The sequence below is a fragment of the Coenobita brevimanus genome, unplaced genomic scaffold (assembly GCF_032717465.1).
Source record: "Coenobita brevimanus isolate Jiangsu-jjx unplaced genomic scaffold, ASM3271746v2 jjx.HiC_scaffold_2836, whole genome shotgun sequence".
Classification (NCBI taxonomy): Eukaryota; Metazoa; Arthropoda; class Malacostraca; order Decapoda; family Coenobitidae; genus Coenobita; species Coenobita brevimanus.
This window is the reverse complement of record NW_027643803.1, coordinates 663-144,841: the sequence shown is the minus strand read 5'-3', so window position 1 is coordinate 144,841 and position 144,179 is coordinate 663. Positions and strand designations below refer to the sequence as shown.

General features: G+C 43.6%; 1 protein-coding gene across 1 annotated transcript; it reads right to left on the bottom strand.

Moving 5' to 3' along the window:
* Positions 1-57,879: 57,879 nt before the first annotated feature.
* Positions 57,880-101,765, bottom strand: LOC145390107 (uncharacterized). The gene is made up of 10 exons (XM_080265166.1): positions 101,695-101,765; positions 101,297-101,536; positions 94,392-94,572; positions 91,884-92,037; positions 84,749-84,934; positions 79,779-80,015; positions 77,272-77,393; positions 75,395-75,534; positions 74,509-74,614; positions 57,880-57,912 (listed from the first exon to the last, which is right to left on the bottom strand). The coding sequence occupies exons 1-10, from the start codon at positions 101,763-101,765 to the stop codon at positions 57,892-57,894; spliced, it is 1,458 nt and encodes a 485-aa protein (XP_080121292.1). The 3' UTR covers positions 57,880-57,891.
* Positions 101,766-144,179: the final 42,414 nt, after the last annotated feature.

The following is a 144,179-nucleotide window of genomic DNA, read 5'->3' as shown; positions in this document are numbered from 1 at the left end:
TGTGTGTGCCTTGTGTAACTAAAACTTCGTTTTTACGTTTGGGTTCTCATGTGACTGAGGGTGGACTGCTTAAGAATAGCGTCCTTTATAGTTACGATTCCCTCTTCCTCAGTATAGCATATGTTTTTAGTTTATTTAGCTTTCTCTGGACGATTGTATAAGAGCTTCGTGGAAAATACTAGAACTAGAAAGATGGCAGTAGATACCGCCTTGTGTACCAGATATCCTGCCCAAGTTTCATTAGCAGATATCTTGCCCAAGTTGAATAAAGTCGTCTGAAGTAAGAATAAGGTTGAAGAGACGTTGCTGTACTGAAAGTCGTTGGATATGCCTTGTTTTATGTCTTTTCGTATGTGGCTGCGAGATAGCAGACTCAGGTTCAGTCTTTTATGGCAAGCGTTAATAGATATCTCAGTGCTTTGCTTAATGTGGAGGTTAATATGTCAATGGAATGCTTCTGAAGCTTTCCGCCTCCTCTCAAGTAAGGATGTGTACTGTCTATTATACTCGTCCAATTGGTAACATCACTGGTATGTGTTTACAGCTCCCCACCTCTCAGGCATGGGTGTTTACTCGTGTGTTTTACATAGGAGTCTATTATACTAGTCGTATTGGTAATCTGTCAATGGTATGTTTTTAAAGCCTCCTACCTCCCTCTCGTGCAAGGTGTTTATTATCTATTACACTCCTCCTATTGGTGATGTGTCAATAGCACGTTTATATTTCCCGACCTCCCTCGTGCAAGGCTTTTTACTGTTTATTACACACACCATATTGGGAGTTGTACACGTCCTGTCTGATTATACAGTGACAACTCTCTCAAATCATTCATGGTCTTCTCATAGCCCTCTTCAGCCTCTGAACCACGTAGTCAAGTCTGCGTTTACTTTAGCACTCCTCACAGTCCTCATCAGCCTCCGAACCACCTATCCAAGCCTTACTGTTCTCTTGCCCTGTGCTCTTCTTGTCGTTCTTCGTTTTTCTCACTCTTTTTCTGGCCTCATTCAGCCTTTCTGCTTTTTCCTTTTATTCTCAGCTCTCTTCATATTCTCTGTTCTCTTTGCTTTTACTCTCTGCTCTTTTTCTTATCCCTCCTCTTTTTCTCTCGTTTTCCTGCCACGGTCCGCCAGTTACAATATTTCATGGTATATTATGCAGATACGAGGCTGTAAGTAATGACCAGGCAAGATGATATATTGTAGCCGTGGCGAATCAGGCAGACATATATGGTGAAAGGTCAGACAAAGACTTACATATTCCTTTTCGTTTTCGTTTTTAAAGGCTCCAACATGCTTGCATGTGTCGGCCTTGGTCACCTAATGGCGGCTCTCCACGCTGCACGGTCTATTGCAGCCTCCCTGTTCAGTCCCTTAACCCTAAGGTCACACTTAATGACCTCGTCCCATGTCTTTCTCGGTCTACCCCTCATAACCCCACCCCCAATATTAACACTCCTCACCCTCCCCACCCAATTATCATCCCCCATCCTCTCCACGTGTCCAAACCACCTCAATCTACCTCTCCTCATCTCAACACCAATACACTCCAGTCCCATCCTACCTCTCAACTCTTCCATTGTAAACCCAGCCCCACCAGGCCTTGGATGCAGGGACGCACTGCACATCCACCTAATCATTGTCATTTCTGTACGTCTGAGTCGGCGAATATCTTCCTCCTTCACTGCCCAGGTCTCACGGCCATACAGCATTACAGTCCTAACACATGCTGCATACAAAGACCTCTTAGCACGTAGGGAGAGCCCTCTCAATGTCAGGAGAGGCAAGAGCTCCCTGAACTTCTTCCAACCACTTCTCACCTTAGCCACAGAGCCTCACCTCCAGCACACAACATGTCTCCCAAATAACAAAACTCTTCCACACACTCAAGAGATTCACCAGCAAGTTCAATCCTTTCACGTCTGACAATCTCCACCTGCTCACCTCTGCACGCCGTACACATAAAATCAGCATTATCTCGCAGTCTACCTCTGATACCACTACATCTCTTATGCACCCATTTATCACACACACCGCACAAGATGGAATTACTTTCCACACCCTTGTGGCAAACTGCACATGGCCACTCTCACTCGTCTTTGACAGTACCGCCACCAACCCTAGATATCATCATTTTTGTTTTATCTGCATTTACCCTTAAACCTTTTTGCCCCATACCATCTCTTCACTTCCTAAACCTTTCCTCCGCCTCCCTTTCATTCTCTGCAATCAACACCAAATCATCAGCATACAACACCTCCATATCATTTAAGAGTCTCTCCCACCTGCTCACTGTGACATCCTCTGGCACAGTCACCTGAGCACACCGACTGGCACTAGCACAAATGTACAAAATATCGGCCATTTGGCTCACATTAGTATCAATGTCAGGATCAAACTGGGGAATATCGAATCGAGAAAGGTCCCCAATAAAGTTTTCGATGTGAACATCACAAAACTTTATAGGACGTTTTAACCGAGATTTCTTCTTCTTACAACTTCAATACAAAACTGCATGATCACCAAGCGAACCCGCCCGCACACCAAGGCACACCCTATCCACCACAGGGGGGGACAGAGCAACCGCTATGGGGGCGTGATCCGATGGCATATCAAGACCATTATTCACAGTGAAACTTTAAATGCAGTTTAAAATATTGGTAGAAGCATTACACACATCTACTTCAGAAATCCATTCATTATGTTTCTGTGCGTGACAAAAATAAATGGAGAGAAATTGTGAATGAATAAATGATGACGCAGCCCTGAGGGGATATTCTCCCGCATTTGGTCTGATTAGCTAGTCAAGTCAGGTGCGAGTAAGGGGATGGGTCTATTATGATGTGAAAGGGGTAAACCAGCTCTGCTGTCGGGCCCTGCTGCGGATGTCACTGATTGCACTGTGCATTTGACCCATGTGTGGTGTGGTGCGGTGAGGATCTGTCCCTTCTCCCCTTTGGGGCTAAGATGCGAATGACTCTGTTTGAATGGATGAGTAAATGTGGAGTGTGTCGTCCTGTCTCGGCTACCTCCCTTTCCATGGGGGAAGCAGCCTAGGTATATAGATAGATAGATGTTTCCTATACGTCAGATTGCTCTTATAATGTTTTTCACCATATTTCAAGTTATTTACCACCACTAAATTTTGTTCTACCCATACAGTAGTCATAGTATTTGCATTCTCATTAGGCAAATTAATTTGCTCAGGAATCTCAGGGTAGGTGAAATAATCAGATCCAGGGACAAGTAAATTCACTAAATCCTTTGAACACCAGTACCAAAACGTGTGTTCAGGTCTCCCATTCGTAGAACATTACAATTTTCCTCTTTTCCACATATGATTTTCTCTTGTATATAACTGAAACTGTTAGGATTAAAGTACCGCGAATCTGTTGGGGGTATATACACAAACCCCAAGAGCACAGTGCTCAATAGGGACAATCTGAGCCAAACTTGGTCTTTCATTTTACAGTCTACACCCATCACAGATGACTGTAAACAACTCTTTACCAGTACCACTGTGCCCCCTCTATGTCCGTCTGACCTCACAGTGTCTCTGTAACAAACATAGCCAGGTAGAGAGATACCTAACTTTATTGAAAAACGCCCTAGTGGCGAAAAAAAGAAAAAGCTAACGCCGGTGAGGCAACCCTGCAGCTAGAGGAGAGCTCAGAAACACGTCTTCCTTCTCCACGACCATTCATCAAAGTTCAGGAAGCAGCAAAGACAGCAACAATATTAATACTCGAAGGAAGGCCAAAAGCAGAGTACAGGAACCAGTTTATGTCAACGTTTCGCCCACAAAGCTTCTTCAGGAACATCATTACTGGACAACACTCCACTCCTTAAACAAACCCAAGCCTGACTGGTAGTGCAGGATTGTGTACTTGTGTTCTGGTCACCATTCAGGCTTAGGTCAATTTAAATAGTGAAGCACTGTCTACTGGTGTTGTTCCTGAAGAAGTCTTGGGGCAGAATGTTGCAAGTGGGATTCTGTACTCTGCTTTTGGTCTTTCTCTATATACAGCAGCGAATACACCATAATTTTACTGTTTATCTTCCTTATGAAAGCTTACCCAGAATCCAGCTAAATGAAACGAGTATTTCCCCATCCAATTTTTATCCCATACTTCACACTCGGGACGATTTGCATCAGTATATGACCGATTCCCGCCTCAGTGTTACGAGTCCTTTGACGGAAGGTAATCGAATATTGCTTTTGCTGGATTTTATGGGCCGGCTAAATGCCTCACACATAGTAAAGCCTCTAGTCATACAAGCCTCCGCACGCAACATACTGGTGAAGCACAAATGGTGATGGGTTTCTGTAGTGAGAATGACGCCAGATCCAATATTAACCCTCTGCAGTTCGGGACAGCTCTAGTATTACGCAAGTCTAATTGAATGTTGTTTTTGCTCAGTTACAGTATATGGACCAGGTTAATGTCTCTCACAGTAGGAAGCCTTAAGTCTTACAAGGTTAGGCACGCAACACAGAAGCACAAATGGTGATGGGTGTCTGTAGTGAGAGTGATACGTAAATGTGTTATAATGATTCATCCCGTCAGTCTGCATTATGAACCGACAGGGTGATCACATATGCAAGTATGTCCGTGAGCAAAAAGCCTCCAACACCTATCTGCCAGTTGAGGGAATGGAAGGGTGCCACATGAACTAGTTTCTTGTGATAGCAATATGAAACACACAAGAGAAAGGTATCAGAAGGAACGATACTCTCATTTGGCAAGAGTGAGAAATACGGAAAGTAGGACGCAAGGCTGGCAGAGAATTTTGACTCCACATGACAATACTTAATATCAGGATTCTCTTTAAATGGCCGCCTTGGTTTGAGTTACCCTAAAAACAGATCATGAAACAAAAACGCTTTCACTGAGCGACCATGGATCTCCAGCTGAAAGTATATTGATGGTTAAATAGTAATGATATGTACGTTGGTCTGCTGTAACATCACATATTAGTTCTGTAGTGTGTTTTTATGAGCAAAGTGCAAACACCAGTAGATTACATGACCTCCCCCCCCTTTCCTTGAGCGCGCACCCCCCGAATTCCTCGTCCAGCAGCGGTGGCAGCAACATCTCCTCTCCTCATCATGGCCTCGTCTACTACTGCTCCAGCCTACGACCCGTTGAGGGGGGCTAAGCATAGCAGTACTGAGCCTGAAGGAGGAGTGCAGACAATCACCATCACCGGCACCGTGAAGTGGTACAGCATCAGGGCGAAGTACGGGTTCATCCGGCGCCACGATACTGGCGTCGATGTATTTGTGCATCGCTCAGCGATCGCTGCTACCTCTTCTCTGCGCCCCTCGCTCTCGTTACGCCAGGGCGAGACAGTGGAGTTCCACATTCACCAGACACCGAAGGGTCCCGAGGCTAGAGACGTCACTGGACCGGGAGGTGCAGCTGTGCAAGGCTTTGCCAATGCACGGCGGCGCCCCACGGCCCAGGGGCGCCGGCCTGGGGATCCCCGATGTCCTGAGGATGTGGATACCATTTTCGCCATGTGCATCGCGACGGCGAAGGCTTTCTGTGGCGATGACAAGGCAGCTATGCTCGTTCTACTCCCCGAAATCTTCGAGAAGAACTGGCTGCCACACCTTGTCATCCCTCAGAGCTTCGCTCGTGATGCTCGGCCAACCCCTCGTCAGGAGCGTCACACGACCTCGCTGCAGCCTCCTAGACCCCGCACAACACCGCGGAAAAAGCTGCAGCTTGACGCTCCTCTTAACAGAGCGACTGCCTCCTCCTGCACTACCTCTGCCCCGCCCATGGACATCGACACCGCCGATGATCACCGCCCGCCGTCAGCAGCTGAGGGAAGGGTCGCCTCTCCTGTCTTTTCCATCCTACAGGAAGAAAGCGACCACACCTCCCCCTCACCACCTGATGCTGTCGTGAACCTCCAGGCCACCGAGGAGGCATGTACCTCTCCCTCCCCACCACCGACATCGAACAAGAAGAGGTAGAGGAAGAAACAGCCTAAACCACCGCCACCTGCCGAGATAGATCCTGAAGGCACTACTCCACACGCTTCTGAACCTGACCTCAGCTATAACGACACCCTCAGCAAGGCAGAAATTTCCAACATCGTAAAGTCGGCCTTTAATCCCGACATTCTCCTAGGCCGTCTAAAACAGACAGACGTATCCTTATTTTCCAAACTAACCAGCCCCAGCAGTTGCTCGTAGAGGCAGCTCCACTGACATCTCTGATAACTCTGGCGGGCTCTCCACCCTGAGCCCGGGTCCATTTTCATAATAAAATGGACGAATCTCAACAACAACAACGCACACCCCCCCCTACACACATCTACACGCAAGCTAATCAGTTTCCACATCTTAAAGTTGTACAAACCTACCTACGTGCAAGATATACAAGGAAAGTTATTACGAAAATGGTTATGGTCATCATCTTGCTCGTTCACTGGCGAGTTTCCTTAATTGGTCTCTGTGTGTGGTTTATGGCTTCTCTCTAGACTTGAAGGACTTGTATCTCAGTACTTGAAGCTTATTGATTCCTTGTTTTTTATACTGTGATAATTATAGGTCTTTCACAATAACCTGGCCCATTATTTTCGTCCTTCATACATATATCTCCTGGTCCATTTTCTCGTCCTTCATACATACATCTGCCACCTATTTCTGTATTACCTTCACTTTCACTTGGTAGATTTTTGTCCTGTATACCTACTTCTCCCCTTGGGGCTAAGATGCGAATGAATGTGTTTGAATGGATGAGTAAATGGGGAGTGTGTCGTCCTGTCTCGGCTACCTCCCTTTCCTTGGGGGAAGCAGCCTAGGTATATAGATAGATAGATAGATAGATAGATAGATACCTACTTCGACCATCCATTTCTACTGTACATTCACTTTAAGCTGGTCCAAATTTACGTCTTCCATACAAACTTCACTTATCAATCAATCAGTCAGTTAGTCAATCAATCTAACTGTCTACCTGTCTGTCACCAGATGCCTTAATCCCGTCAGGGGTGACCACAAATGAATCACCTCCATGTCACCCTTTCCTCCTCCATATGGCGACCTTCTCTGCAACTCACGCCCCCTTTTCTCACCTCAACCCTTCCTCTCTAACTTCACTCCCCTCCACAGTTTCTCGTATTGAAATAGATAATTTTCTGACCTGAAGTTTCCTTGTCTTGCTTCACTCCTATCCAAAGGCCTCTCGTATTGAACTAGTAATCCTCTCATCACGGCTGGATTAAGCATGTGGGAGGCCCGGGGCCCCCTTGGAAGGGAGGTCCCCTTTCCAACTCCCCCAATGGCATACACCACAGACTGGTAACCTAAATCCTAATATATAAATAGGACACTTTTAGTTAGGAAATACTGAACGGGGACTATTCATCCAATGCTGTAATATGTAATGCATAAACACGAAATGAAATGAACACAAGTTGCTCTGGTGGGAGGCCCCCTCTTGGTGGGTGGCCCAGGGCCCGGGCCCCTTGGGCTCCCCTCTTAATACGGAGGTGCCTCTCATCTCAAGCCCTCTCCTACATCTCTCGTCTCCAAAGTCTCTCATATTAAAGGCGATACACTTTCTTAGTATTCTGGTCCACCTCGGTCTCTTAAATTGGTCTCGGGTCCTCAAGGCACAATCAAAAGCTGTAGGTGTTTCGTCTGGGCAATAAAACGATTTCTTTGAGACTTCCCTTCCAGTTTATTGGCTGTAAAATCTACCGTTCTTGAGTTTTCGGTGATACAATACATTTTGTGTTCTGGCATGACATATAAGTTAATTGTGCATCTTTTTTTTTCTTTTGAGAGAGAGTGGGTGAGTGAGTGTGTGCGTGCGTGCGTCCTTTACCGCAGCATTTTGTAAGTAGAAAATGGAAAACTTTGACCAGTTCCCTTTCGCTACCTCAGTCCATGTAATAAGGTGCTGGAATTTCCTATCAGCAAAAGGCATGGTATCACTTTTCTCTCATGTCATCTCAGTTTATATTTTTATTTTTATATTTTCCTTTTCCCTACTTTCATTTATTCTTTCCCCCATTTATATCCTCCACACTCCTACCTTCATTAATTCTTTTCCTCATTGTAATTTCCCTTATCAGGCAAATCACTTAGGATCCTCGCAAGCCTGTACTTAGAGCCGGTAGCATCAGTGGTTATAATCATTCCAAGCAGGAAAATTGTACACTTGAAATACACAGCCTCTTCGACTTACGGTCCTCCTCATTATAAAGGGTGAGGCATAAGTCTGTAGGCATATGGAAAGGACACATCTGAGGTTATACTGTGTGTGTGTGTGTGTGTGTGTGTGTGTGTGTGTGTGTGTGTGTGTGTGTGTGTGTGTGTGTGTGTGTGTGTGTGTGTGTTCGTTATCGTGTTCGTGTTCTTGAGGCAGTTCTGCTTCATCACCAAACTAGCTCCCGTAACATCACTAACCAACACTGAAGACTGGCACCTCAAATCACTACCTTCCTCGACCAGTGCCCAGTTATCAAGCCTCTTCCCCTGTATGTTGCTGAGAGGAGAATTGGGTGATATTTTTATAGCCTCGTGACTGACTTGAGATGGCACAGTACTCGTTATCAACAGTGTATCAGGCGCCTTGGTCATAATTCTTAGTTCTTTCGAAGAGATTATATTTAAACGATTCAGTTTAGGTTTAGGATGGACTAACTTGCCTACCTGCTTACCTGCCTGTGTGCCTGCCTGTCTGCCTACCTAATTACCTACCCACTTACCTGTGTCCCTGCGTGCTTGCCTGTCTTCCTAACTACCTACCTACCTGTCTACACACACACACACACACACAAAGGCTAGGGAGACATGTTTAAGGCTATTTAGTGATGAGATGAACCCCGTGATAAAACTAGCAAGGTTTTGTTTGGCGTGTCCTGCCCTCTGTTTCTCCAACCCACAAACCTGTTTATTTATTTCCATATTAAGACAAACCCCCCATTTACCATATAATTATCGAAGTTCCTATTTATTCTCTTAGTTATTATTTATCTTCTATCTTAATTATCCATAGACTACCCTAAAGCTGTCTCATTATTACCATACTAATCAGATCCACCTCTTTCTCAGACACTCTTTCTCAGTGTAATTATTTCTAGACTATCCCAAAACCAATTTATTCTCAAGCTCAGCTAAACCCATCCTTTATGTGTTAGTTTTATGTTTTTCCTTTTTAATATTAACTTCCCTTATTGTGAAACGTTTGGTGGTTATATAAGTGAAGACAAAGGATTAAGTAAGCAGTCCTAAACTCTGGTTGAGACAGAGAACGTTGATAAGGCAAAAGGAAGATTATAAATGCATGTCGACCCAGCATCCTAGCCGTCAATTCTCCAAGTCTAGAGAGAGGGCCGAGGGAGCGCAGTGGTGAATGGCGTCAGTGTAGACCGCGAGTGAGCTAAGAGAGGACTGACGCCCCTGTCACTCCCTCCAGGGACAGAGTGTCGCGGCTGTGTTAGTGGTTCGGTTCCTTACTCTCCTGCAGAAGTCTCACCTCGAAGCCTCCTTCCCCTCGTTCACAAGTCTCAAAAGCCTCCTTGAGCACCTACAGCAGTATTTTTCCCCTCCTGCAGAAGTCTCAAAAGCTTGCTTGAGCACCTACAAGTCTCATTCAGTGGCCTACTCCTCCTCCAGAAGTCTCAAAAACCTCCTTCACCCCCCTGAAGAATTCTCACCCAGTCCCCTTCCCTCCTGCAGAGGTCCCAGCTCAAAGCCTTATGGTTTACATGCAGTGTATTTTTCTGGAATAGAACAGTGAATTTACCTAACATTTTTTGAGTGTCGATGATCCTGTTAGCTCCGTGATAATGAGGGACGGCATCAGTGCTTAGGACGATTGTGTGATACCATTCCGGCAGAAGTAACTAAAACTCCATTAGTATATTTCTTTACAACGAGGCATCTTTAGGCTGGTTGACAAGGTTGCAGAGAACCTTCAAGACACAGGAGGTTCACCTGAAAGGATAATGATACGATTCCGGCAGATATAAGGACGAGACACAATTTTTTTTCGCTACGACAAGAGTACAAGCCTTCAAGCTGGTTGAGAAGGTAGCAGAGAACCTTCCAAATAGAGGAGGTTCAAGTCCAAGGATGATGGTGGAAGAGATGAGACTTGGCGACGGAGATAAGACTGAGGGAGATGGTGGCGGTGGCGGGGGTCTACAGGCAGGCCAGTGGAGCGCCGACCCCGAGACTGGACTGGTGACACTGACGGAGGCGGCTCTGGCCAGGCTAATCAACGCTGACCCCAATGACAAGTGGTCTCAACTCGACCCACAGCCAATTGCAAGGTAGTGTGCTTTGAAATTGTCGATGATAGTATGATGATGGTGATGATGATGATGATGATGATATAATGATGATGTGGACCTATAGCAACGTGGTATTAAGTCGACCCATAGCTAGTTGCAAGGTATTTGGCCATAGCACTTTAATCTGGTCGTGTGTATGATGATGATAATGACTGATGATTTTATTCTGCACAGCCATGACCAAGAGTTCATCGGAATTTCTTAGCCAGCATTGCGTCGTATCTTGCGTATTTCTCTTTCCTCCCCAGAGACAGGGAATATCCTTCCTTCCCATACTCTCTTCTTGTGTACTTCATATTGCTATCACATAGAAATAGTTCATGTAACGCCCCACTTTGCCACAACCGGTAGGGAGCGTCGGCGAACTTTTGCTGTACCGTACTGTACCATACCACTCTGAGATTTTGACCTTCCTTTAGTATACTGATGATGTGAGCTTAAAGCAAGGTACTGTGCTAGTGTTGTCCTTAGGTGATAATGGGAACGATGAGACTAGCACGGAACCACTTTGATTTTGCCAGTACTGGCCAGAAATACTGATGATAAGAGTCCGCTGTTGCTTGTGTTCGTTCTTGATGATGACGTCAACCTGTTGCAAGGCAAAAAAGTCGACTTTTCGCATCCGGCTGGAGCTATAAAAGGTGGTACAGGAGAGATACTGAGATAGCATGATCAAGTAATAAGTGTCCACTCACTAGGTGTAGAACACATCCGAGAGGGCAAGGGTAAATTTGTGGCCCTTTTTTTACTGCAGCATTTGTCGTTGTTTTGGCAAGTATCTGGTACCACTGGAAAACAGCTTTCACCACAGTTTAAGAAAGCCACGACAAGCCATGATCGGCACAACAGCTGAGGAGAGAAAAAATAATGGTGCTGTTTTCTTGCCTAGCGGAAAAGTTTTGTCCTTTTTTCGGGAATATTTGGCTCTATGGAAAAAATAAAAAAGAGTTCAATAGATGGAAAGTTGACAATGTTTTGGTGTTCCTCAAAGCAGGGCAATTTTACAAGCCATACTGGGCAAGAATTTCACTTACTGATACCCAATTTTAGCTGAAGTATCGTGTTCTCAGTCGATTCGCCCACTTAAGAAGAGTATCCTGTCCTTGTGTGTGTGTGTGTGTGTGTGTGTGTGTGTGTGTGTGTGTGTGTGTGTGTGAGGCAGAATCTATGACGTGTGTGTGTGGCGCCGCGTTGGTGCTTGTGTTGTGCATACGTCATGAAATATACCTTTTGTGTGTGTGTGTGTGTGTGTATGTGTATGTATGTGTGTGTGTGTGTGTGTGTGTGTGTGTGTGTGTGTGTCTCTCTCTCTCTCTCTCTCTCTCTCTCTCTCACACACACACACACACACACACACACACACACACACACACACACACATATTCACACGTACCAAAACCTCGATTAAACCTATAATTGCATTTAAGGATTTAATTTTGGTTGTCATAGGAAGTCTTATCAGGCGTGGTCATGAGATTACAGATGCTTAAAGACAGACTATTATTGTTGAATTGATGGTAACTCCAAGGGGGCTAACAGAGACTTGTTCTTTGTTGAGGTCTGTTCATGAAGATATTGTAAAAGATTCTTGGTACTGTAGCCTATGATTATTGTCGTTCTTGTTGATACTGATCTTGGTGCTTAACTCTGGTCTGCCTGGCCGAGCAGACGCGTCGGCCACAGGCAAGCACCTACGTTTGAGGGGCTGTCCTACAAGTATTGGGATTCGTTGCCCCCTTGTGCTAGACAGCGCCTCAACAGGTTCGGTCCAGGTTCCTTCCCACGGCTAGGTGTAGGGAAATATGGGGATATATGGCTCCCGGGTGTGCGCCACATCTGCACCGTCCAGGATGCACAGCGCCACCACGTGTAGGCTCACCTTCTGGGCCACAGACATGATGTAAACTGCATGAATGGCACACAGAATATCAAGGCCCTATGCAAAGAGAACTATTAAGGAGAAGTGATGACAGATAGTCGTTGAGTTGTAGTTGTGAGGTAGGAATGAGTCTCCTTGGTTACTAGACGAGTTTGCTTTCAAGTCTGACTGCACTTGGTAGAAAGGGGTGGCGGGTGTTTGTCAACTTCGAGTAAACCCACTAAAGGAGGATTTATGGTGCTCTTTACTATGCATATTTATCCCCAGTATCCCCCCCTCTCTCTCTCTCTCTCTCTCAAACGATCCAAGAGAATATTAATCTCCCATATGCAAAGAAACAGCTTAGGAAAAGCTACAAGGCCTGCTTAGCTAACAAGACCACGCCCTATGACTCACTAGCAGCGTCTATCTCAGCCATGTCCTGTGTGTGTGTGTGTGTGTGTGTGTGTGTGTGTGTGTGTGTGTGTGTGTGTGTGTGTGTGTGTGTGTGTGTGTGTGTGTGTGTGTGTGTTTATGCATGTCAGGATGCGTGTGTGCGTGCTTGCATGTCTCTCCATCCACCCTTCCCACACTGACGCACAAGGACAGAGTAGCATCGTGGCCACATGTTGAAAACTATACTCTTTTCACCTTAACTTGGCCCAGATTTTCGTCCTTTTGCAGCTTAACGTAGGTAAGTGAAGGGAAAGGACAGTACTGTGGCACTACAGGTTTCCACAGCACTTCTTCTTGACTAGCGTCCCATTTTAGTGTGTACTGTTACAGCTCAGCATTCAAAGCGGAGAGATGGCAATTTTAGGCCAAGTTAGAGGAAAAGGGGTAGTCATAGTGGTTTAGAAAGGAGGTTTGAACAGGTCCCTTGCAAAGCTGGCTCAGGTAATTTCTGTGGGGGGAATGGTTTTTGTCTCAGTGATGATAGTTTGTATTTGGGGTTTGGAGGACTCTTATCTCCTTTTCCTTGGCAGTTTATTATCTCTAGTACATATCAGTATTTTCCTTCATACTTTATATAAACATAATATGTATTTTCTTCATATAATACATTCATACAAAACCGGAGTCATGGACTGACCTCTCTCTCTCTCTCTCTCTCTCTCTTTCATAAGCGAAAGCATAATCATCTTTAAAAACATCTATATTTTGTTCATCCGACTGTGCACAAATAACACAATATCATGAGATCTTTCTTCTCTTGTAACAGGGCATCATTTCTCTGTTATCACATTTATTTTGGTTCATCTAGTCAGTTATTTTTATGCTTGAGACGCTTTGTATAGAGCTTAGTAGCTTGCTATGGCGCCAGTACCACCATCGCATTAATTATTCAGTAAGGATGGCCACAGTAATAGCTTTATATAAGGTTCAGTAGCTTGCCATGGGCGCAGCACTGACATCACAGTAGCTATTCAGTGAAGGTGGCCATAGCAGTAACGTTATAGAGCCCAGTAGCTTGCCATGGCGCCAGTACCATCATCACACTAATTTTTCAATAAGGGTGTCCACACTACTAACTTTATGTAGGGTCCAGTAGCTTGCCATGGCGCTAGTACCACCGTTACGTTAGTTATTCAGTGAAGGTGATCGCAGTAATAACTTTATAGGGCCCAGTCGCTTGCCATGACACCAGTACCACCATCACATTAATTTTTCAATAAGGGTGTCCACACTACTAACTTTATGTAAGGTCCAGTAGCTTGCCATGGCCTCAGCATCACCATCACATTAGTTATTCAGTGAGGGTGGTCGCAGTATGATGGTAGCAGGGACAACGTAGTATAAAAACAACCCCATAACTTTCCCTTGACCGATGTTCACGTACGAAATGAAGTCTGAGTCCATATTCGTAAATTTTCTTGATCTTAAGTGGCATACGATATCATTTTTTTTTTATTTAATGCCAGAAAAGGAAGAAAGCAGAGTATTATCCCTAGATCCATGAAAATCCGTGCCTTTCAAATAATTTGGACAAAAACAAAATGCCAAATTTCAAGATTAATTCATTTTGAGATTTCTGCACACACACACACACACACACACACACACACACACACACACACACACACCGGTAATCTATATATATACTCTGTGAGTAGACTTGACAGCCCGTTCCCAAAGGCCTGGCAGTCTTCTTACACGCCACGCACCTTGCTTATCATCAAAATGGGTGCAGTTCCTTTCCCTCAGCTGGCCTTGTGGTTGATTCCTTAGGTACTCCATATTTACTGCCGTCAGAGGGGGTCCAGATGATATCAAGGGTAGTACAGTATTCAGATCGCCCCGTATGGCCAGTCTCGCTATCTTGCTATGTAGTCTTGGTGCGGTTTTTGCTCGCGGTTGTAAATATATCTGGTAATATGGTTTTCATCTCCTCTTGTGACTCGATTTCCTTAGGACAGATGCAGTATTTCTTACCTCGTTTGCAGCTACATTTTTCTTGTGCCTCAGTTTTCTTTAGACAGGTGCAGCATTCTTATCTACGTTTGCATTTGTGTTAGTCATTTGCCTAGATTTCCTTTAAGACAGATGTAGTTTTTTTCTCTATGTTTACAGCTGTAGTGTCATTACCTTCGCTAACGGTGTCGGAAGGCCGTTTTCATCCGTGTCAGTCAAAAAGTTGGCATCGGATTTTAATAAAGATCTAGCGGACAGGTGGACAAAGGAGCAAGAAAGAGTTGTTTCAGTTTTGAGGTGGATCCGAGTCTGGAGTCTGGAGTAAATAGTAATTTTATTTGTCGTTGGTCAAGGCATGTGCCCTCATAGTGTTTTCTGATTTATATTGTACTGTCGGCTTCACAATGCACTGTTCACTCCAACTAGGCGTAAAAGTGCCATCATCACCCTGAATGCTGAGCTATGAGAAGACATTAACACTAGGATGTGATGCTAGTCACGAAAAACTGCTATGGAAGGAATGAGAAGCCGTATCATTAACTCTGCCACTAGGTTACGGGAAATAGCTTGCAAAGGTCGGAAATATCACCAGGTTAAATATTCCCTACTGTCTTCAAACTGTGTCAAGGCCTAGTAATGTCCTGCTAAGCTAATCAGTAACATTCAGTGGGCTGGAAGGGTTGGAATCTGGTTCACTAGTTAGGGGACCCATAGATGATTCTCCTTGATACGATGCGTCAGGGTGGAAAGCGGCGGACAGGCCCAAGTGTGAGTAGGGGCGGTGGAACAATAGGCTAACTTTTGTCCTTAGTGTGAAGTAGACGCAGTGGAGTAGTAAGCCTATTATTATTATTATTATTATTATTATTATTATTATTATTATTATTATTATTATTATTATATCACAGTTAGCGTCCTATTTAAAACCGTTAGTAGAAAATGCTTTGATATGGGTATGGCTAATTTGATAGTGTATATGTAATAGTGATCAAACTGAATTGTATGTGAATGATGTGTAGTCCATATTACTGGGCACGTAGCTGATAGTCCTGCCACTTTTATATATACAGTTTTTAGGTGTAGTAGCTTCAGGGAACGACTCTGTCTGTCTGTCTGTCTGTCATTAATGATTTTAGGACCCGAGGTGCATCACTCCAATGCACTATAGCGACATCAGCGGAGCCACACCACTGCACACTATACCATACCATACCACACCATACCACACCACACCACACCACACCACACCACACCATACCATTCTACCCTACCACATCACACCACATCACTTCACCACAGCATTATAACGACATCAGCGGGGCCGCACCACTGCACGCCATACCATTCCCTACCATGCCACACCATACCATTCTGCCCTTCCACATCACTCCACCACAGCACAGCACACCACAGCACAGCAAAGCACACCACACCACACCACACCACACCAAGAGCATTAACTGAAGGGTCCTGAAATTTCCTTATCAGATACTTTTGTTTTTATTGAATTATTTTTTATTTAATCCAATCTCAGCTCACTGCGCCTTTAAATCATCCTGTCAGTCCCACTACACATTACTTGACAACCCGCAAATAAACGAATAAATAAATGAATAAATTAAATAAATGATTAAATAGATAAATATATAAAGTAATAGACAAGTCGCTAACTCACTCACTCACTACGTAAATCTGTAAAAAAATAAAACACATTCCCTTCTCAGACACCTGCAGTTCTAGTCCTACACTCTCCACTCTCTCTCCTTTCTCCTTCAATTCCCAGATGGCCAATGCACCTGATTTACCTCCACGCTAATATGATCATTTGGCTGCCCTGCCCATCTCACCACCTGTGCCCACCTGTCTAAACACATTTTAATATCCCTACCCACTTTTTTGCTCTCTCTCCTTTCTTGCCACTTTTCCTCTGGTAGTGGCTTTGTGCACCCTGAATGGAGCAGCTGCAGCATCCACCCAGGAGCCAAGCCTCCCCATACTTCCCTGCATTTCACCGTGGGGAGGACCCTGGTCCGGCGCTGTCTGCCACAAGGGGACGTTGTATTTGCTGTACTATTCTTGTAGGACGTCCCCGGAGAAGCAGTGGCTTACCTGTGGCCCACGGGTCTGCTCGGCCAGGCAGCCTGGGATTGCAGCAGCAGCAGCAGCAACAACAACAACAACAACTTTGTTCACATTTTCCTTGGTGCAATACGTAACAAAATCTGTCACCGAGAATACGAGCTCAGTTTGAACAGGCCATCAGTGTTGTTAGTAGCCTATAGATTATGGGTGTAGTAGACAAGGTAAATCGCTAACGGAGAGATGCTACGAGCCCCAAGTTTTGGACATGCCGTCAGTATAGTTAGTATTCCTTGTAGGGCAGGTTCGTGTAGTTGGGATGGCCTTATCTCGCGAGACATTCATCAAGTCTTATTCACACCACACTGAGTTACACCTGCCATGAATCACTATCAGATTTACGGTGTTTATATTTGGCAAGGGGAAATATGTGACACTTTAACCCCTACACCACCAGAGACTAAGTGCAGCCTGGGTAGCAGCGTCTGACACTTGTAGCCTAGAGAGCAATATCTGACACGTGTGGGAATATTATGACACCTTAACTCAATATCTGACACTTTAACTCCTACATGACCTAAGAGCACTTTAGCCTGGGTAGCACCATCTGACACTTTAGCCTAGAGAGCAGTGATTGGAACTTGCAATTATGTGACACTTGTATGCTTCAGTTAACACTTTCCATTGCCACAGCCAGCAAAGAAGTGTTGGGGAAATTTGCTCAGTGTTGTAGCTACGAAAATTGCTAACCCTCTAAGCATTATTTGGTTTAAACGTAGGACGGATGCTGAAGATTTGGAAATAAGTAAAAATAGTGGTAGTGGTGTTGGAAAGGTCAGAATGGTAGAGAGAGAGACAGAGAGATAAGGAACATGATGGTGCAAGTAGAATGTTAGGCAAGCTGGTTATGCTGATAGGGAATAGATGGATTGATAGGGATGCTGGTGATGCTAGTTGGGAGACAGATAAGGAAGGTGGTGATGCTGGTAAGGAGATAGAGAGATAGGGAGACAGGAAAGCTGGTGGTGACGGTAGGGAGATGGAGTTAGGGAAGATGATGATGGTGGGAGGGAGATAATGACAGAGAGATAGGGAGACGGAAGTTCGTTCTGCTAGGGAGATAGAGAGATAGGGAGGCTAGCTGGTTGTTTTGGTAGGAAGATAACGAGACAGAGATAGGAAAATAGTGAGGCATAGATATCAAGATAGAGAGATAGGGAGACAGAATCTGGTGATGCTGATAGGGAAGACGTATGCACCTGTATCCCATCACACCCGGATCTTGCCTGACATAACTGCCTTTTCCTCCTCTTCTGTTCCTCCCTCTCCTGCCAGAATCTGCACTCCGGTCTCCCCTCCCTCCCCATTCTCACACCCCAACATCCATCCCTCCACTCCTTACTCTCTTTTTCGATCTGTTTCGCGCCCTGGTCAGTTTCACAGTTCTTTTTTGTACGCGTTTTGACTTAGCGTGATTCAACCTAACCTGACTTAGCCTAACTTAATCTAATATTCATTCCATATTCTTCTTTACATAGTCTCACTCTCTGCCAGGCTTCATAGTCCCGTCTTACGTGGTCTGACTTACCTTTAGCTGAGCCTGATATCTCTTTCATTCACCTTACTTAAATTCCTAACTCCCTGGGCCAGTTTCATAGCTCCTTCGTATATGCCCTGACCTAACCTAGTCTAACCTGATCTAACCTAATCTACTAAATCAATCTCTGGTAGTGAAGGAGTTAAACAGAGGTAGTAATTAATCACGTTACTATGTTAGGATTCTTCTAAAATGAATATATTGTGTAGCTGTAACGATAATTAAATAAAAAAGACATAACAGCAGTGAAAAGATTTACGTATTAATGTGTGCTTTTCATTACACCTCTACCTAATTCCCTTTCTGAACCATCACTTCCACTTCTTCTCTGTCTCTCTCAACATCCTAATATTTTTACCTCCGTTACACTCGCACATGCTTCCTCTTCCTCCGTCACTCTCACACTTGCCTTCTCCCCCTCCATCACTCTCACACTTGCCTTCTCCCCCTACCTTCTCCCTCTCTTTCTCCTTCTCTCTTTCCATCACTCCCACACCTGCTTTCTCCCCCTCCATCACTCGCACACCTGCCACCTCTCACTCCATCACTCACATACGTGCCTCCTCCACGTCTGTCACTCACACCTACTCCCTCCCCCTCCATCACTCTCACACCTCCCCCCATCACCACTCCCTCTCACTCCTGGCATGATCGTTGGACCGGTTCCTGATTAACCTCCAGGTGTGCTAATGTGCTCAGATTATTTGTCTCCCAAGTAGGTGATAAGCAACTCCAGAATTTTACATAGTATCTATATCTGTCTATGTCTACCTATCTGTCTATCTGTCTACTCATCTATCCATCTGTCTATCTATGTATCTATCCATTTATCTATCTGTCTGTCTGTCTGTCTTTCTGTCTAGAGAGAGTAAACTAAATGAACTCTAATCTCGTAATACCTACTCTATAACTATTTTAGTATACATAGGCCATTGATTCCTTTACTCCCTATTTAGATCGACCGCTGCCTATTTTGGAGGTCGTATCGTTGAAGCGTTGGCTGGCTTTAACAGATGCTTATATTGCGCCAGCCTGATTTACGGACGATTTTACTGCACATAAATAAGCTTTGATGCTGATTCTAGTGCTGCTTGTGGCTGCTCATATGGGTTAGTTAATTCCACTCTCCAGTGCGAGAGAGAGAGAGCGAGCGAGAGAGAGAGAGAGAGAGAGAGAGAGAGGAGTTGAGGGCGAGTGTACTAAGGCATGGGATATAATGTATGTTTATGGTATATACGGCGATTTTTACCTGACAACGATCTGTGGCGTCACTGAACTCGGTTCGTGGTCAGGTGTAGTCAGACTCAAGGGTTGATTTGACTAGTAACCAAGGAGACTCTTTCATGCCTCTTAACTAAGGCTCAACGAATTTCATGCAACCATAACTTTGTACTAAAGATGAAACACACACACACACACACACACACACACACACACACACACACACACACACACACACACACACACACACACACACACACACACACACACACACACACAAAGACTCTCTAGGAGAGAAATCTATGCTTCCACAATATAAACAATAATCTCATTTTACTTTTAAAATTTATACGGTCTAGGAAAGAAGAGCAATAAAAGGTGACAGGAGAGGCGGGAGAAATAGGAAGAGAAAGGGACAGACACAGAAAAAGAATGATAATGGTAAAAGAAGGAGGAGGCGGCACTACATCAAGTGAGTGGAGGATGATAGTCACCAGCTACCACTAAGAGGTGGTTCTGAAACTTGGATACCTGAATATTAAGTACTTTCCCGATGCCCAGACGGCTGTGCATTTGTGACTGGTTCTGTAAATGCAATATTATTTATACTTAACTGGTTAGGCAACCTTATATGGTGCCTCACAGCTTCCTTCCTTCTCTCTGGCCAACTAGTTACTTCTCCATTCTCTTCATCGTCTTTCCTCCAAGTTTCCTCTCACTTTCATCCAATCTTCCCCATACTTTCCTTCCAGTTTCCTCCTCGTTTCCTCCTCCTTTCCTCTCAGTTTCCTTCCAGTGTCCTCCCACTTTCCTCCCAGTTTTCTCCCAGTTTCATTTCAGTTTCTTCTCTCTTCTTTCTCATCCAGTCGCGTCACCCTTCAAGGACCTACTAAGTGGTTTTCCCTTTCCTCTTCTCTTCTCTCTCTTTCCTCCTACTTTCCTCCAAGTTTCCTCAAATTTTCCACCGTTTCCGCTGAAGTTGTCCTCCTACACCTCACCAGCTTCTTTTGGGAGTATAGGGAGGGACAGGAGGGACGTTTGTACTGTATAACCCGGGCAGCGAAGCAGCTTGGTTATATCAGTGCCACCACGTGAAGGCTCTCACCAGCACAGTTCAGAACTCCAAACACGTACAAGCATTATAAACACACACACACACATACACACACACACACACACACACACACACACACACACACACACACACACACACACACACACACACACACACACACACACACACACACACACACACACACACACACACACACACACACACACACACATTTATTCACAACCGAGCCATTTGGAAATCATCTGTTAATAGGTGGGCAATTTTATCTCAATATGGATGACAGGCGTACGTGGGGTAATCTTGCTGAGTGTGGCTAACTGTCTGGGTCCGATCGTGTGCTGAATGGGGTCGCTCTCCCCGCACTTATATATTCCTTCATATGATCTGTACTGGCAGAAAATCCCGTCTCTGTGCCAACGTCCGAAAAAAGAAAAAGAATTATGCGGTATTGATGTTAAGGAGAATGGGTCGACAGTGGTTCATACCCCAAATGACTTTACATGCATATAGTAAAAAATAATCCACATCGTTGTTCCATATAATATCAAGTCGTGGGCACAACCAAGAGGGGAGTGGGAGACGATTAGCCTGCCCCCCCTCCCTCCACCCTTCCAACAGAATAAAGTGAACTGGAAGGTAGTCAGCTAGTCATTTATCATCATCATCACCATCATCATCATCATCATCATCATCATCATCATCTCCTTTCCCACTCCAAAGTGGGGGATAGGGTTCAGATTAAAAAAAAATGATATAGATATTAATCAAAGTTTGCCCAGTTGAATGTGCCACACTCCCATTCACTCACCATTATTTTATTTATTCATTTAGGTATTAGTCATTGTTTCCGGGGCTGTTTCCTAGAGTAATTAACAATATATATATTTTTTATGGACCAAATGGTTTCCTGTAAGCCAAGAAACCATTTACAACGCTGGGTGGTAACCATATAACCAAACCATACTTGCTCCCTACGTGTCAAGTGGGTTTGTGGAGGGTTAGTGCCCCTCCCTGTAAAACAAGTACCGGTAACTCAGAGTCAAATGGCCACCCCGTACGGGATTATGGCGTCTGGCAATAGATAGATAGATAGATATTTTTATGGACTGCTCTCACCCTGGCATTGCATAGTGGCAGTAATTGCATGAGTCTGTATAGTCATCGTGAGAAGCTCATCAGGGTACAGCACTGATAACACGTGTAAAGACATACCACTACACACACTTCTAACGTCCGCGCCCACGCTGGATTGATCTCTTGTCCAGATATGAGGGTGATGGCTTGACAGGGATGTTGTATAAGAAGTATGTGCCTGGGAGTGAAGGAGGCTTTTGTTTAACGCTCTTCTTCCTTGATCATACACGGAGGCAGCTCTGAAAACAAGAGAAAATATCCATACTGTTTTATATTCAGTCTGTCAGATGTATGGACTAACATCATTATATACCTACCAGTGTATATACGTGGAAGGAGAATGAGATATCGACTAGAAGAATGTATGCGAGTGAGGTGGAGGGGGGAAAGGGAGATCGACGATGAGATGGAGGGTTAGAGTGGAGAAATATATGAAAGAGGGTGATGTTAGTTGGAGGGAAGGCAGCTAAATGGTAGGGGACAGGGTGACAGAGAGGAAATTTGTGGCTACCCCATACGGGAGTGAGGCGTTGGGCTATAGATAGATAGTATATATATGTGTGTGTGTGTGTGTGTGTGTGTGTGTGTGTGTGTGTGTGTGTGTGTGTGTGAAAGGGTACCGGTAATATTAAAATTGCAGAAGAATAAAGACTTCGCATTAGTAATAATTTAAAACAAATTTTTAAAGAAACATTCAACTGCATCCCTTATCGAGCATTCATCAGTTTTCAGTATTAGATTTTTTACCGCCTTTCTCTCCCTGTCCCATATTACCTCCTTCCTTCGCTGTCATCCTCTCGTCCGCCCCCTCTGCCTCCCTCTTTGCAACCTTCCGTCCTACCATTCCTACTTCTTTCCCTCCCTAAATCCCTCCCTATCTCACTACCTCCTCTTCAGCCATTCCTCCTACCTCTCTTCCTCCCTGTCTCCATTTCAAAACCATCCTTCCCCACAACAACATCTTCGCCTTCTTCCCTCCCTTCCTCCCTCGCTTCCTACCTTCTTCACTCCCTCCCTCCCTACCTCCCACTCTGCTTCTCTCCCTCCCTCACTTCCTACCTCCCTCCCTCCCACCCTGCCTCACTTTCACCCATCATCCTGCCTCACTCTCGCTCACCTTCCCCAAATCAGCCTTGTCTCGTCCTCTTGTTGTGTCCAGAAGTGAAAGTTGGAGAGTGGACCAGATGTTAGAGAGAGAGAGAGAGAGAGAGAGAGAGAGAGAGTGTGTGTGTGTGTGTGTGTGTGTGTGTGTGTGTGTGTGTGTGTGTGTGTGTGTGTGTGTGTGTGTGTGTGTGTGTGTGTGCACTGCTACTGCTACTACAGAATAGTAATCTGTAGTTCCACCCCCAGAAAAAAAAGAACTTGCATCTTCAGGCCTTTATCAACTTTGTCATGATGATGATGATTTGCACCCAATATATTTACTCTTCCCACACCCCAACACCTTCCCCCTCTCCTCCTGCCCCTCTCAGCCTCTAGTCTTATATCCACGGGCTATACCTTAATAGATGGAAGGTAATTCCTAATGGGGACCACCTTGAGCTGCCTTCGTCACTAAATATAATTGGTTAACGTAATGGGATCCTATAACAACCATGACCATCTAACAAGCTATTATGTGCTACCTTCGTTGAGCACCTGTGTGAAGAGAGGCAACGAAAATGCGTGTTTAAGGCCTACCAATGCTCGGTTATACAAACAACTCTCAATCCCTCCTTCTCCTCTCCAGGTAAGAGAGTGTCATAGCGTGGGCAATGATAGCTGGAACGTGTGAGGTAAGTGATAAATATGCTCCCAGATTTTAGTCCTTTTGCAGCTTGATTTCGTGTAGGTCAGTGGCCGAAAAAGACAGTGCTATGGCCCAACAACACGTCCTTTCCATAACAATGTACGTGACCAGCATAACATTCTAGCGTTAATTTACTGTTCCCGCTCGGCATTCACGATGGATAGATGGCAGTTTTTGGCCAAGTTAGAGTAAAAAGAGCATAGTTGGTCCGCTACCTGGCCCAGCACGACGGTGGGATAAAAAACGTTTGTGTAACACAGGGGCTCCAACTGTCACCCTCGTGTTTGTTGCTGTGTCACTTTGGTATCTCTAGGTTTCTCTCTCTTGTCTCCTTATTTCCCTCCTTCCATACCTTTCATTCTTTCCCTCCTCTCTACATATCTGTCTCTGCCATCGAACTTGGAAAATGCTATATCAGTTTGCTTCTCTGTTTGGTGGATAGGTGGGCTGTGGGTCAAGGAGGAGTTTATTATATTTTGAGGTGGATCCGGATCCAGATACAAGAAATCATAAATTATATTGGCGTTAGCGGAGGTATGCACTCCTCTGAACGCTTTGTATTTGCCGTGTCATTTGAGTCTGTCCTTATTTTTCACATCTCTCACTATTTCCTTCCTTCCGTACCTCTCATTCTGACTGTCTTCTCTTAATATTTGTTTTTGTGACACTATTCTCCTCATTTCACTCTCCTCTCTTTGTATTTCCTTCTTTATCACTCCTCTCCATAATTTCCTCCTTCCCTGTCTGTCTCCTCATTCCTCTCCTAACCAACCGTTCGTTCTCTTCCTCTTATTTCACTGCTTTCCTATCTTCTTCACTCCCTCTTCTTACCATTGTTTTCTCCTTCCTTACTTCTCCTTTCCTTCCTCTTCTGTCCTGTTTTCTTTCTGTCTTACCTCGCCCTCTCACTCATTTTCTCCATATTTCCCTGTTTCCCTATCTCTCCTTCTCTCCCTCTTCTCCCCGTATTTCCTTCCTTCACCATCTCTTCAATTATCATGTTCACCTTCTCAAACTCTCGCTCTCTTTGTCTTACCGAAACATTTCTTTGCTTCCCTACCCCTCCTTCTCTCCTTCTTCTCTCCCCTCCCCCCTACGTCTCTCTCATTCTTTCTATATTTCCCTGCTAACTTTCTCTCCTTTTCTCCCCTTATCTCCAAATGTCCCTACTTTCCAACTCTCCTCTCACCCTCTTCCCTCCTTATTTCCTTCCTTCCCTATCACCTCTTTTCTATATTTCCCTCTTCCCCCTCGTCACTACTTTTTAAATAATGATCCCCCCCCCACCACCACACCACACCACACAACACCACACCACACCACCACCAGTCATTGTTGCTGTCACTGGTCACTCTCATTTGCCACAATTGTTCTGAAATAAGAGAGAAGGGTGACGCAGGCATTGAGGTGTTGACATAACTTTCAATTATTTGCCCGTACGAAACTAGTCACTAGGGCACGATTCACTGCCTTCCAAATTAGTATCACAATGGCCACGAGTCATACCTGCCCCTTATTTCTACACCTTTCCACACCTGCCAAAATTCCTACACCTTTCCACACCTGCCCATATTCCTACACCTTTCCACACCTGCCCATATTCCTACACCTTTCCACACCTGCACATATTCCTACACCTCTCCATACCTGCCCATATTCCTACACCTTTCCACATCTGCCCATATTCTTACACATTTCCATACCTGTCCATATTCCATTATCATAACTCCTTCGCATGTAACTGTAACTCTAATATGAAACAGACAATACTTAAAGGTGATGGAGTTAAGAGTGATGTTGAATGGGAATATGTGGAAGGGAATTTGTAGTATATTTCTGAGTATACGATAAGGGGTTAAACATGACCAAGATCCGTGGTACCTTCAGCTCAGTAGATGGCCAGAGGTTGTCACATTGTAAGGCTGATGTAACTAGTAATCAAGGAGCTTCTACTCTTTATCACCGCCTTGCCAGATTTCATTCAACCACAGCATAGAATATAAGTTATGAGTGGCCCAATTCAGTGAGATGAAGGACAAGAGAGTGTAGTGTAAATATCCCATAATTCAGTGTTCTTGGTCTCTTAAATGATGACTACACTGAGGGGTATTAGTGTAAATAAACCGCTTGCCATCATGGGCTTAGTTCTGTGGTTCAACTTACCCCATTAGATGTTCACAAAAGGACCGCTGCCCCTGTAGTGCCCTGCTACTTTTGATGTTATCCGGGGGCTGTAATTTCAAGTGGTTAGAGAGAGAGAGAGAGAGAGAGAGAGAGAGAGAGAGAGGAGGGGGGAGGAGGTTACTTAGTTACCTGTACAGACCACCGATTTCTTAACTTACTTTTTCCAGACTGAGGGAGATGGTGGCGGTGGCGGGGGTCTACAGGCAGGCCAGTGGAGCGCCGACCCCGAGACTGGGCTGGTGACACTGATGGAGGCGGCTATGGCCAGGCTAATCAACGCTGACCCCATTGACAAGTGGTCTCAACTCGACCCACAGCCAATTGCAAGGTAGTGTGCTTTGAAATTGTCGATGATAGTATGATGATGGTGATGATGATGATGATGATGATATAATGATGATGTGGACCTATAGCAATGTGGTATTAAGTCGACCCATAGCTAGTTGCAAGGTATTTGGCCATAGCACTTTAATCTGGTCGTGTGTATGATGACGATAATGACTGATGATTTGATTCTGCACAGCCATGACCAAGAGTTCATCGGAATTTCTCAGCCAGCATTGCGTCGTATCTTGCGTATTTCTCTTTCCTCCCCACGGACAGGGAATATCCTTCCTTCCCGTACTCTTTTCTTGTATACTTCATATTGCTATCACATAGAAATAGTTCATGTAACAGCCCACATTGCCACAACCGGTAGGGAATGTGGGCAAACTTTGGCTGTCCCGTACCACACCACTCTGAGATTTTAACCTTCCTGTATTGCAACGTAGTATATTGATGATGTGAGCTTAAAGCAAGGTACTGTGTTAGTACTGTCCTTGGGTGATGATGGGAACGGTGAGACTTGCACGGAACCACTTTGATTTTGCTAGTACTGGCCAGAACTACTGATGATAAGGGTTCGTTATTGCTTGTGTTAGTTCTTGGTGATGACGGCAACCTGTTGCAAGGCAAAAAAGTCAACTTTTCTCCTCGGTCTGTAACTTTAAAAGGTAGTAAAGGAGAGATGACTGAGATAGCGTGATCGAGTTATAGTGTCCAGTCACTAGGCGTACAACGTATCCGAGAGGGCAAGGGTAAATTTGTGGCCCTTATTTTCTGCAGCATTTGTCTTTGTTTTGGCAGATATCTGGTACCACTGGAAAACAGCTTTCACCACAGTTTAAGAAAGGCACGACATGCCATGATCGGCACAACAGCTGAGCAGAGAAAAAATAATGATGCTCTGTTCTTGTCTAGCGGAAAAGTTTTGGGTGTTTTTCGGCTATACTTGGCTCTATGGGAAAAGAGAGAGAGAGAGAGAGAGAGAGAGAGAGAGAGAGAGTTCAATAGCTGGAAAGGAGACAATGTTTTGGTGTTCCTCAAAGCAGGGCAATTTTACAAGCCATACTGGGCAAGAGTTTTACTTATTGATACCAAATTTTAGCTGAAGTATTGTGTTCTCACTCGATTCGCCCACTTAAGAAAAGTATCCTATCCTTGTGTGTGTGTGTGTGTGTGTGTGTGTGTGTGTGTGTGTGTGTGTGTGTGAGAGAGAGAGAGAGAGAGAGAGAGAGAGAGAGAGTACGAGGATGCAGACAGAAATAGGAACAAAACACATCCAGTCACTTAAACCTCAGACAGAGTACCATGTGGAAGGGACTCAAGTTTTAGGCCACATTACAAAACACAGACCAAAGCAATGTACAGGAAAAAGCACCACTGGGCCAAAAAAACAATATACGAAAAACAATGGGGCCTTAAAATCAAAAGACAACAAGGAGGGCTGGAGATCAGGCTGTGTTGATTGCCTTGATTGTCTCCTCTATCTGACAGAGCGTTGGACACTACGGGAGTCATTTCTGGACAGGAGGCAGGAAGGAGGGCGGGAGGGAGGGCTGTTATGTACTGCCTCTTCCATTCAACACAACACTAGCAGTTGGCCCTAATTATCTACGGGAGGATTCTCTCTCTCTCTCTCTCTCTCTCTCTCTCTCTCTCTCTCTCGTTTTTTGTCTGTACTACATTAGAAGGACGCATCGTGCCGATTGTGTACCCAATTTTTTAACACGCGAGAGAGAGAGAGAGAGAGAGAGAGAGAGAAAGTGTAAATTTTTCCCTGTAGTACACATCTCAGACACTCCTAAATAAACACACACACAAACACACAAACTTATATACACAGAACAGGCGAAACTTGGACTGTTACACTCGTAGACTTTCAGGCAGCAAAATTTCTTAACGAATATATAGCCGATCGAAAGTTAGGTTAGGTCACTTTGGGCAGGGTTTGGTCTGATTAGGTAATTTTTGGTTGGGTTGGCTTCAGTTCGACTAGATATAGACGGATTAGGTTAGATTGCTTTAGAATACGTCGGTTTTCATAGGTTTTGGGTTGGGTTTTATTTGGTTGGGTTAGGCTGGGTTAGGTTCGGTTGGATTAGGTCATTTTAGGCTTGACTGGGTTGGGTTAGGTCGGGTATGGTATGGTTAAGTGAGACTGGGTAGGATTAGGTAGGGTTAGATGCGGTTAGGCTGCGTCAGAATTGGTTAGGTTAGGTATGTGGAGGTTACGTGAGATTGTGAGGTTAAAAACAATTAGACTGGGTTAGATGAGGTTAAGTTATATTAGGTTGGGTTAATTTGGGTTGGATTAGGTCATTCGAGGTTAGGCAGGGTTCAGTTAGAGTAAATATAGATAGGTTAGTTGAGACTAGGTCTATATAAATTGGTTTATGCATTACGGTCTATTGTTGGTCAGTCCTTCCAAAGTCAAATATCACAGGAGGTGGACGTGGTGTGTGTGTGTGTGTGTGTGTGTGTGTGTGTGTGTGTGTGTGTGTGTGTGTGTGTGTGTGTGTGTGTGTGTGCTCGCTTCGTGTTTCGTCTATTTTATACATTTTTGTGTGCCTTGTGTGACTGAAACTTTGTGTTTGTATGTTTCACTTCTCGTGTGACTGAGGGTGGACTGCTTAAGAATAGCGCCCTTTATAGTTACGATTGCCTCTTCCTCAGTATAGCATATGTTTTTTGTTTATTTAGCTCTCTCTGGACGATTGTATAAGAGCTTCGTGGAAAATACTAGAACTAGAACGATGGCAGTAGATACAGCCTTGTGTACCAGATATCCTGCCCAAGTTTCATTAGCAGATACGTTGCCCAAGTTGAATAAAGTCGTCTGAAGTAAGAATAAGCTTGAAGATACGTTGCTGTACTGAAAGTCGTTGGATATGCCTTGTTTTATGTCTTTTCGTATGTGGCTGCGAGATAACAGACTCAAGTACAGTCTTTTATGGCAAGCGTTAATAGATATCTCAGTGCATTCCTTAATATGAAGGTTAATATGTCAATGGAATGTTTCTGAAGCTTTCCGCCTCCTCTCAAGTAAGGATGTTTACTGTCTATTAAACTCTTCCTATTGGTAACATTACTGGTATATGTTTACAGCTCCCCACCTCTCAGGCATGGGTGTTTACTCGTGTCTGTTACATGGGTTTCTATTACACTCGTCATATTGGTAATCTGTCGATGGTATGTTTTTCAAGCCTCCTACCTCCCTCTCGTGCAAGGGTGTTTATTATCTATTACACTCCTCCTATTCGTAATTTGTCAAGAGCATGTTTTTAGTTTCCGACCTCCCTCGTGCAAGGCTTTTTACTGCTGATTACACACACCATAAAGGGAGTCGCACACGTCCTGTCTGATTATACAATGACAACTCTCTCAAATCATTTATGGTCTTCTCATAGCCTTCATCAGCCTCTGAACCAAGTAGTCTCGTCTGCTTATACTGTAGCACTTCTCATAGTCCTCATCAGCCTACGAACTACCTATCCAAGCCGTACATAAAGCCAATCAGTCCCACAGAGTCCTGCAGATCCACCTTAGATATAACCATATCTCCATACACACACACACACACACACACACACACACACACACACACACACACACACACAAATATACTCTAACGGATCAATGCACTGGTGAGGAAACTGTACCTTTATGTAATGGGTGGTGTGGGAGGTTGCCATGTGTAATGAGAACAGTACACCTACAAACAGTCAAGTAAGTATCTTATTATCGATATATTTTGGATAAGGCTGGTTACTATCCCTTTGAACACACACACACACACACACACACACACACACACACACACACACACACACACACACACACACACACACACACACACACATGTAATCAAGTTTGGTAAAAGTGGAAAAAGACCTGATTGGGATTATAAGTTAGGAAATAAAACCCTATACACATCAGAAAGAGAGAAAGACCTAGGTGTGATTATCAATAACAGACTATCTCCGGCTGACCACATCAGCGAGAAGGTACGGAACATGTATACACTGCTTGCAAATATGAGAATAGCATTCACATACATAAATGAAGACATGCTAAGAAGGATAATAACATCATTCATTAGACCAACCCTGGAATATGCATCAGTAGTCTGGAGTCCTCATCTCAAAAAAACACATAGACAAGATTGAAAAAGTTCAAAGGGCCGCTACAAGATGGATACCAAGCTTAAGGGACCTAAGCTACGAAGAAAGACTAAATAAACTGAATCTACCAACACTACAGGAGAGAAGGAAAAGAGGTGACATGATAATGCTATATAAGTGCATATCAGGGAAGGAGAAAATAGACATAAATGATTACTTAACATATGGAGAAGCATCAGCAAGAGGACACTGCAAAAAACTGCATAAGAAGAGAGGTGATAAAGACGTAAGGAAATTCAGTTTCCCAAACAGAGCAATTGATCAATGGAATGCACTACCGAATGAAATAGTGTGTGCCAAAACAATTCACAAATTTAAGGATATGTACGATTAATATGGTTTAAGACACGGGACAGTACGAGCTTGACTCATTCCTGTAAAGATACAATTAGGTAAGAACACACACACACACACACACACACACACACACACACACACACACACACACAAATGAAGACATACTAAGAAAGATAATAACATCATTCATCAGACCAACCCTGGAGTATGCGTCAGTAGTCTGGAGTCCTCATCTAAAAAAACACATAGATAAGAATGAAAAGTTCAAAGGGCAGCTACAAGATGGGTACCAAGCTTAAGGGATCTAAGCTACGAAGAAAAACTGAATCTACCTACACTACAGGAGAGAAGGAAAAGAGGAGACATGATTATACTATATAAATGCATATCAGGGAAGGAGAAAATAGACATAAATGAGTATATAACCTATGGGGATGCAGCAGTAAGAGGACACTGCAAAGAACTGCATAAAAGGAGAGGCAATAAAGACGTAAGGAAATTTAGTTTCCCAAATAGAGCAATAATTGACCAGTGGAATGCACTACCGAATGAAATAGTGTGTGCCAAAACGTTTCATAAATTTAAGGATATGTATGATACAAATGGTTTAATGCACGGGACTACGAGCTTTATTCATTCCTATAAAGATACAATTAGGTAAGAACACACACACACACACACACACACACACACACACACACACACACACACACACACACACACACACACACAGAGTACAGGGAACCTCTACAAATGATAAGAAGCAGACAAGAAACATTCAGATATTATGGATCTACAGTAAGAAGTGTGAACGTCGGGGGTAGGGTTGCGAGAGGCAGACCGAAAAAGACCTGAGACGAGGTCATAGAGTGTGACCTCAGGGATAAGGGACTGAATAGGGAGGCTGCCAGAGATCAAGCAGCGTGGAGAGCCATCATGTGACTAAGACCGACGCATGCAAGCTTATTGGAGCTTTTATAAAAGATACGATACGATCACAGTACAAAGCAACTGATTAAGCAGCCAATAACTTAGTGTAGAATCCGAATGCAGTATAGATATCGCTGGGAAATAAGCCAGGAAAGATGTGATAAACTGTAGATTAGCTGGAAAGAATGGAAAACACAATCCACTGAGTGTCCACATATAGAGCCACATGGAAATTTATATTAGACCACCGCCATTAAGAAATAAAAGGACCTTTTAACATGAGGCAACGTAAGAACAAGAGAGAGAGAGAGAGAGAAAATAAAAACGAAACGACAATGGACGGTATAAAGATTCGTCGAAGTTACATAAGGGTCCCCTACATTTTGTGGGAATTTTCTTTATTGCAAGCCCCGCCCCCAATGCGGCGTCTACCTGTCTGCCTCAACCCATTTAAAACCCCCATGCCCAGTCAGCGACCCTCAGTGTCGCTCTTTGTGTAGTTGGGTGTACATCTGCTTCGGTTAGGCCAAGGCGCCAGGCCGTCTACCTCTTCATCCGCTTCTCGCTGCCACAGCAGCCACACCAACGAATCAACGATCACCGCCTCAGTTACCAAATGTTAGAGGTGGGGTGTAGACGCATGCCGCCCAGCTCCGCGGCGCCTGGCTTACCCACAGGGTACCAATGCACACCAGTCTCGCGTCATGGCAAGGGCGGAACATGTGTTTCGCTGAGGGTTCACTTAAGCACCAATAGTTTATTTATTACTGACCCATTTATTAATCAACTACTTAGTTCACACCCTGCAATTCACTTAAGACTCTAAACCACCCCTACACCCATTATCAAGATCACGGCAGCCACGTAATAACCCGCCATCCTCATATCCAGCACCCCTGCCTCAGACCATGACCCCCCCATACTCCCCTTCCTCCACCCCTCCCCTTTCCTTATCCCCCTACCCAAGCCCCCCAGGGCTACAACACCTTACCCTAACACCCGTATCCTATCATCCTACCCAGGCTTCTGGAGCCGGAAAAGATCAGATGAACCTGAGAGGCAGCCAATAAGCTAATGCTTGGCAGAGAAAGCCGTAGCTATTCACTCCTCCCGTCCTTAATTAACAACACAGTGCACGTGCGAGACCCCCCCCCCTTCCCAACAGCAAACACACGCACGTTGGGTTAAGCCCCGACACTCTTTCTCTTCGTCTAAATTCTTCCTCTCCTATTTAAAGAAAAAAAAAATGCACTTTACACAATGCAACCAGGAACCTGAGCTCTCAGTAAGGCCGGGAGTTTAAACTAAGGCCTAGTTCCTGCCGTTGTGTGTCGTCGCCCTGGTTGCATAACACTCATCACATATACACAATCATTCTTTACCTTCCTTCCTTTCCCCCCCTTTTCTATACGTCATTATTATTATTATTATGTGGGCCTGACGCTGTGCGGTGAATGCAAGTCCCGCTCTCACTGGTAGGTCTTCCCATGCTTGACTTCCAAGTCCACTGATGATCACGGTCAGTAGGACCTGTAAAAAGGGTCAACTTTTATTTTAGGTATTCTATAGGCCTATCCATAATATTAGGTAAGTCTGTTACCTGTCCCGTAGATCTTAAACTATAGGTTTTTCTTCCTCCTTCGGCATCATCAATCGAATCAGCCACCGCACCTTCTTCTTGCTCTTCGTGCAAGCTCTGCACGCTTTGAGTATTTTCCTCTGTTTCCTGCAATTGTGAGGCGTTTCCTTCGTCCGCTCTTTCTACGTCTAAAATATCTCTCAGTTCATATTTTTGCACTTCCTCTGGTGGGAGAGGGTCCTCATGGAGGGGATATGCTCTCCGCACAGGGCCGAGGGAGCGCAGTGGTGAATGGAGTCAGTGTGGACCGCGAGTGAGCTAAGAGAGGACGGACGCCCCTGTCACTCCCTCCAGGGACAGAGTGTCGCGGCTGTGTTAGTGGTTCGGTTCCTTACTCTCCTGCAGAAGTCTCACCTCGAAGCCTCCTTCCCCTCGTTCACAAGTCTCAAAAGCCTCCTTGAGCACCTACAGCAGTATTTTTCCCCTCCTGCAAAAGTCTCAAAAGCTTCCTTGAGCACCTACAAGTCTCATTCAGTGGCCTACTCCTCCTCCAGAAGTCTCAAAAACCTCCTTCACCCCCCTGAAGAAGTCTCACCCAGTCCCCTTCCCTCCTGCAGAGGTCCCAGCTCAAAGCCTTATGGTTTACATGCAGTGTATTTTTCTGGAATAGAACAGTGAATTTACCTAACATTTTCTGAGTGTCGATGATCCTGTTAGCTCCGTGATAATGAGGGACGGCATCTGTGCTTAGGACGATTGTGTGATACCATTCCGGCAGAAGTAACTAAAACTCCATTAGTATATTTCTTTACAACGAAGCATCTTTAGGCTGGTTGGGAAGGTTGCAGAGAACCTTCAAGACACAGGAGGTTCACCTGAAAGGATAATGATACGATTCCGGCAGATATAAGAACAAGACACAATTTTTTTCGCTACGACAAGAGTACAAGCCTTCAAGCTGGTTGAGAAGGTAGCAGAGAACCTTCCAAATAGAGGAGGTTCAAGTCCAAGGATGATGGTGGAAGAGGTGAGACTTGGCGACGGAGGTAAGACTGAGGGAGATGGTGGCGGTGGCGGGGGTCTACAGGCAGGCCAGTGGAGCGCCGACCCCGAGACTGGGCTATCCCCTCTTCCTCTCCTGCCACGGCTCAGAGCCGCATCCAACCTTCACCCCGAGGTACTATCCAACAACTGGGTACACTCTGCTGCACGTGCCATTCACACCTTTGAACTCAACCCATTCATTACACAAGCCTCCGACACACCCAGCTCGTCCTACCATCCACAACCACCGTGGAACACCCCATTGTTAAATCTCCTTCTCCCTCACTCACCAACCAAAGCCCAAACTCCCACCCAACAGCTCCGTCAGGAGGACCTCCAGCGTATAGCCCTCCTCACTCCACTGAACTCCACCACCTACTACACTGACGGCTCCGTTGCTGCATCGAGAGCCGGTGCTGCCTTCGTTTGCGGAGACAGAACATGTGGCTTTCGCATCACCAACGGAGCCTCCACTCTACAGGCTGAACTGACTGCCATCTCAGCCGCCCTTTCAGATGCCCTTGCCAACGCCCCTGCATCCACAGTCATCATCCACACAGACTCTGCAACTGCTATCCACACGCTACGATGATCCCACCATACCGACAACATCCAATTAACCTCTGACATCCTAGCCACCGCCCAAAAAATCCACGACACTGGAGGATCAATCACCATTCACTGGGTCCCCAGCCATGTTGGCATAGCTGGAAATGAAAAAGCCGACAAGATCGCAAAGAGCGCCATTGAACACCCTCACATTGACATCAACATTTCAACTAGCCTAAGCCACATCAAGCGCACCATAAAACAGAAGGCGCTCACTCTCAACCGCGAAGATCACCAAGTACACGTACAACTGGGCTCACCTTCTGCCATGTGGTTTGCCATGGCCACACAATACAAGCCACTAAAAATTACCAAATCCATTGACAACAAAACACTTACGCGCCTACACCGTCTTCGCCTGGGATACATGTGCCGGAGTAACCTTATCACCACAGATAACGACCCCACCACTGAATGCTCACACTGCAAAATGATCACGCCCTACCCACTCCTACATTACCTCCTCCGTTGTCCAGCCACTTCCCGCATCAGAACAAGCTCTCGATACCCAAACCCCGACATCCCTCGGTCCCACACTAAAGCAAAACCTGAAAGCACACTTAGAAACGCTGCCGCCACAGTTGTTGCCACCTCCCACCTTCCCACTCTCATTGAAGTAGTGCGTAGCACTCCCCCTCCAACTTAAAAAAAAAGAAAAAAAAAAAAAAAGACTGAACAAACAACTACTCTCAGCCCATAACCCATCAACTGGGCTAATATATGGCCCGGTCCCCTCTACAGGGGGGGAAAATCTTTGAACGAACGAACGAACGAACGGGCTGGTGACACTGACGGAGGCGGCTCTGGCCAGGCTAATCAACGCTGAGCCCATTGACAAGTGGTCTCAACTCGACCCACAGCCAATTGCAAGGTAGTGTGCTTTGAAATTGTCGATGATAGTATGATGATGGTGATGATGATGATGATTTAATGATGATGTGGACCTATAGCAATGTGGTATTAAGTCGACCCATAGCTAGTTGCAAGGTATTTGGCCATAGCACTTTAATCTGGTCGTGTGTATGATGATGATAATGACTGATGATTTGATTCTGCACAGCCATGACCAAGAGTTCATCGGAATTTCTCAGCCAGCATTGCGTCGTATCTAGCGTATTTCTCTTTCCTCCCCAGAGACAGGGAATATCCTTCCTTCCCATACTCTTTTCTTGTGTACTTCATATTGCTATCACATAGAAATAGTTCATGTAACAGCCCACATTGCAACAACCGGTAGGGAATGTGGGCAAACTTTGGCTGTCCCGTACCACACCACTCTGAGATTTTAACCTTCCTGTATTGCAACGTAGTATATTGATGATGTGAGCTTAAAGCAAGGTACTGTGTTAGTACTGTCCTTGGGTGATGATGGGAACGGTGAGACTTGCACGGAACCACTTTGATTTTGCTAGTACTGGCCAGAACTACTGATGATAAGGGTTCGTTATTGCTTGTGTTAGTTCTTTGTGATGACGGCAACCTGTTGCAAGACAAAAAAGTCAACTTTTCTCCTCGGCCTGTAACTTTAAAAGGTAGTAAAGGAGAGATGACTGAGATAGCGTGATAGAGTTATAGTGTCCAGTCACTAGGCGTACAACGTATCTGAGAGGGCAAGGGTAAATTTGTGGCCCTTATTTTCTGCAGCATTTGTCGTTGTTTTGGCAGATATCTGGTACCACTGGAAAACAGCTTTCACCACAGTTTAAATATGTGAAGCAGAGAGATTTAAGGTAACTATAAATTAAACTTCTAAAAATAACTCGTAAAAAGTACCCTAGTGGTGCAGGTGGCCGGCCTTCTCCCGGCTGTTTGTCTTTACTTGGCACGGACGAGTACATCATATTATCTGGCTGGTGGAGAGAGAGAGAGAGAGAGAGAGAGAGAGAGAGAGAGAGAGAGAGAAGGCTCCATTTCTCACATCGTAAAGTGGAAGGTAATCTCTATCTCTCCTTATACCCTAGATAGATTGAAAGATAGATAGATGAGCAAAGATTAGTTTGCCCCTTCTACCCTAGAGCAATATAGTCTCCGTCATAACCATTCCGAGAACATCACTTCAATTTTCCTTCTTGTTACCGCCAGACGATTTTATTCAGCTTAGGAAGGATGACCTCGAATAAAAGCTTTTCGCGGTCACCTACATTCCAGTTCACGGTACTCTGAATGACAGTGGTAGCGTACGAGCCAAAATCCACCATCATTAGTCTACAGTATAGCCCTTGTTACGGTATATTTCCCTGGTGTGCTTGTAAGTGTGGTGTCGCCTTTTCTTCCATATTACAGGTTGCAGTGTAGACTTCGGAGCTCCCTTTTCTCAGCGATTTATTGCGTGTATTGCACCTCGGCCTCTTACTGGATGTTATTAGGAAAGCTGTTGTTTGTTTCTCGCTTTTTTCAGCTGGAATAATCCCTTCAGTAGGAGAGGCTTTATGTTAGAAAATAAAGCAGCGTAAAAAACGTAAATTCTGGTTAAAGAGGATCATGACCATTGTATTGTAATTGGGAACGCGAAGGGGAAGTCAAGTACTGTCCTATGATTTGACGGTAATTAAAGGGACACCTGTAATTAAAGGTGATTAGCCCACATCCCTCACTGCAGGTACGGAAAGGTGAGACGTGTCCTATCCTCATCAGGTATTTCAAAAATTGTCGTAACCAATAGGGAGCTTGTCTTTACATTTGCGCTTTCAATTTTAATACTGAATCCTGGCTGCAGCATCCAGGTGACGTCCTGTTTATTCTTGTTGTTACCAGACGATTTTATTCAGCATAGGAAAGGTCTGTCGTACTGGAGGGGTCATCTCTTCCTGTTCTATAAGTCTGTCCTGTGTTGAATAAAACTGGAAGAAAATATTAAGGAATGAAGAAGGTATCCCCAGGGTCAGAGAGTTGATCAAGCAGACCTAAGTGTGTGTGTGTGTGCGTGTGTGTGTGTGTGTGTGTGTGTGTGTGTGTATCTTTTTCTCGCTGCCATGGACTCACCTAGGTATTCCACTGAGGCAAACATCATACCCTTATACTTAGCGGAGGGAACATATCGCAGTCAGGGGGTTCATCTGTCCATCCTCGAGTTTGGCATCAGTTGGGATTCGGAATCTTTTTAGTCGCGTATTCTCGTCAGGTAAGTAAGCTCCCTAACACCTTTTCCTTACCGGTTTATTTTTGCTTGCATCTCATTAATAATTCCTTGCATGTCATTTTTGCCTTCCATGATGGTGTTTAAAAGATATACGCAATATACAGGAGAGTAGTAAGGCACACTATGGAAAATAATTCGCTATGGATAAGGTGTCAGGGAGCCACCTTAACCGACGAGAATACAGGCCTTAATCCCATCAGCCTAAGCATTATTTCCTTCACTACTGCAGACAGAGTGGCACAAAAAAGAAGATATGGAACGTTGTGGTGGCGCTGTGGATGTGCTGGTGTTTTTAGAGAAAATGGAGAATGCGAGACTGACTAGGAGAGTATGTGAGTGGGGTGAAGGTGGAGGGGGTGTGGGAGAAACCGAGGATGAGATGGAGGGGTCGGGTGGAGAGGTAGATGAGTGAGGAGGGCGTAAACTGGAGAGAAGGAAGCGGGATGGCAAAGGATAGAATGACCTGGAGACGATAGATTTGTAGCCACCCTTTCCTAGATTCAGGTATCTTACTATAATACTCGAAGACAGATTAGAAGAGGCCTGGTCTAAGCTGAATGTAAACGTGTGGGTGATAAGAAGATACCGATGCCGAGAAACGTTTGTATATAGAAAGGATTAATGGGGGCCTTCTAACAAATTTACAGATACCGAATAACGTTTGCATATAGAGGGGATTAATAGAGACTTTCTGGTCGATATACCGACACTGAGAAACGCTTGCATATAGAAGGGGTTAATGGAGACTTTCTAACCACGTATTCAGCGTAGGTCAGACGGGTTCACCTGACAGCACCCCTCCACCTCGCTCTCTTCTGCCCAGCGAGAATAAAACGGAAAAGACGTGATCCTATCGTATCTGGCAGTCCGGGGAGGTGCCAGATTCAGTCACGTTGTTACTACACGTGCGAATTTCCCGCTACTGAGTGAAATCTTCCCGGGTTAATGCCTTGAATCCCGGTGATGTCCATTCTTTTTTTTAAGTTTATTCTTGTTATTATAGTCTGTTTGTTTTCATCTGACGGAACCAGACCACTCCCACAAAGAGAATGCTAAGTCGTGGTTGCGTGAAATTCAGTGGGCCTCAGTTAAGAGAGAGAAATGAGTCTCCTTGGTTACTAGTCAAATCTGCTCTCCAGCACGAATGCATAAAAAAATACCCCGCCGAATTGAAAGGGTTAAATTTGTTATCACGGAAAAGGAAAAAAAAGTTTATAAGAGAGAGTTTTCCACCGTTTAGCCGCAGTTCCTTCTTCCATGCTTAAGAAAAAAAAAAATTGTCCCTCGGCTGAATAAAATCGTCTGGCGTTGGTCATAGAAACTGGTTAACTCCTTCAGTCCGATGACACAGTTTTATTTTAATTCTGTCTGTCTATTTCTGTCTCTCTGTCTGTCTCTGTCTCTGTCTGTCTGTCTCTCTCTCTCTCTCTCAAGACGATTTTAAACTTGGAAAAGACCCTTAGTGGCGAAGGGGTTAATGAAGGCTAGATATAACCCCTCCAGTTCGACAAATTCCCTTTAAGCTGGATAAAATCGTCTGGAGATTGCACGAATAAGATTACAGTACTCGTAGTGAAAGGGTTGTGTACCACATTAGCCACACCGCACACCCTCAATCCTCGAATTCTAGGACAGTGAATGAAACGAGCACTCCTCTTGCATAGCTTGGCCTGGCCAGTCGTCACTATGCCCGAGACTTCCAGCGACTCTGCTCGTGCCTGCGACCCGTTGAGGGGGGCACCAAACAGCAGATCCGTGCCGCCAGGAGCCACTTCCATCCAGGGAACCGTGAATTGGTTCAACGTGAGATCGTGTTACGGTTTCATCAAACGCCGGGACACTGGCGCTGATGTTTTCGTGCACGCTTCTGGGATCGTTGCACCAAATCCACGGCATTTCCAGCGCTCACTTGCCGAGGGAGAGACGGTGGAGTTTCGTGTTGTACAGGCTTCCAAGGGTCCCGAGGCTAAGGACGTCACTGGGCCGGGTGGTGTTGCTGTGCAGGGCTCTGCCCGTGCACGGCGGCGTCACCCTGCCCAGAGACGCCAGCCAAAGGGTCCTGGAAGTGCTGGCAACACAAACACACTCGTTGCGATGTGTATCGCGACGGCTGAGGCTTTTAGTGGGGGTAGCAAGGCGGTTCTGGCTGTTCTCCTTCCTCAGATCTTTGAGGAGAACGGCCTTCCACGCCTTGCTATTCCCCGAAGCTTCACCCGCGATCCTCGTCTCCCCCCTCGTCAGGAGCGTCAGGCCCGGCGACAGCAGCCACCACCACCTCGCACGACACCAAGAAAACGGCTGTGTTTGGATGCCCCTCTCAACCGGACGACTGGCGCCACCACCATTGAACCTTCGATCACCGACCCGGAACCGTCACAAGCCATGGATATTGAGCATGGGGAGACTGTCGTGGAGGTCCACCTCCCTTCGTCAGGAGCTGAGGAGGAGCGTGTCTCGTCCCCCGTCCCTCTAGTACATCTGGACGTAGTGGAACCCTCCTCCTTGCCCTCTCCATCTGCTCCTGACGAAGTGGAGGAGCCTCTTCCACCTTCACCACTGCCTGCCGCCATCGCTCTCTCTTCTTCTCCCCCTTCACCTAAGGAGAAGAGGAAGAAACAAAAGAAGAAAGGGGGAAAGACCAAGAGTGACCCCTCCTCCGTTGCTCGCCGGATCGAGGCCCTCCTTCCACCACTCTCAGGGACTCGTGATCTCGATGCCCGCACGGATGCGGACCTGGAAGAGCTACTCTTCTGCCTCACGGATCCGATCAACGACGAAGATACACTGCCTCTCGTCTACCAGACTTTGTATCAGAAGATCCGTGAGGCATACATCTCCAACTCCCTCTCTCCATCTGAGGAAGCCGCCATCCGTGAGGACATCGGGTTTGATCCACCACGTGCTGCCCTCATCAACTATATCGCCACCAGACTGCTCTCGTAACTGCTGAGCCACGCCTGATCTTGTCCTGCCTTGCTGCTTCGTCTTGCAGTTTTTGTCACCGCTATGCTCTCGTTTGAGAGCTGCTTTATGCCACTTCTCTGACGGGCTCTATGTTTGCCCGTGTCCTCACCATGTTGTGAGGCAAATATCACAACAACAACAACAATGAAACGAGGTACACTTAAGAGACATGAAAGTTCTGCCTGGTATTCTGCTGCTCCCACTTAACACTTAGAGAGAGAGAGAGAGAGGGGGTGTGCGGGGGAAATCCGTCACTTTCCTGTATTGTATCAGAGGGAATGATTAGGGGCAGAAGCATACGAAGCCTCTCCCAGCTTAGGAATATTAGGCAACAGAGGGAAGTAAAAAGTAGAAGAGATGAGGTGAAATATTGGGTGAAGTTTTTGTGTCTGGCTGTATAGTACTGTTACACAACTACACTTTCACACACACACACACACACACACACACACACACACACACACACACACACACCTCAACCCCAGTGCCCTTTTATGCTCAGTGACCCGTACTTAGGCTATGGTGTCATGTGTTTACTTCTTTCCAGAGCTGAAAATATTGTCTGAGTATTAACCCTCTTATTCCCTGACATTTTATTATTCTAGCTATTTCCAGACGATTTTATTTAGTTAAGAGGGTCTGCTTGAAGTGGCAGGTCTTGATATAACCCTTAAGAAAGCCACGACATGCCGTGACCGGCACAACAGCTGAGCAGAGAAAAAATAATGATGCTCTGTTCTTGTCTAGCAGAAAAGTTTTGGGTGTTTCTCGGCTATACTTGGCTCTATGGGAAAAGAGAGAGAGAGAGAGAGAGAGAGAGTTCAATAGCTGGAAAGGAGACAATGCTTTGGTGTTCCTCAAAGCAGGGCAATTTTACAAGCCATACTGGGCAAGAGTTTTACTTATTGATGCCAAATTTTAGATGAAGTATTGTGTTCTCACTCGATTCGCCCACTTAAGAAAAGTATCCTATCCTTGTGTGTGTGTGTGTGTGTGTGTGTGTGTGAGAGAGAGAGAGAGAGAGAGAGAGAGAGAGAGAGAGAGAGAGAGAGTACGAGGATGCAGACAGAAATAGGAACAAAACACATCCAGTCACTTAAACCTCAGACAGAGTACCAAGTGGAAGGGACTCAAGTTTTAGGCCACATTACAAAACACACACCAAAGCAATGTACAGGAAAAAGCACCACTGGGCCAGAAAAACACTATACGAAAAACAGTAGGGCCTTAAAAACAAAAGACAACAAGGAGGGCAGGAGATCAGGCTGTGTTGATTGCCTTGATTGTCTCCTCTATCTGACGGAGCGTTGGACACTACGGGAGTCATTTCTGGTCATTGTCTTTTGTTTTGACTGTAACAGTGGACCAAAACAATAGAAAAAACAACAGAGGATTATAAACAGGAGACAGGAAGGAGGGCGAGAGGGAGGGCTGTTATATACTGCCTCTTCCATTCAACACAACACTAGCAGTTGGACCTAATTATCTACGGGAGGATTCTCTCTCTCTCTCTCTCTCTCTCTCTCTCTCTCTCGTTTTTTGTCTGTACTACATTAGAAGGAAGCATCGTGCCGATTGTGTACCCAATTTTTTAACACGAGAGAGAGAGAGAGAGAGAGAGAGAGAGAGAAAGTGTAAATTTTTCCCTGTAGTACACATCTCAGACACTCCTAAATAAACACACACACAAACTTATGTACACAGAACAGGCGAAACTTGGACTTTTACACCCGTAGACTTTCAGAGAGCATAATTTCTTATAAAGCGATTTCATGGGCGACCGAAAGTTAGGTTAGGTCACTTTGGGCAGGGTTTGGTCTGATTAGGTAATTTTTGGTTGGGTTGGCTTCAGTTCGACTAGATATAGACGGATTAGGTTAGATTGCTTTAGAATACGTCGGTTTTCATAGGTTTTGGGATGGGTTTTATTTGGTTGGGTTAGGCTGGGTTAGGTTCGGTTGGATTAGGTCATTTTAGGCTTGACTGGGTTGGGTTAGGTCAGGTATGGTATGGTTAAGTGAGACTGGGTAGGATTAGGTAGGGTTAGATGCGGTTAGGCTGCGTCAGAATTGGTTAGGTTAGGTATGAGGAGGTTAGGGGAAATTGTGAGGTTAAATACAATTAGACTGGGTTAGGTGAGGTTAATTTAGATTAGGTTGGGTTAATTTAGGTTGTATTAGGTCATTCGAGGTTTGGCAGGGTTCAATTCGAGCAAATATTGATAATTTAGGTGAGCCTGGGCTTAATTAAATCTGTTTAGATGTGATTAGGTTGATTTGGGTTGGTGAAGGTGAAATAGGTTAATTATGGGTAGGATTAGTGAGATTAGTACAGATTAGATATGGTTAAGAGGGATCCGTGCACCATAGCATTGTCCTCCTCTGGTCAACCTACATTTTCCTTCCACTTTTCTATACATATCTCAATTTCTTTTTTCGACTCATCTTTCCTTGTAGCCTCACTTCATCGTCTCGTTTCCGATTCCCATATTCCAGTCAAGTTTCATATCCTTTTCCTTTTCCCTTTACGTATTTTCATATTTTCATCATTTTTTTTTTTACTCGTCTACGGATTATTTATATTAAACTTCAGTTCCTTACGGTAATTTCTTTCTCTTTCTCGTCCAGCCAGCCTTGTCGTCCCTTTGTTTTTATACTCACAGTTATACATACGTTCCTGATTTTCTTCCCTCTCCCCCAAGAGGAGAATGGTGGACTGCTGGAGAAGCGCTACGTAAGCCTGTAATCCATCAGGAGCTGAGGAGGAGCGTGTCTCGTCGCCCGTCCCTCTAGTACACCTGGACGCGCGGATCCCTCCTCCTTGCCCCCTCCATCTGCTCCTGACGAAGTGGAGGAGCCTCTTCCACCTTCACCACCGCCTGCCGCCATCGCTCTCTCTTCTTCTCCCCCTCCACCTAAGGAAAAGAGGAAGAAACAAAAGAAGAAAGGGGGAAAGACCAAGAGCGACCCCTCCTCCGTTGCTCGCCGGATCGAGGCCCTCCTTCCACCACTCTCAGGGACTCGTGATCTTGATGCCCGCACGGATGCGGACCTGGAAGAGCTACTCTGCTGCCTCACGGATCCGATCAACGACGCTGATACATTGCCTCTCGTCTACCAGACTTTGTATCAGAAGATCCGTGAGGCATACATTTCCAACTCCCTCTCTCCATCTGAGGAAGCCGCCATCCGTGAGGGCATCGAGTTAAATCCACCACGTGCTGCCCTCGTCAACTACATCGCCACCAGACTGCTCTCTTAACTGCTGAGCCAAGCCTGATCCTGTCCTGCCTTGCTGCTTCGTCTTGCAGTTTTTTGTCACCGCTATGCTCTCGTTTGAGAGCTTTTTTTTGCCATTCCTCTGACGGGCTCTCTGTTTGCCCGTGTCCTCACCTTATTGTGAGGCAAATATCACAAAAAAAAAAAAAAGATCCACCTTAGATATAACCATATCTCCATACACACACACACACACACACACACACACACACACACACACACACACACACACACACACACACACACAAAATACTCTCTAACGGATCATGCTGGTGAGGAAATGTCTTTATGTAAATGTGGTGGTGTGGGAGGTTGCCATGGTAACACAGTCACCTACAACCAGTCAAGTAAGGATCTTCTTAACGATATATTTTGGATAAGGCTGGTTAATATCCCTTTGAACACACACACACACACACACACACACACACACACACACACACACACACACACACACACACACACACCTGCACCTGCACATAGCTGCACCTCCACATATCCACACCTTTGTGTAGATGGCGCTGCCTAACGTAAACACTGGCAATCCCGGGCTCCTCATTTAACACTAAATTATCGGGTATATATACAAACTGGAGGACAGTTACTTATACTAGAACACATGCAAGATAACAGTGCACCTAGCTTGATATATGAACAGACATTAATACGTGAAGTGTAGCTAGGAGTGTGTGATAAAAGCTGGTGTAAGTGAGGCAGACAACAGAGTACTGCTCCGTGTTGCCGTGAACTTTGTAGCTGATACACGGAGATACTTTAAGTGGTCTTAATTTACATAGTCACAATGGCCAAATCATTGAGTGACCTAAGGAAAATGCAGCGCAACCAGCTGACACGGCTGACAAAAGAAGATTTAATTGACAGTATCCTGACAGCACCTGAAGGAAGTGATGGACAATTGCTGGAGTTGACCAACAAACTTCATGCCCTTGTCAACGAGGTGGCAGAGTTACGGAGAGCTGTTACCGCACCGGATAGTAACATAAACAAGAGACTGGACGAACTACAAACCCAGGTAAATAAACAAGCTGAGGTTATTTCAAAACAACAACGTTACCTAGAAGTCATAGACCGAAAAGAAAGGGAGAAGAATTTGGTAATAACAGGAGTTCCGGATGAGAACGAGGCGTTGGATGGAGCAACAACAGAGGTAAACAAACTAAACAAGATCTGGTCTAAGGTAGGAATCAGTGAAGATATTCAGTCACATCGAAGGTTGGGAACCACAGGGACAGACAACAGGCGGCGGGCCATCCTGCTAACAGTTGACAGTAAGGAAACAGGGGACAGGATTTTAGAGAATGCTAGACAGCTTAAGCAGGCTGGTAAGGAGTATGAAAAGGTCTTTATAAAGAAGGACGTCCATCCCAGCATCCGGAAAGAGTGGAAGAGGCTGCACGACGCGGAGAAGGCTGAGAGGGAGCGACCCGAGAACGCTGGTTGTGTGATACGCCTGGACACGAGGGAGAGGAAGCTCTACAGAGACGGAGTTTTGATCGACGCCTGGAATCAATAGTCTTTTTGAGCAGACCACAGCATCGAAATACGTTTAAGATTCTGTCATGGAATGTAAACGGTGTTAGAACAAAACTGGAGAAAAAAACCTGTGTAAGACTTGCTTCAAAATTATGACATCATTAGTTTAAATGAGGTTAAGACGTCATTACCTGTTTCCTTTCCTGGTTATGTGTCATATAAAAGTGATGTAAGAGGTTCATCTGAGCGGGGGGGAACAGTGGTATTATTAAAGAATCATTTATCTGATGCAATCGTAAATATTGATACCTGTATGGAGGAACAAATATGGATTCAGTTTCGGTGTGCACCAAAGTGTTTATTTGGATTTTGTTATATACCCCCATCTGACTCACCGTACTATTCTCACGACTCATTTGCATCAATTCAGGAGAAGTTAAAGACAAGTGAAATGTGTCAGGAGTGCGTTATAATAGGAGACATGAACGCAAGATTTGGAAACTTTGCTCGAGAATTGCCTAGCCACGTTGAGTTACCAGATCATGATAAATATTCCTATCCCGTCTTACCCGATGATGTACGGTTACCCAATGATAATGCCTTCATACTATCGAGTATTTGCAAAGAGTCAAAGTTGGTGTTAATCAATAATCTAAAGACTCCTTTTAAGCACTTTATGAGCAAGAAAACTTTTAGGAAAGGTGATGAATTGATATCAGAATTGGACACCTGTGTTGTTAGCACCTCGGTGTTGGGCGGGGTGAGTGAGTTCTCGGTGTTTCAAAATGATTCATTCCCTTCAGACCACGCACCCATAGCTGTAACCTTGTCAATACCAGGCGTCGATCACAACTCCGTCTCTGTAGAGCTTCCTCTCCCTCGTGTCCAGGCGTATCACACAGCCAGCGTTCTCGGGTCGCTCCCTCTCAGCCTTCTCTGCGTCGTGCAGCCTCTTCCACTCTTTCCGGATGCTGGGATGGACGTCCTTCTTTATGAAGATCTTTTCATACTCCTTACCAGCCTGCTTGAGCTGTCTAGCATTCTCTAAAATCCTGTCCCCTGTTTCCTTACTGTCAACTGTTGGCAGGATGGCCCGCCGCCTGTTGTCTGCCCCTGTGGTTCCCAACCTTCGATGTGACTGAACATCTTCACTGATTCCTACCTTAGACCAGATCTAGTTTAGTTTGTTTACCTCTGTTGTTGCTCCATCCAACGCCTCGTTCTCATTTGGAACTCCTGTTATTACCAAATTCTTCTCCCTTTCTTTTCGGTCTATGACTTCTAGGTAACGTTGTTACACACACACACACACACACACACACACACACACACACACACACACACACACACACACACACACACACACACACACACACACACACACACACACACACTGCTACCACATCAATCTGCACACCCCACCCCCCCACCCCACCCGCACACAAAACATCCACACACACACACACACACACACACACACACACACACACACACACACACACACACACACACAAAGTATATTATGGTGGTGTTCCTTCATTTACCTAGGCCGAGATCGTCGTTTTTTTGCAGCTGATTTCCCGTAGTGCAGTGGTAAATTTGGACAAATATACAGCTCTGCATCATTTCCACGTCCCTTCTTCGTGACTAGCATCAATCGTGTTAACCCCTTGTCACAACACAAAATTTAAGAAAGAGATTGCATTTTTACGCCAAGTTAGATTGAACAGGGGTCCTTATCCTGCAGCGGTGTGTCACAGGCTGATGATGATGATAATAGTGTTGTCGGAGATGATATTGATAATGATGATAGTGATGCTGCTGATGATAGTGATGTTGAAACTCCTGAACCAACTAACTGGACCGAGATTATGGTGATTGTAATGATGATGAAGCAGTTGGGATAATAATGATGATGATGATGACGGTGATGGAACTTATGTAGTAACTCTTTAACAGGGTTGTGATGATTGCTGTGCTTGACGCTGTTGCTCCTGGCGATGATGATGATGATGATGATGATGATGATGATGATGATGATGATGATGACGACTACGACAACGATGATGATGGTGATGACGATGATGATGGTGACGGCGACGATCTTCATGTCTATGGCTGAGTCACCTCTTGTTTTTCGTTTCTCTTCAAATGTAGTTGGTGACTGTGTGTAGGAGAGAGAGAGAGAGAGAGAATGTGTGTGTGTGTGTGTGTGTGTGTGTGTGTGTGTGTGTGTGTGTGTGTGTGTGTGTGTGTGTGTGTCCGCGCATGGTTGTGTGTATTTGCGTGCGTGCATGCGTGTGTACAGCATTTCCCTCACACTCGAACTATTTATATCCTAAGAGTGCAAATGAGGTCAGGGATATTGCTCTTCTTGGCCATACAAATACTAAACATTTACACTATATTCTGAAAAAACATACTGGATTCCTAAGGTCACTCAATGGGTTTCAAAAATCATTGTTCACTGTCTCTTTATTTATCGCAAGGAAAGGGATGGATGTGTGTCCGAAATAGTAGCTCAGTTTTGGTCTTTCTCTGGACCGTGAATGATTTAAATGGAATAATTATCCTTATTTATATTGGTTTAGTTGTGAGGATGCAACACACGTTTTGTTTACGTTTTATCAGGGCACATCAAAGAGCGGCCATGTCCATCTGCTTCTCACTAATGATTTTCGAACGAGGTTCTACATTCCTCTAGATTTTAGGGACAGTGAAGCCGCACAGCACCACAACACGCCATACCATACCATACCATACCATACCATACCATACCACACCACAAAACCCCACACCACACAACCCCACACCACCCCACCCCACACCACACCACCCCAAACTTTACCACACCAACCACCCTTCCACACCACACCACACCAAGGGGATTAACCAAAGGGTCCTGAAGCTCCCGCATCTAGTAATTCTGAGCTTGTTTCCTGGTAACTCCACACACACGCCTTAGGTCACGTCTTTCACAGAAGAGATAACAGAAGGAGAGCGAACGTAACTGAATGGCAAGCCAGAGATGGAGTGAGAAGAAGAGGTGCACAGAGAACAAGATGGAGAGATCATATGATGCAGATCTACCGAGCAAGGACGGAACAGGCTAAAAATCAATGGATCAGAGTGGAGAAAGGTGAGAGGGTCCTTATCATGCAGTGGTGTGTCACAGGCTTATGGTGATGATATTGATGGTGATAATGATGTTATGCTGATGGTGGTGATGCTTTAACATCTCAACGTATGAGGTTACAGAATGCACAGTGAGGCTGCATAGTCAGGAAATGGAAGAATATGAGTGCATTAAAGTATTTATGTAATGTGATGAATAAGGATGGAAGATTAGAGGATGAAGTGACTGAATGATACGTCAGGGAAGGAGGGTTGCTTGTTCTCTAAAAAGCAGTGATTAGGAAGAGGGAACTGAGGATGAAAGTATGAAAAAAAAGGGCATGCATGCTGTGATTCCCACTTTAAAGTATGGAAGTGAAGCTTGGATCTTGCTGGAAGGACACAAGTCAAGAGTGAGAGCGGTGGAAATGAGCTACTTGAGAGGAGCATGTGGAGTTTCATAGAGAGACAGACAGACAAATGGGCAGATGAAGGAGCGTTGTGATGCTGATGTGGATGAGACTGAAAGCGTTAAGAGAAATACTTCGAGATGGTTTGGCCATGTGGAGAGGATGGCGAATAAGAAAATGACCAGAAGAGTGCACTTGGAAGGGTAGAGTTGGAAGGGTAGAGGGGGTGGGGGAGACCGACGATGAGATGGAGGGAAAGAGAAGAAACATATGACTGGGATACTTGAGCTAAATGGTAGAGGACAGTACATCATGAAGGCGATTTGCTTGTGGTCACCCCTTACGGGATTAAGGCGTCTGGCTATAGATAAATAGATAGATAGGTAGGTGATGATGATAATATGATATTGATGATGATGATGATGATGAGAATGGTAATGATAATGAGAATGACGGTATATATAATGATGATGATGATAATGACGACGACAGCTATGATGATGATGATGATGATGATGATGATATTGATGATGATTTTTGTCGGCAGGTGGAAGGACGAAACAGCAGGAACTCTACCATCGGTCCAAGCATCCACGATTCCACATCCATCCATCCATCCATCCATCCATCCGTCCAATCTTGCTTGGTGTTAAAAGCTAAGTCTATTTAACTTTAGTATCAATTGCTTCTTCATAAGCTTTCCAGCTGTCTGAACAGATCTGCAATAGCTTTTAACTTCTAGAATAACTCGGTTCTGGTGCTCAGTTTGGTACTTTTATTTTCCTTTTATCAGAACTGGCGCGGCAGATTTTGAGAAAAGTCCCTCAAGTAACTCCTATTATTTTTTTTTTACTAGGTTTCTAATGATGTCCATAGATCCGTTGTTGCTTTAATAGTTTCCTAGACAACACAGTCTTGGTGCATTTCTCTGCCACTGTACCATGTCATATAGTGTTCTCGATCGCTTGCTCTCTACGCTCGCTCGGTTGAACAATAAATCACTGAAGAAAAGGTGGTATAAAGCCCCCTAAGCCGCCGTAGTATTACACCCTCGGAATGCAGTTCGTTCCCTGTGGCCTTGTAACTTTGTGTACCCGAAGCGCTTACAAAATAACTTGCAGTAGTTTTCCAATCGTAACTATACTCGTTTCGCTTTAACTTGGCCTGAGTTGTTGTTGTTGTTCTTGTTACATCTTAGGCTCCTCTGGATGTGAACCCTGTGTTATATTGAAGGATTGTCTGTGTTGTGGTGGTGTGGTGCAGGAAGTGAGTGGGTGTGCTGTGGTGTGGTGGTGCCACTTTGCAGTATGAGCACAGGGGATTGTATGTGTGTTATATTTTGTGTTAGTATTGTAGCAGGGAAGGTTGGTGTGCTCTTGTCTCTGGGTTCGGTAGTGTCTGAAGGGTGTATGCCTGGTGGTGGCACATGAAGGATGCTGTTTGGTAGAAAGTATTGGCTGGCTGGGGTGTCTGCGTGTTTATGCATGTGTTTGGTATAGAAAGTTTTGGCTGGCTGGGGTGTCTGTGTGTTTATGTATGTGTTTGGCAGAAAGTTTTGGCTGGCTGGGGTGTTTGTGAGTTTGTGAATGTGTCTAGGAAGTGTTGAGTCGGGTGGAGGAGGGGATATGTTGCAAAGATACTCTGTGTAGTGTTGGGCGGTTGTTCGATTTTGTTTGTGGAGAGGATGATGCAACATAAGGTTACAAAGGTGGGACGGATCTTGAGCTGAAGTGATGAACTGTGTGCCTCTCATATTCACTTGGTCTCTGACTGAAATTACTTATGTTTCTTGGTGTAGGCTGTCAGTACCTGTGGTCTTAGTGTCTTCTGCTATCAAGGTATTGTTTTCTGTTCTTTAAAGCTCCTTCGTGTTTGTGTTGGATATGATTACGGCTTAGCTTGTGCGGCAGTAATTCACGGTTGTTTTAATGTATTACTTATAAGTGGAGGATGTAGTTGGGATGTATATGAGAGAGGGTGTGAATTAGGGGGAGTGATGCATAATGACGGGGGACAGGGTGGCATAGAGGCGACTTGTTTGTGGCCACCTCTTACGGGATTAAGTCGTCTGGCTATAGATAGATGGATAGACAGATAGCTTATAGTTTCCATACGGTTTGCCGAGTAGTAGCGATAGTTATCACTAGAATATGATGCTAGTCACGAATGAGTGCTGTGAAAAGAATGTAGGGCTGTAGTATTGTCTACTTCTGCTACTGATCTGCCTGACATTCTGGTATGCTTTAAATAAAACTCTGTGCCAAGTTAAAGTGAAAGGCGTGTATGTATGTGTAGGAGGAACAAGAGACAAGGAGGTATTCTGTGGCCTGTTTTCTTTGTGCTTCCTACAAGACACAGTAATAGTTATGACGGGACACTGATGGCAAGTTTGTGGGTCAGCACACACTTATGGCCTCTCATTATACAAGGTGGTCCATATATTACGCCACCCAGTTCTTGTGTGTTGCGGGCACGGCTCAGTGAACATTACCAGTGTCTACCCTGCATCATTATCTATTTCCCACAACCCTCTTCAGGCTTAGTTTTATAATATAGGCTTTAATTTAGGTCCATTGATTGCATGGTGGAGAATTCCCATAACCCTTTTTATGCTTAGCTGTATATCATTGTATTGTATAATCTTTTATGTCCACTGATCACAAGGCTGAGCAGTAATTTGGTGAAGCGATCAGAATGTCTTAGCTCATCACAAAAGCCGTCCCCACAACACACAAGACTGCAGAGCGCAATATACTTATCACCTATATTAAGTCAAAGCCACAGTTAAAAAGGTAATGAAACAAGACAGAAAATTTAAGTTTTCATTATTAATACTTCAGTACAAAATACATTAACAGAGACAGCAATATAAAATATGCATTCAAAAGTAGCATTTGTCCACAGAACATCCTGGACTTGCAAGGCAGATCACACCATCACCACCAGGCTTCTCTCGGCAGGTCAGGGCAGATCACCAGCAGCAGCAGCAAGTAATCTCACGGCTGGGGAAGACACGACACCCTGCCGCCGCCGCCGCCGCCACCGCCGCCACCACCGCCGCCACCACCACCACACCACCAGGCATCTCAGAGTAGGGGAAGACACCACACCACCGTCAGGCTTCTCACGGCAGGGCAGACCAAACTTCAGCAGGGTATGACCAGTGTGGCAAGGAAGCAGCAACAAGGCAACAGACTCCAGCACGACCTGTGGACCAGATGTGTATTAGTTCTAATCAGTGTTAGCTTTAGTTATTTAATCTTCTATCTATCTCTATCTATTGCCAGACGCCTCAATCCCGTTTGGGGTGGCCACAAACAAATCGCCTCCAAGTCGCCCTGTCCCCCGCCATTTCACTGCCCTGCTCCCAACTCACACTCCCCTCTCTCATATACCTGTCCACCCCATCCCTCCATCTCATCCTCGGCCTCCCCCTCCCTCTTCCCCCCTCCAGCTCACTCACATACATTCTCTTCGTCAGTCTTTCACCCTCCATCCTCTCCACATGGCCAAACCACCTCAGTGTGTTCTCCTAACGCTTCCTATCACATCCACATCCACACCACAACGCTCCTTTATATCCTCATTCGTCAGCCTGTCTCTCCATGTGACTCCACAGGCTCCTCTTAAATAACTCATTTCCACTGCTCTCACTCTTGACTTGTGTCCTTCCAACAACGTCCAAGCTTCACTTGCATACGTTAGAGTTGGTATCACAATACTGTCATGTAGTAACTTTTTCACTTCCATGCTCACTTCCCTGTTTCTTATCACTGCTTTCAAAGAACCAGCAACCTTTCTTCCCTGCTGTACCCTTTCAAGCACTTCACCCTCCAAACCTCCATCCTTACTCATCACACTACCCAAGTACTTAAACGTACTCACATTTTCCAGTTCCTCACCATCCAACCTCGCTGCACATTCACTGACTTCACCTCTCTCAAATCCAACCTCGCTGCACATTCACTGACTTCACCTCTCTCAAAGACCATCACTTTACTCTTCCCTACATTCACCTTTAGATTCCGTTTCTTACACACTCTCCCAAACTCATCCACCAAGCCTTGCAGCTCTCCTTCGTCTTCACTCAACAACACAGTATCATTTGCAAACAACAGTACAGGGAGTTTCCAAACACTACCCTCTCTCACCACGGCCACTCCAACATCCACTACCCTACCTTGTACCTCTTTTATTACCCCATCCATGTACAGATTGAACAACCATGGAGACATGACACATCCCTGTTTCAACCCAACCTTCAAAGCGTGGACTCATTAGACTGCTCAGATTCTGTTGGGAATGGCACACAGTTAGGGAATTATATCACCAATATTTTATCCAAATTTCCCATACAGGGTGTTGCATGAAATGTTTGACAAACTTCAGAAAGTTGTTCTTGGGGCAATTTTGAGTTAAGAAATGCTGCATGAACCTGGGCTAATTTCTCGTCTTTTATGCTCAGGTTCTGTAGGGAATGGCAGCAGATTAGAGACTGGTATCGCAAAATGTTATCCCCTGCCACCACCACCAGGCCGTTTATTTTTAAATCCCCTTGTAAAACTGTAGAGATATATCGGCAGGACAGTAAATAGTGATCCTACTCTGGTACTCTGTATGGAATTTCAGAGAGAGATGATGATGCCACTGATTCATGGGGTTATCTTTAATTTAACAAGAAACACTTTACTTACCTCTCTATTCAGTTTGCACGAAAATTAATGTTTAAAAGACTGATAATATATTCACGAAATTTTCTTCTTAAAATTTAATAAGTAAATATTTAATTTGAAGTGTGACGTCACTGGTGCATTATGGGAGCAACGTTGAGAGATGCTGGAGGTGAGTGAAGATTTTATTCTTTACGGTGTTAGTCTACTTCTTATTATGGTAATTCTTATGCCCATGTGTTTATCAGTGTTTGCTGTCATTATCGAGAGGTGTAGTCGGCTGATGTAAGTTGTAATTATTAGCTATAAGGATGATATACGGCGGTGTGTATCTCCAGGTGACCAAGATGTCCCTTTAAACTGGAGTAAGCAGTGCTACTTAAATCCCCCGATATTCACACCATCTGTTTAGGTTTTAAGGTCGAATGTGATCCTGTACATGGGCAGGCATAGTAGGTTAATTGGCTGGAAAAAATGAGGGGATGTGTGTAAAAACTGTAATGGGTAGTTTGTTTACATCGGGGATATAAACTCCGCGAGTCCCTTTAACTCTTGCAATCCCGGTGATGCCCTTTTCAGTTTATTCATAGTGCCAGAAGGCAATTTTATTCAACTTATGCAAAGTCTCTGCTATTGCAGGAGTTCAGTGAGGCTGTGCCTAACCCCTACACTTCCAGAAGTCTATACAAAGCTAAATATAATCATGAGATGGCAGGAAAAAAAAAATCCCTGCTCTGTGAGTTAAACTAGTGAAGACTGAAGGTATTAACATGTGTAGGAGAGACACTGGATAAAGCCTGATTGGAGATATAGTATATTGAACTGGAAGGACTGCATACCTTACATCCTTCATTAGCCATTGCTGCTACCTTTAAATAAGAATTATCATACTGAAGGTAATTACTAGCAGCCTTCATTAACATATTACTGTACTGTAATTAGGAGAGAGGTTTCATAAGTTGATTGGAAGTCAGGAGACAGCAGGAATATACCATTACTGTTGAGGGGGATGAATTTGTGTGTAGGCTATGATATAGGAAGCATATCTCAGAATATGGATGTACAAGGTTAATCATACCTTGTATAGTACTTACACTTTCAGATTTGATAGCTTTTCCATTTGTAATCTTTGCTGAATGATGCAATCAGTTCATGATTACACATTATATAATCTCAGACTTCATCTGTGTCATTGTAGTTGGCTCACCTTGACAAATTTTAGTCCTTCTGCTGCTTAGTTCCTGTATCTAAGTGGCAGAATAAGACAGTATTATGGTTTTGCATCCTCCCCATAGATCTTCATTGTGATTTGCATGATAGTCTAGTCTTTATCTCTAGAAACAGCTCAGCATTCAAGGTGGAGAGATGCCAGGTTTTTGTCAGTTTAGGGTGGACATGTAGTCTATATAGTTTGTCTTTATTGTTTTATGTATTCATTATTATTATTATTTTTTACTGTGGATCAAATTTAGCGATTCATCTCTTCCGTTTATAAATCGGTACAACAGATAGGCTTTCATTCTCAGAGTATGACCACTGAGTACTGTACTGTCTTCCTGTGCAGTGTATATTTTGTCATTTGTACTCTCACTATACGTTTCATTAAAGAATTTGTATCATATGTTTAGTTTCTGTGTCACTCAGTGTGTTAAGTTTATGTAATATATGGTTAATCGTTTAAGTCTTGCCGTTGGATAGCAGTCTAAGTTCCAGTTTTTACTTTCTCCCTTTATATAAGTAGGAACTGCTCTATATTCTTTCCATAGCACTTGTTCATGATTAGCATTAAACTGCAGGCTTAGGTATTCCAAGTAGCTCAAGAAATTTCGAGATATCTCCACCTAAAGGGACATTAATAGGTACATGACAATTTAGTTTAGTCTGTGCATGTTGTTCAATTTCCCATTTTTTGTAAACATGTAAAGAAATAAAATACAGTAGAAGTTTTAGCCGCAATCCTTGTGGGGCCGCAGTAGCAGGGTCAGCATAGTGCTGGCCTGGTAATCAGGAAGACCCGGGTTCAAGTCCCGGTGTGATAGAGGTTTAAAAATGTGGCTGAGGGAAGTTTGCGTAGCAGGCTTTCCTTAAAACCACAAGGCCCGATACTTACACACACCAAGACACTTACACACTACTACATACATACACACATCAAGACACACACACACACTACTACGTACATACACATCAAGACACACACACACACTACTACGTACATACACATCAAGACACGTACACAGCCACCTTCACACAGTAGACACACCACACACACACAAGACACGTACATAGCCACAGCCACCTTCACACCGTAGACACACACACACACAGAGGGGGTGGGACAGACACACCACAGGCAGACAGAGAGGGGTATATACAAAACACAGGGAGTGAGAGAGGAGGGGGTTTTATTAAAATGTCCAATTTTGGTATACCTCCTGTGGCAAAATTGATATAGCCCCCCCTTTAATATTTTTTGGATATTTTCATTTAGTGCCCCCCAGGCCCCAGACCCACTCGGCTGAACCAAATTGTCTGGCGTCAGCTGGAACATGATATACCAGAGTTATGCCGGTCATGTGGGGGTTAATGGTGACAGTATAGTAACTGTCAGGCTCCTATGACTCACTCAGCCGAACAAAATCGTCTGTCAGCTGAAATGGGGTACTAGAGTTGTCCCAAGCACCAGAGGGTAGAGGGTGAAGAATTCTTAACCCTCTGGTGCTTGGGACAACTCTAGTACCCCATTTCAGCTGACTCAGACTATTTTATTCGACTGAGTGAGTCATAGGAGCCTGGTACTAGAGTTGTCCCAAGCACCAGAGGGTAATTCTTAACCCTCTGGTGCTTGGGACAACTCTAGTACCCCATTTCAGCTGACTCAGACGATTTTATTCGACTGAGTGAGTCATAGGAGCCTGACAGTGTCAATACTGTCACCATTAATCCCCTCACGACCGACATAACTCTAGCATCATGTTCCAGCTGACGCCAGACAATTTGGTTCAGCCGAGACAGGATCCTAGGATCCTGAGAGACACTATAACAGCGGTTCCCAACCTGGGAGCCATGGCCCCCAAGGGGGCCATGGGACATTGACTGGGGGGCCATGGGCCTTATTGGTAATATAAGATATTACAAGTTATTTGGTCTGGGTAAAACCTGACAGAAATCAAGTATGAAATATACCTTACTGTTCTAGTTTAGCCTTAAGTATATTGGGGTAATTACCGTTTTCTGCACAATATCAAATATTAAAAATATATAAATATACGATCTGAGTTATATAGGGGCCATGGAGCTTCTCATAATTTTCTCGGGGGGCCACAGGACCAAAAAGGTTGGGAACCACTGCACTATAACATCACAAACAAAATACAAAATGCCTTCCCTCCATCCTGAACGTACTATAATTCATTTACATTAAGGAAGCTCGTATTTTTGCAGCTTATTTCATGTATCTTAGTTAAAAGAAAAAAATACTACGAGCCGGTGAATAAAACCAACACGTGTAGACGAAGAATATAATTACCAAACAGTTTCGGTGGACACTGCCACCATCTTCAGTGGTCAAGATAGTAGCAGGAAGGGACATGTCTCTTCCTGCTACGACACAGGTAAGGTCAGATAGGAATTACACCTGATCTGTCCGGTAATGTCCCCCGCAAAATCCCCCTTGGGTTAATCCCCGCTTACAATCTACCCCACCCCACCTCACCTTTACCCCACCCTTTCACACACACGCATAAAAAGGAACCCTTGAATAGTCATTATGTCACTCCCTCTCACTATCTTGACCACTGAAGATGGTGGCAGTGTCCACCGAAACTGTTTGGTAATTATATTCTTCGTCTACAAGTGTGGGTTTTATTCACCGTCTTTGATTATCACGCAAGAGTGATTCATCCAGCCATTACTACGAGCTCTGTATCTTTTCATAGCCCTTCTTCGTGACTAGCATCGTATTCTAGTTATCTATAGTTACAACTAAGCATTCAAGTTGGAGGGATCACAACTTTAAGCAATTACAGTAAACAAACAAACAAAAAGCAAGTGTCGTCCTCTTGACCTCTCGTCTTCGCAGGAATGCAGCGGTGGCGCCATCTTGTGCGTGGAATGCGTGAAGTGCAGGCTCTTGAGTGGAAGGAGCACGGAGCCACGGGAGACTTAATAATATTCGCTAGTCAGCCAGTCTAGAAGCCTGGGACATTTGCCTGAAATAATAATAATAATAATAATAATAAGAGAAATAACAAAACCAGTCATATACATAATTCAATATCTTAGTCACTCGATCTGTCCATTCCGCCCCTTCAGTACGAGGACGCATTTCTGTAAGCTATTTTTTCTAACATGGGAGGTTCGATACGTTTGACTGAGCCTATCCATAAGACTCCTAAAGCTGAGTAATTGCCTCTGAAAGTTGCAAAATATAAAATATAAAACGTCTATATGATATAAAAACCTTTGTTCACCTCCGGTCTCGATCTGTGGCGCCTAGAACAAGTGCTGACGTCATGTTTAAACTTTGCTACCTTTAGACGATTTCCTGGAGCTTAAAGAAATCCTCTCGGGATGATGGGACAGACACAATAACCCCTTCAGACAGAGAATGACTTAGTTACTTTGTTCTAGGTAACCGGACGATTTCATTCAGCTTAGGAGATCCCCTCGTAGTGAAGGGGTTGATGATGACTGTATCTAACCCCTACAGTACGAAATTTCTCTCCAGAGTTGAAGAAAATCGTCTGGAGGAAGAAAGATGAATATGGAAAAAAGTGTTAATGTGGACAATGAGTTAGATAAGACTGGTTTAGTTAAGGTAGGGTAGGGGTGGGCCGATTTTGGCAGGGTGGGGTAGGACTGGGTCGGTTTTGGCAGGGTGGGGTAGGATTGGGTCAGTTTTGGCAGGGTGGGGAAGGGTTGGTCGGGTTTGGCAGGGTGGAGTAGGACAGGGTTGGTTTTGGCAGGGTGGGGTAGGATCGGATCGGTTTTGACAGAGTGAAGTTAGATTGGGCTGATTATGCCGAGGTAGGGTAGGGATGGGTCGGTTATGGCAGGGTTGAATAGAGGTGGGTCGATTAGGGCAGGCGAGGGTAAGCATGGGTAGGTTATGGTTGCGTTGGGGAGGGTAGGATAGGTTATGGCAGGGTAAGATAGGGCTGGGTGGTGGTGGACTGGGTAGGGTAGGGCTGGGTAGGGTAGTGTAGGGCTGGGTAGGGTAGTGTAGGGCTGGGTAGGGTAGGGTAGGCTGAATCAGGGTAGGGTAGGGTACAGAAGAGTGGTGGGTATAACTGCCGTTTAGTTCCGTCATATCCAACGCCTATTTCACTCAGTTATACTACACTGTCTCATCAAATCTGGGGCGATCTTCTCTACGATTTTTGTTCTTCCCCGCTTAGTTCAGTTCTTTAGTTCATTCATAACCCTTGGCTTTCCTTTTTGTTTTTTTTTATGAGGTGGAGCGCAGGGGCACGAGGCTAGACCACCATTAGTCCAGAATATTTAAGGGTAGGCCACCAAGCTACGCCCTGGTAACGTCTACACGTCAAAACATCTGTCCACCTCTGGGACTTGAACCGCGGAGCGTTGGACGCAGAGCTCTCGGTTTGCGGATGTCACTTTTACTCTTTGCTAGCTTCTGACGATATCCTACAGCTTCAGAAAACCCTCTTAGGATGACGGGACAGAATTATTTAATCTTTCAAGCCGAGAATAACTTATTTACATTGTCCTAGCTGACCGCATGATTTTATTCAGCTTAGGAGATCCCCTGATAGAGATGGGGTTGATGATGGCAGTATTTAACCCTTCCAGTTCGAAATTTCTCTCTACTGTAGAGGTGAAGAAAATCATCCGAAGGTAGAGAGAAGAAAACAGGAAAAGTAATGTAGTGGTGGAAGGGATGTACAGGGGAGGGTAGGTTAAAGTAGAGTAGAGTTGGGTCGGCAATGGCAGGGTAGGGTAGGGTAGGCTGAGGTAGGCTAGTGTAGGATTGAGAAGAGTAGGGTAGGGTAAATTGAATTGAATAAGTATATACAATAAAATCTGGCGATACAACAACCAGGGTCATATGCCGCCGGACGACAACGAGAATAAAAGCACTCGAAAAGATGAAATACACACACACACACACACACACACACACAAAATACAATTCATAATTAAAACAAGAAAAACACTAAAACACTAAGAACACTAAAACCACTGTGTACTAAATTTTACACGGTAGTGCAGCTGCCTACACCAAGCAAAGGTTTCCCCCTCCACCACAACAAGCATCCTCTCCAAGTACCAACAGAAGACTACAATCCCTCTCCTGCCCGGTGCTCAGAGAGGTAACGATGGCGCAATTCCCCAACAGTGGACACCATCAGCAAAAGCCGAAGAGTCAGGGGGACGAAGCATTCCACACAGAAAGTAGGGGGAGAGTCCTCCATAAAAATCAATGAGAGAACCAGGAATGGCCCATTCGGAGCCAGCATAAAGCCGTCTCCCACCTGCATTCAGACCTCGGCAAATGAAGGGGCCCGTTTACCCACAAATATCACACATTTTGTTGGCCCCCACCGCATCCCACCTACTCTGCCAGTGGGAGCAAACAGTGAGTGGTTAGATGAATATCACTGAGCGAGGCAGGGGAGAGGTGAGGATGGGCGAGAGGCAGCAGTCTTTGCCAGAGCGTCAGCATGCTCATTGTCCACAATGGTACAAAACCACAAAGCAGTCCCTAGCAAGCACAGCCATTCTAAAACACTGTAGACAACAAAAGAGGATTGGACGGGAAAACACAAAATGGAGATCGGCAGAGTCGCTAAAAACTGTATAACAAACAGGAGGGAAGCTAAATATCAATTTGACTGCGAGTAAAATAGCAGTAAGTTCTGCGATAAAAGTAGATACGATGGGGGGAAGACTCCTACCACGAATGAAATCGGGAAATATAACACCCAAGCCTGTCCCCTCACGGGGTTTCAATCCATCAGTACATACGAGAATCGAGACACTGTGAGAGGAAGCATGTTCTAAAAAAATAGCAAAGAGCCGCCTGTGAGGAAAGAAAGGCCCCTCTCTCAGGAAAGTAAACACACGGTTGCACCCCTGAGAGGAGCCAGGGAGCCATCCTTGGTACACGCACAGGACAAACAAGAAAGGTTGGAACATCCACATCCCCCATGGCAGCCTTCACCCTGTACCCAAACGGATGTGGATAGCGAGGATACGGCGAGGCAGACACTCCCTCCGGAACAGAGCCAACAAAATCTTCCTGAAGTTTAGCAAAGACGGTGACACTAAGGACACTACTTTGAGGCACTCCCTCCTCTTGAGGATATGAGGGAAACAAGGTGGCACCAATACGGAAAAATTCCATAATCAGTGAAGGCAACCTACCACGCAAACCAAGATGGTGACCTGCAATACCTGGCTTGTGAAACGGTAGGACAACAGCCCCCCGCCAAGAAGCAGGGGTGGACGAATCTCTCCAAATTCTATTTATAAGACTCAGGAGGAAGGACACTGCTTCATCATCCAGGTACCTCAGCACTGCATGGGGAATATTATCGACTCCGGAGAAGTGTCATGACAAGGAAAGGGTAGACCAAAGTTTACACCAAGACAAAGGAATGTTGTAAGTCTCTCCGCCCCCAGAACGGATGTCCAACACCTTAATCTCCTCCACCTCCCTAAGCCTGGCAAAAACCGAAGAACGAGTATCCCTACAGGAGACCTCAGCGGTAGGATAGGGTAGGGAACGCTAGGGCAGGGTAGGCTGGGGTAGGGCAGGGTAGGGCAGAGAAAAGTAGGTTAGGATGGGTTGGTTTAGGCTAAAGTAGGACAGAATAGGAGAGGGGTAGAATGTGCCTAGTCCAGGAACGAAAAATATATCAGTTATCCATGTAACTAGCGTTTTTTATTTCAGTAGATTATTTTCTTGTCTGCCTAAAGTATCGTGATGTACGAACAATGAGATTAGATATCGAAACTGTAAGATGCGAATTAGTTACAAAGACGGTATTTTGTTTTGGCTAACGTTACATCGATACGTTCAGCTAAGGGCAACTCGGCAGAACTGAACAGTATATGACGTGCTAGATGAACGCTGTGACCGGAAAATAAATATATATGTATATATACTTCAGCATACAGTAAGCGATTTTATGTTAACTGAAGAGAAGCCACCACAGCTAATGGGTTAAGTTTACACACACACACACGTTGCGAAAAGTTTCACTGACGAAGTGGGTGGTTACTGTCCCCCTTGAGCAAGGGGACTGGTGTGTGCGTGTGTGGTCACAGCCTTGCCCTTAGATCGGACTATATGAGCTCTCAGCTCCCTTCCGGGAGGGTAGAAGCTGACGATCACGACCATCAAGTGATCCTGACCGACCCGGTGAATCACACACACACACACACACACACACACACACACACACACACACACACACACACACACACACACACCATTACTTGCAACTGGCTGGCCTATCATACAGCCATATCCTATATTCATGAAGTACAACACATCTTACATTTATGTCAATCAATCAGTTCCTGTGGCACCCTCGGGGATGCATAGGGCCTCGATGAACTCACACCACCACATCCTATCTTGTGCTAACCCCTCAAGATCTCCCCAACACTCATCTCCAGCTTCCCATCTCATTGTCCTCACCCACGTCTCTTTTGGCCTTCCTCTACCTCTCTTACCAAGTGCCACCCACCCTGGTGTACCTCGTACTATTCCCTGTCTCCTATACACATGTCCTAGCCACTTCCATCGTGAGAACCTAACATATTCATCGACCGGCTGCACTCCCGTTATTTCTCTAATTCTACTATTTGGTATCCTTTCCCACCACTTAACTCCTAATATTCTTCTAAGTGCTTTGTTTTCAAACACCAAGAATTTATTTTCCATAGTCACTGTGCTGTACCAAGACTCGTGTCCATAAATTAAGATACCCGGTACTCCTAACCATTACCTTATAAAGTTTGATTTTTGTATGCACAGAAAAACTGTTATTATTCCAAATATTTTTAAGCATTCCCTTTGCCTGATTAGCCTTCTTTAACCTTTCCTCGAATTCAAAGTTCAAAGAACCATCCTTGGCTAAATAAGTACCTAAATATTTAAACCTATCAACTTGCTTTACAACCATACCTCCAATTACACATTCCTGCGCATTTTCCATATTCATATTGATTATTTCAGTTTTTTCACAATTAATAACCAAACCCACCTTGCGACCTTCACTCACCAAACAGTCCAACACTCTCTGCATCTCTTCTGGCCCATCACAAATCAAAACTATATCATCTGCATAATCTAAATCCAAAAGTTTCCTGTTCTCTCCCCAAAGTATACCTGCACCGGTTTCTGTTCCAACGCGTTTCATAATGTAATCAATGACCAATATAAATAATAAAGGCGATAGAACACCACCTTGAATTACTTCGGACTTGACTTCAAACGAATCACTCAGACAACCATCAACCATCACTTTACAAAATGTGTCCTCATGCATGTTCATAATGACCCTCACAAACTCCTCTGGTATTCCATAATGTCTCATGATCTTCCCCATAGTCTCTCTCGAAACACTATCAAAAGCCTTTTCAAAATCAACAAAACAAAGACTTAATGGTACTCTCATTTCATTAACTTGCTGCATCAAATGCCTAACTATAAAGATCTGATCATTGCAACCACGTCCCTTTCTAAAACCAGCCTGTTCATCCCTCAGAATACCCTCAACCACCGGCTCCAACCTATTTAACAATACTCTACTGAAAACTTTCAAAGCTATCGGTGACAAAGAGATTCCCCTCCAATTACCACATTCACTCAGGTCTCCCTTCTTCGGAACTTTAACAATTACACCATTCTTCCAAACTGATGGTAGTAACCCCGTCACCCATATCTTATTGAATAGCTTGGTCAAGATCATTATTAATCTATCCCCCTCCACTTTAAACATTTCCGGAAATAAACCATCCTCCCCTGGTGCCTTATTATTCTTTAACTGTTTTACTGCTTTCTCCACTTCTGCAAGCCTCAACTCTCCTGTTTCTATATTTAAATCTTCCTAAGCAGACGGTATATCCTCTTCTGGTGGTATTGGTCTATTAAGAACTGTCTCAAAATGCTCTTTCCATCTATTTTTAATATCTCGGTCTTTGGTCAATAAATTTCCTTCCCTGTCTCTAACTGGTATTTCCTTGCGTTTACCTGCATTACCACTCAGTTCTCTAATCGATTCATATGCTATTCTTTGACTCTGTCCATCATTTTTGTTTATTAAGATTTCAGTCTCTGCAACCTTTTCATCCACACATCTTCTTTTATCTCTCCTAGCTAACCTTCTTACTTCTGAATTCAAACTCCAGTACGCAGCTCTTGCTAATTCAATCTCTCGTTCATCAACGCATTGCATCTCACTCCTCAATTTAGCCTCACCTCTCTTTTTTATCATATCCCACGTTTCCTCTGATATCCATTTCTTTCTCCTGAATCTATGTCTCCTTCCAATCGTACATTCAGCGGTCTCATGCAAAACTTTGTTCACATCCTCCCACACCTCATCTACACTTCTCTCCCCCTCTTCCAACGTTTCCAACACCAAAAACCTATTTCTGCATTCTAATCTGAATTCCTCCTTTTCTTCTCCTTCCCTTCTAAGCTTAACAATATCGTATCTACCAACACCAGATTTTTCCTTCTTCTGATTTTTAAGTTTAAACCTTATTTTTGCAATGCTGAGTTGATGGTCACTACCAATATCCGCTCCCCGTTTAACATGAACATCTAGCAGAGAACTTCTATGCCTCCTACTGATAGCGATGTGATCAATCTGATTTTTATATTTTCCACACGGCGACACCCAAGTTGTCTTGTGTATATTGCAATGCTGAAAGAGTGTGCCCCCGATGACTAAGTCATTTGCTAGACAGAAGCTTCCAAACCTCACTCCGTTTTCACCCATCCTACTACCAACTCCCATCTTACCCATACATGCCTCAAATCCCTCATTTGAACAGCCCATTACTGCACTAAAGTCTCCAACGCAGATCAAAACATCATGTCTAGGTACCCTTCCTACTCCTCCTTGCAACTTTTCATAAAATGTGTCTTTCCTTTCATCGAGTGCATCATTAGTAGGTGCATAACACACAAACAGACTGATGTTGCCATGATTTGATTTAAACCGTGCGTATTTATCTGGACTTTAGTAAAGCTTTTGATAGGGTCCCACACGAAAGGTTAGTTAGAAAGGTTCGAGCACACGGTATAGACGGCGATATCTTAAAATGGATAGAATCCTGGCTGAAAGGACGAAAGCAGAGAGTATTAATAAATGGAACTAAGTCGGACTGGGGATTAGTAACTAGCGGTGTACCACAGGGTTCAGTACTCGGTCCCTTATTATTTATCATATATATAAATGACCTAGACTTAGGAGTCAATAGCAGCATCAGCAAATTTGCCGACGATACAAAAATAGGGCGTATCATTAACTCAACTGACGATTGCCATAACTTACAGAAAGACCTCGATACATTGTCCAAATGGTCTAAAACTTGGCAAATGGAATTTAACGTTGAAAAATGTAAAGTACTTAACGTAGGCAAGACCATTGGAGATACTAAATACAGCTTAGATAACAAAGAAATTAGCAAATCGGAATGCGAGAGAGATCTAGGAGTTATGATTAGTAACGACCTTAAACCTAGGCAACAGTGTATTAATGCGAGAAATAAAGCAAACAGGGTCCTAGGATTTATTTCGAGAAGCGTGAGCAATAGATCATCTAAAGTAATACTAAAACTTTATCTAGCATTAGTAAGGCCACATTTAGACTACGCAGTACAATTCTGGTGTCCTTACTATAGAATGGATATTAATTCGTTAGAAAATGTACAGAGAAGAATGACTAAAATCATACATGACGTCCGGAACCTGTCATATGAAGACAGACTGAAAAGACTAAGTCTGCATTCGCTAGAGAGGCGTAGAGTAAGGGGAGACTTAATTGAGGTGTTTAAGTGGATGAATGGTATAAATAAGGGAGATATTAGCACGGTACTTAAAGTGAGCATACAGGATAGAACTAGAAATAATGGTTTCAAACTAGAAAAATTCCGTTTCAGTAAGGAAATCGGTAGAAATTGGTTTGGTAATAGAGTAGTAGACGAATGGAATAAGCTACCTAGTAAAGTAGTTGCTGCCTCTTCCATTGAGAGTTTCAAGCATAGGCTAGATAAGCATATGACAAATAAGGGGTGGATATAGAATAAAGAAAATCTTATAACCAATACTAATTCAAAAAATTTTCTTTTCAGGTTACACTATGATAGTCTCTATTCTCCTTTCACACTTTCCTGTAAAATGTCCACGCCAGTTTTTCTATACGGCGTGGTGTTCTTTCTGACTTTTTCCTGCCGGCTTCGGCTGGAGGGTTTGGAGGGCGGGGGAGAGCCTTCTTCTTTACTGTCCTTATCTCATTCTAGTAGTTCAGTTACTCTTCTAGGAGCTGCCTAGCATGGGCCAACCGGCCTACTGCAGTTATCCTCTCTTCTTATGTTCTTATAACAATCGCTCATCTATAGGATCCCACTCACATAAAGCCTTATTTGCCTTACAACCCAGCAACAATCCTACTCCCTGATAATGCATTCCATCCTGTCGGCCAGATATCAATAAACGTATACCATCCTCCAAATCCAACTTATCGACTCCAGTTAATCTAGTTACTGTCAGAGCACACATATCAAGTCCGTAATTTTGAAAAACCTTCACTAACTCATCGATTTTACCGTCATGATTTAGCGTTCTCACATTCCAGTTACCAATTTTAATTATATTTTTTGCATTAACAAAGGAATTAGATTGTAATTGGGGCAACCGTGAGATTCTTAGCACCCCCTGCCCATTTATGGGCTGCACGGGACTGGGGGCCATTATTGTTCTTTCAGAGTCCATCAAGGTTTCTTGGCTAACTTCCTGAACACCTCGCCACTGTGTTGCAGTCGCAGTAGGCAGCTAACTTGCCTGATTGCCCACACCCGAAAGACCCAGCTATGCTGTAGCCAGTCACGTGCCGGCATGCTTCCCAGCCATTTCACTCTCAAGTAGTTCCTCTGCCTGGATGTGAGAGGGATGTTTGTAGAGCAAGGAAGAGTGGCTGTGCGTGATAGAAATGAATGGAGAGAAATTGTGAATGAATAAATGATGACGCAGCCTTGGGGGGATATTCTCCTACATTTGTCTGATCAGCTGATCAGGCAGATGCGGGTAAAGGGATGGGTCTATTATGATGTGGCAGGTGTAAACCAGCTCTGCTGTAGGGCCTTGCTGTGGATGTCACTGATTGCACGGCGCAATTGTCCCTCGTGCGGTGAGGAATTGTCCCTTCTCCCCCTTGGGGCTAAGATGCCAATGACCGTGTTAGAGAGGATGGGTAAGTGTCGACCTGTCTCGGCTACACCACTTTCCTTGGGGGAAGCAGCCTGGGTATATATATATATATATATATATATATATATATATGTGTGTGTGTGTGTGTGTGTGTGTGTGTGTGTGTGTGTGTGTGTGCCCTAGTCAAAATGACCTGAGTAGGTTATTCCTTGGGGATTGGGAGCCATTCCTCACCTCACATGTCCTCACTCCCTACATCCACCCCTCCCCTTCTTTATCTCTCTCTCTCTCTCTCTCTCTATATGTCTATTTGCCTCTCTCATATACAGTATATATATATATATATATATATATATATATATATATATATATATATATATATATATAGATAGATAGACAGACAGATAGATAGATAGACAGATAGATAGATAGACAGATATAAATAGATAGATAAATCGATCTACAGAAAAACAGCCAGATAGATATAGGTAGAAACAGACAAGTAGACGGATAGATAGGTGTGTGTGTGTGGGGGGGGGAATGACAGTTCCACAAGGTGACGTCTCTAGAGGTGGAAAATCAACCGTGCTTTGTCAACCTTTTTTAATTTTCATCTATGTGTGAATTGGAAATGTCAGATTCCTGGCCAGATATAAGGAGCCTGCACTGGATGTATATCTCATTCAGTTGGCACTCCAGTTGTTGTAGACGTCTCGGCATCAATTATTTTACTCATCGAAATCCTGTATCAAGGAGCATCTGGCCACTGACAGAAAATGCACAAGAAACCGCATCGTAGGAATGGCCATGGCTGGATCAACCCTCTCAGAAATAGCAAGACACCTGGGAATATCAAGAACGACAGTATATTTTTGATTGAGGCGATATGAAGAAGAATGAAATGTTGATGCGCGCAAGTCGCCTGGAGGAACAAAGAAAACTACTGCAGAGGAAGAGAGAAGAATTGTGGAAGCAGTTAACCGAAATCCTTTTCTTAAGAGCAGTGAAGTTAAAAGGCAGTTGCAGTTAACGGTGTCGGACGGGACAGTGAGGAGAAGACTTCATTCATCAGGTTTTCGATGCCACGTTGCAGCTGTAAAGGAAAAAATGACGGAGAGCCACAAAGAACGCCGCCTTCAGTTTGCCCAGCGATACTGTGACGAAGGGCTCGACTTCTGGGCTAGGGTAATCTTCTCAGACGAAAAGACCTTCTCGTCATGCAGCCATGGGAAAGTGCATTGCTGGAGGATGACCAACACTAGGTAAGACCTGCATTCATTTTGAATCCTTAAACATGTTCTTCCATCATCACATCTATCGGTTATTGTTTTAGAGATAAAATAAGCAATTAGAACCATTTTCTTTTCTATTATTATTATTAGATTGAACCGGTGAAGGTTTATATTCAAGGGGTGGTTGGGGTTATTGCTCACGTAATGCCACTCAGGGTTGTGAGGCTTGTCACTCTCATCTTAAATGTCAGGACCAACATGCCTAGCCCCGGGCTCCTACGCTCCTCATGGAGCAAGGTAGGATTGGATGATGATGAAGATGATGATGATTATTATTATCGTTATTATTATTATTATTATTATTATTATTATCATCATCATCATCATCATTCAGACATTCGGGACGTTTATGAAATAACTCGAAATATATTCGGCTTTCAGTGGTTTGGGATATAATCCATATCCAGCCCGGCAGAGACCAATCGATACCTTAATCCTTAATCACTTGATCATCCGCATTGATCACTGTTTTCCTACGACAGATATAACGAGGCGAACATCTTTTACGAGGGAAGGAGCGGCCACGTCACTTGCAATGTGTGGGGGTGGATCCATCTATATGGTGCTGGGGAGTTGGCTCGGATTGAGGGAAGATTCACCGCTGATACTTACCTTGAAATTTTAGAAGAGGTGATGCTTCCTTCAGTACGGGCCTATGCTCTCCCTTACCCAGAGAAGATCCTCTTAATGAGGACAATTGTAGTGTTCACACGGCAAGAATAGTGAGGAGGTGGTTCGATGAACGAAATGATGTGGACCTCTTGCCCTGGCCCAGTAAGTCAAGTGACTTAAATCCCATCGAAAATGTGTGGGGAAACATTGACAATTCCTGGGAACAGGAAATGGAGAGAACGCCAGCAAATCTGTTCCAGCATACTCAACGGGAATGGGAAGTCATGCGCAGGAAACAGCACATAATCTATAATCATGTCAGCTCTATGCCAAACCGCCTGCAAGAAGTGATTAGAAATAATGGAGGTTGGACACGATACTGATCGAGAGAGAGAGAGAGAGAGAGAGGGGGGGGGGAAGGCAAATGTTGAGAGGCAGAGTGTATGCAGACGCGAGCTTAAAAGCTGGCTACATTTGTCTAACCGCGAACTGTAGTTATCTTTAAATGTGTTAAAATGCTTTGTTTATTTTATAATAACATGTTTTATTTATTTTATAATAATTATATCAATAAAATCATACTTTGCACTGACATTATCATTCACCCTACAGAACCTGAGAGAGAGAGAGAGAGAGAGAGAGAGAGAGAGAGAGAGAGAGAGAGAGAGAGAGAGAGAGAGAGAGAGAGGCATATAGACGGGACGGATCTGGTGATGATTATGGGAGCGTGTGGTGAAATGAGGGATTGCCCCATGCTCTTGGATACCGGAGCATGTCGATCGCTCATTAATCAAGGAACCTATGAGAATTTGGGTGAGACCAAGCCTGAGCTCAGACCGTATCAAGGACGAAGGTTAGTATCCGCAAATGGTAATGAGCTTGAGGTGGTAGGAGTGGTTAGCCTGCCTATAGGGTTGGCTGGTCACACCTACGAGAGTGAATTAGTAGTGGTGAGGAACTTACCGTGTACTATTTCAGTGATTCTAGGTTCCGATTTTATTTTCGCTCGGAATATATGTATTACACCAGATCCGTTGTGCATAGAGATCGATGGGGAGAAGGTAGAATTACAGTCGGGAGAGGAGAATCTTCGCATAGATGGTGCTTCCTCCTTGAATGTAGTCGAAACCGGCTTATCAGATGACCAGGGGAATAAGCAGATTACATCAGACCCCTTCCCATTGCCAAACATTGCACAAATTCTTTCCCAGTTAGGAGAAAATACTGTATTCAGTAGCTTGGATTTGAGGCAAGGATACCATCAGATCCCTCTGGATGAGGCGTCACGACCGCTGACCGCATTTTCCTCACCAGACGGTCATTGGGAATATAATAGTCTACCGTTTGGCTTAAAAGATGCCCCTGCTGCGTTCCAAAGGATCGTTAACGAAGTCCTGATAGGACTGACAGGGCGTATCAGTCATACTTACCTGGATGACATAATTGTCTATGGTGAGGATTTTGATTCACATGTACAGAACCTAGATGAGGTCCTTGCCAGACTTAAGGAAGCTCAACTTACTCTTAAGTTAGAGAAGTGCAGTTTTTTCAAAGATGAAGTGTCTTACCTCGGACACATAATTTCTTCAGAAGGCTTGCGGCCCCAACCGGATAAAGTCCGAGCCATAAGGGAAATTGCTGTTCCTAAGACACTGAAGGAACTCCAATCTTTCTTAGGGTTAGTTAATTATTACCGTAGATTCATAAGTGACTATGCTAAGATTGCTCTGCCTCTCACAAAACTGACTCGTGGAAAGAAGGAAGTGAAAAACAGTAAACAAAAAATCGAGTGGAACGATGAGGCTGATCAAGCTTTTAGAAGTCTGAAAAGTAAGCTTACTGACGACATCGTACTCAAGTTTCCCTCCTTTGATAAACCATTCTATCTGACAACTGACGCGAGTGGTACTGCGATAGGTGGGGTATTACAACAGGATGATGAGGAAGGACACCTTAGACCGCTGACATATTTTAGTAGAGCATTAAATAAAGCTGAACTTAATTATGCCACTATCGAGCAAGAAGCCTTAAGTATTGTGTACGGATTGCGGATAAATCGGCCTCTTGTCTTGGGATACAAAGTGATTGTGCAGACGGATCACCGACCCCTCACGTGGCTCTTTAATGTGAAGGAGCCTTCTGGCTGAATAGCTAGATGGCAGATACCGGTACAGGTTGCCGAATACGACTTAGAGGTATCCTACCTGCCAGGACACCAGAACCGAGTGGCTGACGCCTTGTCACGTCTTCGCAGAGAGCAAAACGAAGATATAGAACTTATAGCTGTTACGAGGTAAGTAGAGAGTGGAGGACACGACACATGGTCTTCTCATAGCCTTCATCAGCCTCTGAACCACGTAGTCTCGTCTGCTTATACTTGCACTCCTCATAGTCCTAATCAGACCTCAGAGCTACCTATCCAAGCCGTATATTACTGTTATCCTGTATTCTTTTTATCGTTCTTCTTGTTTTCACTTTTTCTGGCCCCATTCATGCCATTCTGCGTTTTGTTTCAGTCATTTGCTCTCTTTATCTCATACTCTGTTTTTTTTTGGTTTTACTCTCTGCTCTTTTTCTCTTATCCCACCTCTTTTTCTCTCGTATTCCTGCCACGGTTCGCCAATTAAATATTTCACGGTTTATGATGCAGATACGAGGCTGTAAGTAATGGCCAGGCAAGATGATATATTGAAGCCGTTGCGAATCAAACAGACATATATGGTAAAATGTCAGACACAGACTTACACATGCACTTCTAAACTGAACTGGAGTAAAGATATATATATATATATATATATATAGAGAGAGAGAGAGAGAGAGAGAGAGAGAGAGAGACAGAGACAGAGTATAAATTTTTCTTTACAGAACACAACTCACACACCGTAAACACACACACACACACAGATACACACACACACAGACAGACACACACACACCATCTTCTACTTGTACACAGAACCGGCGAAACTTGGACTGTTACACCCGTAGATTTTCAGAGAGCATAATTTCTTATATAGCCATTTTATGGGCGACCGAAAGTTAGGTTAGGTCACTTTGGGCAGGGTTCGGCCTGATTAGATAATTTTTGGTTGGGTTGGGTTAAGTTCGACTAGATATAGACGGATTAGGTTAGATTGCTTTAGAATACGTCCGTTTTGATATATTTTGGGTCGGGTTCTATTGGGTTGGGTTAGGCTGGGTTAGGTTCGGTTGGATTTGGTCATTTGAGGCTTGAGTGGGTTTCGTTAGGTCGGGTATGGTATGGTTAAGTGAGACTGGGTAGGATTACGCAGGGTTAGTTGCGGTTAGGCTGCGTCAGAATTAGTTAGTTTAGGTATGGGGAGGTTACGTGAGATAGTGAGGTTAAATACAATTAGACTGGGTTAGGTGAGGTTAAGTTAGATTAGTTTGGGTTATTTTAGGTTGAATTAGGTCACTCGAGGTTAGGCCAGGTTCAGTTCCAGCAAATATGGATAGGTTAGGCGCAACTGGCCTAAAATAAAATTCAGAAAACGTTATAAACACAACCCCCTCCTCCCATCTGATTCTGTGACCTACGTCTTGGCTTCAGTCTTTCTCTCCCTATTTCACTCTCTCGTAAAAGTCTTGGTCCCTGTCGAAACGCCTAAATTTACTGCATTGTCAAAGTGGTTTATGCATTGCGGTCTTTTGTTGGTCGGTCCTTCCAAAGCCAAGTATCACACGAGGTGGACGTGGTTTTGTGTGTGTGTGTGTGTGTGTGTGTGTGTGTGCGCTTGAAGCTGTGTGTACTTGAGTAATGCCCACATGCACACACAAAGGCCAGGACAGTAGTGTGTGTGTGTGTGTGTGTGTGTGTGTGTGTGTGTGTGTGTGTGTACTTGACTGATAGCCACATGCATACACACAAAGGCCAGGACACACAGAGTAGTTGTTTATGTGTGTGGGTTTATGAATAGACTACACTTACATACACTCAGGCCAGGACAGACATAGGGTAGTGTGTGTGTGTGTGTGCGTATGTGTTTGTATGTGTTAACAGAATACACATACAGAGTACCATGTGTGTGAACAGAATATGTAGAGTAGCATGTATGTGTGTACGTGTGAATAGAATACACATGTAGCCGTGTGTGCTACCCACACCGACACCCTCTAATTCTTTCAGCCAGGATTGGAGACGTAGCGTGTATATGTCAGGACTCCATATTATAATTACAAATCATAATAGATAGCATGATGGATAGATAGATAGATAGATAGATAGACAGATAGATAGACAGACAGACCGCTAGAAGCAGCAAGTACGTGTGGACATTCAAGTGCATATACATACATACCAGTTCTCACAAACCACTTACTAAAGTCAGTGTGTGTGTGTGCGTGTGTGTGTGTGTTCTAATACAGTCTCCCCATTCCTCTTATTTTTTTTTACGTCATTATTATCCACACAAAAGAAACCTACTGTAACTTATAAAAGATACTGTACCCACACAGTGAAATTGTGGGAAGTGCCATAATAGAACGAATTAAGCCCGACCAGAATCGTATTCTTCCATATGAATAGTTATCGAAACAGTGAAATCAAGACCTACTGTAACAACATCTTACACTGAGATGGTTATATCGTGAACATGGGCCTCGTCTAGTTCCTATGTTGGTATGTAAACCCATATGCTTAACATCTATCTATCTATCTATAGCCCGACGCCCTAATCCCGCAAAGGGTGGCCACAGAGAAAACGCCTCCAAGTCGCTCTGTCATCCACCATTTGACTATCCACCTCCCAACTCACCCCCCCCTCCCTCTTATACCTCTCAACTCCATCCCTCCACCTCATCCTCGGTCTACCCCTCCCTCTCCCTCCCTCCACCTCACCTACATACACCCTCTTATTTAGTCTTTCATTCTCCATTCTCTTCACATGTCCAAACCACCTCAGTGCATTTCTCCTAATCTTCTCAACCACATTCACATCCACCCCACAACGTTCCTTCACTTCTTCATTCGTCAACCTGTCCCACCATGTCACTCCACATGCTCCTCTCAAGTAACTCATTTCCACTGCTCCCACTCTTGACTTGTTCCCCTCTTGCAAGGTCCACATCTCGCTTCCATACATCAGGGTAGGGATCACAATACTATCATGCAGTGACTTCTTAACTTCCATACTCACCTCCCTATTTCTCATCACTGCTTTCAGTGAACCAACAACCTTCCTTCCCTGCTGTACCCTTTCACGCACTTCATCCCCCAAAGTTCCATCCTTACTCATGACACTACCCAAGTACTTGAATATATACATACATATATATATATATATATATATATATATATATATACCTCTCCAGTCCTTCCTTCCATCTCATCCTCAGCCTCCCCCATCCCCTTCCACCTCACCTACACTCTGCTAGTCAGTGTCTCTTCTCCATTCCCTCCAAATGGCCAGACCTTCTCAAGGTATTTCTCATAATACTTTCCATCACATGATACATTGCATAATAATTACCTTAAGCCATGCAAAGGAAGGCATGTTGCCTCGTGTTGTGGCCCCGTGTAGATAGATTAGTATGTAGTCCTCTGCAATTAACTGGTCTAGTGTTGTCAGCACATACCTGTACAAGTAATATGTAAGTTTCATATACCTTTGTGCCATTAATGTATTAGGTGGTCCATCTATTGTGCTCTCCAGTCTTGTCTGTTGCAGGAAGGACTGTCTACTAATGTGAGGAACAAAGTCATTTTGGCTGCCTCATGAAATTATTAATTAACTGTACAGTCAGTGAACATAATAGAATAAACAGTAAAAGGCATAAAAAGGCTATGGGAAGTAGAAAATGATGCAGGGTATATAAACAGTAAAAGGCATGAAAAAGGCTATGGGAAGTAGAAAATGATGCAGGGTATGCACTATACTATTTTTACTATAACATGGCTCAGATTTTTGTCCTTTAGTGACTTATTTCATGTTGCTAGTGGGAGAAAAAGACAATACTACACCTGAACATCCTTTTCATAGCATATCTTTATAGGTGACATCATATTCTAGTGTTAATTTATTGTTACAACTCATCATTAATGATGTTGACATGGTAGTTTTAGGCCAAGTTAGAGTAAAAAGGATATAGTATTGCTGACTGAGCTGTCCCAGCAACACATGAACTTTGGTTGCATAATACATGGATCACCCTTGATAAGTTTCACTTTCATATTTTATTAAGACTTTATACAAGTTTCATAAACTGTACTTGTATTTCCATTGTGTAAGTTAGCAGTACCAGTCATATAAAAGTAGCTGATACTTCATTTATATTTCCATATAAATCACTGTTCCAGCATTAGGCCTACATTATTTTAAAATACAGTTATTTCATTCAAGCTGGAAGAAAACCTACATGAAGAGGTTGTCCATGACATAATCATAGTCTTTGTGTGACCTGTCAGGGAGGAAGCAGGCAGAAAAGACGATGATGGCCTCATTAGCCCCTGGATAGTAACCCCCGTGGCTCAACACTTTCTTGTACGGCTCAATCACCTGCAACATCATCATCAACATCATCATCATCATCATCATCCCAACCTCTTTTCCCATACAAGGGTGGGGTGAGGTAGGGTTAAGAGAGCAATAAAAAACACTAATAAACTAGAGGGAGAACTATCTAATTTCTGCCTAGTTAACTAGGCTGCACTCTCATTCACTCACCATTCATGCTCCTGGGATTCTGACTCCACCTTGCAGTCACATTCCTTACAGTGAGAGTGATGGCCTTGGGAGAGGGGGGGAGAACCAACAAATCATCCATTTTGGGACGAGATACTCTAGAAAATATGAGTATGAAACGTATTGAAGACGAGGAAAATTTATATAATTAATGCTGAACGTAGGAAAGCTAAAGCGACATACAGTTAACAAATTAGAAAATTGCCAAATTTCGCAACATCAAAAGCAGTGTTTTGGTGATGAGACTTACGGCAGTGTCTGAGGGGCAGGACTCCCATCGGATGGCATGGATTTCTAATTTTGAGCATCCTGTAAGTTTTTTAAAATTTGCCTCCATTTGCTGTGACAGATAATGATGCATTCTAGAAGATGTGGCAGCACATACAAGAGAGTTTGCTGTATATGCACAATATATTGTATATATATATATAGAGAGAGAGAGAGAGAGAGAGAGAGGAAGTGAGGAGTGTGTGCTGCAGCACAAGCTATTGATTTGTGATATGGTGTTTAAAGAACAAGTGATGAAAAAGAGGACTTATGTACCTAGGAGGAAAATATGGAAGCTGGAAAATCAAGTAGTAAGGGATGTCTTCTATAGCGAGTTGAGGAGAGTGGTGGCTGAACAAGGAGTCGTAGACCGAGGCGTTAATGAACAGTACAGAGCCCTTAAGAACAATCTCTTGAGAGTTACTGATGTAATGTGTGGTTGGACAAGAGGACCACCAAGACATAAAGTAGCTTGGTGGTGGGATGAGGGTGTAGAAGCTGCAATTAAGATGAAAAGACTTTTCTGGGAATGGAAGAAGGATGGTAGCAAGGAGGAATACTTGGCTGCCAAGCGTAGGGCTAGAAGAGAGGTATACAGGGTGAAGTCTGAGTCACAGAGACTTTTTCTTGATAACCTAAACCAAGGGTCTATCATTAATTTTAGTATTTGCCCCAAGTAACTGTACTCCTTGACTACTTCAAGAATTTCTTCTGGTATACTGATGATGCTCTTTGGTGTGTGAAGATTACACATTACAGTAGTTTTAGTCCAGTTCATCTTTAGCCCTACTTTGAGCCTTTCTCTGTTCGGGTCATTTAACATTTCTTGCAATAAATGTACCATCATGCAATCCCATTTTGCCCATATAAAAAGGAGCCCTGAGGCCCAGGCATAGGCTACCCATTCCTAATATTTATAGGCAATGGTGACCAGCCCCACTTTCCCGTGAGTGGCATTGTGCAAGCAAAGAGCACCCAACTTCCTCCTCAGATGAAACCCATAGAGGCTCCATCTGGTCACAGTGCCTTAACCCACTAAACCACCAAAAACCATTTGGTATTACAGATATACTGACTGAAAGTATCCAAGCAGTTGTTGCTCATAAAGGTGTACAGTACGTACTATGGGTGGATGGGGTTTACTGCTCACACAATACCATTCTGGGACAATAGATTGGTCATTCTCACTTCAAAAATCAGGAATTAAGTAGACCAACCCAGGGTCCCTATGTTCCTGGTGGGGCAATAAAAGATTGGATGATGGATAAATGATGATGTACTGACCTTCATGTCAATCCTCCGTTCAATTCCAGATATGACAACTGATCGCCATGACCGTTCCTCACTGGTTTCCTGCACTGCTGTGTACTCAGGTAGTGGCTCTATCCTTGGCTGAGGACCCAGACCTGAATCAAGATAGAAGGTTCTTGTTATCTATTCTTTTTTCTTCTTCTTTTTTTTTTTTTTTTTTTGGAGAAGGGATGTCTTCATGTTGTGTCACTGATATAACCAGGCAACTCCACTGCCTGATAATGCTAATGCCCCTGAACTCTCATCCTATCCCCTGAAAAGAGGTTGATGGACTGCAGGGGAAGGACAATGTACACCTGCAGTCCACTGGGTTCATGTTTCAGATGAGCATGATGGCACAACAACAGCAGTTTTTTTTTTTTTTTTTTTTCTTTTTTCTTCAAATAAAGCCACTGTAAGTTACAGAAAGATTGAGTGTTAAAGTTCTTTTGTCACCTGTAAAGCTCACTTGCCAATTTCCCTGTTTCGGTAGTAGATGGATGGCTATCATCAACTCGGGAGATACTACCATGAGAGTGGTATGTGATTACAAGCTCTGTAACAAGGCACATAATCATCACTCTCAGGCATGAAACTTTGACAAATTGTTAGAGTCCAGGATGAGACATTTATATTGTTACAAAGCTTACAGAACATCTCTGATATCTTTTTTCAGCAGTTATCAGCAACTGTAGGAAAGTAATTAGCTAGTTTTGGCACTTAATTTAGTTGCCAGTTCATATAAAACATAAGTAATACCATGATCAACCCTGTATAGTATGACGATTCCACGAGAGGAAACATGGCATCATTTTGCTTGTGCATGTACCTTATATATCCTACTGGCTGCATGGAAAAAACTGTGATATTATGGAACTTATCACTGTAAAGCATTTATTTTAGGTGAATAACCAAGGGGACGCATTCCTGCCTAATAACTATAGATTCATGAAATTCATGCAAGGTCACATGCTATAAAACTGCTTCAAAGAAACTTGGATTTTCATACAAAATCCATAATGTCTACCCTAATGAGCAGTTAGCTGTAATTTGCAAGTCATGTGCAGTCTCAGCATAAATAATGCTTTCCCATGTGGAGTGGATGTGGAGATGTTCCACTAAAACAACTGGACAAAATTCAGAGCAAAGCTTTATGAATTATTAATAATCCTGCAATTATAAATTAACTACCTCTCTTACAAGTCAGACAAAGTATTGCCTCCCTTGAATTATTTTACAGACACTTTTATGGCAAATTCTCAGACAAAGTTGCATCCATTGTGCCACCTCTCCATACATTCCCCTGTGCTACATGGGCATCTGGTAGCACCATGATTTGACTGTCACACTGCCATATTGTAGAACTTCTGCATATCAGAATTCCTTTATTCTCCAAACTACTTCTCTCTGGAACTTGATTCCCCAGATTTTTCCCCAAAACTTCAGCCTTCAGCAGTTTAAGTCAAACTGTTGCAGAGTTTTTATAAATGGAGGATACCTGTAATTTGGTGTATGATATTTTGTTTTGTTTGGTTTTTCCTTCCTCTGTTTGTCCTTTGTTTAGAAAAAAAAAAAAAAAAAAAAAGACAAGAACCAAGTAAATTGCAGGTTGAAGTTGCCCTTGCATTCAATCATCCTCCTTTCAGGGGATAGGAAGACTGGGAGGGCTTGTATAACTGGGCAGTAGTATCACCCCATTACACTGGTGTCACCTTGTGAAGTCATCCCTATCCAGAACCATGTAACCTTTTGATACTGCCAGACCAATTTTCAGTCAGCAATACTCACACTCCATGATGGATTTCACCATGGGTGTCTGGAAAGGGGGGCAAGGGGGGGCAGTTGCCCCACCTTAGAATTCCAAAGTGTGTCTGGAACTTTTCCGGACCTCACGTATATTTCCATTCCTTTGAGTTATAGCACATCAGCATATGAAGACTTTTCGCCTGCAATTTAAGTACATCTTGATACTATATTTTATAGTGAATTATATGTTCGGTCGGCACATATATGTATAATTTCTTTTATTTTGCCCCCCCTTACAAAAAATCCTGCAGATGCCCCTGGATTTCACAGTTCATCCAGTGTATCTGTGTCAACACGGGTGAGCACATTGGTGAACGCGCCACATGAAAGCATCTGTGTACCATCTTCATCATTGTCACATAGGTTCTTTTCATGTAACCTTTTGTTGTAACCAAACAGCTCTTAGCAATACTTACATTCCATAATGGATTCCTGCCGTACATCTAGTGTGTCTGCATCATCAATGAACTTGTCTTGTGAAAGCACCTGTGCGTGATTGTCATTATTTCATATAACCCTTTGATATATTCAGACCAGGTGATGACATAATTATGGAGGTATGCAAAATGTAGGAGGACTGCTTGATGTAACAGAATGGGTTAAGGTAAGCCTGTGCCCATGGTCAGACACGATGAAATGGCTGTTAATCCTTTGCCCAGAGTTAACACATAAAGAAAAAGAGAAAAAAAACTCACGCTCCATGATGGATTCCTCTAGTTCATCCGGTGTGTCTATGTCATCTGGCGTAAGCATATCAGTGAACTCATCATGTGAGAGCATCTGTGCGTCATCGTCGTCGTCGTCATCATTGTCATTGGTGTGTTGGCTGAGGGAGGAGAGGGAGTGTTGGTCGTCCTCCACTGCCACTGTCAGAAGCTCCTCTGTCACTGTCAAACGTTTCTTCCGGGTCACCTCCAAGCTTGACGGACGCTCTGTAGAAGAGATGCTCAAAAATAAGAAACTGGGAGTGAGATTCTTGAACATAACTGTATTTATGATCAAGGCCCTGTTATAACTGTGATATGTATTCCCAGGAAGGACAAAGAAAGGACAGTACAGTGTCTTCCCATGTCTCTTGTTCTTCCCAGAAAAAGAAATCTTGGTTATGAGAGATATTATCGTAGGTTAATATATATATTTTTTGAGGGAAGAACAAGAAAAGGGCAGTACAGAATCTCTCATATCTCTGGTTCTTCCTGTAAAATACATATAAGTTATAACAGGGAATCGATTGCAAATGTGTTTGAGAATCCCACCTTGGGATTGGATTCATAAATACACATAGCCCCGTATTCTCTTTGGTTAAGTAGGCCTAGATTTTATCTGTGTGTCTGATATAATGTACCATTGTATCTCTGTTTCTAATATACTGTTGATATATACAGTTAACTTTTGTGGTACATGGGGGGGACAATCATCCTGTCACTCAGTGTAGGGATGCCCTATGGTCTCTACACTGAGTGACAAGCCTAAAGGTTTCCTGTACCCTGGAAACCATTTACTACACTGGGTGGTAACCATATAACTGGGGCTTTTGGCAAGGTTAAGTATACCCCAGATTCCCCTATCAAAAATCACTTATCATGGCAAATGTTTTGGAGAGCCTCAGAGGACCCAATACCAGCCAAGGACCCCAACCAAATGGACAGGTTTCATGGCCATGTGGAATGTGAGAGGTGTGAATCAGGACAGCAAGAGGGCGGAAGTGGTGAATGTGTTCAAGAGTGCGAGATATGCCATGATGACACTGTGTGAAACAAAGATGAAAGGGTGTGCAGTGGAGGAGTGGGAGGGTGTAAAGTGTGTGAGGTCGGGCATGAATGGGCGAGGAAGATGCAAGGAAGGAGTTGCTTTGTTGATGAATGAGGTGTGGCAGAATGGAATGAGAGATTACAAATGTGTCACCTTGAGATGTATGTCATGTTCAAGTTTGAGAAGGTGAAAGTGGCTGCCACTCTGATTCTAGCATATGCACAGTGTGATGACAGGAGTGAGAGAGAGAAAGACAGGTTTTGGAATGAGCTGGATGAAGCAGTGGGAGAAATGCCTAGGAGCTAGAAAGTGATTGTAATGGGCAATATGAATGGAAGAGTAGGCACTGGTCCTGAGGATGACATAATGGGTTGTAATGGAGTACCAGGAGAAATTGATAACGGGAAGCAACTGAAGGATATATGTCAGGAAAGGAGGTCCTGCATTTGTAACTCGTATTTCAAACACAGAGATGCACATAAATATACATGGTATAGAGGGAATGGGGATCAAGTTGAATGAAGCCTGATTGATTATGTGCTTGTGGAGGTCGATGCTGGGAATGGTTGCTGATACGAAGGCAGTAAGAGGACGATGTGGTCTGTCAGATCATATGATTGTGGTATGCAAGATCAAGCTGAAAGGAGTGAGGTGGACCAGGAGAGAGAGGAGCAGTCAGGGAGAAATTCTGAAAGTCGAGAATCTGAGGATCAAAGAAATGGATGAATACAGGACCAAAGTAGGGGAGGAGTTAGAATCAGTATATTGGAATGAAATGGATCTGGACATCCTGTAGAATGCATATAGGGATTGCTTAGTTAGGAATGCTGAAGTGGTGTGTGGTGTGGCAAGAGTAACAACAAAGAAGAAAGGTACGGCATGGTGACGTGAAGAGATTAAGAGAGCGGTGAAGGAAAAGAGAACAAAGTGGCTGGAGTGGTTAAAGGACAGGGGTTCAATTGAAATAAGAACTGAATATATTGAGTGCAAGAAGCATGAAAAGAGACTAGTGAAGAGGAAAAGGAGATAAATGATGATCAAGGAAGAAAAATGAATGCAAATTCCTCTGAAAATAGGAAGTTATACTGGAAAGAGGTGCAGAAATGTAGAAGTGACAGTGGAAAGAAATGTGAAAGAGTGAAGGCCGTAAGTGGTAGATTTTTAACCCATGGGGATGAAGTAGGGACAAGATGGAGAGAATATTTTGAAAGCTTGGTGAATACATATAGAGAGAGCAGAGCCACTGTAAACATGATTGGGTTTGAGGATGCGCAGAGGAATGCAGTGATAGGAAACGTGACACTTGCACAGGTGAAGAATGCTGTGAAGTGGCTGAAACATGGGAAAGTAGTTGAGGTGTATGCAGAGATAATTAAGTGTAGTGGAGAGAGCAGAATGAAGTGCTTTTTGGAGATATGTAAGAAGGCATGGATGAGTGAAACTGTGCCAGCAGATTGGAAAAAGGCTATGATTGTACCCCGGTAGTTGAGCAAAGTGGGTACAAGGATTATTGTGGCATAAGTTTATTAAGTGTGGTAGGGAAGGTATTTGGAAGAATTATTATAGAGAAAGTAAGAAAGATATCAGAAGTCCTAGTGAGTGGTGAACAGGGTGGCTTTAGGAGTGCCAGAGAATGTGTGGATCAAATATTTGCTGTGAGACAAATAGTGGAGAAGGCTTGTGAGAAGGACTTTAAGGTGTTTATGGCATTCAAGGATCTGGAAAAAGCATACAGCAAAGTAGATAGAGAAGGATTGTGGAAGATTTTGCACATGTACGATGTAGTTGGGAAACTGCTAGGTGCCATCAAGAGTTTTTATGATAGCAAATGAAGCATGTGTAAGGGTAAATGGGCATCTAAGTGAATGGTTCATGATCGGTGTGGGTGTGTGACAAGGTTGTGTGATGTCCCCATGGTTGTTCAGTATATATATGGATGGGGTGATGAGAGAAGTAAAAACATGAGTAATGGAGAGAGGGATGGCATTGGTATTGAATGATGATGGATGGAATATCTCAAATTTGTTGTATGCTGATGATAGAGTACTACTTGCAAATACTGGACAAGAACTTAGTAGACTAGTGCAGAGTTTTGCAGATGCCTGTAACTGTCGTGCCTTGAAAGTAAATGTAGAAAAGAGTAAAGTGATGGTTATTGAGAAAGAAGGTGACTCCCAGTGTGATGTTACAGTGAATGGAGAAAGACTGCAATTGGTGAGAGAGTTCAAGTACCTGGGTACAGTGATAGAAAAGAGAGGAAAATGTGCAAAAAAAGTGGAAAGTCAAGTGACACAAGGAAGTAAAGAAGCTGGTGCTATTAAGACCTTGATAACAAACAGAGGCTTGAGTGTTGCAGCTGTGCGAGGCTAACATGAAGAAGTGTTCATGCCAACTTTAACATATGGATGTGAGAGTATGGTGTGGCATGAAAATGAAAAGTCAAGAGTGAGAGCGGTAGAGATGGGACTGCTGAGGATTGTATGTGGAGTACAGAGAGTGGATAGGATACAAAATAATGATTCGTGAACAATGTGGAGTGAGGAAGTCTGTGGACACCAGAGTCAGAGAGAGTGCACTGAGATGGTATGGTCATATGGAGAGAATGGATAACAATAGAGTGGTGCAAAAAGGTATATCTGAGCAAATTTGAAGAAGGGAGGAGGCGAGGTAGGCCAAGGAGAAGGTGGAGGGGTATGGTGGATGAGTGTGTGAGGAAGAAAGGTATGGAAGTCAGTGAGGCTAGGTAACTGACAGGAGATCAAGCTGGCTTGATGAATGTTGTGAGAAGAAGCTCATGATCAGGGATTTGGCACCCCTTTTTAACGTGATAGCATCCAGAGTGATTATATTGGATACGTTTATGTGAAACTACAGAGTGTGGTGAATGTTTTTAACGTATCAGATAGATCCAGGATTCTGGAGGCTTGAATGATGAGTGAATGGAAGCATGGACCATTGTACTGGGCAAATTTGGGCTGTCTAGACATTGCTGCTCCTCACCCTGCCCTAGGGTGGGAAAAGAGGTCCGGATGATACTGACTTTCAGTTATCTGCCATCACAATATACGGCTGAAGGCAGTATCTGGCGCTGCTGGCTCAGCTCTGTTAAAGCAATATCATTCATGGGAAAGTTTTTAGGATAGAGGGTCGACAGGGATAGTAACACAGTATCCTGCTCGACGCTGAATGTCGAGCCGATGGAGGGTATTATGCAATATCTGGTGTTTCACTTTATTTGGCATAGGGCTTGGCTGAATTATGCGGGATAATTGAAAGTTTACTGTACACATTTACAGTCACACTCTTCAGCCAGTCATCTGGAACAACACACTGATATATAATTGAGTTTTTCAAATCAGCAACTAAACCCACTCATATATATCTCCTGAGGCCTTCAGCTTTTCAGCAGTAAATCCAGAAACACCCACCACCTTCCCCAACTGCATATTGCCTATCGCTCTGCTCCCAGTATCAGCATCAATCAAAGTTCAAGGGCCAAACTTTGGATCTGCTGACTCTAAACTTTCCCTGTTCCAGTCAGACTCCTCATTCAGCAAACAGTTATAATGCTCTCTCCAGGGATCTTTAATATCTTCACTGTCTACCATTACCATTTTTTCATCATTCTTCATATACTGCTTACCTATGATATCCCTGTTTTCCCTTTTTGTCTGATTTTCTACCTTAAATACCACGTTCTTCCTTTTCAGATGAATAATGTTGGCAGTGATGATGATGATGATGATGATGATGATGGTCCTTTATGTATTATAAGTTGATGATGATGATGGTGGTGGTGGATCCTTGATGCTTCCTAAGTTTATAGTGATGATGATGACAATGAGAGTGATGATGTTGATGAAGATTCTTTACATATCCTAAGTTGATGATGAGAATAATGATGATCCTTTACCTTTCCTAAGGGTGACCTGGCCGGTTGGGGGTGAGACAACAGCGGTGTAGAGAGAATAATCGTCCTCTGTAGGGGTGACAGGTGGCTGTGAGGTTTCTTCCCTCTCTGCAAGTCGCACTCCCCCACACTCCTCACTGCCAGGCTCCACCAGGTATCGGAGGGTTGTCGGGGAGCTTGGGAAGTCCACTGGGGGTTGACAGGAAGGGAAATTGACAGATAGACTGATGCTTTAGTTTACTGGATGAATAAGTAGATTAGACAGATTGGTAGTTAGAATTATAGACTGTTTTTTACAATTGACTTATATGATCACATGCTTTTATGTCTGTAACATTTAGCACATTTTTTTCATTGGTGTTTTTCACTGCTACATTGCCCATTTTTCTCATTATACCTGTATGTTCATTTCCTCACTTATATGATTGCTAGAACACTAAATTCATTAAAAAATCATTTATTATACAATCCATCCACCCATCCATCATCCAATCCTACATTGCCCCTTGAGGAGTGTAGGAGCCCGGGGCTAGGCAGTTGGTTCTGACATTTAAGATGAGAGTGACCAGCCTCACTCATCCCTGAATGGCACTACATGAGCAATCAACCCCAACCACCCCCTGGATATAAACCTTCACCGCTCAACCCCAATCACCCCTTGGATATAAACCTTCACCGGCTCAATCTGATTGGAGTGCAATAATTACCCACAAAACCACCAGGAGCCAAAATTTGGTTATATGGTTACCACCCAGTGTAGTAAATGATTTCCTGGTGTACAGGAAACCATCTGGCTTGTCACTCAGTGTAGAGTCACCCACAGGCAGAAGGAAGAGGAAAGAATGAAGGAAAGAAAGACAGAAGAAGGAGTGTAAAGTTACCCATAGGCAGAAAGACAAGGAAAGAATGAAGGAATGGAAGACAGAAGAGGATGGAAGGAAAGAAGGATGGAGGAAAGGAAAGGGCAGACACCCAACAGCAGCACTACACTGAGTGAGTGGATGGTGAGCATTCCCACCCACTTTCAAAGATGCATCCCATTCATATAATGATGGCATGCTGTTGATAAATAAGTAGACATTTTGTTGACCACAATAACATTCCTCTGTAGGCATAAATTTATAAAACTGCATTTTTCTTTTCTCCATCCAGTTGACACTACATCAAACTCAGTCTGTAACTTGCTTAACATCATACATGTACCATGTCCACTAACAATTACAGAATATATAGAAGAGTATGTATAATGCATGAATATTATAACCTCTTTCATGTTGTCTCTATATCAGAAAGGGTGTACTTAGGGTGTGTGTGAAGTTGAAGGGTGTATTATTATTATTTTTATTATTATTATTATTATTATTATTATTATTATTCTGTGGTAGGTGGGGGCACTCACCATCCACTCATTCAGTGTAATGCTGCTCGCAGGTGCCAGCCCTTTCCTCTCCTCCTTCCTTCTTTCCATCCTTCCTCTTCTGTCCTTCTTTCTTTCCTCTTCCTTCGGTCTGCGGGTGACTCTACATTGAGTGACAAGCCAAATGATTTCCTGTACACCAGGAAGCCAAATGCTGCACTTGGTGGTAACTATATAACCAGATTATGGCGCCTGTGGTTTAGTTGGTAATTAAGGCGCTCCAATCAGATTGAGCCGATGGAAATTTATATCCAAGGGATGGTTGGGGTTTATTGCTCATGTAATGCCACTCAGGGATGAGTGCGACCAGTCACACTCATCATCAATGTCAGGACCAACCTGCCTTGCCCCGGGCTCCTACTCTCCTCGTGGGGCAACACAGGATTAGATGATGGATGGATGGATGGATGGATGGATGGATTATTATTATTATTGTTATTATTACATGATTGGATGATGGATGGATGGATGAATTATTATTATTATTATTATCATCATCATGATAGAGAAGTTAGAAGGAGAGTGGAAGATAAAAATGGTAGATTGATGGTGGAGAGGGGAGAAAAAGTGAGTAGACGGAGAGAACACTTTAAGGAACTGTTAAACATAGAGAATGAAAGTAATGTGAGTATAAGTGGCTTGGGAGTGGCTGGGAGCAGGAGGTAGGTGAGAAGGGAGGAAGAGATCAGTAGGATGGAAGTAGTGGAAGCAATGAAGTAAGTAAAAATGGGGAAAGCTCTAGGAATTGATGAGGTGTGTGGTGAAATGTTAAAGCATGGGGAAGAGATAGTAGTGAAATGGATATGGAAGATGTGAAGATTGGCTTGGTAGGAAGATAGAATCCTAGAGGATTGTAAGTCAAGTATAATTTTTTCCCTGTACAAAGGAAAAGGTGAAAAAGAAGTGTGTATCAATCATAGGGGTATTTGTGTAATAGGAACAGTATATGGTAGGATGCTTACTGACAGAGTTAGAGAAATAACAAAGGAATAAGTTGGAGAAGAAGAGGGAGATTTTAGGAAGGGAAGAGGTTGTGTAAATCAGGTACTCATCCTTAGGTCTTTAGTGGAAAAGTTTCTAGAGAAGGGAAAGAAGTTGTATGCAGCCTTCATGGATTTGGAGAAGGTATATGACAGAATGGATAAACATAGCATGTGGAAAATATTAAAAATATACAGTAAAAGTCCTGCAATCTGAATGACAGGGGACTGAGGGTCTTTTGAACACCTTTTTTTTTTTGAGAGAGAGAGAGAGACCTCAGAAAACAATAGAAATATGTACATGATCATTAAATAAACACTTAACATAATATGGGTCATTGTTTTACTCGCTGGCAATGCATAAAGGTGTAGCTGAATAGTTGCAGGCAGTTATTCCAAGTCCAAGAGCAAGTCCAAGCCAGATAAATCCTTTGATAAAGCCCAGACAAAGCCCAGAGAAACAATCGTCTTGATAACTTAGTTTTCACTCAGTTCACTAAACAGTAACTTACTGTAATTCACTTAATTTTCACTTAATACACTTATATTTATTACTGCATTTAAAATTATCTGCCAGCTCAAAAAATTTGGAGTATTGGGATATTCAGATTATTGGTGGTTGGATTAAAGGACTTTTACTTAATAGAGTAGATGGGAAGCTGCTGAATGCTGTGAAGAATATGTATGAGGGTGCTAAGGCTGCAGTGCGTGTGGATGGTGAACTGAGTGAATTTTTCTATCTGAATGTTGGATTCAAACAGGGATGTGTCATGACTCCATCATTGTTCAATCTGTATATGCATAGGATTATAAAAGAGATGCAAGGTAGAGCAGTGAATACTGGTGCAGCCCTAATGAGAGAGAGCAGCATTTGGAAACTTCCTGTTCTGTTGTTTGCAGATAATACCGGTACTGTATTGTTAAGAAAAGACAAAGGGGAACTGCAAGGCTTGGTGAAAGAGTTTGGGAAAGAATATAAGAAATGGAATCTAAAGGTGAACATAGGGAAAAGTAAAGTTATGGTCTTGGAGAGAAATGAAGTCACTGAATGGTCTGTGAGGTTGGATGATGTGGAAATGGAAAATGTGAGTCTGTTTAAGTACAGTACTTGGGTAGTGTGATGAGTAACGGTGGAAGTTTGGAGGATGAAGTGCTTCAAAGGGTACAACAGGGAAGAAAGGTTGCTGGTGCTTTGAAAACGGTGATAAAAAATAGAGAAGTGAGCATGGAAGTAAAAAAGCCGCTCCATGAGAGTATTGTGAAACCTGCTGTAACATATGGAAGCAAAGCTTGTGCCTTGTTGGAAGGACAAGTCAAGTGTGACAGCAGTGGAAATGAGTTATCTGAGAGGAGCATGTGGAGTTACATGGAGAGACAGACAAATGAGGAAGTGAAGAAGCATTGTGGTGTGGATGTGTATGTGACAGAAAGGATTAGGAGAAATACACTGGCCATGTGGAAACAATGGAGAGTGAGAGACTAATGAGGAGAGTGTATGTGAGTGAGGTGGAGGAGGGGAGAGGGAGGAGGAGGCCAAGAATGAGATGGAGGGATGGAATAGAGAGGTATGTGAGAGGGGTGTGTGAGCTGAGGGGAGGGCAGTGAAATGGCAAGGGACAGGGTGATGTGGAAGTGATTTGTTCGTGGCTACCCTTTACAGGATCAAGGCGACTGGGAGTTGATAGATAGGTAGACAGATTATTATTAGTAGTAGTAGTAGTATTAGGATTAGTATCAGTATTGTTATTACTATTATTACATGGAACTGAGGGTCTTTTTATTGTTTTTTTTAGGACTATTAAGAGGGGCCTTTGAAAACATTTCAAATATGTACATGATCTTTAAATAAACACATAAATGATATGAATTATTGTTTTACTCACTGGAAATGCATAGAAGTGTTGATGAATAGAAGAAGGCACGTATATCCAAGTCCACGGGCAAGTCCAAACCAGATAAATCCTTAGATATAGCCCAGAAGAATTGGAAAAACACCAGAAAAAATAGAAAATTTTTGCCTTGGCAAATTCTGAATACTGGAATTTTCGGATTATTGGTGGTCGGATTGGAGGACTTTTACTGTATTATTAATATTACTATTCTATCTATCCATCTATCTATCTATTGCCTGATGGCTCAATCCCATAAGGGGTGACCACAAACAAATGGCCTCCATGTCGCCCAGTTCCCCGCCATTTCACTGCCCTCCTCCTAGCTCAAAACCTCCTCTCTCATATACCTCTCCACTCCATCCCTCCATCTCATCCTCAGCTGCCCCCTCCCTCTCTCCCTCTCCCCTTCACTCACATACACTTTCCTCATCAGTCTCTCACTCTCCATCCTCTCCACATGGCCAAACCACCCCAGTGTATTTCTCCTAACGCTCTCTATCACATCCACATCCACACCACAGTGCTCTTTTACTTTCTTATTTGTCAGACTGTCTCTCCATGTAACCTCACATGCTCCTCTCAAATAACTCATTTCCATTGCCATCACTCATGACTTGTGTCCTTCCAACAAGGTCCAAGCTTCACTTCCATATGTTAGAGTTGGCATCACAATACACTACTATCATGCAGGCATTTTTTTTAAATATCATGCTCAGTTCCCTATTTCTTATCGCTGCTTTCAAAGAACCAGCAACCTCTCTTCCTTGCTGCACCTTTTCAAGCACTTCATCCTCCAGACTCGCACCCTTACTCATCACACTACCCAAGTACTCGTGCTTAAATGCACTCACATTTTCCATTTCCTCGTCATCCTACCTCACTGTACATTCACTGACTTCATTCCTCTTGAAGACCATAAATTTATTCTTTCCTACATTATTATTATGGAGAATGTGAGTACATTCAAGTACTTGGGTAGTGTGACGAGTAAGAATGGAACTTTGGGGGATGAAGTATGTGAAAGGGTACAGCAGGGAAGGAAGGTTGTTGGTTCACTGAAAGCAATGATGAGAAATAGGGAGGTGAGTATGGAAGTTAAGAAGTCACTGCATGATAGTATTGTGATCCCTACCCTGATGTATGGAAGTGAGGTGTGGACCTTGCAAGAGGGAAACAAGTCAAGAGTGAGAGCAGTGGAAATGAGTTACTTGAGAGGAGCATGTGGAGTGACATGGAGGGACAGGTTGACGAATGAAAAAATGAAGGAACGTTGTGGGGTGGATGTGGATGTGGTTGAGAAGATTAGGAGATATACACTGAGGTGGTTTGGACATGTGGAGAGAATGGAGAGTGAAAGACTGACTAAGAGAGTGTATGTAGGTGAGGTGGAGGGAAGGAGAGGGAGGGGTAGACTGAGGATGAGGTGGAGGGATGGAGTTGAGAGGTACCAGTATATGAGGGAGGGGGGGGTGAGTTGGGGGGAGGGTAGTCAAATGGTGGGTGACAGAACGACTTGGAGGCGTTTTGTCTGCGGCCACCCTTTGCGGAATTAGGGCGTCGGGCTATAGATAGATAGATGATATGGGAGGAAATATTGTACTGAACAGCAGAATTATTATGACTCCTATGCCCACAAACGTCAGCTGTGTTTACAGCCACAGCCCTTGCATCTACTTCTTCCCCATCTGACCACTGTCACTCCATCCCTCACTCACCACTCAGCTGTTTTGCAGAAAATAAAATAAATATGTAGGAATTGCAGGCACAGTAATTTTGTCTGGCAAAACAAACATTTATTCCTGTCAACTAGATTTCTCTTCTTTGCCAGAGCAAATGCAATGACGAGTGAGTGCCCTGGGACACCACTTATCCCCCAGCCTCAAAGAGACCCATGATGATGGCTCAACAGGACCTGGTACTCAATAATTTTAGTTACACCTGTTTGGTTAGTGTGTTACATCTACTCAACCTCTGATCACTCTTTCAGTTATACTCATAGGTGATATGGTGATGGAAAGTAGTCAGATAAGGCATTAAAGGAGGTCTAGGGATCAGTCTAAGGTTCTATCTATTTATCTATAGCCCGACACCCAAATCCCGCAAAAGGGTGGCCGCAGACAAAACGCCTCCAAGTCGCTCTGTCACCCACCATTTGACTACCCTCCCCCCAACTCACTCTCCCCTCCTTCATATACCTCTCAACTCCATCCCTCCACCTCATCCTTGGTCTACCCCTCCCTCACCCTCCCTCCACCTCACCTACATACACCCTCTTAGTCAGTCTTTCATTCTCCATTCTCTCCACATGTCTAAGGTTGCTGTTGTTACTTTTACAGAGGGGGAAGGGTGTGGGTTCCACCTGGCCTCAAACATAGCCTTATTAAACCCATGTTTTAATTGTCCCGGTATCCCATTAATCATTATCCGATCCACTTTCCATAATTTAACCCCATCGGATAATGGTGGTGTGCTGTACTGGCATTATTCTTAGGCATCAGAGTATTGAATCACCCTGTAGAAACTTGAAGCCTGCTTTTAAATGCAGAACTTGGGGAGGCAAGAGGGAGGGTTGTACCTTACCTGTCTGGTTCACAGATCACTGTCTCTGTCTGTCTGTACCTCATAAATGTTCATTTAAAAAAAAGATCAGTATTACTGTCAGGAACTGTGCATTACTTGTCTCTGGTCAACAGATTTCTCTGTTAGGCAAGGTGTACTGCGGGTGTGTGATGCTGAGGACAGGAATGAGAATTGCAGATGGATGCTGCAGATGATAAGATGTAAAGTTTTGCAAATGGCTGTACACAACCTGTCTGGGAATACATTACCTGTCTCTAACTGTACCTTACCTGTCTCTGGCTCATAGATCTCTGTGTCAGGTAGGGTGTACTCTGGATGTGTGAGGTTGAGAGGTGTGCCCCTGTGTGCGATGGGGGCCTCCGCTCCACTGAGGGCAAACATCTCCTCCTCCTCCTCAATCGCAGCGCCCACCAGGCGCCCATTCTGCTTGAACACAGCATTAATGTCTGCAGTTCACTGAGATGGTTAACCATGTTGAAAATATGGAGAATGACAGACTGACCAGGAAAGGGAATGTCAGTGAGGCAGAGGGTAGGGGGAGTGGGAGACCATGCATGAGATGAAGGAATGGGGTGGAAAGGTATATGAGAGAGGGGATATGAGCTGGAGAAAGAGAGAGCAGCCTCTTGGCAGAGGACAGGGTGACATGGAGATGATTCGTTTGTGATTATGTTTTCCATGATTAAGGTGTCTTGCTATAGGCAGATTGATGGTGAATTGTTTAGCAATGAAGATAGTATTAGCATTAGAATAATTTAAAAGAAAGAAAAAACCTGTCTGACACTATACTGCTTTACTGTACACAACAAGTTCAAGTGTTGTATAAGAAACTTTAATTTCTTACTCCTTTTAATTTTTTACTCTTTATTTTGAATATTTACCAGGAGCAGACTGTAGCACCAGTTGAACAGGGCGACACTTCTGAGGTGGAGGGCAAGCTTGTGCCAGGGAGAGCTGGAGCCCTCATTTCACCAGCCCTCAGGAATTGATCCTTACCATCACCCTTTGCTGAACATTTTCAGTGCTTTCATTTACACAAAGAGTAGGCCAGCATATTCTCTTAATACCTGTACCTTCAACTGTCTACACCACACTATATGCACGTAAAATATCACACCTCCTATTTCCATTCCCTTTACCAATGGCCACTACATTAACATCAGCAAACGAGGTGATATCTCGGATTGCCACCACCGGCAAGGTAGGGCTGGCAGCACAGGGTCCTCCTGGTTGCCATGAAGCGACTGTACCAGCAGCAACTGTTGCAAATTCTGTTCTTGCTTGTCAGTGGAGAAGAGCAGGTGCAGCCTTATTCTTCGCCAGTGTCCGTGCTTTCGGTACCAATTAGAATTCAGTTCATTTTTTCCTACAGTCCATATCCTCTCTAGCCTTGTTCCTCACAGAACCCCAAATTTCTCCCTCTACCGAATTTCCCCATTTTGTTTTCCTGGTTACCATCTCCTCACAAACTTCTGTAACAAGGGCGGCACCTGTTGTTATACCAAATCTGAATATGCAGTTGACACTGTTTTAAACTTCACCTCAACTAATTTTGATTACTCACTGTATAAACTAAATTATCTAAATATTACCAAATGTGTCTGTGTAGTCTATCACTCCCCCAGTGCTTCTTCATAACCCAGTGTATTTGACTCCATATCCACACAGCTGAGTAACTTTAACTTTGTCCTTAGCACCAAGATTACCATTTTGGGTGATTTTAACGTACTTAATGTTGAATGGTTATTGCGTTCTGCCAGGATTGACGATGCTGGTCTAGAGTGCGAGCCGTTTGCAGAATCATTTAATCTCACACAGTTGGTAAAGCAACTAACCAGAATACCAGATAATCCTGGCCATAATGCCCATCTCTTGGATCTGTTCCAGACAAATAATCCAGATCAATACAGGATAGAAGTACTGTCACCACTTGGATCCTCTGACCACAGTCTCATCAAAGCCTCATTAGTCAGCCCCCCCAGACCTCCCTATTCTGAACCTGTCAAGGTGACCCAATGGCACATTGATTATCTTGCTGACATTCCATGGCAGGCTATCTTCTCTAGTGATGTCAATTCTGTCCAGTCCCACATTAATGACTTAATACTGCCTGGTATAGATTTATTCATACCAGGTCAACAGTTAAGTAAAAGATCAAACTCTCCAAAATGGTTTGATAACAACTGTGCCAGAGCAATGGCCCAAAAGTCATTAGCATTTTTTTTTTTTTTTTTTTTTTTTTTACGTGTCCGACTCTGAGCAGAGGTTCAGGGCCTATTTCTTGGGGGCAGTGGCCTATCCCAAGGCCCAGTAGTCCTCCTACATCTCCACATGTCACCACTTTGGCGCTAACACCCACTGTCCATACTGAATACATATTAGGACCGTCTCATACAAGACTGGTGTACTGGTATTAGTGGGGGTACTTTTATGACATGTCGGCAAGTCATCTGGTAGATCAGGAAAGTCTGCTTTTTAGGACATTCAAATCCTTAAACTGTTCCCTGCCCCAGCCGGGATTCAATCCTGGGTCCATCAGGACTGCAAGCCGCCTCTCTACCGATTCAGCCACCGCATATAACTCTTACGTGTACGAAAAGTGTTAAGGATATGTATGATAAAAATGGTTTAATATATGGGACAGTACAAGTCTGACTCATTCCTGTGAAGATACAATTAGGTAAGAACACACACACACACACACACACACACACACACACACACACAATGTATACATTATCATTACCTCAGTGCAGTCTGTATCACTAAAGTCTTACCTGCATGGGGAACCTGAGAGGGTCTCGAACAGACTGCTGGTAGGAGTAAATAGGAGGTGGGATGGATGTGTGATCTGAGAGGGGAGACTGGTTGGCAAGGGTACCACTGCTGCTGCTGCCACCTTCAGACAAGTCCATGCTCTCTTCACTGCCTGGCTCTCCTGCACTCTCACCCTCCCACCTGAAGAAACGTGAAGCTGTAAGAGTTACTCCCCTCTTTGGAGTGTAGGGATTCAAGACCATGTTATCATAGTCCAAAATATTTAGAGACAGGAGAGAGTAAATGGTAATAGTCAATCCCATGTTGCCCCCTTTAGAATGTATGGGTCTGAGTCTTGGCTACCTTTTTGTATTGTATGATACTGATTACAAAGACATCGACACGCTTGCATTCATTGGCTTCGGTCGCCTAATGACAACTCTAGACACTACTTGATCTCATGCAGCCACTTTGTTGTATGCTTTTTCCAGATCCATGAAAGCCATAAACACCTTATGGTCCTTCTCACAAGTTTTCTTTGTTATCTGTCTCACTGCAAATATTTTATCCACACATCCTCTGGCACTCCTAAAGCCACCCTGTTTATCACTTACTAGGACTTCTGATTTCTCTCTTACTTTCTCTGTAATAATTCTTCCATACACCTTCCCTACCACACTCAGTGAACTTATGCCATGATAATTCATGCACTCACTTCACTCACTGTTATTTTTTTACAGGGGTACAATCACAGCCATTTTCCACTCTGCAGGGACAGTTTCACTCATCCATGCCTTCTTATATATCTCCAACAAGCATTTAATTCCTCTCTCACCACTACACTTAATCATCTCTGCATACACGTCATCAACCCCAGCTGCTTTCCCATTTTTCAGCCGCTTCACAGCACTCTTCACCTGTGTGAGTGTCACGTCTCCTGGCACTGCATTCCTTCTCTGCACACCCCTAAAACCAATCATGTTCACAGCCACTCTGCTCCCTCTATTCCCATTTATCAGGCTTTCAAAATATTCTTTCCATCTGGTCCTTGCTTCATCCCCATGGGTTAATAATCTACCACCTACATCCTTCACACCATCACATTGTCTTTCTTTTTTTCACTTCTACATTCCTGCATCGTTCCAGAAGGAGAGTTAATGAGACAAAAAGCCTTTGACTCCACCTTGTTGAGAAGAGTGTATGTGAGGAGCCTCCCCACACAAGAGAGTTATACTCTACACAGGGGCAAATAAAACATTGTGTGTGTGTGTGTGTGTGTGTGTGTGTGTGTGTGTGTGTGTGTGTGTGTGTGTGTGTAATACTCACACGTGTGGCCGCTACTCACGTGTCGTTCATCTTCACCTAGAAAGAAAAAAAAGAACAGGTTAGAGATAACTCTCTAAGTACAGACTCATTATGGGATCTGGCTATAGATAGATGGATAGACAATTTTTTGTTGTTTCCTTTTTGTCATTTTTTTGCTTACCTTTTGGGGTTCTCTTTTTATCAACTTTATTTTGCCATTTCCATTTTTCTTGTCTGTCTATTTTGTTTAATTTTCTCTATAAAGGCTCCAACATGCTTGCATGAGACAGACTTAGTCACTTAATTACGGCTGTCTGTGCTGCTCAGTCCCTGGCAGCCTCCCTATTCAGTCCTTTATCCCAGAGGTCACACTCTATGACCTCATCCCAGGTCTTTTTTTGGTCTGCCTTTCACAACCCTATCCCCATCGTTCATACTTGTCACTTTCTACACCCAGCTGTCATCCCCCATCCTCTCCAGATACCCAGACCATCTCAGTATACCCCTCCTCACCACAACACCAATACACCTTTTATGTTTTCTATTTATTTCGTATCATATATTTTTTTCTCAATTTTCTTCATTTGTCTTATAATAATTTAGCATTGGTTAAGAAGAGGTACATGATTGGATAATAAGGTGAAGGTCTTAGTGTTTTCTTGGTGGTAGGTAGGGGCACCCATCATCCACTCACTCATTGCAGGGATGCCTTATGGTCTCTAAACTGAGTGACAAGCCAAATGGTTTCATGTTCCGAGGAAACCATTTACTGCACTGGGTGGTAACCATATAATCAGGATTTTTGGCCAGGTTAAATGTCCTTCAGATTCCCCTATCTAAAATCACTTAATCATGGCAAATGTTTCAGAGAGCCTTAGTGGGCCCAATACCTGCCCAGGACCCCAACCAAATGAGTAGATTCGCGTGGCCATGTGGAATGTGAGAGGTGTGAATGAGGAGAGCAAGAGGGTGGAAGTGGCGAATGTGTTCAGGAGTGCAAGATATTCCTTGATGGCACTGTGTGAAACAAAAATGAAAGGATGTGAGCTGGAGGAGTGGGAGGGTGTGAAATAAGTAAGATCGGGCATGAATGGGTAAGGAAGATGCAGGGAAGGAGTTGCTTTTTTGATGAATGAAATGTGGCAGAACTGAATAAGAGATTACAAATGTGTCAGCTGGAGATCTATGTATGTCAACTTCAAGTTTCAGTAGGTGAAAGTGGCAGTAATTGTAGCTTATGCACCGTGTGATGACGAGTGAGAGAGAGAAAGACAGGTTTTGGGATGAGCTGGATGAAGCAATGGGAGAAATGCCCAGGAGCTATAAAGTGATTGTAACGGGCGATATGAATAGATGGAACGGGGATCATGTTGAAAAGAGCATGATTGATTGCGTGCTCGTGGAGAGGTCGATGATGGGAATGGTTGATGATACGAGGGCAGCGAGAGGACGATGTGGAGTTTCTGTCAGATCATAATGACAGTGGTGTGCAAGATCAAGCTGAAACAAGTGAGGTGGACCAGGTGAGAGAGGAGCAGTCAGGGAGAAAGACTGAATGTCAAGACGCTGAGGATCAAAGAAATGGCAGATGAATACAGGACCAAAGTAGGGGAGGAGTTAGAATAAGTGAATTGGAATGAAATGGATCTAGACAGCTTGTGGAATGCATATAGGGATTGCATTGTTAGGAATGCAAGGATCTAGACAGCTTGTGGAATGCACATAGGGATTGCATAGTTAGGAATGCAAAAGCAGTGTGTGGTGTGGCAAGGGTAACAAACAAACAAGAAAGGTATGGCGTGGTGGTTTGAAAAGGTTAAGAGAGCAGTGGAGGAAAAGAGGAAGAAGTGGCTAGAGAGGTTACAGAACAGGAGTCCAGTTGAAATAAGAACTGAATGTACTGAGAGAAGAAGCACATAAAGAGACTAGTGAAGAGGAAAAAGAAGGTAAATGATGATCTAAGAAGAAAAATGAATGAAAATTACTCTGAAAATAGGAAGTTATTCTGGAAAGAGGTGCAGAAATGTAGAAGTGACAGCGGAAAGAAATGTGAAAGTGTGAAGGACGTAAGTGGTATATTATTGACCCACTGGGATGAAGTAAGGACCAGGAGGGAAGAGTATTTGGTAAGTCTGATGAATGTGAATGGAGAGAGCAAAGCGACAATTAACATGACTGATTCTGGGGGTGTACAGAGAAGGAATGCAGTGCCAGGAAACGTGGCACTTGCAAAGGTGAAGAACGCTGTGAAGTGGCTGAAAAATGGGAAAGCAGTTGATGAGGTGTATACAGAGATGAAAAAGTGTAGTGAAGAGAGCAGAATGAAGTGCTTGTTGGGGATATGTAAGAAGGCATGGATGAGTGAAACTGCGCCAGCAGAGTGGAAAAAAGCAGTTATTGTACCCCTGTACAAAAGTGAAGGTGAGTGAAGTGAGTGCAAGAATTTTTGTGGCATAAGTTATTGAGTGTCGTAGGGGAGGTATATGGAAGAATTATTGTAGAGAAAGTAAGAGAGAGTTTGTGGCATAAGTTATTGAGTGTCGTAGGGGAGGTATATGGAAGAATTATTGTAGAGAAAGTAAGAGAGAGTTGTCAGAAGTCCTAGTGAGTGATGAACAGGGTGGCTTTAGGAGTGGCAGAGGATGTGTGGATCAAATATTTTCAGTGAGACAGATAGTGGAGAAGGCTTGTGAGAAGGACTATAAGGTGTTTATGGCATTTATGGATCTGGAAAAAGCATTCAACAAAGAAGACAGAGAAGGACTGTGAAAGGTTTTGCGCATGTGCGGTGTAGATGGTAAGCTGCTAGGTGCCGTCACGAGTTTTAATGAAGGTAGTGAAGCATGTGTAAGGGTAAATGGGCATCGAAGTGGATGGTTCACAGTCGGTGTGGGCATGCAACAAGGTTGTGTGATGTCCCCATGATTGTTAAATATATATATGGATGAGGTGATGAGAGAAGTAAAAACACGAGTAATGGAAAGAGGGACTGTGGTGGTAATGAATGGTGATGGATGGAATATCTCAAATTTGTTGTATGCTGATGATGCAGTGCTACTTCCAAACCCCGTCCAAGAGCTTGGTAGTCTAATTCAGAATTGTGCTGATGTCTGTGAGTGTCATGCCTTGAGGGTAAATGTAAAAAGGAGTAAAGTGATAGTCTCCCAGTGTGATGTTACAGTGAATGGAGAGAGACTGGAATTGGTGAGAGAGTTCAAATACCTGGGTACAGTGATAGAAAAGAAAGGAAAATCTGCTGAATTGGAAAGTAGTGGGACACAAGGAAGGAAAGTAGCTGGTGCAATGAAGGCCTTGACGTGAAACAGAGGCTTGAGTGCTGCAGCTGAGTGATGCATACATGAAGGAGTGTTAGTACCAACTTTAACATATGGATGTGAGAGTACGGTGTGGCATGAAAATGAAAAGTCAAGAGTGAGAGCAGTAGAGATGTGACTGCTGAGGAATGTATGTGGAGTAAAGAGACTGGACAGGATATGAAATAATGTGATTCATGAAAGGTGCGGAGTGAGGAAGTCTGTGGACACCAGAATCGAAGAGAGTGTACCGAGATGGTATGGTCATCTGGAAAGAATGGATAACCACAGGGTGGTGAAAAAGATATATCTGAGCAAATTTGAAGAAAGGAGGAGGCGAGGTAGGCCAAGGAGAAGGTGGAGGGATATGGTGGATGAGTGTGTGAGGAAGAGAGGTATGGAAGTCAGTGAGGCTAGGGAACTGACAAGAGACTGAGCTGGCTAGATGAATGTTGTGAGAAGTGCATGATCAGGGATTTGACACCCCTTTTTAATGTGACAGCGTCTGGATTGACTCTTTGGATACGTTTATGTGAAGCTACAGAATGTGTTGAATGGTTTTGGCGTGTCAGATAGAGCCAGAATTCCAGAGGCTTGAACAATGAGTGAATGGAAGCGTGGCCCGTTGGGTTGGGCAAATGTAGGTTCTCTGAACGTTGTTACTCCTCATCCTGCCCCAGGGTTGGAAAGGGGGTCCAAATGATGATGATGATGATGATGATGACGATTGTTATTACTGTTATTATAATATCCCTACACGACCCCTCACCAACCACTCACTCAATGTAGTGCTGCTTTGGTGTCTGCACTTTCCTCTCTTCCTTCTTTCTTCTTCTTTCATTATTTCCTTCATTCTTTCCTCTTCCTTCTCCCTATAGGTGACTCTGCACTGAGTGACAAGCCAAATGGTTTTCTTTACACCTGGAAACCATTTACTATGCTGGGTGGTAACCATATAACCAAATTATGGCACCTGGTGGTTTAGTGGGTAATTAAGGTGCTCCAATCAGATTGAGCCGGTGCATGTTTATATTCAAGGAATGATTAGGGTTTATTGTTGGGGTTTATTGCCACTCAAGGATGTGAGGCTGGCCACTCTCATCTTAAATGCCAGGACCAGCTTGCCTAGCCCCTGGCTCCTACATTTCTCGTGGGGTGACATTGGATTGGTTGATGGATGAATGGATGGATTGTTATTATAAAATTTTATTTTTGTTACTATTTCTGCTACTATTACTACTGCTAATATTTTTTTTCACTTAAGATCACCTCTATCCATATTTTATATTATAGTGTGAAGATCAGTACCAATCTTCATAATACAAGGCCCCATTTGGAGTTGTAATGTGAAGTACCGGTACTACTGCTACTACTGCTGTTACTATTACTACTACTACTACTACTATACAACAATTGTTATTGGCACCATAACAATTTTCATACTACAGACGAATCTCATATATGATAATACAGTACATGAGAGAGAGAGAGAGAGAGAGAGAGAGAGAGAGAGAGAGAGAGCACAAAAACCAAACACAAAACAGCCAACGAGAACTACAACACTGGAAAAAAAAGAAAAAAAAGAAAAAGGAACTCGAGAGCATAAAAACATGTATGCCTTCAACAGAATACCTTGGGCAATTCTGTGCTGTCTGGACATTGCTACACCTCACCCTGCCCTTGGGTGGGAAAGGAGGTCCGGATGATGATGATGAGGAGGAGGAGGAGGAGGAGGAGAGACACGACGACGACGACGACGACGAGGAAGATGAGTGAAGTTTAAAATATAAGGAGTCGATCACGCATACACAAATAGGGCTCAGAAAACCATATAAACACAACCCTCTACTCCCATCTGATTCTGTGACCTACGTCTTGGCTTCAGTCTTTCTCTCCCTATTTCACTCTCTCGTAAAAGTCTTGGTCCCTGTCGAAACGCCTAAATTTACTGCATTGTCAAAGTGGTTTATGCGTTCGTTCGTTGACGATTTCCTCCCCTATAGGGAGGGCCGGGCCTTACATTAGCCCAGTCACTGGATTTTTGACTGGATTTCTTAGTTGGTTGTGTTGGCTGTATTTGAGGGGGAAGAAACCACCGTGGTGGTTTTGTATGGTCTTTTTTTTTTTTTTTTTTTAAATATTAAATAATATAGCTCACAGGTGCATCATATGCCTGCACACGTTGATGTATAAAAACACCCGCGCACGCAGGCACAAACACACGAGTGATTTTAGAGTGGGAGGGTATAATGGAACAGGTGAACAGGTGACCGTTAGGCGCGGGGATTAGCGGGGATTAACGGTACCTGAACCGTATGGAAGGGGGCATGGTGACTGAGACAGTTGTGGCTGCCTGACTGAGTGATTTTAAAAGGGTGGGGGGGAAGTGTGCAGTGATGTTTGCTAGGGTTGTTATGGGTATATTAGCAATCACTGCAGCAGCTGCTTGTTTAAGTGTCTCCTCGGGGCTGGCTGCCGTATTTATGCGGGGCGTATCTGGGTTGGGGAGATTGACAGGTCTGTTAAATTTATTGGTGTTTCGGCAGCTGAGAATATAGTGGAGAAACGGGAATGGGGTATCAGTGTTGCAGTTTTCACACGTGCTGGGTTGTGCCTCATTTGTGAGTATATGAGCTTTACACTTATATCCCAGGCGGAGGCGTTAATAGCATTTATTGGCTCATATTTTGTAGCGGCAGCATACCATATTGCAGAAGGGGAGCCCGCCTGGACTTGATGCTCGTGTTCTGAGCGGTTGATTGTTGCTGCCTGCATTTTAATTGTTCTTTTGATCTGAGTGAGGCTCGGTGTTATGTCAACCTGAACGTGTCAATATTCCGTGGCTTCTTTGGCTAGTTGGTCTGCCAATTCATTCCCTTTGATACCTACATGGCTGGGTATCCAATTAATTGTGATAGTTCCGCCAGCATCTCGTATTTCTTGCGCGGTGGCGATTATGTCAGTAATTAAATGAGTGTTATCAGACGGCTCCTGTTTTCTTAGCGTTTGTATTGCGCTGGCGGAGTCTGTATGGATGACTGTATGGGATGTTGGGTTGATGTCTAGGGCATCATCCATGGCGGTAAGAATTGCAATTACTGTAATTCAGTCTGGAGTGTAGAGGCTCCATCTGATACACGCAGGCCAAATGAGTGTTCTCGGCATACGACTGCCGCACCTACTTTATTGTTATTCACAGAGCCGTCTGTATAGTAGGTTGATGAGTTGCGGGAGGTGAGGGAGGCAATTTGCATTAAGCTCTCTTGGCGTAATTGTTGTACGGGAGTGAGGGCTTTAGTGGTTTATGCATTGCGGTTTTTTGTTGGTCGGTCCATCCAAAGTCAAGTATCACACGAGGTGGACGTGGTTTTGTGTGTGTGTGTGTGTGTGTGTGTGTGTGTGTGTGTGTGTGTGTGTGTGTGTGTGTGAGCGCGCGTGTTTGCTTCGTGCTCCATGTGTTTTCTGTAACTGTTGCTGCGTTTTTCGTCTGTTTTATATATTTTGTTTGTACTTTGTGTTACTGCAGCTTTATATGCTTGTATGTCTCGTGTGACTAAAGGTGAACTGCTTAAGAACAGTTCCTTTTATAGATACGATTGCTTCTTCCGGAATACAGAAAATGTTTTCAGTTTATTTCGCTCTGTGGACGATTATATAAGAGCGTCGTGGAAAATACTGGAATTAGAAAAACTGCAGTAGATACAGCCTTGTTTACCAGATATCCTGCCCAAGTTTCATTAGCAGATACGTTGTCCAAGTTGAATTAAATCGTCTGAAGTAAGAATAAGCTTGAAGATACGTTGCTGTACTGAAAGTCATTGGATATGCCTTGTTTTATGTCTTTTCGTATGTGGCTGCGAGATAACAGACTCAGGTTCAGTCTTTTATGGCAAGCGTTAATAGATATGCTCAGTGCCTCCTACTTCCCTCTCGTGCAAGGGTGTTTATTATCTATTACACTCCTGCTATTGGTAATTTGTCAAGAGCATGTTTTTAGCTTCCTACCTCCCTCGTGCAAGGCTTTTTACTGCTGATTACACACACCACAAAGGGAGTCGCACACGTCCTGTCTGATTAAACAATGACAACTCTCTCAAATCATTCATGGTCTTCTCATAGCCTTCATCAGCCTCTGAACCACGTAGTCTCGTCTGCTTATACTTGAACTCCTCATAGTCCTCATCAGCCTAAGAACTACCTATGACTAGCATCCAGCACGGTAAATGTTTCCCTGGTGTACAGGAAACCATTTGGCTTGTCACTCAGTGTAGAGTCACCCACAGGCAGAAGGAAGGGGAAAGAATGAAGGAAAGAAAGACAGAAGAGGGGGTGTAAAGTCACCTGTAAGCAGAAGGATGAGGAAAGAATTAAGGAAAGAAAGAGAGAAGAGGATGGAGGGAAAGAAGGATGGAGGAGAGGAAAGGGCAGACCCTCGAGAGCAGCTCTACATCGAGTGAGTGGATGGTGAACGCTCCCACCTACCACAAATAATAATAATAGTAATAATAATAAGTACTTTAATAACCCTGTCTCCTGCCATTTCACTGATCCCCCCCTCTCATATACCTCTCCATTCCTACCTTATCCTCAGTCTCCCCTTCCTTCTCCCTCAACTCCCTATGCCAAATGAGGAGGATGGTGGACCGTAGGAGAAAGGGAACTTCTGGTTTCTTGTCCAGGCAGCTGGCTGGTATTAACGTGGCAGCTGATTGGTATTAATTTGGCTTTCTTCTCCCCCCCTGATCCCTCTCTGTAGGCGGTTTCCATGGCTCAGTCAACTCACACACCTGAAAATATACTACACATTAGTTCTTTCCTTTCAAACCTTGATTAACAAAAGTAGCTTGTTGGCAGCAAGAACATTATCATCTGGAGACAACATGAGTTAAATAACTTGGCAATACCAAATGCAAGATGTTTTTAATAATAATTCATCCATCCATCCATCATTTAATCCTACATTACCCCATGTGGAGCATAGGAGCCCGGGGCTAGGTAACTGGTCCCGACAATTATGATGAGAGTGACCAGCCTCACTCATTCCTGAGTGGCATTACATAAGCAATCAACCCCAACCACCCCTTGGATATAAACCTTCACCGGCTCAATCCAATTGGAAAATCACAATTACCCACTAAATCACCAGGTGCCAAAATTTGGTTATATGGTTTCAACCCAGCATAGTAAATGGTTTCCTGGTGCACAGGAAACCATTTGACTTGTCACTCAGTGTAGTCACCCACAGGCTGAAGGAAGGGGAAAGAATGAAGGAAAGAAAGACAGAAGAGGGAATGTAAAGTCACCCGTAGGCAGAAGGACAAGGAAAGAATGAAGGAAAGAAAGACAGAAGAGAATTGAAGGAAAGAAGGATGGAGGAGAGGAAAGGGCAGACACCCGAGAACAGCGCTACATCGAGTGAGTGGATGGTGAACGCCCCCACCTACCACAAATAATAATAATAGTAATAATAATAACTACTTTAAGAATAACGAGAACTACTCTAAGTCTCAATGGCATGCCTAATGGGCCACATCCCCACACATCATTCAAGCCCCTGAAATCCTGATACCACAACACAGGCATAACTATCCACACACAGGAGGAGGCCGTAGCACGGGCCGAACAGGGTAGTACTCCCGAGGGGAATGGGAATGCTGGTGATAGGGAGAGCTGGAGCTCCTGTTTCACTAGCTATCTAACCATCCCCCTTAGCTGACCTTTTCAGTGTGACAGTAACATGGAGTAGACCAGCATACTCTCCCAAACATTTCCTCTAACTATCTATGCACTACACCACATGCACTTTACATTTCACACAACGTATCCCACTACGTTACAGGGGTTGGCGCCAGCAAGGGCATGCGGCCAGAAAACTTCGCCCCCGTTACCTAGTGGCGGACTTCTGGGGGGAGGCGTGGTGGGGGTTCCGCCGGCATAGATCATGGGTCCAGGGCGAGATGGGGCTCGGGCCTGTGCTAGAGGGTACAGGGCATTGCGGTTCCCAGGCTGCCGCTTACGCCCAATAGAGAGGGGCCCGAACCTGGGAGTAGCGCCCTAGGAGGCTGCCCTATCAGTGGGTGTATAATGGCGGGATAGTTGCAGTGCCAAGACGCGCTTGGAGGGTGTCCCTGCAGCTGTCCTGGCAGGGTGCCCCGAGGCCACTACCACAGCCACTGGTAAGCTGGTGGGCTAGGGGTCCCAGATCCATTGCCTGGACCTGGGACTGTGCAGTGAGTGGGACCTGTGCTGTGTCTGTTCCCCTTTATTAATACTGAAGATGACAAAACAAAATAAGTTTCAAAGCAAGCCTGAGGACAGTAAATCATCCATGGGGATGAGGGTGGGCTCACGGAATGTGGGAAGTTTGAGGGGAAGAGCAGGGGAAGTCGTTGAGGCATTCAGTAGGAGGTGGGTGGATGTGGCGTGTTTGCAGGAAGTCCGGTACAGGGGTGGATCAGCCAGAAAGATTGTTGGGAAGGACTGTTGCTATAAGATGTTTTGGCAGGGGGGGACAGACGGATATGGAGGTGTTGGTGTGATGGTTGCGGAGAAATGGGTGGAATATGTTATAAATGTTTTGAGAGTAAGCGATAGAATATTGGTAGTGAAAATTCTGTTGGAAAGAAAGATAGCTGTGATTATATCGGCATATGCTCCACAGGCAGGATTGGATGAATCAGAGAAAGATAGATTTTGGGATGATTTAATACGTGTAGTGGGTGGTATGCGGGATGATGAGATAGTGATTTTGGGAGGGGACTTAAATGGTCATGTAGGTGAAGCAGCACAAGGTTATGAAGGAGTGCATGGGGGATGTGCATATGGTCTAAGGAATGCAGAAGGGGAAAGGATACTCGAGTTTGGGGAGGCAACGGACATGATTGTGTGCAACACATATTTTAGGAAAAGAGACAGTAGGTTAATTACGTATGAGTCTGTGGGAAATAGCAGTCAGATAGATTATTCTCTGGTTAGGAGGGCCGATAGGAGGTTAGTGAGGGATGTTAAAGTTATAGGAAGTGAGGAGTGTGTGCAGCAGCACAAACTATTGATTTGTGATATGGTGCTTAAAGAACAAGTGATGAAAAAGAGGACTTATGTACCTAGGAGGAAAATATGGAAGCTGAAAAACCAAGTAGTAAGGGATGCCTTCTATAGCGAGTTGAGGAGAGTGGTGGCTGAACAGGGAGCTGTAGACAGAGGCGTTAATGAACAGTACAGAGCCCTCAAGAAATATTTCTTGAGAGTTACTGATGTAACATGCGGCTGGACAAGAGGACCACCAAGACATAAAGTAACTTGGTGGTGGGATGAGGGTGTAGAAGTTGCAATTAAGGAGAAAAGAAGGCTTTTCCGGGAATGGAAGAAGGGTGTTAGCAAAGAGGAATATTTAGCTGCCAAGCGTAAGGCTAGGAGAGAGGTATACAGGGCAAAGTCTGAGTCACAGAGACAATTACTTGATAACCTAAATCATGGGGAAAGGAAAAATATATTTAGGGTGGCAGGTCAGGTGAAGAGGGATAATTGGGATATCATAGGTGAGCAGTGTGTGAAGAATCATGAAGGAAAGTTAGTGGTGAACAGTGAGGATATTAAAGATGCATGGAGAGAGCATTATAACCGGTTGTTGAATGAGGAGTTTGACTGGGACAGGGAAGGTTTGGAGCCAGCAGATCCAGTGTCTGGCCCTTAGCCTTTGATTGATACTGCTACTGTGAGTGAGGCAATAGGCAGGATGAGGGTGGGCAAGGCAGCAGGTGTGTCTGGGTTAACTGCCGAAATGTTGAAGGCCTAAGGCGATATAGGGGTGAGTTTAGTCACTGACCTGATAAATAGGATTATTTAGAAGTGTGTTGTCCCAGATGATTGGCTGAAGTGTGTAATTGTAAATGTGTATAAAGTGATGCCCTGGAAAGAGGAAATTACAGAGGTATAAAGCATTCAGATCATATAATGAAGGTAATGAAGAGAGTTTTAGAAGGTATGATTAGAGAAAGAGTGAATATTGATGAGATGCAGTTTGGGTTTATGCCAGGTAGGGGGACCACTGATGCCATATTCATTGTTCGACAGCATCATGAAAAATATATATTGGTAGGAGAAGGGATCTTTATTTCGTTTTTGTTGATTTGGAAAAGGCCTTTGACAGAGTTCCTAGAGAGGTGGTGAAGTGGGCAATGAGAAAGCTTGGCTTGGAGGAGTGGCTGGTTAGGGTGGTTATGGCTATGTATGTGGGTCCTCACACCCAGGTGAGAGTGAATGGAGATTTGAGTGATGAGTTTTCCGTGAATGTTGGTGTGCATCAGGGGTCAGTCTTGAGTCCCATGTTGTTTATCATGGTACTTGAAGCCCTTTCACGTGACTTTAGAAACGGACTCCCGTGGGAGTTGTTGAATGCTGATGATTTGGTGTTGATTGCAGAGAATGAAAGGGAGGCGGAGGAAATGTTTAGGAAGTGGAGAGATGGTATGGGGCAAAAGGGTTTAAGGGTAAATGCAGATAAAACAAAAGTGATGATATCTAGGGTTGGTGGCAGTACTGTCAAAGACGAGGGAGAGTGGCCATGTGCAGTTTGCCATAAGGGCGTGAGAAGTAATTCCATCTTGTGCGGTGTGTGTGATAAATGGGTGCATAAGAGATGTAGTGGTATCAGAGGTAGACTGCGAGATAATGCTGATTTTATGTGTACGGCGTGTCGGGGTGAGCAGATGGAGATTGTCAGACGTGAAATGAATGAACTTGCTGGTGAATCTCTTGAGTGTGTGGAAGAGTTTTGTTATTTGGGAGACATGTTGTGTGCTGGAGCTAGGGTGAGAAGTGGTTGGAAGAAGTTCAGGGAGCTCTTGCCTCTCCTGACATTGAGAGGGCTCTCCCTACGTGCTAAGGGGTCTTTGTATGCAGCATGTGTTAGGAGTGTAATGCTGTATGGCAGTGAGACCTGGGCAGTGAAGGAGGAAGATATTCGCTGGCTCAGACATACAGAAATGACAATGATTAGGTGGATGTGAAGTGCGTCCCTGCGTCCAAGGCCTAGAGGGGCTGGGTTTACAATGGAAGAGTTGAGAGGTAGGATGGGACTGGAGTGTACTGGTGTTGTGATGAGGAGAGGTAGCTTGAGGTGGTTTGGACATGTGGACAGGATGGGGGATGATAATTGGGTGAGGAAGGTGAGAAGTGTTAATATTGGGGGTGGGGTTATGAGGGGTAGACCAAGAAAGACATGGGACGAGGTCATGAAGTGTGACCTTAGGGTTAAGGGACTGAACAAGGAGGCTGCAATGGATCGTGCAGCGTGGAGAGCCGCCATTAGGTGACCAAGGCCGACACATGCAAGCATGTTGGAGCCTTTAAAAACGAAAACGAAAACAAAACACATGCATTTCAGAAAACCCATCCAATAATCCATCCAACTTTTCAAGTTAAATAAGTGCTGTCAACCCTCATCATGTACTCCCCCATACAAATGTCATCCAATCATCATCTATCTGCTCAGCAAAAAATCTAACACACACCAAAATGAGATACTGGTCTCTGGTTTGAATAAATCTACACTATCAGTCTACATATAGCCGGACCCTTTAATCCTGTATGGGGTGGCCATAAACAAATTGCCTCCAAGTCGCCCTGTCTCCTGCCATTTCACTTATCCCCCCCCTCTCATATAATTCTCCATTCCTACCTTATCCTCAGTCTCCCCTTCCTTCTCCCTCAACTCCCTATTCCAAATGAGGAGGATGGTGGACCGTAGGAGAAAGGGGATCTTCTGGTTTCCTGTCCAGGCAGCTGGTTGGTATTAATTTGGCTTTCTTCTCCCCCCCTGCTCCCTCTCTGTAGGCGGTTTCCATGGCTCAGTCAACTCACACACCTGAAAATATACTATACATTAGTTCTTTCCTTTCAAACCTTGATTAACAAAAGTAGATTGTTGGCAGCAAGAACATTATCATCTGGAGACAACATGAGTTAAATAACTTGGCAATACCAAATGAAAGATGTTTTTAATAATAATTCATCCATCCATCCATCATCCAATCATACATTGCCCCATGTGGAGCATAGGAGCCCAGGGCTAGGCAACTGGTCCCGACATTTAAGATGAGAGTGACCAGCCTCACTCATTCCTGAGTGGCATTACATAAGCAATCAACCCCAACCATCCCTTGGATATAAACCTTCACCGGCTCAATCCAATTGGAACATCACAATTACCCACTAACCCACCAGGCGCCAAAATCTGGTTATATGGTTACAACCCAGCATAGTAAATGGTTTCCTGATATAGACATAATTTCCATCAGTAACCTTCAGAATGACACCAAGGTGTAATGTACAAAATAATTCGCTATGGAAAAGGTGTTAGGAAATCTCAAGTCACATATAATATGGCCCAAAACCTTATGACATCTAACCTTCAATCCGATGACCTAACAGTAATGAGGGGGATATGAAAACTAAAGCTCACCCTTTCAAGTAGGAAAGGTTGCTTCCTAAATGAATAAAACTGCTTGTCGGTATCCACACTATAATGAACCCCTTCAATACGATGTCTACTAGATTTAATTATTGCAACTACCACGAGATTTTATTCAACTTATGACATCTCAAAACTCTTCACCTTAAGTGGAACTGCCGAGACAGACAAAGAGACAGACGGAAGCAGAGACTAACAGAGAGACAGAGGCACAGACAGAGGAAGATTTAGAGGAAGAGAGATTGGATCAGTTGCAAGGACAGGGAAAACTGAGGAGAGGAAATCAGGTAAGGAGAAGGGTAGAAAGACCGAGAGAGAGACTGAGACAGAGAGCAGGAGGCAGAGACAGAGAACATGATGCAGAGGTGAGTGCATGCAACTGAATGAGGTAAACGTGAGAGGATGCGGGGTTTGGAAGTGGACGAAATGGAACGATTCTTTCAGTCCAAAATGGAAGAGGCTGAAAGAGTGCGTAGGATGGGAGCAAGAAAGAGGAAGGAGAAAATAAGTTACTTAATGACCAAGTGTAAGATGGTGAATTGAAGTAGGAAATGCAAATGTGGAAGACAGGAAGACAAAAGATTATTAATGAGAAGCAGTGGAAAATAGTGATTTGAAAGCAGGAAATGCATACATGGAAGGCAAGGCAATGTTTGATAGTGTCCTGGTACCAACACAGACGTCAGGCAGTGAAATCTGAACAGTGATAGCGAGGTAAACAAAGAATATTTACACTCCCACTATATTTTGCATTCTGAAGTAAGGCGAAGAGCTGTGAAATACAACACTTTCTGTTTAAATTTTAACAATTGAACAGAAGACAGAGCTGTGAAATAACTATGCACCTCACATTTCAAGAAATATATTATATTTTAACTTTTTTTTTAGCATAAACATATATTTTGGCTACTCAGAACTATCATACACGCTGAAATGTATGGGGAAATATTGTTTGGTTTGAGTTTCATGGATGGGAGAGAGTTCGTTACCTTTCTGTTTGATTTAGTTCAGGAAGACAGCTGTTCAGGAGAGGAGCATAAACACCCCAAAAGGGAGAGAGAGAGAGAGAGAGAGAGTATATATTTTTCCTTATAGAAAACATCTCACACACCCGAAACACACACATATACACACTCAAACAGACAGACACACACACAAACTCATACTTGTATACCGAACCGGCGAAACTTGGACTGTTACACCCGTAGACTCTCAGAGAGCATAATTTCTTATATAGCGATTTTATGGGCGACCGAAAGTTAGGTTAGGTCACTTTGGGCAGGGTTTGGTCTGATTAGATAATTTTTGGTTGGGTTGGGTTCAGATCGACTAGATATAGACGGATTAGGTTAGATTGCTTTAGAATAGCTCGGTTTTGATATATTTTGGGTTGGGTTCTATTGGGTTGGGTTAGGCTGGGTTAGGTTCGGTTGGATTAGGTTATTTCATGCTTGACTGGGTTTCGTTAGGTCGGGTATGGTATGGTTAAGTCAGACTGGATAGGGTTACGTGGGGTTAGATGCGGTTAGGCTGCGTCAGAATTGGTTAGGTTAGGTATGGGGAGGTTACGTGAGATAGTGAGGTTAAATACAATTAGACTGGGTTAGGTGAGGTTAAGTTAGCTTAGTTTGGGTTATTTAAGGTTGAATTACGTCATTCGAGGTTAGGCAGTGTTCAGTTCGAGCAAATATGGATAAGTTAGGCAAGACTGGCTTAAAAGAAGACTCAGAAAGCGTTATAAACACAACCCCCTCCTCCCATCTGATTCTGTGACCTACGTTTTGGCTTCAGTCTTTCTCTCCCTATTTCACTCTCTCGTAAAAGTCTTGGTCCCTGTCGAAACGCCTAAATTTACTGCAATGTCAAAGTGGTTTATGCATTGCGGTCTTTTGTTGGTCGGTCCATCCAAAGTCAAGTATCGCGGAGTGTGTGTGTGTGTGTGTGTGTGTGTACGCTTGAAGCTGTGTGTACTTGAGTAATGCCCACATGCACACAAATGCCTGGACAGTAGTGTGTGTGTGTATTAAAAAAAAAAAAAAATGGATAGACAGAGAGGGAGGCGGGGTGAGTCAGCATCCATGTTCTTGAGTATCCCAAGCGTTTTAAGCCAAATTACATGCGCTGGGGAGACAGTTGGACTTTGCACCTTACGTCAGGGATCCATAAGGCCTATTTTCCCTCATCCAGGTCGGCGTTGGTATAGGGAAAAATTACCCTTCAGTCACCGACCCTTAAGGATCGGGATGGGGCCACAGGGGGTAGTTCCACTCTATAAACTTTATCCAAAAACAAGCACCTTTTCCATGCTCTCTATCTTCTTTCCTTATCCATCCGTTCCTTCCTTTCCCCCCTTCCTTCCTAACCTCCTTTCCTCGCTACCTCCGCCCTTCCTTCCTTCTTTTCGTCTCCACCTTCCCTTTCCTTCCTTCCTACCTTCCTTCCTTTCTTCTCTACCATCTCCTTCCTTCCTTCATTCATTCACTCATTCATATCCTACTTCCCTCCCTCCCACCCTCCCTTTTTCCCTTCCTTCCTCGCCACCACGGCAGGATGCAAGAGGCAGCCACTTTTCCCTGCGTGTGGTTGTAAACGTGGGCGATAATCTGTATTTATAAGGTAAGTCTTCCCCTGAGGCGGCTTATAGGGACTCACCGATATTGGAAGGAGAGGGACTGGAGGCAAAGTGATGGACGAGATGCGTGTGAAGGAAGAGACGGAGAGAAAAAGTGACCAACAAGATGAGGGGAAGAAGAAAGGAGTGTTGGAGGAAAGAGGGAAGAAAGGACGGGGGGGGGGGAGGAAGTGGGTGAGGAGATGAAATAAAGTGAGGAAGGATAAACGAAGTGAAGAGAAAAAGAGATGAAACTATAGCCTGCAAGACAAAGTGCTGGGAGGTGGGGTTGCCATGCCCGTACAAAAAAAGTTTCATTTCCAGTCCTACACTCCTATCAGTTTCAGTTGCATTATCTGACAGGCGGGGAACTAGGGGTCAAGAACCAATCTTCCTCTTCCCCATGGATAGCATTATATTCCTACAGGTATATATCTTCATACTTAAGTCTTTCTATTAATTTAAGGTCTGGCCACAGTAAAAAGAAAGCAAAGTCTAACCAGATTGTAAATTTATATGACCAAACTCTCTCTCTCTCTCTCCTGTTTTGTAAGGTAACCATCAACTAATTTCCTCTCCTCCTCTTCCTCCTGCTTCTCTGCCGTCCATCATCGGCTTATCTCTCTCCCCTCTCTCTCTCCCTTTCTGTCACCCATTATTTTCTCCTTCATCCATTTGCATCCCTCGCATTATCCCCTCATTTGTTCCCCTAATCTCTCTCTTCTCTAATCTCTGTCTCTGTCTGTTTGCCCGTCTGTCTTTCTGTCTATTTATCTACATTGTTACTCTCCCCCACCTCTCTCTCTCTCTCCCTCTCTCTAACACTGAGGGTTGTACTTTGTAGGCAAACCTAATCCTCTTACATACACATCTCTCTCTCTCTCTCTCTCTCTCTCTCTCTCTCTCTCTTAACTCCCTTAACAGAAACGAACTGTAATATTCCTCATACTAATGACGGACTGATATATATATATATATATATATATATATATAGAGAGAGAGAGAGAGAGAGAGAGAGAGAGAGAGAGAGAGAGAGAGAGAGAGGAACAGAAGCACAGCCGGCAAAAGAGCAAGAAGATGAAAGGCCTTGGAAAAGACTATGAATTATGGATACCTGGAATGAATACCCCGATGATGAATGAATGTGATATGAATGTTGTGGAAATTTATGATGTTGAAGGAATGTTAAGTCAATGTTGCAATGTTGTGATGTGGAGGGAATGTTATGATGTGGAGGGAATGTTGTGATGTGGAGGGAATGTTGTGATGTGGAGGGAATGTTGTGATGTGGAGGGAATGTTGTGATGTGGAGGCAATGTTATGATGTGGAGGCAATGTTGTGATGTGGAGGGAATGTTGTGATGTGGAGGCAATGTTATGATGTGGAGGCAATGTTATGATGTGGAGGGAATGTTGTGATGTGGAGGGAATGTTGCGATGTGGAGGCAATGTTGCGATGTGGAGGGAATGTTGTGATGTGGAGGGAATGTTGTGATGTGGAGGGAATGTTGTGATGTGGAGGGAATGTTGTGATGTGGAGGGAATGTTGTGATGTGGAGGGAATGTTGTGATGTGGAGGGAACGTTATGATGTGGAGGCAATGTTATGATGTGGAGGCAATGTTGTGATGTGGAGGGAATGTTGTGATGTGGAAGGAATGTTGTGATGTGGAGGTAATGTTGTGATGTGGAGAGATTTCAACTTAATGCCATTCCCTTATTCCCCTCTTTTTCACATGCTTGCCTTTTATACACACCCTCTCTCTCTCTCTCTCTCTCTTTAATCCCTCCACCCCCGTGTCTTTCCTCCACTCAGCACAAGTCCATTACGACATCTTTAACGGAGTAATTGTGATCCACTATGATTCTCTCTCTCAGACCACGGAGCTGAGCAGACGTGCTGACCTACCACTCTGCCTAGTACTCACACTCACGAGTTTGAGCAGTGGATATTTCTGTGCTTCAAACACTGATATCTACACAAGATAAGGCATATCAAGGCGCACTGAAAATTTTCATGAAGCAAGTAAATGAAAAACTGCAAGCATTCCAAGTAACGGTGAATGAACTCACTAAAAGCTTGGAGTTCAAGCAAGGAGAAGTAGCGGACTTGCAACACCAAACAAAGCAGTTGGAAAATGATAAGAAAGGCAAAGAAACCTTGATCAAGAAATTGACAGATGATCTAAATGCAAGTGAGAAAGTAATTCAAGAACTAGAAGAACGCTGCAATTACCAAGAGGATTATAGTCGCCGAAATAATATCAAAATAACTGGCCTAGAGGAAAGTCAAGAAGGTGAAACCTGGGAACAGTCCACCGTTCATGTCTCGAAGTTGTTGGAAGAAAGACTTCAACTACCCAAGATCGAGCTGGAGCGGGTTCACCGAGTTGGACGACGACATGACAACAAGCCTCGGCCAATTATAACCCGCTTCTTAAGATTCAGTGATCGTGAGGCGGTGCTCCGGAAGGTAGCAAAACTACGAGGTACACCCGAAAGCACTAATCTCTCCCCCCTAATAGCCGGAGTCGCGGCCAGTGAGCGACCAGGCGATCGAACACCCCACATCCACCGCCCCTACCCCAACCCCAAAGCGTTGTTGGATATATGTGGGACGGCCAGAGCTGGTGATGTTACAATGTGTCATGACTGTTTTTATATACAATCAGAACCAGTGTAGGTAAGTATATAAAGGCAATTAATGTGTAATACTATGCTGGTATCCACAACATACGAAAAAGGCACGAAAATGAAAGAAGACATACGGCGTATTATGTGTTATTGACTATATACTTACATACTATATTATAATGTAACTACAGATAAGTATAGTACAGCATCTGATGAAAGATGTGATGTCGTTTCTTATACATTCTCACTCCCACCTCCATCACCCTTCTCTCTGATTTGCTGTCTCCACCAAACGCCTCTCATACCCTGTCATCCCCCATCCCCATCCATTGTTAACCAACATAAAGATAATGATGAAATAATCTGTAAAGTATTAATCATATTGTATTATCACATGCTTTTGTATTATCACCAACAAATAAAAAACATACAATACTCCGGTATAGCTGCCAACCATTTCATCCTGTTGTAAGATGTTACATGACATACACACTGCAAGTTGGACCTTGTGTTACAATGACATACGGTTGTTTATCGTTAACACAGGTTGTGTGGCTTTGGACATCCATTAATCCATATGAGCGCGGTAATTTAAGCCTTACATTATAAACTCGTAAGGATTATGTTCCTGTCATTATTGGATGAACGAAACGTATCAGGGATCGGCTCTGACGAACCACGAACTCTGTTTTAACGAAAATATTCCGACCACTTGTCACAATAGTGACACAGTGTCATTATGTATATGACTGAATGTGGGTCAATCGTATACATAACGACATTGTGTCACTGTTGTGTTAAAGCAGAGTTCGTGGTTCGTCTGAGTCACAACATTCGCAGCACAATATACTGTTCGCTGCTATTTTTCAATGAACTTCACCGACGTGTGTATTATTTATATATACAACCCTTTACTGTTAACACGACCTGAAATAGTGGAAATTAATCAGACTGAATTAAAGCAGATGTTAAAAAATGCGGCGACATTTCCGAGCGACCACTCAACCACCTCAAGGTCGGTGCATTTATTTAACTCCGGCTAACATTACACGATTTTATTCGGCTGAGAGTGAGTCATGGCAGCCTGAGAGTGGTGATTGTAGACTGGCTGACTTAAAACTCAAGGGAAGAAAATAAGAAAAAAAACAAATAGAATGTAATCGGTACCGGTAATGGCAATGAAGCAAACCAACCCTTCATTACAATGACGTCTTGTTTGGGCTTATTCTTGCTGCCGCCATGCTATTTTGTTCAGTTCAGGGAAACCTTTTGTACTGAAGGGGTTAATGAAGCTGTATCTGACACTTTAAATGAAAGTTTAAGCTGTGTAAAATCGCCGGAAGGTAGCAAGAATAAAGTAAAGAATACGTCACCGGACTGAAGGGGTAAACTATCAAATAACAGACAAGTAATGGATGGATACGAGATCATATGGAGCTTCATTAAACTGAACCATCTTATTTGTAAAAATCCTTTGAGAGCAAAAATAAAGCAGAATACGAAGCTTCGCTGGATGGATATCTTGTGTACCTGCCACTCTCCCACCAGCCACCCTCGGCATCCCAATAGTCAGCGTTATAGACACGATTCCCCACACTTATTCACGACCACTGAGAGAATGGACACTATTTAACACTTGTTACCTCCTGCCTCTCCCTCTCTCCACCATTCTTCTCTCTCCCAAACATTTCATCTTCCCCCTGATACCCAACCCCCACCTTATCCCCCACACACATCCCCTGCTCCAGTAGCTGTGAGTGGTGTGGAATGGTTCTTATCGTGTTGGTATCTGCTCCCTGCACGCCAACAGATCCTGCACATATAAACGCGACGTGGGATAATCCGGCACTTGGAATGCTAGGAGGAATAAGCACCTCTCTCTCTCTCTGAGTTAGATACAGCCTTGATTAGCCCCTTCATTATTAGAAGCCTCCTTAACTGAATAAAATCACCTGGTAGAATATCATAAAAAGACGTAACCTGTTACGACATGGAGGGGCTAAAGGACTATCTAATAGCCTGTAAAATGTGCAACGGATATTTTAGAATACCAAGTGGCGGTCAGCCACACCAAGTCGTAAGCTTAAAAGGGGAGAAAATAGTGATAAAGTGAAAAATATATACCAATGATGAAAAGGGGAATGAAATTAACACTAACTTAAACCTACAAGAACAAAATCAAGCAAGTTCGAACAGGATTGTCAAACTAGCTCTTGCAGAAGTTATCCTAAAGTTCCAAATGTTAATAATAAAGAAAAGCCAGAACATAAACTAGCCCTTGGGCTGTAAAGCCTCTGGGGGCTTGCAGTAAAGACCTGGCATAAAGACAGACTCTTGACACTAATATAACACGTGACATTAGCTAGGGCAAGAACAGTGATTCTAAATCAACAATTCTTATAAACAAAAGCAATCTCAAAATAATCTAATAAACCTATCATGTGCTGACAATAAACATTAACTCACGTGTGGCAGATAAACTACTATATTATACCAATATCCCCAGAACAGAGCAGTCCAACACACCGGTCTAGCTCAAGCGGTTAACAAACTCGAGGGTTGTTGGTTGGTTGGTTAGGGCTTTATGGCCATCACCCAAACCTTGGTCATTAGGCCAAACAATATACTATGTAGAAAGACAAAAACAAAACTAACAAAACTCGAGGGAGTCCCAGCCCGGCTTAAATAGACAAACTCAAAGAAGCGCAACTCAATGAAGCTAGAAGGGCAGAACAGAAACTCAGGGTCGAAACCGTCAGTCTCTCTCGCAGCTACCAACCACGTGGGTGTAAGAACATAAGAAGAGAGGATAACTGCAGTAGGCCGGTTGGCCCATGCTAGGCAGCTCCTAGAAGAGTAACTGAACTACTAGAATGAGATAAGGATAGCAAAGAAGAAGGCTCTCCCCCGCCCTCCAGACCCTCCAGCCGAAGCCGGCAGGAAAAAGTCAGAAAGAACACCACGCCGTATAGAAAAACTGGCGTGGACATTTTACAGGAAAGTGTGAAAGGAGAAGAGAGACTATCATAGTGTAACCTACGATGAAGTTTTGAACTTGCCCGATATTTACCAGGATTATTCGATGTTACATTAAGTGAGAGTAACAGTGATAGAAACCAGAATTATACGGTGTTAAAGTGAGTAATAACAGCAGTGACTGTGAATAGGGTTTTGCAGTGTTACAATGAGTGGTGGTAACAGTAACCAGAAAATGCTTGGTTGCTCTTGCAATGGATATCTGACACATCTTTGTGACAGCGTATGATAGGCAGAAGACATAACGTCTGTGAAGAGTTGTTAACTGGACGATAAAAGATGCGTCTGAACGATATATGATTGACTCAGCATGCTGTTTCCTGCAGTCTCATATTTATAAACTCGATTCACAGAATGCTACGCATGGTACTAATAAATATTAAAGATTCTGAATATTACATATGAATACTGTATAAGCATTGTGTATCGGCCACACGTAACAAACCATATTGAATGGGTTCACCTGAGAGAAACAGTGGCGGCAACAACACAAACAAAATAAGCTGAACGCCATCGTACCGAAAGGATTTAATGTCAGGGAAATGTAATAATGCACTTAGAATATTAGGATTACGCGTCACAATCTATCCTCAATCAAGTGGATTACACATGGAATACTAACACACAGTAACGTGAAAGGCCTTAATCCCGTCACTACGATGATCTCTATTCATTTTATGCTGGCTAACTCCGGATAATCTTATTCAGAAGAGTTCTCATATTCAGGGTGTTGTATTCTACCTCAATTACCCCATTACCTACGATGGCAATATATACATCAGCCTCTAATGGAGGTGACGTCTCGTGTTTATCTTACCTACGCTACTGACTGATATTCTTCGGCTTAGGGGAGGCAATTTCCATAACCTCTTCCCAATGATGACGTCCTTCATATTTTACTTGTTATTCACACATGATTATACTTTAGGTTTGGGCAGCTCTCACGTAGAAAAGGTGTTAAATTCGGTCTGGCTCTCTCCTGTCGACTTTATTCGGCTTGCTAAGAACTAGTTGATTCCAAGAACTTAACCGCACTCCCTGCTCCTCAAGTGCTCCTTCCTCTCCTCAGCAAACTCCTTGGCATCACTTCTTCCCTTCCCTCAGTTCACCTCCCATTCCTCCTAACTCCCCTTTCCTCTCTCCACTAGCTCTTCTTTCCTCCTTCCACTCAAACCATTTCCCTTCCTCCTCCTACCATCACCAAAGACGACTGTGAATCCAACCAAAAGGGCCCAAGTAAGTTAATAAAGGGGAGTGAGTGTTAACTGACAGAATTACCATCATATTAGGCTAACTCTCTTGCCCAAATACATGGGACGGGAGGGATCCAGAGACAGGAACAGGATATTAAAAGTTAGGAAATCTATCAACAGAGTCCCTTCAAAATCTGCCTATTTTCAGAAAACATTTCGTTTTGTATTTTTCTTTCGAAATGAGAAATAAGGAAAACAAAGGAAAAGGAAGAAAGACGAAAGAAAAAAGAAAGAATGAAGAATATAGGAGAAAGATGAACGAAGAAATGAGAGAAGAAAGGAGAGAAGAATGAAGAATGGAGAGAAAAGAGAAGAATGAAGAATGGAGAGAAAAGAGAAGAATGAAGAATGGAGAGAAAAGAGAAGAATGAAGAATGGAGAGAAAAGAGAAGAATGAAGAATGGAGAGAAAAGAGAAGAAAAAGATGGTAAGGAAGATGAATGATGGAAAAGGAAGAAAGGACGACGAAAGGAGAGAAAAAAGAAGAAAGGAGGGAAGAAAGAAGAAAGGAGAGAAGGAAGACTGGAGGGAAAAGGAATGGAAAGAAGGAAAAGAAAGGAGTGAAGAAAGGGGAGGTAAGGAAGAAGAATGATGGAGCAGGAAGAAAAAGGAAAGAACATGAGAGAGAAGAAAGGAGAGAAGAAATAAATGAGAAGGAAGGAGACAACGGAAGGAAGAAGAGAAGAAAAAAATGGAGGAGAGAGACGAAAGGAGAAAGAATGGAGAAGAAAAAGGGAGCCAAAGAGAAAGAGGAAAGAGGAGGAGAAGAAAGTAGGAGAAAATAAAAGGAAATGAGATGAATGAAAGGAAAAAAAAAAAAAAAGAGATAAAAGACGGAAGGAGAGGAAGAGAAGGAAGGTCAGGAAGAGGAGGAAGATTAGGAAGAACAGGAGGAAGATTAGGAAGAGGATGAGGAAGAACAGGAGGAAGAAAAGGAGGAAGGAGAGGCAGAAGGAGGAAGAAAGAAGGAAGAGGTGTAAGATGAGGAAGAATAGCAGGAAGACGTGGAGGAAGAGGAGGAAAAGGAACAGGATGAAGGAGAGGAAGAGGTAAAAGCAGAGAAGGAAGGAAAGGAAGAGGAGGAAGAGGATGACGAGAAACGAGAAGAGGAGGAGAAAAAAAATGGAAGAAGAGGAAGAGACAGAGGAGGAGGAAGGTCGAAATGAAGGAAGAGAAAAGGGAGAGGAAAAGGAAGAGGAAGAACAAGAGGAAGAGGAACAGGAAGACGAACAAATGGAAAGGGAAGAGAAAGATGGGGTAGAGGAAATGAAAGAGGAAGAGGAAAGGGAAGAGGAAGGAGAAAGAGGAAGAAGAGGAACAGAAAGACCAAGGAAAAAATGGAAGCAGAAGAGGATGAGACAGAGGGAGAAGGGGAAGAGGGAAGAGGAAGAAGAAAGATGAAGAAGAGGAAGAACAGGTAGAGGAAGAAGAGGAAGAGGAAGAGGAAAATGATGAAGAGGAAGAATAGGAAGAAGAGGAAGAGGGGGAAGAGAAAGAGGAGAAGAGGAAGAAACAGGAAGAGATGGAAGAGGAAGATGAGGAAGAGGAAGAAGACCAAGAAGAGGAAGAAAGTGAATATAAGGGAGGGGGAAGAAAATATATAAAATCCAGCTAATCATTTCTAAACTGTCATTATCACATTTAGAAAATAACATGCACGACACAAGCCGGCAGGTAGGTAAGCGTTAACAATCGTAATTGATGATTTAACTGTACAGCAATAATAATAATAATACCTCCCCTATTGCATAGAACATCCAGATAATAACGACATGATGAATGCAATCAGTTTAAACCGGTAAGGAAGTTACAGTATGAGGTAATTATCAAGAAGCGTGAGCTTACAAAATGTAGGACGATCAAAATGGCTGACCTTGCCGGTGGTGTCGGGGTGGCGGCCGGGCAGTTCACCTTAGAGTCTTCAGGACCTCAGTCAGGCCCCGTCTCTTCACACCAGAGCGAGGCTATCAGGTCCACAGTCACTCTTGTTCTCGAAGTTCACGACAAGACGCATATCACACAAATTAAAGAATACCTTCTTCTGCGACGCCACCTGCGGGAAGAGACGGGAACAAGTTTTTTGGTTGGAGCAGGGTAGGTGGCACGTGGTGGGCAACGCAGGTGTGCCAACCGTCTCGTGTCACAAGTCGGTTACATCACCTGCCACAATCCAACGTGCTATGTAATCCACAAGCATCAAACACAACTACACAGGCTACTGACTAATCTATCTGCATTTCGGGATTAATACAAAGTGGTTCTGAGAGTTTCACAAGCCTAGACAACTAATATTAGAAAATAAAATTAAATATCACCTCTCAATCACTGAGTGCATCGGAAGCATTGGTACACTTGATGCTACAGACATGCGCGATGCACAAGCTCAACTGAAGTTGCTACCGATCAGATTTACAGCAAGACTAATAACAGTCAATAAGCCACTTTTTACGGCTCAGTTATGTGTAGTTTTTAGCTATATTTAATTATAACACGATGAGTTTGTTAAGAAAAGATGATAAGAATTACTGGAATACAATATTTAATCGCACTAAGCAACAGCACTTGTTCATTCCGCCTTTGGAAGAATAGACAGGAGGAGGGGCAGGGGCAGGGGCTGGGGGGAAATGTGGGGGAGGTGGGGGGGGCTGTGGCAGGGGAGAGAGGTTGGGGATGTCTTCGTCTTGTTTCACTATTCATAGTACAAAAGATACACCCTTAGTTATCGGGGATGTGAATGATAAAAACAGCCTCAGGACAATATGATGGAAATGAAGGACAAAGAGGAAGGCGAGCTGCAGAGGTGAACGATCAGTGTGCAGATCCGAACACTGTTTAGGATAAAGAACGTCTAATTTCTATCCCGTGTGTTATTTTCCATTACGGTTCGCACTCGGTGGAACTAGGTTTGAAAATAATGCGGTTATGGTTTACACCAATTTAACAAGACATTAATGTGTTCAAGGATACATCGATTAATGTGTGTGTGTGTGTGTGTGTGTGTGAGGAGATGGAGGGAATATGAAGGAAGGAGGGATGACGGAGAGAGGGAGAGAATGCCGGTGACACAGAGAGAGTGGAGGAAAGTTGGAAAATGGATTGATGAAGGTGGTGGAAGGAAAGAGGGAAGTCGGTGGTAAGGGAAGAGGAACATAAGAAGAGAGGATAACTGCAGTAGGCCGGTTGGCCCATGCTAGGCAGCTCCTAGAAGAGTAACTGAACTACTAGAATGAGATAAGGATAGCAAAGAAGAAGGCTCTCCCCCGCCCTCCAAACCCTCCAGCCGAAGCCGGCAGGAAAAAGTCAGAAAGAACACCACGCCGTATAGAAAAACTGGCGTGGACATTTTACAGGAAAGTGTGAAAGGAGAATAGAGACTATCATAGTGTAACCTGAAAATCATCATTTAACCTTGTTTTAGAGTTTGCACGGAGTTACATCATCAGCATCAACATCATTATCATCATTATCATCATCATCATCATCATCATCAATCATCATCATCATCATCATCATCAATCATCATCATCATCATTATCATTATCATCATCGATCATCATCATCATCATCATCATCATCATTACCAGCTTGTGACACACCACTGCAGGATAAGGACCCCTCTCACCTTTCTCCACTCTGATCCATTGGCTGTTAGCTTGTTCTTTCCGATATCGGTGGATCTGCGCGTATCATCTCTATCTTGTTTTCTGTGTACCTCTTCTTCTCACTCCATCTCTAGCCTGCCATTCAGTTACGCTGTCTGTCCCTCTGTTGTCTGTTCTATGGAAGACGTGACCTGAGGAGTGCGCGTGCAGTGATCTGGAAACCAAGAGACAAATTAGTGTTTCGTCATCATAGCTATACCCTGTTCACTCTAACTTGGCGTAAAATTGCAATCTCTTTCTTAAATAAAGTGCTGTGACAAGGGGTTAACACTAGAATATGGTGCTAGTCACGAAGAAGTGAACTGTACCGTTGCATTGCAGGAACTGATGCAACTTAACACTCTTTTACTGTATTTCCTATTACGTAAATACTGATGGCTAGTTTAAATGTGCGACTTTGACAATTTGAATTAAATTTTGTATAACAGGTGAACATCAGCGGCAAGTAAAGGGTTAAGCTGTTGCCACACTACGGTACTGTTCTTCTCTCGTTGTCCCTCTTCCTGATCCTCACGCTTCCAGCTCTATTGCCTTTTTTCTTCTTTTCCACCCACTCTCTTCCACCCCCTCCTTCCCCAGTCACGCCCGCCTCTTCCCCTCCTTCCCCACCCCCATTCCCCCACGACCCTGACCTTTCTTGGCTCCAAGCGTGACAGCCCCTGGCCCCATCCCCTCCCCCTCTCCTACCAGTCCCCCTCCCCCTCAATCGTGTGCTCCGGTGATGTACAGAACATACTGACCCTCCTCCTCCTTTCCTCCCCTTCCCCCTCCTTCCCTTCCCCATGTTCTACAAACTCTCCCCCCAACCCCCTCGCCCCCTCTACGTTTCCTCTCTTTTTGCCCCCACTTTCCAGTCTACCCTTCTCCTTTCCTTCCTTCTTCTGTTCTCTTCTTCCTACCTTTCACCCCACCTTCCTTTCCCCAACCCCACTCCACAAACCGTCTCCCCAACCCCAAACCTTCCCCTCTCCCCCCGCCCCGCCAGGTTCATCTACATATACGCTCGATTGTCTCTGGCTGGGGTCGGGGTGGTCGAGAGTGAGTCGGGAGTTATATGAACATAAGAACATAAGAAGAGAGGATAACTGCAGTAGGCCGGTTGGCCCATGCTAGGCAGCTCCTAGAAGAGTAACTGAACTACTAGAATGAGATAAGGATAGCAAAGAAGAAGGCTCTCCCCCGCCCTCCAAACCCTCCAGCCGAAGCCGGCAGGAAAAAGTCAGAAAGAACACCACGCCGTATAGAAAAACTGGCGTGGACATTTTACAGGAAAGTGTGAAAGGAGAATAGAGACTATCACAGTGTAACCTGAAAAGAAAAATTTTTGGCGAGAGAGAGAGAGAGAGAGAGAGAGAGAGAGAGGTACACACAAGTTATCGTACGTAGTTACACGGATACACCGAACACACAGACTTTACTACCCTTTTTTTTTTTCACATAACTTGGCCTTAAACTTAAATGAACAACTTACTTTTCAATTTAAGCTTAAGAATGGGAGAGCAAAGCAGATGAAAGGAGGAAAATGGAGCAAGGAGACGAGAAGAGAGAAGGGAAGAAGACAGGACAAAACATGAAAAGAAGAGGGAAAGACATGAAGGAAAAAAAGAGGAAGAGGGAGACAGGACTAGAAGAGAGACAGGAAGAAGAGAGGACAACAGAAGAAAGGAAGATGGAATGACAAAGAGGAAAAGGAAAGGAGGGAAACAGAAGAGAAACAGAGAAATAGCAAGGAGATAGGACAAAGGAAGGAGAAGGCAGTAGAAAGAGGAAGAAGAAGAGGGGACAAGGAGCAAGCAGGGGTGAGACAGGGAATGGCCAGTTCAAGTAGTTTATGGCGCAGTGAGGAGAGAGGAAGGACGAGGAAGTGGCGAAGAAGTGGATAAAAGGTGAAGGAAGAAAGAAAGAAGGACAAGAATTATGAAAGACGAAATAAGAGAGACAGAGAGAGAGAAGAAGATGAAAGATGAAGGAAGGGATGAGGATAAGACAGAAGAAGAGGAGGGAAAGTGAAGGAAAAGAGACACAGGGAGTGAAATGAAGAGGATGAAAGGTGAGGGAAGGGTTGATGATAAAGGAGAGTAAGAGGACGGACGATGAAGGAAGATATGAGGATAAAGGAGAAGAGGGGAGGATAATGGGCGATACACTGGCTTGCATATCCAGCTCGAAATTACAAGAATCTCTCTCTCTCTCTCTCTCTCTCTCTCTCTCTCACACACACACACACACACACACACACACACACATACAATTTATATACTATTCTCGGCATAAAAGTTGCATATATCCTTCAGTATTTAATCAGTCAGCATTTCACAACACACATAACTTGGTGAATCAGGTATATAATGTCTGAGATGCACTTTTCACAACCCTGTCCATTGCCAACACAATTAACATTATTAGGTGTCAGAGCTGCACATGTAATTGCACATTTTACACAGGTCGCATTACACCAACAACCATGCCCTTGAAAAACTTGTGATATTTGGGGGATCACACACACACACACACACACACACACACACACACACACACACACACACAGAATACTACTGCTTTAATGTATATCTTCAGTATTTCCTTTTCCCTCATCCTTCCACCCTTTATGCATTTTTTCCAACTATCACTATTTTCTCCTTCATTCTTGTTGCCTACGGACGATTTTATTTATCTTCCATGACTCTTTTCTGTCTGGCTGGGTTTGATACAGCCTTCATTAACCCCTTCACTACCAAAGGCCTCTCATGTACTGAATATAATCGTGTGAAGGCAGCGAGAATACACCCAAACAACACGGCATTGTAGTGAATGGGTTGGGTGTATTCATTATCTGTACTACTTTATTTAACCTTTCATTCTTCCCTACACTTTGTCGTTCTTTTATTCTTCCCTGCATTTTGTCCTTCTTCCATTCTTCCCTTCACTTTGACGTTCTTTCATCCTTCCCTTCATTTTCATTCTTCCCTACAGTATGTCCTTTTATTTTTCCATTCATTTTGTCAATACATTCTCCCCTTCATTCATTTTCCCCTTTATTCTTTCACTCTTCCTTCAGTACATGTCAGCGTCTCTCCCAGTAACATTCTAAGGGTTCTAACACTCACTCTTACTGAATAAAATCCCGTGAAGTCAGCTGGGGTGAAACACCGGAAATGCCCCACGTTGTTATGTTTACATCATCTCATTTCTTAACACATACTAAATTCCTTAAATTCTACCAGATTATATTCCACCATATAAGTTCAGCAGTAAAAATATTAATACATGTTGATCAAGAGTCCAGAGGGATAACAATGATTAGTATTCATTTTCTGCTAAAAAAATATTAAGAAATTCTTTCGGCAGAGGTCGATTCCTTTTCACCATAATACAAGCTTTGATAATCTGGTTCACTGGGAGGGAATATCTGATGTCGTTATTTATCACAACACTTTTAAAAATATCTTGAAACAGAAATGTGGTGTAATGTGTGAAAATTCACTTGATCTAATGGAAAAAATATATATAAACATCAACACAAGGAGGCCATCCGAACACTGTCCATAAATCACAGAGTTGTTCGTCGGGAAGAATGTGTTTATGTGCCGTCTGAAAATTACCACAAAAACCTCTAGGAATAAGCTATTTTCACCATTAAAAGTGTACGCTATAACGAAACATTAGTATCTAGAGTACCCGAACGAAGACTGATAAGGAAATAAGTGTATAAACACTGATTTAGAAGTTTGTTTACGTTCTCATTTGTCAACCTTCTCCTTTAAATGCCTCATCATAACATGTGAGTCAAGGACTGCAGCTGCTAGTGACTTAACTCTGGCCGTGTCCACCTCTCCACCAAGTTATCTACCATCCATGACTGAACTGCTACACATTCTTGTGGCTGGGACTCTCGGCAGTACACATTAACATGCCACAGTGGAATCAAGGTTGGCACTGCTGGTTTTTTTTTAGTACACACTAAACTTAAGCCATAGTGGAATCAGGGTTGGTATTGCTGTGGTTTTTCATTAATTCATTACCAAACACGCGCGGCCTTTTCATATTTTCCATCGAAATGAGTCTTTCACAGGTTATTTGTTATTTTTCCTGGAGTACCGTGCCATAGCTACTGGGCATTTTTATAAAGACAATGAACGCTGAGGATTTAGAATGAATAATTATTCCACTGACGTCTACCAGTAGCTAGCCATATCTTGCGTCCCCAACACTTGCTTTTAAAATTGAGAGATTGCTGTCATAGGTTGGATTAGGTTTGGTGGTAGGTGGTGGCGACCGTCATTCGCTCACTTGATCTTTCCTCTCACTTTTCATTACTCATTCCATTTTAGGCGACTTTACATTGAGTGTCAGCCTAATGGTTTCCTGTAAGCCAGGAAACAATTTACAGCGCTGGGTGGTAACCATATAACCAGCCTTTACGTGTTCCCTATGTGTTAACAGGTGGGTTGGCGTAGGATTAGTGTTCCTCCTCGTAAAACCACTAACTCAGAGACAAACGGCTACCCTTTACGGAATTATGGCGTCTGGCTATAGATAAACAGATTAACTCTGCTAATATCAATCAGTATTTAAATATGCACTAATACGTACTAATTCTGCCCTTACTGTATCATGTGACGCCTTTATTTACCCAATTTAGTGCAATTATGTTGTATGTATATATAAAGCAGTGAATTAGTGACGATTACCTTAGATTTAAAAAATCTCTCTCTCTCTCTCTCTCTCTCTCTCTCATCAGTAATTCCTTGTAATCTTGTGAATCCATCTAAATTCTTTCTTCCCTCCTTCCTCCTCTGTTCCTCCTCATATTCCTCATTCCCTTGTCTGCAGTGTCCCTTCCCTTCCCTGTATCTCACTTTCGTCGTGATTTCATTCTCTCTCTCTCTCTCTCTCTCTCTCTCTCTCTCTCTCTCTCTCTCTCTCTCTCTCTCTCTCTCTTCCACTTAACTTGTCTTGATAGGGAAGATAGGCTTTGATCTCTTCTTCAGATGAGATCCAGATTATTGATAATGGAAGAGGATAAGGGTGAACTGTCCCCCCCATCTCTCTCTCTCTCTCTCTCTCTCTCTCTCTCTCTCTGTCTTATCCCAAGCTCATTAAAACGCCCAGAGAATTCATAAAGGCGTAAGAGTACAAGAGAATGAGAAGGTACTCGTGCGTAGGTGGGAGGCGTAGAAGGGTACCTGGCGTATGACACTGTAGAGGAGGAGGAGGAGGAGGAAGAGAAGTAGAAGAAGAAGGAGAAGGAGGAGGAGGGGATGAAGAAGGAGGAAGAGGAGGGAATTAGTTAGCTAATGATGAAAGGAAATGATGATGATGATGATAATGATGATAATTATGATGATGATGGGAGGGGGAGAAAATCCAAAAGAGGTTCAGGAAGAGGAGGTGGGAGGAAATACTGAAGAGTGGAAAGGTATGAGTGGGAGGAGGAGGAGCGGGGGAAAATAAGTAAGTAAGAGCAGAGAAGGGTGGAATAAGTACGTACTAGGAGGAAAGGTGTAAAAGTACTCATGATACGTAGATCACCTGAGAGTAAATGAGAAGCGTAGGAGAAAGACGAAGAGGAGGATGCCTAAAGGGTGAAAATGAATGAGGCACTGCTTGTGATGGAGAGACGGCAACTTTACGCCTAGCTGAAGTGAACAGGGTGTTGTGTTGGTTAAGGGTAAAGACAGGGATGATATCAGGTAACCGGTATTGTGTAAAGTGTAGGGAAGTGTAGTGTGGTGTTGTGAGGCGGACAGGGAGACGCATACATCCGCTTGAGGCTCCTATGACTCACTATCATCTCCATATAATCGTCTGACATTACACGTAGCTAGAATGTAATGCTAGAGGAGACGCGGCCATGTGAGGGTCTGAGGTAGAATATCAGGCAACTGGTGTGGTGTAAAGTGTAGTGTGGTGTTGTGAGGCGGGCAGGGAGACGCATGGTGTGGTGTAAAGTGTAGTGTGGTGGTGTGAGGCGGGCAGGGAGACGCATGGTGTGGTGTAAAGTGTAGTGTGGTGTTGTGAGGCGGGCAGGGAGACGCATGGTGTGGTGTAAAGTGTAGTGTGGTGGTGTGAGGCGGGCAGGGAGACGCATGGTGTGGTGTAAAGTGTAGTGTGGTGGTGTGAGGCGGGCAGGGAGACGCATGGTGTGGTGTAAAGTGTAGTGTGGTGTTGTGAGGCGGGCAGGGAGACGCATGGTGTGGTGTATAGTGTAGTGTGGTGTTGTGAGGCGGGCAGGGAGACGCATGGTGTGGTGTATAGTGTAGTGTGGTGTTGTGAGGCGGGCAGGGAGACGCATGGTGTGGTGTAAAGTGTAGTGTGGTGGTGTGAGGCGGGCAGGGAGACGCATGGTGTGGTGTAAAGTGTAGTGTGGTGGTGTGAGGCGGGCAGGGAGACGCGTGGTGTGGTGTAAAGTGTAGTGTGGTGGTGTGAGGCGGGCAGGGAGACGGATACGTCAACCTCAGGACGCACGCTAAGATGCACACCATAAATCCTCGTACAGTCATGGACAGAGAAACCTGGACAGGTGAGGCGAGGCAAATGTCATATTTTCTCTATTCCCCCGGCTTGTCCGTCACTCTTCGTTCACGACTCCTTTCCCCCATCCCCCCCACCCCCCATCCCATTTACCCTCTCTTCATAGCACCTGCCAGGCTACACTCCCCATACCCCCTTCCCTGCCCCCATACACCACAGTTCGCTAATCCGCCGACCTTGAACCGTGTGTGTGTGTGTGTGTGTGTGTGTGTGTGTGTGTGTGTGTGTGTGTGTGTGCATCCTTGACACAAGCAACTCCCTACATTTTTTTATCACAACCCATCCCTCCCTCTTCCCTACGGCTACTCTGCTATCACACACACACACACACACACACACACACACACACACGAGAAGCTCGTCTTCATTCTTCGTATACGCAGCTGCTCTCTCTCTCTCTCTCTCTCTCTCTCTCTCTCTCTCTCTCTCTCTCTCTCTCTCTCTCTCATTAAGAACAACTTTTTATTTCAATGTGTCACGGAACCGACAAGACAGGGCAATATCTTAGATCTTGTCATCACTACAAATGAAGATATGGTCTCAAGCCTCACTGTGGGTGAACATCTAGCATCTGGCGATCATAATCTCATAAGATTTTCCATGAATCTCTCATATAATGAGTGCACAAGTAAAACTAAAATGCCGGACTATAAAAACGCAGATTTTAACGGCCTAAAGGACGCCCTGAGTACACTAGCTGAACACGTAGAAAGAATTAATGATGTAAACGAAATGTGGGCAGAATTTAAGCACGTATTCATGACCGCTCAATACAAGTACGTGCCAATGAAATCTAGACAAACCAAGGGTAGAAACAAACCAGCGTGGTTTAACGCCGATATTAGCAGAGCAGTTAAAGAAAGAAACCGTCTCCATACCTTGCTTAAAAGTCACACCAGTGAATTACTCACAGGGCAATATATCAGTAGTAGAAGAAAAGTTAAAAAACTCATTAGAACAGCTAAACGACAATTTGAAATTGATATAGCAAAAACAAGTTCTACGGATCCTAAGCTTTTTTATGGATACATTAACGGCAATAAGGGACTCAAGGCGGGCGTTGGTCCACTTGTCAGCGACGAGGGTGCTCTTATCACGGACGATCAGGAAATTGCCTCTACTTTAAATAAGTTTTTCAGCTCAGTTTTCACAGTAGCCGCCAATGACACCATCGAAGAGCATCAAATGTCAATCCAAAATGCACTAAGTGATATGCATATTAGCAGTAATGAAGTGAGAGATAAACTTATTAAAATGAACAGTAATAAGACTCCCGGCCCAGACAATTTCTACCCTAAAATACTAAAAAATGTGATGGATGTAATATGCAGTCCTCTAACATCTATCTTTAACAAGTCCCTACAACAAGGAAAGGTTCCAGCAGACTGGAGACTGGCTAACGTGACCCCTATATATAAAAAGGGCAGTAGAGATCAACCAGGTAATTATAGACCAATTAGCCTAACCTCTGTCTTGGGAAAGATCCTCGAAGCATTAATTAGAGATAGGATAGTTGAGTTCCTAGAAACTAATAACGTAATTAGGAACAGCCAGCATGGCTTTAGAACGCGGAGATCATGCGTGACAAATTTAATTGAGTTTTACGATTCACTTTTTAAAATGAATGATTGTACCAGGTCACTTGATATAATCTACTTAGACTTTCAGAAAGCCTTTGACAAAGTGCCGCATGATAAACTAATGACAAAAGTAAGATCACTTGGAATTGACGGAAATATTCATAGGTGGATACGTTGCTGGTTAAGTGAGAGAAAGCAACGAGTCGTTATAAATGGAGTAGAGTCAGACTGGGCTCCAGTGACCAGTGGTGTTCCTCAGGGATCGGTGTTGGGACCAGTCCTATTTATTATGTATATTAACGATATCGATGTTGGCCTAAACAATTTCATTTCTAAATTTGCAGACGACACAAAAATCGGCAACACTATATTAACTGAAGAAGACAGAATTAGCCTTCAAAATGACCTTAATAATATTATCAGCTGGTCAGAAAAATGGCAAATGCCCTTCAATGTAAGCAAGTGTCAGGTACTGCAGTGTGGGAAGAAAAACAAAAGGTATGATTACGAAATGAAGGGCCAAATCATTAGCAAGTCCTCACTAGTTAAAGATCTAGGCGTACTAATTTCAGGCGATCTGAAATGTTCAAATCAATGTATCTCTGCCGCCAATAAAGCCAACAGGACCCTAGGCTTCATCAAAAGACATTTTACATATAAAAGCAAAGATATTGTAATCCCCCTATACAAAAGCATAGTCAGGCCACACTTAGAGTTTGCAGTGCAATTTTGGTCGCCTCACCTAATTAAAGATATAGAAATACTGGAAGCGGTCCAGCGGAGGGCTACCAAGTAAATCCCGTCCCTGAGGAACAAACCATACCTCGAGAGACTCAGAGAATTAAACCTATTCTCTCTTAGAAAACGGAGACTCAGGGGACAACTGATTGAATGCTTTAAGATTCTAAAAGGCTTTAGTAATACTGATTCAAGCAAGCTATTCACAGTAATTACCGAGACTGTAACTCGAGGAAATGGTATGAAGTTGCAAGCAAGAAGGGCTAATCTTGATACAACCAAAAACTTCTTCACTTACTCTGTTGTAAGCGAATGGAATAAACTCCCTGGGAATGTGATTGAGAGTGGTACCATAAATATGTTTAAAAAGAGACTGGACATGTATCTCGACGCAATTGGTATCGTTTAGTTAGGATGGAGCAATTTGCATATTCGCGTCTGCATTCATGTGTCTATTAGACACAGACAATATTCTAGAATATATATAATAGATAAACATTCTGTTCATCTTCTGATTAAAAAAAAAAAAATGCATGCATAGAGTAAGTATGTGGCTGTATGCCCAAATTTTCCTTTTCCACATTATTCTACTTTCTGCCGATCCTATAAAATTCCTTCAGGTTTTTCATTCCTGCAAGGTATTACTTCCTCTCTTGTTTCCTGTACGGCAAATGCCGGAGGGTCTGGAGGGTGGGGGAGAGAGCCTTCTGCTGTGCTATCCTTTTCTCCTGCTCCTATGCACTATATTAGGATTAAGGCCGGACCACCTCGTAGGGACCGTAAGGTCTGTGTGGTCTGTGTATCTATGTAACTCTCTCTCTCTCTCTCTCTCTCTCTCTCTCTTTCTGTTTTTCAAGATTCTGTAGGAGTGAATAATAATGTCAGTGCAAAGTATGCCTTTATTATTGTGATATAAGTATTATAAAATAAAACTTAAGAATATATTTAAAAAAAACAACTGCAGTAGGCTGGTTGGCCCATGCGAGGCGACTCCTCCTGATTTTGGATCTGCATACGAGAGAGATAGAGAGAGAGAGAGAGAAGTGAGGAGTGACCACTTGTCCCTCTCTCTCTCTCTTTCAATAATCTGTAGCAGTGAATAATAATGTCAGTGCAAAGTATGCCTTTACCGTGATATAAGCATTACAAATTAAAACACTGGAACATATTTAGAGGAAACAACTGCAGGAAATCCTCTCGAGACGTCAGCATGTGGAACTGTCATTATTTCCCTGCGGGCCAATTAACGTCCACCTTCATACTTGCCTACTCCCTTCTGCCACCATTTTCGCCAATTCTCCTCATCTTTACTTTCCAATTCAGAGCATGCCATTTGTTATGATAATAATTGCACAAACACACACACACACACACACACACACACACACACACACACACACACACACACACACACACACACATATATATATATATATATATATATATATAAGACAGACAGAGACAGAGATGGTAGATGGGGGGGAAGGAGGGGGAGAAGAAAGGATGGAAGCAAGTGTTTAGTTTGAGAGAGAGAGAGAGAGAGAGAGAGAGAGAGAGAGAGAACATAAGAAGAGAGGATAACTGCAGTACGCCGGTTAGCCCATGCTATATAGGCAGCTCCTAGAAGAGAGAGAGATGCCGCCATTTTCGCCAAAGACTCCACTATATTTCTCCTCATCTTTACTTTCCGATTCAGATCATGCCAATAGTCATGAAAGTCATGATAATAATTGCACACACACACACACAGATATATATATATATATATATATATATATATATATATATAGCAGGGGTTGAGAGAGAGAGAGAGGTGAGAAGGGTCCACGTGTCCCCTGGGAATGGCCAGCCTTCCCGGGTCATATGGGTAGGACGGAGAGGAGGTGAGGGAAGGAAGGGGATGGGGGGGTACGGTTCATATGGACGAAGATTTAGTAGAAAAATCGAAAAGGAAAAAGAAACTATTAGCTCAGCCCCTGAGTGTCCAGGTTGCTTTGTCCATGACTACCAGGTGAAGAGCAGGGAAGGGGGGTGGGGGAAGGGGAGAGGAAGACAAAGGGATAGGAAGCTGAGGAAGATTGAGAGAGAGAGAGAGAGAGGGAGAGAGAAGGGGGAGTAGTGTTGGAGGGCGAAAAAGTGTGAAATTATACAGTACAAACAAGAAGAGAGATGAATCAGATCGCCTGGTGGTAGAAAGAATAAAAGAAGCAAGCCAACACTAACATGCCAACACCATCATGCTGAAGCGATTAATTCAGATGTGAGGGACGAATCTTACACGTTACTCTTGGTATTTGCAGACGATTTTTACTCAGCCGTGGCAGTAAAGGAACGAGGTAAAGAATGACCCCTGAACGTGAGATAAATTAATTCAGATGTGAGGGACGAATCTTACACGTTATTCATGGTATTTGCAGACGATTTTTAATCAGCCGTGGCAGGAAAACGACAGAGTAAAAAATGACCCCTCATCTCATTCTAGTAGTTCAGTTACTCTTCTAGGAGCTGCCTAGCATGGGCCAACCGGCCTACTGCAGTTATCCTCTCTTCTTATGTTCTTAAATTAATTCGGGGACGGGAATGGATTTCTTCTTGAGGTTATCCATGTTAACTACAAACGGTTTTATTCAGCTTAGGAAGGATTGCTGGTACTGACAGGATCGAACACTGTTTATTGCATTACGGTAGTCTCTTATTATACCTGTATATTATAGGATCGAACACCGTTTATCCCATTACTGTAGTCTCTTATTTTACCTGTATATTATAGGATCGAACACTGTTTATTGCATTACGGTAATCTCTTATTTTACCTGTATACTCGTATTATAGGATCGAACACTGTTTATCCCATTACTGTAGTCTCTTATTTTACCTGTTTATTATTCTGGTTACCTGCAGACGGTTTTATTCTGCTATAGAAGGAGTTGACGTAAACACCTCAGCTTACTCCAGTACTCTTGCATGTACTTCGTATTATTCTTATTATCTACAGACAGATTTACTCAACTCGCCAACAAAAGAACCGGGAGGGTAAAGAATGATCCCCGAACGTGAGATAAATTAATTCAGGTACGGGGCCGGGTTTTTGTGGACGCAGCAGCAGCCGCCAAGAGAGGCCAAGACAGCCACACGGAAAAAGGCCCCTCGCCCTGCCCAGGAAATGTGCGGGTAAAGGACATCCTGATTTCTGGACGGATGGCCGCGAATTTGGCGATAAGGAGTTTGCGAAAAGAAATCAAGGGGCTGAGATAGAGGTTAAGAGGTTGAGACAGGAGTTGTTAGGGGTTGAGAGAGGGGTTACTGGGAGTTGAAGGGTTGTGAGAGCGGGGTTGTTGGCGGAAAAGTAGGTGGAGCAACGGGCAGGGTTTTTGTGTGTTAATGGTGAGAAAAATGTGTTGAGAGAGAAAACGAATGAGAAAAAGGCTGGGACTGGGCGAGTAGTTATGGGGGTTAGAAAGCGTTATTAGGGGATGGAGTGAAGGGTTATTAAAAAAAAAATGAAAAAGAGGTTACAAGATTAAGGAGGTTGAAAGAGGGGCTGAGGAGGAGAGAAAGAGACTGAGAGATAAAGGAAGTGCTGAAATCTGGACGGGTGAGTTGAAATTTGGCCGAAAGGAGATTGAGAGATTGGTCATTAGGGGATTGAGAGAGGAGTTATTTTGGGGATTTTAGAGAGAGAGGGGGGGGTATACGTCTTGATGGTGAGTGTGTATCAAGTAAGCAGATTGCATACCGTGGGAGTGGCATCCTTCTCGAAGTGTATGGCACCACCAACACAAAAATGCCGACCAGATTTCAATAACCTAAGTGCTCGGGCTGGGGGGAGAGGGGGGAGGAGGACATAATAGGGAGAGGGAGAGAGAACGGAGTGTGGGGAGGGGAGAGGAGTGTGGGGGGTTGTGATGGTGATGCGAGGGGGTGTAAGGGTAGGGAGAGGATAGGGCAAGGAGACGAGGAAGACTGAGGGATTAAAAAGGATGTGAGGTGGGGGAATGACGAGGAAGGAAGGAGAAGCAGGATGAGGATGAGAGAGGAAAGAGAGAGGGGAGGCTGTGGGGGAGCAAAGGGAAAGGGGTGTGGGGGAAGGGGTCGAGATGGGAAAGGGAGGAGGAAGCTGAGGGAGCGATAGGAGGGAGAGAAGGAATAGGGAAGAGAGGGGAGTGGGGAAGTTAGAAAAGTTGAGAGAGGATGAAGAAGGAAGAGGGAGGAGAGGTGGAGAGAGGGAGATGAGTATAGGGGAAGGGAGAGGAGGGGGACAAAGACAGGTGATACAGAGATAGAGGAAATTAGTTGACATGGCAAAATAAAAACAGGGGTGAGAAAATAAAAATATGCAGATGAGATGGATTGTCATTACGTGGAGTGACTACTGGTGGAGAGAGAGGCGAAGTACAAGAGGAGGGATGGAGGGCAGGAAGGAAAGGAGGAGAGGAAAAGTGCAGGAGGAAGAAAGAAGGGTGGGAGTCTTTACGTGGGAATTTTGTAAGAAGGTAGGCAGGGGAAAATACTGCTGGTTGATGGACCTGTGAAAAGTAGGTAGTTAGGTTGGCCAGTAGGTAAGTAGGCTGGTAGGTAAAGAATCACTATGTATATGCATGAAGGAAGGTAGGTAAGTAGTAGACAGAAAGGCAAGTAATCTAGTAGACAGGTAGATGGTTAAATCGATATAAACAAAAGTGTGAGAGACAAAGGGAGACGTGGGAGGTCAAGGCCTTCTAAAATTAGAAGGCCTCTCCAATCCTCTTGTGACGTCAGCCGCGTAGGTCAGGGGCAAGGTGCGTGGTCAGGTAGCGGTCAAGGTTCTGCCTCACTAACTCTTTGTTATATATATATATATATATATATATATATATATATATATATCATATACGTATTGGGGCTGTTATATTGGTGGTATATTGGGGCTGTTATTCTGGTGGTATATTGGGGCTGTTTTATTGGTGGTATATTGTGATGTTTTATTGGTGGTATATTGTGATGTTATATTGGTGGTATACTGCGATATTATATTGGTGGTATATTGGGGTGCTATATTGCTGGTATTACATTGGGGTGCCATATTGCTGGTATTACATTGGGGTGTTATATTGGTGTTATATTGGGGTGTTACATTGGTGGTATATTGGGGCTGTAATATTGGTAGTATATTGGGTTGTTATACTTAGAATCTTACTGTATATTGGGGTGTTATATTGATGGTATACTGGAGGTATTATATTGGGCCTCTTATATACGGGGTGAACAAGGTAATGCAGATTTCGTTTGAATTCGATTCAGTTTCTTTATAGAGGAAAGCTGTGGAGATATGTAGGAAAAATGAAGGGTTATATATTCCTCTCTTATCCAGCTCCAGCCACGTCTGTGTAATGGCTTTGGTCCTACACCCTAGCATGGCTAAGGCCTCATTTTTCTTATATTCAGTACAACTACGATGACTTAAAGCTTCTCACTGTACTCTCTACACTTTTCTGATAATAATGAACAGAAAATAATGTTGTACTTACCCTGCTGTTCCGATTTGGAGTGAACTGGTCGCGCTTAATGGCACGTAGCCACGTGGAGGCAAGTTCTTTATCTTGCGGGAAGGACACTTACTTTTGGTCCATTTTTATAATTTCCCTTACATCTGGGAACACAACACATGTAAGGCATTATTACCTTAATAAAACATACAAATAATGTAAATATCAATATATAATACAATGTTTTTCCGTCCTTATTGTTATTGAACACACAGCGTGACCTCTCCCGACCATAGCTGACCCAACACTACCTTGACCTACCTATAAGTACGTCACGGCTCACCGTCCCCCCCACCACGAGGCCTTCTAATTTTAGAAGACCTTGGTCCGACTCTCCTCTCCACACCGCGCTCTCAGCCCGCTGAACCTTTACTTGTATCGTCTATGTACTTCCTAAAAGTATTTGCTCGCCACATACAACTTGTGTAGACATTTGGCTATGAATTTAAACTAGACATACATCATTAAATAAAATCTCTTGCTTAAGTAGGAATATCATAATTCAGCAGTTAAATGAGTCCTTTATTTACACATATCATCACCATCAACAATTGGTTTACATGTATTATTAAACTGCCCACTTCACTTCTCACAGAAACAAAACCATTACATGTTACCATTCACATTACTATCAACCGCATCACTCCACCGACGTCCACTTTCTCATTATATTGCACTTAAAACATTACACTCACACTCTCTTCCATCACCACACTACAGTGCTGTCCCGGGCGATAAAATGCAGTACATCAGTGTTTATGAGCAATGATGAAATTCTGACTATAAGTTAACAGGAGTATGGTGATAATTGAGCCACCTGGGATAATATTTACAGGCTGTCTGGATTTTGTTACCTACCCTAACCTAACTTTACCTTACGTCAGTGTCTGTAGCTTCCTTTTTCTCCCTGTCTTTTTATTTTGATTTATGAGATCATTTAATTTTGCACAGAAATTATTTAGCAACGCATTTGTGGAAGCCCACAGTAGCATTCTTTGAATTTTTTCTATGTTATGACCTTCATTACAGTTGTTCATAGGAAGGAAGGCATCTTCATCCATCAATATCTATCTATCTATCTATTGCCAGACACCATAATCCCTTAAGGGGTGGCCATTTGACTTTGAGTTAGTTGTTTTACGGGGAGGGGCACTAACCCTCCACCAACCCACTTGCTGACACGTAGGCAGCACGTATGGTTTGGTTATATGGTTACCACCCAGCGTTGTAAATGGTTTCCTGGCTTACAGGAAACCATTAGGCTTGTCACTCAATGTAAAGCCACCTGTAAAGGAAAGAAAAGCAATAAGAAGTGACAGGAAAAATGCGAGAAATAGGAAGAGAGGAGGACAGGCACAGAAAAAGAATGATAAAGGCTAAGGAAGAAGTAGGCAGCACTACATCAAGTGAGTGGATGATGGTGAGAAATAGGAAGAGAGGAGGACAGGCACAGAAAAAGAATGATAAAGGCTAAGGAAGAAGTAGGCAGCACTACATCAAGTGAGTGGATGATGGTAAGAAATAGGAAGAGAGGAGGACAGACACAGAAAAAGAATGATAAAGGCTAAGGAAGAAGTAGGCAGCACTACATCAAGTGAGTGGATGATGGTAAGAAATAGGAAGAGAGGAGGACAGGCACAGAAAAAGAATGATAAAGGCTAAGGAAGAAGTAGGCAGCACTACATCAAGTGAGTGGATGATGGTAAGAAATAGGAAGAGAGGAGGACAGGCACAGAAAAAGAATGATAAAGGCTAAGGAAGAAGTAGGCAGCACTACATCAAGTGAGTGGATGATGGTCGCCACCACCTACCACATTACGTGTTATCTCTGTGCCTATATTTCTTTGATTTACGGATTTTGAACTCTGGATGTTGTGTAAGTTTGTTAATGAGTATATAATTATACATGATAATATTTACAACAGCATCATCTGGATACAATAGAGCCCCTCTACTTATGCCCTGTATGAAATTATGGTTGTCTGGTAGGCATTCCATTTCGTCATCAGTGGTAAGTAAGTCTTTAAATAATTCACATTTCACTTTTTTGTACACAGCAAAGCAACAGAATCCTGCAAGGTATGTTATTACTTGAAGGAGATCCATGGAGTTTTCTATATCCTCTGGAGTCACATCAACATCGAACCTATGCATGTTTACCATATCATTATTTTCCATTTTCTCCCAGTTTGCTTCTTCAAATACTTTAAAGTAAACACTTTGGTTATAAAGAGGTAACTTCAGTACAGATATCATCCTCAGTTTTTTTTCACACTCAAACACTTGTCTAATGGATATGTTATAATTGCCTCCTGTAAGTTGCCGATATTTTCCAAATCTTGCCTCCAAATGATCAGTTTGAAATTTTCCTGGTAGTATATATTTCATGTTTAGTTCACCTATGCAATAATCGGTTATTTGTAATATGGCTGTGGTCGTATGTCTCAGAGCAGTAAATGTTTCATTCGTCAGTTTTCCAGTCACTTCTGTCATGCCATCCCAAAGATTTAACCAGCTTAGGAAATTGTGCAGGAACAAATATCTTTCATCATTGTCATCACTTGTCATTGGAGCAGCATATTTGTTTTTAAGACGACAACCTTTATATGGAGATTTTACGTTCATTACTGTCCACCAAGTATAGATTATCTGTATGTAATTAGCAACATCTTCAAAGCATGGTAAATTATGTGTTTTCCCTAGAGTCATTAATGCTTGTACAATATATTCGTTGAAAATCTGCAACACTAAGCTGACATTTTGTTTTTCGAGATTTGAGGGTGATAAAGACTTTAGCGTAAGCTTATAGGCATGCTTGAGGAGGGAATCTGCTTCTAGAGAGTGAAGTTGTTTTAGAGTAGTAAAAGGAGCTTTACAAATTCTGGTTACTCTATCACATATCTCATCAATGGAAAAGTGTGGAAATTGCATGTACTTGTCATGATTTTTCTGATTGATCCAATTATTTCTAATGCATTTGAATATATGTACTGAATCAAACATTAAAAACAATGGCCTGGAAGTCTGTGCTGGATGGCGATAAACAGTGGAACATCGTGGTGGCGAGTGAAAATATGACATGGCCTTCCTATTGATGGAGCTGTTGTCTGTCACTGCACATATGACTCTGAAGCCTATCTCCTCTAAGCCAATGATGATCCGCTTTATGAAATTGAACAGGTCTTCTGCTTGCATAGTTTTAGCAGGCAATATGTGAACAACATCCTTAAATTTTGAGCACAAGCTGCTTGTCATAAACACAAATGCACTGCTAGCTGCCTCAGTACTGTTGAAAGCTGACCCAACAACATTGCCACCTTTATAATCAAAATATTGCTTCATATGAATCTCATCAATCATTAGTGTTACAGTTACGTCACTTTGTGATAGAAATTTAAATTTAATCTTAATATACACCAAAAAGTTACTGTTCTGCTGTTCAGCTGCCGGGCTCAAATGTTGTGATAGGGTGAGTTTCCTAGCAGTAGTGTAGCTTGGCAAGAGTAAGTAACCAGTGTTCCTCAACAATCTGTAACCTTGTGGGGAGCAGTTATATAGTAAGGATGAAAATACCATGAACTCTGGTGAATATTCCAGTTTTTTTAATGTCATTAGGTGTAGCTGTTCACATATTACTTTCACGGTATTTATGTGCTTAGATGTCTCATCTCGTAAAAGTGATAACATTGAAATGACCAGTTGCAATATAAAAATCATTCTTCCAGGACTAGAAGCAGGTTACATTTTTTTAGGTATGCCAGCAGCTCTTCGAGAGAATTAGTGTCACTGATATGTGAGGGAATACGATAGTCACCTAAATTCTGCATCTCAATTTCACCTACAAATACCCTCACTGCACAACGTTTATCAATTTCCAGAGACAATGTTATCTTATGATAAGGTATGCGTGCAATATGGAATATCAAGACTGATTCCCGATTAATGACTACACTCCAGAATGTATCCAGAAAATCGAGCTTCGCTAGCAGTTCATCCATCGTTGCAAACTTTCTTTGTTGCTTATACAGCGAATCATCTGCAACACTTTCTGCAATTGCAGTCTGAATTGCACCTTCTTCCTTTCTGCATCTCCTTGTATCTGGAGATTCTCTCAAGGAAGTAGTTGTTGAAAGATAGGAGGGACAGTTAGGCAACTTTGAAGGAACTGCCCCCTTCCTAAGTCTTGGCCTGCCTAATTGTGCTCTAAGTCTCCTCCCTGTTTTCTCATCAAAGTATAATGTTTCCCTCTCTATCTGCTCTGGCCGAAAGTGTAGTTCACACACCTGTACAAAGGTGGCTGCTGTAATTTATATATTTATTTTTTCATGCATGTATACGTTTGAGTAAAAAATAATAATGAGTGTAATTATATAACATCCTCAACATTAGGGAATATTGAACAATTTATAGTTCTAAAAAATTCTGTTGCTAACTTTAATACTACATCAGTCTGGTCATACGACTATTATAGGTATGCTATAACAAGAAACATCTGACACGTTCATCAAATAAAAAATATATATATATCGTTTTTAGGAGAACGCGCATTAGAGAAAATGGGAAATTCAAATGGGGGAACTATCGTTTTTTTTTAGTTGACATAATTACTGTGGCTAACGTTGGTTATAATGCATTATGCTGGTATTACAAATAGCAGAGGCAACATCCTGCATGCTATAACAAATACTACATTACTCAGATAAATAAATGAAAAATGAAGCTTTGTATCAAACGGAGAGTGCACTTTACAGAAAATGGAAAATTAGGCTATTTTAGTTCCTTGTTTACTAATGCAGTAAACTGATAATAATACGATTGTGATATGTATCAATGTCCATGTTATAACAAAGAACACCGGAAACATTCCTCAACTACTTGTATATCGGTGCATATATTATCTAATTTCTTTGAGTCGTCTAAAATGCGCTATAGGCTACTGTGACCCCGCGACCTCCGCCATTAAGGCTACCAAGGTCACCTCACTAACCCACCGCATGTTCACTTCGGGTCACCAAGTTTTTAACCCTTTCGTCAATATCTGGCAATCAACATATTATCTAAAGGTTAATAATCTTAGAATGTAATCATGGGACTATAAAAATAATACATTTACTTACCCTGCTGTACTGATTAGGTGACAAATTATCCCGTTTTATTGCCCTTGTCCACTCGTCCACAAGTTCCTTGTCTTTAGGAAACGAGAAAATACACACCGAGGGGCCATTGTCATAGTTTCCTTTGCAGAATGGCACACAACACTTGCTTGGCATTATTGCAGATAGCAGTTAACAAGCCTGGGAGTCAAAGAAACCATGAATAATTCTAATGAATAAAGATACACAGGTGTGGTGTGCTACCGTCACGCTCCAATAAATCACACTGACAAGTTACCAGTTAGACTCGTGGTCGAGTTGCCAATACGGCATTGGAACTTGGAAGGACCTAAGGTCGTGACGTAGTGCTGACGTAGCAGATCTATCAGGCCTTCTCTCTCGGTGGCCGCAGACAAAACGCCTCCAAGTTGCTGTCACCCACCATTTGACTACCCTCCCCCCAACTCACCCCCCCTCCCTCATATACCTCTCAACTCCATAAATTAATCAATGTACAACATTTTAAACTAATATGTACAGTATGCTATACACCAAGGGCACAGCGTGGGAGCGGTGTGGTGGCGGTTGGTGGTTGGGGACCCAGGGGAGGGGGTAAGGTTTGGTGGTGACCTGCTAATCCCAACCCTTCCCCCATAATCTGGGGACTCCGGTCGCCGCAGCCTCCCTCTCCCGCACCCACACTCTGTAGCCTCACACTTGTATTTACAATGCGTTTTTCCTGGATGTATATGTAGATCACTATGTATAAGTTTTATGTGTGTACAAATGTATTACTGTTTGTGACCTCTGTTTCCTATTCCATTCACCGATCTTGTGTACGTGAATATGTATATACATATGGTATATATCAGTATGCTCAAACAAATTCCATGTAACCACATACAACAGCACTCTTTATACTCACTGTACAGTTTAATACATGTATTACTGTATATAAGATTACTAATTAGTCCACTTTAAAATGATTGACCAATCACACGTACAGTATATTGTAATCTAATCTAATACATTAATAGGCTCGGGAAGATGACTACCTAAGTATCATCTTCCTTTTGAGATATTGTACAACTACTATTTTTATATGTACAGTATTGTGTATCTCAATAAATGTATCAAATTCAAATTCAAATTCTCCATTTAACTCCCACCGGTCTGTCCCCCATCTCTAGCCTCTCCTCGTTCACCTCATGCCCCACACCCCTCTCTTCCCTATCTCTACCCCCCCAAGTACCCTCTTCTTTCCCCTGAACACCCACTTCTCTCTCTCTCTCTCTCTCTCTCTCTCTCTCTCTCTCTCTCTCTCTCTCTCTCTCTCCTTCCTTACCCCCAAAGCCTCCCTCTCTCTTCCATTAACCCCCACCCCTCTTCCTCTCACCCCTTAGCCACTGCCTTCCTACTTTTCTATCCTTGTCTTTAACTTATAGAATAGTTTTTGTTAATAACCTTCCCTATACCAAACAGCCACAAAAGGGCCGACAGGTCTACTGCGTTTGCTTTCCTTAGTACTCCTTTGTACCTGTATCCCCTGCCCCAACTCTACCCTCTGTCCGAGTCCTTTCTTCCCTATCCCCAACCCTCTCCCCCTACCCTCCACCCCTCTCCTCATTCCCCTTACCCTCGTTGCCCTTAACTCCCCCTTCTTCAACTCATTTAACACCCCCCTCTCCCCTTCTCTCCTTTCACTCCCCTCTCACTCTCCTTACTCTTTTTTTCCCCTCTCACTCCCCCTCTCACACTCCTTCCCCGCCCCCTCCGGCTCACCGCTGAAGCATGTAGTGTAATTAATCCATCATAACCTCGCCCCCACTCTGCAGGAAAGAAGGCGGGGATTAACGAATATATACGATACCTCAACACGCGACGTCAACTTGGTGCTTGGTTAAACGTTGATGTGTCTTAATACAGGTGGTAATTACAAGGCAGGGCTGGCTAAGGGGGCATGGCAGGAAGTAGGTGAGGGTGTTTGTGGCGTTGGGGGTGTGTGGATGGTTGAGGAAGGAAGGAAAGATGAAAAGAAGAGGAAGGAAGGAAA

Excerpts from the sequence above, each read along its gene's own strand:
- LOC145390107 (XM_080265166.1), bottom strand. The coding sequence starts at position 101,765 with ATGCAGGCAGCAACAATCAACCGCTCAGAACACGAGCATCAAGTCCAG. Across the intron at positions 77,394-79,778 it reads AGAGGAATCCATCATGGAGC|GTCTGGGTCCTCAGCCAAGG; the intron begins GTGAGTTTTTTT and ends ATCTTGATTCAG. Across the intron at positions 57,913-74,508 it reads CTTCCTTTGCATGGCTTAAG|GCAAATGTCCCAGGCTTCTA; the intron begins GTAATTATTATG and ends TTATTATTTCAG.